The following is a 132,587-nucleotide window of genomic DNA, read 5'->3' as shown; positions in this document are numbered from 1 at the left end:
CCCCTTCCAACGGGCAGTATTGTAATGGGTGACTTCAATAGTCACCATACACGCTGGGGATACAATGAATCTAATGAAGACGGACTCAAGGTGGAGACAAGGGCAGATGCTGAATCACTCTGTCTCATACACGACGCCAAACTCCAATTGCGGTAGGTAGCAAAGGGGATACAACCGTGACCTCGTCTTCGTCAGCCATGACTTGATAACTGAGTACGTGAAAGACGTCCTGGCTCCTGTTCCACACTCCCAACACAGACCCATCAAACACACAGTTACTTCAGCAGTGGTGCCAGTGTGGATACCATTTCGACGTAGATTTAATTTCAAGAGGGCAAACTGGGAAGGTTTCGCAATTGGAATCAACGAAAAGCTGCAAACTCTAGAACCAACACCCAGCAATTATGATAACTTCATAAAAATCGTCCAGAATGTATCAAGAAAGTCTGTCCCTAGGGGCTGCAAAACGGAGTTTGTACCGGGCCTAACGAAAGACAGCCGGCAACTATACGATGCATATAAAGAAAAGTATGAGGAGAACCCATTCTCTGAAGAAACTCTTGAACTTGCAAATGCACCTACCGACCAGCTAATCGAGAAGCGCCGAGAAGAATGGCAACATCTAATTGAAAGTGTAGGCATGAAACATTATAGCCGGATTGCCTGGAAGACAATTAAGAAGCTAAATAATGACCCTAAGCAGAAAACGGAAGCACCAAGAGTAACAGCCAACCAAATAGTGCACCAACTTATTCTTAATAGGAAAACGAAGACTCCAGCAAAAACCATGCCAGTAAGAAGTGGTGAAAGTGACACGAATTACTACAGCCGCCCATTTACCATCGAAGAGCTAGAGTCCGCACTTAAATCTCTGAAACCTGGCAAAGCAGCAGGGCTAGAAGACCTTAGGAATGAACAGATCCTTAAGTTTGGCGAGTGCACGAAAAACTGGCTGCTCCTACTTTTCAATACCTGTATCCCGCTAAACAACATCCCGAAAATCTGGAGAAAGGGCAAGGTCATAGCCATTCCAAAACCCGGCAAAAACTTTGGACGAGCCAAAAAATTTCACACCGGTAACATTACTTTGCTGCTTGTACAAGGTGTTCGAGGGCATGCTGCTGAATAAACTTGTGCCTAATTTTGATCATCAGATAATTCCGGAACAGGCAGGGTTTCGCCCTGGGAAAACTTGCACTGGACAGGTCTTGAATCTTACCCAGTTTATAGAGCATGGGTACGAGAACTGTCTAACTACTGGAACAGTACTTCTCGACCTCTCATCCGCATTCGACACTGTAAATCACAAACTGCTGCTCACTAAAATATACGCTATGACTAATGATTTCGGACTGATACAAATTATATCACCTCTTCTCAGCAACAGACGGTACATAGTAAACCTAGGAGGGAAGCGAAGCCGATGGCGTATCCAGAAAAATGGACTACCCCAAGGAAGTGTCCGCGCACCCACTATTTTCAACATACACTCCTGGAAATTGAAATAAGAACACCGTGAATTCATTGTCCCAGGAAGGGGAAACTTTATTGACACATTCCTGGGGTCAGATACATCACATGATCACACTGACAGAACCACAGGCACATAGACACAGGCAACAGAGCATGCACAATGTCGGCACTACTACAGTGTATATTCACCTTTCGCAGCAATGCAGGCTGCTATTCTCCCATGGAGACGATCGTAGAGATGCTGGATGTAGTCTTGTGGAACGGCTTGCCATGCCATTTCCACCTGGCGCCTCAGTTGGACCAGCGTTCGTGCTGGACGTGCAGACCGCGTGAGACGACGCTTCATCCAGTCCCAAACATGCTCAATGGGGGACAGATCCGGAGATCTTTCTGGCCAGGGTAAATGGCTTACACCTTCTAGAGCACGTTGGGTGGCACGGGATACATGCGGACGTGCATTGTCCTGTTGGAACAGCAAGTTCCCTTGCCGGTCTAGGAATGGTAGAACGATGGGTTCGATGACGGTTTGGATGTACCGTGCACTATTCAGTGTCCCCTCGACGATCACCAGAGGTGTACGGCCAGTGTAGGAGATCGCACCCCACACCATGATGCCGGGTGTTGGCCCTGTGTGCCTCGGTCGTATGCAGTCCTGATTGTACGCTCACCTGCACGGCGCCAAACACGCATACGACCATCATTGGCACCAAGGAAGAAGCGACTCTCATCGCTGAAGACGACATGTCTCCATTCGTCCCTCCATTCACGCCTGTCGCGACACCACTGGAGGCGGGCTGCACAATGTTGGGGCGTGAGCGGAAGACGGCCTAACGGTGTGCGGGACCGTAGCCCAGCTTCATGGAGACGGTTGCGAATGGTCCTCGCCGATACCCCAGGAGCAACAGTGTCCCTAATTTGCTGGGAAGTGACGGTGCGGTCCCCTACGGCACTGCGTAGGATCCTACGGTCTTGGCGTGCATCCGTGCGTCGCTGCAGTCCGGTCCCAGGTCGACGGGCACGTGCACCTTACGCCGACCCCTGGCGACAACATCGATGTACTGTGGAGACCTCACGCCCCACGTGTTGAGCAATTCGGCGGTACGTCCACCCGGCCTCCCGCATGCCCACTATACGCCCTCGCTCAAAGTCCGTCAACTGCACATACGGTTCACGTCCACGCTGTCGCGGCATGCTACCAGTGTTAAAGACTGCGATGGAGCTCCATATGCCACGGCAAAGTGGCTGACACTGACGGCGGCGGTGCACAAATGCTGCGCAGCTAGCGCCATTCGACGGCCAACACCGCGGTTCCTGGTGTGTCCGCTGTGCCGTGGGTGTGATCATTGCTTGTACAGCCCTCTCGCAGTGTCCGGAGCAAGTATGGTGGGTCTGACACACCGGTGTCAATGTGTTCTTTTTTCCATTTCCAGGTGTGTACTTTAAAGTGTAAGAGGTTGCAGATGACAAACTGTGGAACAAAACAGTCACTGTAGAAACACAACACATCAGTAAAATCACACCATGTGGTAAAAAGGTATGAATTAACAATTTATGTGTTTCTCAAATATCTGTAATTGCGATTTAATAACTAATAGTTGCATGTATACGGACAGTAAAGAACACTGTTTATCTTTAACAGATGAAAAATAAAAGCCCACTGAAGATGTTGCAACTGCAGTGAAACATTTTTGGGTTCAAAAACAAAACTGTGTTTTGCTAAAGGAGGACCCTATCCAAAAACGTACGTGAAATATCTGCAGCTGTGGTGGTTCAATAAGAATGTCGTGGACTACGAAATCTTTCCCAGGGTCGTGTCTATCGCAGCTGGTATTTGTAGTCAACAACCAAGAACTGTACTTCATCTTACCATGGTAATCTTACGACGAAAGTCTTCTTCAATAAAACTGAAAGTCCCGTAACATGAGCGTGCCTGTAACAGCATGAATGAATAGGATATTACTCATTCAGCACTTCGAACGGTCTCTGTTTCTGCCCGATGTCAAACTGAAACAGTATGGAAATTTGGCATTTCATAATTATAATTCCTTTACTGTTTTTGGAGCTGACTGCCTGTGGCTCTGTAATGAAACGTCTAAAAACCCTGGCCTTCAGCGCGACTGAAACAGTGACGCAAAGCAGCCCTCACTTCACAATCAAACACGTTACCTCTGTACCACCGAACCACTGCTGTTACTGAATCTTTATTATTGTCCCAGGGGTGAGTAGAACTGATTAAACTGCAACGTACAAGACGAGATTAGTTGCAATGTCCGCTTGAAATGACCTCCCTGGATTTAAAAGCATAAAGTAATACACCGATGTCACACTTTTAAAGGAAATAACTCAGATTATTCAATCAAATCAACAAGGAAATATCAAGTGAATTTGTCAGCATATTCGTATGTCATACACAAAGTAACTAGGCAGTTACACGATTGCCAAACATATTCTACGTGTCTGCCAAGTTTCAGTTATACTACGAGCAGGAACAATTCATTTCAGCAGATGATGATGAGCCTGGCGCGGAAGTGAGCACCTCTTTTGCGTGACAGACACGGCGAATAAGGGCGTGAGTGCCAGAAGTACATGTCAATGGATTTTATTCGCGTTTATGAAATACAGCTTAGTTACTAATAAGATTCAGATGCTCCGACTGCAGATTAAACATAATTCAGTAACTGTCACAATTGAAGCGTGCGACTGCTACGGTCGCAGGTTCGAATCCTGCCTCGGGCATGGATGTGTGTGGTGTCCTTAGGTTAGTTAGGTTTAAGAAGTTCTAAGTTCTAGGGGACTGATGACCACAGCAGTTGAGTCCCATAGTGCTCAGACCCATTTGAACCATTTGAACTGTCACAATTATTTCTGTTACTCTGTTGAAAGTATATTGAAAAGTGCAAAGCTGATTCACCAAGCGCGATCCAGTTGTCTGGAGCCTCTCGAGTGGCTATACTGTATACTTTATGGGAAGGTAACTCGTGTTTTGATCGTTATAGACTTTGAAAATGTTTTTATTAAGAATTCTGTCATTGGCATCGTACCCGAAACAGAAGAACACAAATAAAAGGACAGTTCTGCTTTCATTGCAAAACGTGTACATCCAGGGAGAAGTTTCGTAAGCAACGAATAATGTTACGTTCTAAATCAAGAACAGTCGAAAAGCGGGCTCAAAAACTGTATAAAAATTGACACCAGCGAATAAATGCAGTGTTAGTTCGATTCTGGCTGCTGCTAACGTGAAAGGAGAACCAGTTGTCATCATGACACGGAATAAAGAATGAAAAGTGGAGACAGTATCATTTAGCTTATATATACTGAAAGAATGTCAAGTATCTACTCATAATTATTACATTATAAATATTGCTGATGTTTTATCAGTAAAAACGGAGAGCATCCATGTAGAAGCGCTTTTCAACTTGCATTATGCTGAAAACAAGGAGATACCGAAATAACAATACGTTCACCTTGCTGAGCGTTGTGCTAATTTTTTATGCAATACTTTACAGTCGATGCTCGGTGTTATTAACTGAGTCACTGATGGTATCATTTATGAATGACGCTTCTATCCTGCCACAATACTAAGAGGAGAATTATCAGGGTGTAATACGACTGCACAGATGGGCAGACAGCTCTAGTACTTGCAGAGACTATCTACCTTATATGCTGTTAATTCACGACGCTAAACTACCACTAGGTCGGATTGAAACTCTGACTTATTTTTTGCTCGCGAAGGAGTTGCTCAGCAGTGGGTGAACAGTATCCACACACTGGAAGCCCATACATAACACAGGCCCGTAATAAACTACACTCCTGGAAACTGAAATAAGAACACCGTGAATTCATTGTCCCAGGAAGGGGAAACTTTATTGACACATTCCTGGGGTCAGATACATCACATGATCACACTGACAGAACCACAGGCACATAGACACAGGCAACAGAGCATGCACAATGTCGGCACTAGTACAGTGTATATCCACCTTTCGCAGCAATGCAGGCTGCTATTCTCCCATGGAGACGATCGTAGAGATGCTGGATGTAGTCCTGTGGAACGGCTTGCCATGCCATTTCCACCTGGCGCCTCAGTTGGACCAGCGTTCGTGCTGGACGTGCAGACCGCGTAAGACGACGCTTCATCCAGTCCCAAACATGCTCAATGGGGGACAGATCCGGAGATCTTGCTGGCCAGGGTAGTTGACTTACACCTTCTAAAGCACGTTGGGTGGCACGGGATACATGCGGACGTGCATTGTCCTGTTGGAACAGCAAGTTCCCTTGCCGGTCTAGGAATGGTAGAACGATGGGTTCGATGACGGTTTGGATGTACCGTGCACTATTCAGTGTCCCCTCGACGATCACCAGAGATGTACGGCCAGTGTAGGAGATCGCTCCCCACACCATGATGCTGGGTGTTGGCCCTGTGTGCCTCGGTCGTATGCAGTCCTGATTGTGGCGCTCACCTGCACGGCGCCAAACACGCATACGACCATCATTGGCACCAAGGCAGAAGCGACTCTCATCGCTGATGACGACACGTCTCCATTCGTCCCTCCATTCACGCCTGTCACGACACCACTGGAGGCGGGCTGCACGATGTTGGGGCGTGAGCGGAAGACGGCCTAACGGTGTGCGGGACCGTAGCCCAGCTTCATGGAGACGGTTGCGAATGGTCCTCGCCGATACCCCAGGAGCAATAGTGTCCCTAATTGGTTGGGAAGTGGCGGTGCGGTCCCCTACGGCACTGCGTAGGATCCTACGGTCTTGGCGTGCATCCGTGCGTCGCTGCGGTCCGGTCCCAGGTCGACGGGCACGTGCAGCTTCCGACGACCACTGGTGACAACATCGATGTACTGTGGAGACCTCACGCCCCACGTGTTGAGCAATTCGGCGGTACGTCCACCCTGCCTCCCGCATGCCCACTATACGCCCTCGCTCAAAGTCCGTCAACTGCACATACGGTTCACGTCCACGCTGTCGCGGCATGCTACCAGTGTTAAAGACTGCGATGGAGATCCGTATGCCACGGCAAAGTGGCTGACACTGACGGCGGCGGTGTACAAATGCTGCGCAGCTAGCGCCATTCGACGGCCAACACCGCGGTTCCTGGTGTGTCCGCTGTGCCGTGCGTGTGATCATTGCTTGTACAGCCCTCTCTCAGTGTCCGGAGCAAGTATGGTGGGTCTGACACACCGGTGTCAATGTGTTCTTTTTTCCATTTCCAGGAGTGTATATAATCATAATGGTACGAACCCTCAGAGAATGAGGCGCCGTCATGACATTAGTGTTGGTCCATTTACTCAAGCGCTGACTGCTTAAATATAGATAGCACCGTGTTGTCTTCGCAGTGAAATGCCATATGCTCATGTCTTCCCGGCAGCGTCTTTTTCTTTTCTTTTTTCTTATTTTACGATGGACTGTCACCTCGTTTTGGAAGCGATAAACAATTGTTACAGACTACCACACGATAATTCACACCCAGTCCCTCCCCACCCTACCACAACAACAACCGTGGGTGTTTCTTAAAACATGCCACTAGATGTAGTTTCCATACCTTTCTGCTGTTATTCTGGGGATGAATGCGTGAGGTAGAAGCTAATATCTTATTGTGGTGAACATCCAATCTCTCCATTCTTTCAGCTCCACCATTCAAAATGCAGTGAAAATGAGTGACTGGCAAACAATAGTACAGTAGTAACTGACAAAGTGTGCCGAATTCCATCACTGATCTGACGATTATGAACTCTAGTGTTTCATAGAAGTCTTTTAACTGATCTCGTTGCCGTCGTTTTCACCTAAAACTGAGGAAGAGGGAAAACATTTGGCTTTCAACATACCTTTGTAGAGGGGTCTGAATGTACGGCTACAGTTGCTGCAGTACACAGCTAGTGAGATATCATCGATAATGTGAACACTCTCTCATTGCTTTGGTACAGGCTAATGCAAACATCAGCTGTCATAATTATTTATATTTGTGTTGGCGGAAGAGCCAACACAGTGTTACGAGTGGAGGCCGAAATGCACGCGTTTTAGCTCACGCAGGCTGGCGTGAGGAGGGAAGAACTATACTGACGTGAGGTCTGGAAAACTACAAGGAATGAGAATTCAGAAAGCGGACGTAATTAGTTTGATATTTAACTTTAATCCATTAATGATTAACGTCGATCTTGACGGTACATGATTCACAGTATTATCTGTTCAGAATACATTCTTGAAGAATATGCCGCCTTGGTAGGTCGTAGCAAATGACGTAGCTGAAGGCTATGCTAAACTGTCGTCTCTCCTAATGAGAGCGTATGTAGACAGTGAACCATCGCTAGCAAAGTCGGTTGTACAACTGGGGCGAGTGCTAGGGAGTCTCTCTAGTCTCTCTAGACTGGACCTGCCGTGTGGCGGCGCTCGGTCTGCAATCACTGATAGTGGCGACACGCGGGTCCGACGTATACTAACGGACCGCGGCCGATATAAAGGCTACCACCTAGCAAGTGTGGTGTCTGGCTGTGACGCCACATTTATTTCATGTTTCATTTAGAATACTGCAATCCAATTCAAACATGTTTTACTCATCATCAGGGGTTTATGCTTACTGAACGTTGTTACTTAAAAATAACTTGTCTGAGCGCAGAACTATTTAGTTCACCCCCGCCGTAGTGGCTATCGGAGTACTTGAGTTGAAGCGGTGCATCTGAGTGGTCTCAAAACGACTGCCAGCGGTACTTCTTTAGGCGTGGAGCTGTGCCTCGTCCTTCGTCGTGTTTCAAATCACGGCATGTGCGGGCTGCGGACAATGTTTCTTAGTTGTTATGTTGCGATGTCGTGCGATACACTTTTTATAAGTCAGTTGCTCGCTTGCATTTTTGGCACCCAACGGTTCATCAGCATCCCTGGCACACAGGACAGGTGGTTTGCGACATCACACCAATGCGCTGCATAATTTGACACTGATTTGGATGTAATAATTCCACACAGTAGCGGTCCTTAAACTTAACCAGCGTGCTAACAATTGATCAAGAAAAAAAGGCGGCTTTCCATACAATAAATTACGATAGACATTGTGATTGACTCGTAAAGTGACTACCTTGTAGGATAGGCAAAAACGTTAACTTTCCAACGCTCTATTGCTTATTACGTGCGACTTATTCAGACACCAAAATTCCAAACAATATTTACTGAACTTAAGTAATTCAGCTCCGGTCCTGAAAGTCTGTCGACTACCAGTAGTTTGTCAAACACTTCCAGATAGTATTTTATAAGTAACTGTTTTTGAGGCAACACACGTAATCGGAGTTTAACGCCGCCCTTCGTTAGTCATTGTCTTGTGATGTGGCTCAACATGTTGAATACTTTTGGCTCGAAGTGAAACGTCTGTTGATTCAAATAACTAGTGGGCTGTAACAGTGGAAGCAGTACTGCAGCAAGGTGATTAACTAATTGTAACATATAGAACGTGTGTAATGGCTGTCACTTCACTCCCATAGCAGATGGTAATGTACCGAGGCAGTTATCTGCAAAATTAAAGTATTTCCTTAAGAATTAATTCTATGTTCTTAATATTAATGAGATAAGTGCCTCGTACATTGGACTGAGCAGTTTGACGGGTGTTTCCCTTCAAAGGTTAATGCTTTTTGGTTCCACATTCTGCTTGTTCTTAAGGGAAACGTGAGGCGGTATAGTAGCGAAGGTGTTCGTAGTCACACAGCAGTACATAGCTCGTGGAGCAGGATGATACAGACAGAGCGACAAAAGAGCTGCTGGTCATAAGGAGCGAAGACAACACGGTGCTATCTATATTCAAGCAGTCAGCCCTTGAGTAAATGGACCAACACTAATGTCATGACGGCGCCACATTCTCTGAGGGTTCGTACCATTATGATTATATAGTTGCCACTGTCATCTATTAGCGATGGTTACAATATTACTGCTGCTGATGTTTTGCCAAGAAACGTGAAAAGCGCCTTATAGAGGAGAATTTATGGTTTCAGTGAGCCACGATTCTTGATTTTGATCTTCATAAATTCCCGACAATTTCACAGTAACGAGCCCTTTCGGCTATCAAATTATTCTTATGGGAATTATGTAAGCGTATTGCTGGAACACTTGACTGCTTTGAGTAATACTCCACATAGGGGTGAATGTAACTCTGAAAAGGACGTTAATTTGATTTTCAGTTCATTTCCTGTGGACTTACAGAATGTCGTCTGAACGATCTGACAACTGTTTGGCCTCATGCGTGAATTCTGTAACGTGTTGTGCCAACTTTGAGTCAGTGCTGAATACACACATGAGCAGAGATGTTCACCGCAGTTAGGGCGAGTTCGTGCTCTCCATCCTTCCATGTCCTCATACCAAATGAGTAACGTAACACACTGTCATTCATAAGAATAATTCGATGTCCGAAAATCCGTAAATAAGAATTAGTGAGCGGTATTGATGCATGAAAGAAACGAGACTCTTGGTTTTCATTATGTTTCCGATCGGGACCGCAATTAGATTCTGGTGTCATATTATGCTTCACAACCCTAAATTCTTTGTTCTCTCACTTCATACTGAAACAAGTGCTGTGACATGAGAGAAAGAAATGAATTATATGCTTCTCGGAAAAGTTATGTACTTGTGTACTACTACTACGGGCAGAAAAGCTTTTTAGATCCCTTTGTGTGTGTTACGAACTCTTGATGTCACAGCCTCTTACTTTGCGAGTCAATTCTCTTCCTGCTGAGATAAAAAGAGAGTCGTCAATCACTGGTTAATATTCTGATGACTAATGACATCTGTGCGGCTGGTCCCGGCTGAGGTTCGAGTCCTTCCTCAGGCATGTTTGTGTTTGTCCTTAGGATAATTTACTTTAAGTAGTGTGTAAGCTTAGGGACTGATGACCTTAGCATTTAAGTCCCATAAGATTTCACACACATATGAACTAATGACATGATGCAGGTTCCACATGCTCCATCTGATCTGGGAATAAAATTTCACTTTAGCTACGCTAACAATATGCTGACGACAATGTCGGCACACTGCGTTCAGAGCCAAGACGGTCACCCTTAGCGCGTGTTGAAGTGTCCGTCGGACAATATAAAAACATTTGGGACTGTCTATCGCTCTGCACTTGTGAGTCGAGACATATTTGTTAAAAATATTTCTTACAATGAAATGAATACCCTTAGCTGCAAACAGGCGTTCATATGAGTCAACGGGGACAGTTAAAAATGTGTGCCCCGACCGGGAGTCAAACCTAGGATCTCCTGCTTATGTGGCAGACGCTCTATGCATTTTTTTTAATCTCCTTTTTTTCGTTTTCGTTCGTTGCATCGGCTCGGGGCGGATGTCCCAAGACACCCGTTTCAGTTCGTCGTCGATCCATAAACTCAGTTTTTTTTAATCAAAGAGGGCAGCTACCTCTCTGACCGAACACGCTGAGCTACCGTGCAGGCGTCCATCTGAGCCACTGAGGTTACAGACGATAGTGCGACTGCAGCGACTTATCTCTGTCGCGCCTCCCGTGAGACCCACATTCCAAAATTATTGTCCCGCACTATATTCATAGTTCCCCTGCCCATTATACTCATTACTCGCGGCTTCCCTCCGATTCCCATAAAAGTTCGGGCACTGTTTGTGCATCTGCACAGAAGAAGATGGTCAAATGGCCGGTGAGCCTTATATATATATATAAGGCTCACAATATTTCTGAAGTAATGCATTCCCCAAAAATTTAATTAATGTAATGTGCAGGACACGGGTTGGGTAAATATTAATTTTGTACCTTTTCGATGCATTAAAACAATCCACAGTGATATTTAAAGCAATTTTCGTTGTTCGTCTTTTAATCACACACACACGCGCGCGCGCGCAGCCATTGCGTCCAGTGAGAGGGACGTCGAATGTCTGTTCGACAACGTCTCCGCCAGTTCATTCCTCAGTTCCCGTCAGCTAGGAAAGTCTTCTGGCAGTGCATGAACTTTGGAAGATAATCGAGCTTTCTGACGAAGAGCTGCTATAAAGCAACGCTTGACTGATTATGAGAACAGCTACTGCGTGGCTTTTAGGGAAGAGTGTAACTTCCAGTAGCCAAGCTACCCACCATCGTTGTGTAGGATTTCTCCAAGGCGTCTTGGAATTGATTCAAGTAACTGCCTCGACAGTGCTTCGTCATGGTTTATTTCCAAACACGATTTTTTCTGTATTCTCCCAAAGGTCGCCTGCGTTTCTAGACCTAACTGCAATGACCTCGATACCTCTTCCCACATGGCCTCAATGATATGGAGGTTCGGTGACTGTGGAACGAACGACATTACTTTTGTTCTGTCTTGGCCGTGAAAGCATTACTGAACGGATCTGCTTCGATTGATGGGACTGTGGTCCTGTAGATAAATAGTGAAACGTCCCCTTTAGAAAAATTGTATACACGACTGTGCTTAAACTGACACACAATATTTTTAGCGCAACGCAATCTGACTTTCAATAATCCCTACAAAAGAATGGCCCTGACTAACATTAACCTATACCTTTCACAAATCACTTACCTCACAAAAAATCTTCGTTACTCGAGCTACTGCAATACAGCGAGCGCCACTACTGCCAGCTAAATAAAAGATTCAAACTACTGAAGGCACTAACTACTGATAGGCGTAGTTAGCAAATGTATTTACCTCACTAGTCATAATATATATATATATCAGTTCGTGACACCAATTCTTACAAATTTCAAAACTTCGCCATCTCTCTCCCCACGTCCACCACTGCTGGCGGCTCACCTCCAACTGCGCAACGCTACGCGCTGTTAGCATCGAGCTGCCGCTGCTCAACACTACAATGGCAGACAACAATGGAAACTAAACACAGACTGCGCACAGCACAGCCAGTGATTTTCATATAGAGCGCTACGTGGCGGCGGCGTTACCAATAAAAAATCCTAAACAGCCTACTTACAATAGGTATCTAGCTATTTCATTTATTTATATTTGGAGACCGTAATTTACACACTGTATTAATTTTTCTTTTCCTAATGATGTCTAAGAATTCAGATCCAGTCGTAGCTGAGAGGTGTATTGTAAGTTAAAAATTCCGATTACGGGCGTATTTTACAGTGTCCGTTATGTGATGAGAATCGTGGCCTGAAAGAAAGGTTGAGAGAGATTGCCTGAATCAGATCAAACGGTGTGGTATTGGACTGCCAAGGACGCCATTGGACCTGTTAATAGCGGATTTTGATGAATCTTAGGTATGTTGTGGAGGATTCTGTCCCGAATACCTCGCTAGTGGCGTTTCATCCAACGGCTTCTACTTGAAGTATTTTGCGTACCGTCTATAGTGGTAACGTGGTGTCTGTGTCAAGCAAATGAAAGAAGCGCAGCGGCTGTAGTGCTAGGTTATCATGCGGACGGCATGGCTGCTCCCAGCTCAGCAATGGTTTTGCCGTTGTTATTATTATACACCTTGTCTTTAATATAGCCCCACAAAAAGGAGTCGCATGTGTTCAGATCCGGAGCATATGGTGTCCGATCGAGGACCACTGGGTACCCAAGGTGCTCCTCCAGGACATCAAACACTCTCCTGCTTCGATGGGGTCGAGCTCCGTCTCTTGTCGAAATCAGTGTCACTTTGGATAAATGGGATGGAATCATCTTCCAAAACCTTCACGCGCCGTTCGGTAGGCACCGAGCCATCAGGGAATATCAAACCGATTATTCCGTGACTGGACATTGCACACAACACAGTCCACATCTAGAGCGTGAAGAGACTTCTCGATCGCGAAAAGTGGATTTTCAGCCCCCAAATGCACCAATTTCTTTTACTGGCGAACCCATCCAAATGAAAGTGCGCTTCCTCGCGAAACCAAAGTCGGATACACAAACTAATTCCCATCATGCACCGCAGCCAACTATGCAACTTGAACGCCCTAACGCACACCGTTCATAAGTTATGACGACTTTGTTTCACATAGTTCAGTAATTATCACCCTGTATAAGGGACAGGTGAAACAGCTCACACTAACACAGACCCGTGTACTTTTTCATAGATTGTAGCTACAACTGACGAGTTACAAGAAAACGATGTTCTTACACTCAAGGCGTCAGATGTCAGACAGATTGGCAACAAATATTGTATATCGACAGAATATTAAATAAAACTCGAGTATAGTTTGTACTATGTGCTCTTGTCCAGGAGAACGTGCATACACAGTAAGTAATAAGTAACACTTAAGCTTAGGAGCAAAGGAAAAACATAACTGTGAGCACCTGTTATCTAAAGTTTTCGTGGGGAAGATGGCAGAACGTTAGCTTGTCGTACCGAGGGTGCCGGGATCGAGCTGTGGTCATGCTAATTTTTGTACTGTAGTAGGTCTGAACCAGTTATATGGGACAGCATGTTCCTGACATAAGAAGACTGTCCGGAGTTTATAGCAGTGTTACATAGGGAGTCACTTCCGCTCTTTTTATTTGTAAGTAGGAAATCTTCGTACTTTCATAGAATAAATATAAATAATCGGAACAGAAGAATAAAGAAACAGTTTCACCAATATGCAGCAGTGTTAATAGTAACAGTAATAATACGAGAGTTGTCCAGAAAGTAAGTTTCGATCGGTCGCGAAATGGAAACCACTGGGAAAATCCGGTAAAGCTTTGCACAGATGTGTTGGGCAGTGTTTCTAGTATGCCCGTCGATCGTGTCATGTCGCTCTTTTCAGTTTTGAGTGAACAGTGCGCACGTAAAGATGCGCAGGGAATAGCGTCTCCTGCCAAGTATGAGGGCCTGGTTAGAGATTTCGCCTGTGTCATGCAGCCCACATAACACTACTGTCGAGCAGTTCCTCCTTCATGCCAATTCTCGGCCGCACACTGCAGGGGCAATGAAGACGCTCCTGCAGCGTTTCCGATAAAAAGTGTTTGATCACCCAAAATACAGTCCGTAATTGGCTCCCCCTGAGTCTCATCTCTGCTCACAAGAAACACTGACTATGAAGACAAAAATTTTTCACAGACAACAAGCTGCAGACCAGTGCAGATAAGTGGCCGAAAGCACAGGCGGCTGCTTTCTATGACGAGGTTATTGGAAAGCTGATACAACACTACGACAACACTCGAAGTTGGAGCGGCGACAATGTAGAGAAGTAGGTGGAAGGTGTACCTAACAGTTGCAAATAAAACGTTTCTGGTTTTCACTGTGGTTTCCATTTACGGACCGTTCGGAACTTACTTTCTGGAGAACCCTCGTAATAATCATAATAATAATAATAATAATAATAATTGTTATTATTACCGCTATTAGTACTTCCGCACATGCGATGAAATTCTTTCTTCATTTTCCTGTTCCAGCTTGTTTATATTTATTCTTTGAAATTCCAGACGTAGTCTGTAGGCTTTCAAATAAACGAAGGGAAAGTGACTCCCAATGGAACATTGCTATAAACGCCGAATAGTCAGGAGCATGTTGTGACGTATAACACCTTCACACGTGTTTCATCACAAAAATTGGTACGACAGGCGTTGGAACCCGTGACCCTCCGTACGACAGCCTACCGCTCTACCGACTTCACGACGGGAGATCCTCGGGACAAATGCTGTCAGTAATGCTTTTCCTGTGCTCCGTAGCTCAGATGTTCCGTATTACTTACCACTCACGCACGGTCTACTGGACGACAGCACATAGCACAAACTGTATTGGAAAAATGTTCAAATGTGTGTGAAATCTTATGGGACTGACTTAACTGCTAAGGTCATCAATCCCTAAGCTTACACGTTACTTAACCTAAACTATCCTAAGGATATACGCACATACCCATGCTCGAGGGAGGACTCGAACCTCCGCCGGGACCAGCCGCACAGGTCATGACTGCAGCGCCTTAGACCTCTCGGCTAATGCTGCGCGGCAAAGTGTATTGGAGTTTTGGTTGATACTTTGTCGATATATACAACGTTTGATGCCGATCGGACTATCTCACATCAGGAGAATAGAGAGTTAGTTGGCCTGAGATATCGGACTAGAATCCTGAGTACATTCCCAGTGATTCAGAACACTCAGAGGTATGTAAATATATACTTAGTATGTTTCATAAATATAATAGGAAGTGCATGTACATAGCATTATGTTCCTCAAATGGATGAAATACGACATTATTATTGCATGGATGCTGTTGATGATTTGATGTCATGTATACACATATTTCTTCATTTATATTGTTAAAGCAATAATAGTAGTAATAATCTTTGTTGCTATTCAGGTAATCAGCGAAGCATTTCGAACTTGCCTTCATATCGAGCATCCTGTCAGTGCCTCACATACCTGCCATGAAGGGGCAGAAGAACAAAGTGATCTCGTAAACACTGAGATGCACCTTAAGTGACACTGTAATAAACATGTGCTACCTAAAATTTTTCCCGTTATTTTATTGTCAATATGATGTACTTGTTTTATTCTGTAAATCTTTAGATACTATGTGTTAGCCGGCCTGTGTGGCCGTGCGGTTCTAGGCGCTTCAGTCTGGAACCGCGTGACCGCTATGGTCGTAGGTTCGAATCCTGCCTCGGGCATGAATGTGTGTGGTGTCCTTAGCTTAGTTAGGTTTAATTAGTTCAGAAGTTTAGTCGCATAGTGTTCAGAGTCATTTGAACCATTTGAACTATGTGTTAATTACAAATCTGATACGTGTTGTAAGCTGTACAAATCGTTTTCTATTATGATATACACTGAGGAGCCAAAACACTATGACCACCTGTTTGTCACCTTGTTTATTCGTCTTTGAAACGAAGTACATCACTAATTGTGCTTATCAGGGATCCGACAATTTGTCGGTAGTTTTGTGGATATATGTGCCATTAGATGCCTACACACAGGCCACGTATTTTGCGTAAATAACGGGTCGCTGAATTGCGTAAATGGTGACTCAGATGCTGTTATTGGATTCTTGTTCAACAGTTAATTTGATGTTACTGTGCATGCTACTCAGCTTGGTTGCTAATGTGTCAATTTCTTCATTAGTGCCATCAAAAAGAATAATTGTATCATCTACATACCTTTTATAGTAGATGATTTTGCTCTTGATGTGAGAGAGATCGTCTCTGACACTGTTGTGTTTGTAAATCTCCAATCTCTGTGATAACTTCACATGTGGCAAATTCATTTTGGTGTGTGTGTGTGTGTGTGTGTGTGTGTGGTGCTTTGCACAATATGATCATATACAAGTTACGTAAGTGCTGGATATATTTAGGAACATGCGAAAAATACAATCCTACAACCTCGCAACAAAATCGCGTGGAATTTTCGACGAAAGTACCATAACCACTTAACCTCACATATTTATTTACGCTATATTTCATCATTTGGAGGTTACTTATTTTCACATAGGGCGCTTCTAACAGTGTTTTTCTACCAAAAATACTTCGCCACAGTGGAATAATAAAAATGAAAAACGGACGATAATGTAAAGTGGATCTTGAAAATCATGTGAAGAGGCGTCTACATCTACATCTACATCCATACTCCGCAAGCCACCTGACGGTGTGTGGCGGAGGGTACCCTGAGTACCTCTATCGGTTCTCCCTTCTATTCCAGTCTCGTATTGTACGTGGAAAGAAGGATTGTCGGTATGCTTCTGTGTGGGCTCTAATCTCTCTGATTTTATCCTCATGGTCTCTTCGCGAGATATACGTAGGAGGGAGCAATATACTGCTTGACTCTTCGGTCAAGGTATGTTCTCGAAACTTTAACAAAAGCCCGTACCGAGCTACTGAGCGTCTCTCCTGCAGAGTCTTCCACTGGAGTTTATCTATCATCTCCGTAAAGCTTTCGTGATTACCAAATGGTCCTGTAACGAAGCGCGCTGCTCTCCGCTGCATCTTCTCTATCCCTTCTATCAACAATATCTGGTGCGGATCCCACACTGCTGAGCAGTATTCAAGCAGTGGGTGAACAAGCGTACTGTTACCTACTTCCTTTGTTGTCGGATTGCATCTCCTTAGGATTCTACCAATGAATCTCAGTCTGGCATCTGCTTTACCGACGATCAACTTTATATGATCATTCCATTTTAAATCACTCCTAATGCGTACTCCCAGTTAATTTATGGAATTAACTGCTTCCAGTTGCTGACCTGCTATTTTGTAGCTAAATGATAGGGGACCTATCTTTCTATGTATTCGCATCACATTACACTTGTCTACATTGAGATTCAATTGCCATTCCCTGCACCATGCGTCAATTCGCTGCAGATCCTCCTGCATTTCAGTACAATTTTCCATTGTTGCAACCTCTCGATACACCACAGCATCATCTGCAAAAAGCCTCAGTGAACTTCCGATGTCATCCACCAGGTCATTTATGTATATCATGAATAGCAACGGTCCTATGACAGTCCCCTGCGGCACACCTGAAATCACTCTTACTTCGGAAGACTTCTCTCCGTTGAGAATGACATGCTGCGTTCTGTTATCTAGGAACTCCTCATTCCAATCACACAATTGATCTGATAGTCCGTACGCTCTTACTTTGTTCATTAAACGACTGTGGGGAACTGTGTCAAACGCCTTGCGGAAGTCAAGAAACTCGGCATCTACCTGTGAACCCGTGTCTAAAGCCCTCTGAGTCTCGTGGACGAATAGCGCGAGCTGGGTTTCATACGACCGTCTTTTTCGAAACACATGCTGATTCCTACAGAGAAGATTTCTAGTCTCCAGAAAAGACATTATACTCGAACATAATACGTGTTCCAAAATTCTACAACTGATCGACGTTAGAGATATAGGTCTATAGTTCTGCACATCTGTTCGACGTCCCTTCTTGAAAACGGGGATGACCTGTGCCCTTTTCCAATCCTTTGGAACGCTTCGCTCTTCTAGAGACCTACGGTACACCGCTGCAAGAAGGGGGGCAAGTTCCTTTGCATACTCTGTGTAAAATCGAACTGGTATCCCATCAGGACCAGCGGCCTTTCCTCTTTTGAGCGATTTTAATTGTTTCTCTATCCCTCTGTCGTCTATTTCGATTTCTACCATTTTGTCAACTGTGCGACAATCTAGAGAAGGAAGCACAGTGCAGTCTTCCTCTGTGAAAGAGCTTTGGAAGCTTTCGGCCTTTAGTCTGTCATCCTCTCTTTCAGTACCATTTTGGTCACAGAGTGTCTGGACCTATTGTTTTGATCCACCTACCGCTTTGACATAGGACCAAAATTTCTTAGGATTTTCTGCCAAGTCAGTACATAGAACTTTACTTTCGAATTCATTGAAAGCCTCTCGCATAGCCCTCCTCACACTACATTTCGCTTCGCGTAATTTTTGTTTGTCTGCAAGGCTTTGGCTATGTTTATGTTTGCTGTGAAGTTCCCTTTGCTTCTGCAGCAGTTTTCTAACTCGGTTGTTGTACCACGGTGGCTCTTTCCCATCTCTTACGATCTTGCTTAGCACATACTCATCTAACGCATAATGTACGATGGTTTTGAACTTTGTCCACTGATCCTCAACACTATCTGTACTTGAGACAAAACTTTTGTGTTGAGCCGTCAGGTACTCTGTAATCTGCTTTTTGTCACTTTTGCTAAACAGAAAAATCTTCCTACCTTTTTTAATATTTCTATTTACGGCTGAAATCATCGATGCAGTCTGATGACGAACTTGCCAGTTCGAAACCGGTAACGGCGCTTTTTACCTAAATAAATAGCAGTATTAATAGTGGCTGGATGCTCTTTTCTTCTTTGTAAGAATTAACCTACATTAATTGTACACAGCCACGCTCTCACCATGTCAGTTTTAGACAAAATATCATTAGCCAAAGAAACTGATATTGGCATGCTTATTTAGTACAGAGGTGTATGTAAATGGCGCAGAATACGCGGCTGCGGTGGGCAGCGTCTGGTGCAGTTGTTAGATCGGTTACTGCTGCTGCAATAGCAGGTTATCAAGATTTAAGTGAATTTGAACGTGGTGTCATAGTCGGCACACGAGCGATGGGACGCAGCATCTCCGAGGTAGCGATGAAGTGGGAATTTTCCAGTACGACCATTTCTCGAGTGTACCGTGAATATCAGGAATCAGGTAAAACATCAAATCTCCGACGACACTGCGGCCGGAAAAAGATCCTGCAAGACCGGGACCAACAAAGACTGAAGAGACTCGTTTTATGTGACAGATGTGTAACCCTTCTGCAAATTGCTCCAGATTTCAGTGCTGGGCCATCAACAAGTGTCAGCGTGCGAAACATTCAACGAAACATCACCGATATGGGTTTTCAGAGCCGAAGGTCCACGCGTATACCCTTGATGACCACGTGACACAAAGTTTTACGCCTCGCCTCAGCTCTTCAACACCGACGTTGGACTGTTGAGGACTGGACACAGGTTGCCTGGTCAGAAGAGTCTCGTTCCAAACTGTATCGAGCGGATGGACGAGTGCGGGTCTGGAGACAACCTCATGAATCCATGGATCCTGCATGTAGACAAACTCATGAATCCATGGACTCTGCACTGTTCAAGCTGACGGAGGTTCTGTAATGGTGTGGGGTGTGTGCAGTTGGAGTGGTATGGGACCCCTGGCACGTCTAGATACGACTCTTGACAAGTGACACGTACGTAAGCATCCTGTCAGATGACCTGCATCCATTCATGTCCGACGGACTTGGGCCATTCCAGCAGGACAATGTGACACCCCATACCTTCAGAATTGCTACAGAGTGCCTCCAGGAATACTCTTTTGAGTTTAAACACTTCCGCTGCCCACCAGTCTCCCCAGACGTGAACATTATTGAGCATATCTGAGATGGCTTGCTACGTGTTGTACAGCAGAGATCTCCACCCCCTCACCCATACAGATTTATGGACAACCCTTCAGGATTCTTGGTACCAATTCCCTCCAGCACTACTCCAAGCAGTAATCGATTCCATACCACGTCGTGTTGCAGCACTTCTGCATGTTCGCGGGGGCCCTACACGATATTATGTAGGTGTACCAGTTTCTTTGGCTCTTCGGTGTAAATGTTTTGAACAACTACGTGAAAGCAATGTAAGGCAAACGTTCAAAACATTCAGAGAAGCTAGTGACTTTGATGTTCAGAACGCAAATGTTAAAAGCCATCCAGAAAAAAATGTGTGTTAGAGTAAAACTATTCACATTTGTGGATCAATTGCAGGCTTTAACCCTATGCATCTCCAAACTCCTATATTGATGCTTACCATTTTGGTCCCTCGAGCAGCTCATGTGTTGGAGGTCATCCACACAACTAATTCTGTGAGGCGCAGCTCGTTACCAGGACGAAGATTCAGCTAAAACTACCTGTATCAAAAGGCAACACCTGTTATACCAATAGAACATACCTTTGTCAATTATAGTTACAAGCGGTGACGGTACCTCTCAGTTTTCATCTCTTCAATTACGTTAACACATAGGTCTGTTTAACACATTAATGGAACAGCCTTACCTGAAGCCAAGGCCACAGTTTGGAGACAGGATCGGTTCCCTTCCGTATGTTTCGCAAAATTTCGTCTCAGACAACCAGAATCCTTCAGATGTCTCATGCTAAGGAGGTTTCCCCCTTCCTTGCTAAAGTGACATAGATTATGTATTTGTCTTTTTTTTTGTTTGACCTGATCAGTTTAGGATGTCCAAACCCTCCTTACGTCGGACCAGGGTTTCACACATACATTACCTTTGTTACATCTTAGGTACCTAAGAAATAACAATAGTTTTCATATGACAAATAGTAATAAAATTCTTTGAGTGTCTGTAGGGACAATGTGAATAAATAGTACTGATTAATAGCTAATGAAATTAATACTGGCAGTACTTCTACTATTGCTGCTCAAAATAACAATAATGATGGTCAATAACTTGCGGAATGCACCCGGGTGACGTCGCCGACAACCGCTGACATTTCAACAGGAGCACAGACTGCAGTTGTCGACGGCTGCATTCCCGGATGCATTCCCATGAGTTATTTGATCTTTGTATAAGCCGGGAGAAACTCAGGTCCCACAACAATAATGATGAGGTTAATAATAATAACACTAATAATAATGGCAATAATATTAATAATGTAGTGATGGATATAAAAACATTTATACATGTACAAAATAGGTATTTTCTGATATAGCAAGTTCTGGGAAAGGAAAATTTAAGGAGACTGCACCTGCTAGTTAAAAAGCTCGAAAATGAAGAAAATATTGCTGGAATGAAGGGTGTAAAAAGGAATCTAGTGTGTATGGCGACTATGGTAGTCATTGCTGTTACTTTCGTAGACATTTCTTTAAATATGTTGTTCGGTTCTCTAAGACAATGACGGAAATTATTCCAGAGTCGGGTCTCCACTAGCGACGAGGACTCCGAGAAAGTGGCTGAGGGATGAAGAGTGACAGAAATTATTTTCCTCTGAGAGTTGTTCAGGCAAGAGGGCTAAGGTCAGGGGGAGATATGAAGAACAGAGTACACTGATAAGACAACAGAGGAGAGAGAGTGCATGGCAGTCTCTGCGCCTTCCTGCACACAACCTGGAGATATGCGCATGATGAAATATGATCGAAGAGTTGAACGTCCCAGATATATCGAACACAGGCGTTCATTACCAGTTCCATGCGCCATGAGCTTTCCTGGTAAACTCCTTGCAGGATAACATATCAATGTGAGGCAAACGTTCAAAACATTCAGAGAAGCTGGTGACTTTCATGTTCAGAATGCAGATGTTAAAAGCCATCCAGAAAAAAAAAATGTGTGTTACAGTAAAACTATACACATTTGTGGATCAATGGCAGACTTTACCTCTATGCATCTCCAAACTCCTATATTGATGCTTACCATTTTGGTCCCTCGAGCAGCTCATGTGTTGCAGGTCATCCATACAACTAATTCTGTGAGGCGCAGCTCGTTACCTAGACGAATTGGAAGTACAACGGTTTTTACAAGTTTCTTTTTCACATCACGAGGGAAGAGATGTTTATGTTTTTGTAGGTGATGATGCCTTTCAGGATATTGCATTTACGTGCTCAGTCCAATTTATATTTTCCTCTACTATTACGTCCAGTTTCTTTGCTAACGGAGAGAAGTTGAGATGATAGCAGTTCCCGATATTTCTGCCTCATGGACCTACAACGAACAACCATTACAATTTGTGTTTTGGATGGATTGAGCTTTAACCCTATACTCTGTGACCATTTTGGAAGTGCAGAACCGTCAGTATTGAAATTCTCTACAGCTATCTTAATTCTCTACAGCTATCTTCAAGTTTAGTGGTTTTGCATTCAGACACATCAAAAAAGTTTTTTTTACCCCGGTTCCCAGAACTCCTGAAGATAGACGTGGACTGTGCATATTGTATCACAGACACAGTCCCTTTGACTATTCAAAAATGTCACTAAACCCGCCCAAAGATGTAAATAACCATGCATGAGCAACGCCTATTAGACGGAGGGGTTCCGACAACAGATCAGTTACAGTCATTCCACCAGGAAGTAGGTACACGATTCGTGTTGTCTGTAGTTCAACCATGCGTAGACGGTCTATACCGCGGTTCGATCGCGTCCGCATTGTTACTTTGTGACAGGAAGTGTTCTCAACAAGGAAAGTGTCCAGACGTCTCGGACTGAACCAAAGCGATATTGTTCGGACATGGAGGAGATACAGAGAGACAGGAACTGTCGACGTCATGTCTCATTCAGGCGGCCCAAAAAGGGCTACTACTGCAGTGGATGACCACTACCAACGGATTATGGCTCGGGGAAACCCTGACAGCAACGCCACCATGTTGAATAGTGCTTTTCGTGCAGCAACAGGACGTCATGTAACGCCTTAAACTGTGCGCAGTAGCCTGCATGATACCCAATTTCACTCCCCATGTCCATGGTGAGGTCCATCTTTGCAACCACGGCACCTTTCAGCGCGATACAGATGGGCCCAACAACTGCCTAATGGACCACTCAGGATTGGCATCAGGTTCTCTTCACTGGTGAGTGTCGCTTTTGCCTTCAACCCGATAATCTTCGGAGACGTGTTGGGAGGCAGCCCGGTGAGGCTAAACGCCTTAGACACACTGTTCAGCGACTGCAGCAAGGTGGAGGTTCCCTGCTGTTTTGGGGTGGCATTATGTGGGGTCGACTTACGACGCTCGTGGTCATGGAATGCGACGTAGTGGCTGTGCGATACGTGAATAGCATCCTCCCACTGATAGTGCAACCACATCGACAGCATATTGGCGAGGCATTCGTCTTCATGGACGACTTTTCGCGCCCCCATTGTGCAAATCTTGTGAATGAGTTCCTTCAGGATAACGGTATCGCTCGACTAGAATGGCCAGCATGTTCTCCTGACATGAAAACTATCGAACAAGTCTGGGATAGATTGATAAGGGCTGTTTATGGACAGCATGACCCACCAACCAGTCAGAGGGATCAACGTCGAATCGCCGTTGAGGAGTGGGACAATCTAGACCAACAGTGCCTTGACGGACTTGTGGATAGTATGCCACGACGAATACAGGCATGCATCAATGCAGGACGACATGCTACTGTGTATTAGCGGTACTGGTTTGTACAGTAATCTTGACCAGTACCTCTGAAGGTATTGCTATATGGAGGTACATCATGCAATGTGTGGCTTTCATGAGCAATAAAAAGGGCGGAAATGATGTTGACGTTAATCTCTGTTTCAATTTTCTGTACAAGTTTCGGAAGTCTCGGAACCTAGGTGATGCAAAACTTTTTTTGATGTTTGTAGATAAACCCGGAGGTCATCAGCACACTTGTTGTGTTCACAGTACGACAAAACTGATGATACATCATTGAAATAAAATGAAAAGAGTATAGAACCTAATACCGAACACTGGGGGCGCCTGATTCTAGCTGCCACCGGTCTGACTTCTTGGTAACGAGCACGACGCATTGCTGCAGAGGCGTGAGGTATGAGAGTAACTATTACGCTGCACTTGGCGATAAATTTTTAATGTCTAAGTAGACAGTGTCAAATAGTTTGCTGAAGTCTAAGAAGCAGATGATAGATATGCCACACGTGCGGCGGAGAGAGTGGTACTGAACATCAACTCTGTACTCACCTATTACTGACCGCCTCCGCCAGATACTCAACGAGAAAGGCAAAACAATAATGTAATCCACAAAATTTCTCGCATGGTGAACAACCACGTTTGCTGTGATAGTGCCCATCGTCTGGATAAGGCGTCAGTTCGCGTGATTCCCACTTCTGTCCGCAAAGGCGGCATGGTACGCCTAAAGCTACGGCGTGCGGCAACCCACCAGACAGCTGAGTTTCGCACTTCAACCATTGCAGGCGCTAGTCATGTTACTGGGGATTGTTTGCTACTTCCGTCTTTGTTTGTGTAGAAACATAAATAGAGCACCAATGAATATTGCGACGTGAGCAACCTAAGACAATCTTCAACCGGTCTTCTGGAAATGGCTTCCATTGTTTTACAGGGAAAACATGCGCACAATGTGTCGCCGAATCGCCTCACGTTTCGCACAATTATAATATACGGGGAAAAATAAAAAATTCCGTTTCAAGGCATTCCTGAGGCGTATATGCAACATAACGCAACTTCAGTGCGAGTATATTAGCAACGACATATAGGCGATGGATTAGTGCGGCATTCATGTCTTTCCGACGTGCGTGCCGGAAATTAGGAAACGTGAACTAGAGCGACGTTATTGGCAACTTCATACAAACAAGACCAACTAGCTGCTTTTCTTTTCTTGGCTACCGAAGTACAAACACCAACTCATATCCATCGGAGACTTAAGAATGTGTATGGGGTAGGATGTTTGTGGGAAACCTCCGTTGTGGAACGGTTCGTCAAGGGATGCTGTAGCTTCATGAAAACGCACGTCCTCATATAGCAGAAATCATAAAGCAGGAGCTAGGCCATATCAAGTGGGGGACACATGAGCAACCGCCCTACAGCCCTGACCTGTTCCCATGCGATTATCACTTCTTAGGCTCCTTAAAAAAGAGGCTTTGAAAGGTGGACGATTTCTGTCGGACGAGGATGTGCAACAGGTAGTTACGGACTTCTTCACGCAACAAGAGACAGTGTTTTACCAAACGAGTATCTTCAACCTAGTGTCTCGATGTGATGATTATCTTAATGTCCACGGCGATTTCGCCTGATTGGCATACCGGTTCTGGCTTGTACGGTCTTCGAATGGAAACTTTTCGATCGTCCTTTAGAAATACTTAGATATAAAAAATTGCTGCAGAGAGAGATTTTTCTGTAAGAAGAAGTAAACATCAATTCACATTGAGCTTAGAAAAAGAAACTGGCAGTGCCTCCTTTTATGTGATTTGTTTTATTTAGTTTCTTTAATTAATTCCCTGGTTTATATAATAGGTAGCGCTTAAGTTTTGCGTCCAAAACAGCACAACACTGTAATTCACTGTGTTTCACAACAATAAAATAAAAAGATGGAAGAAACAGGAATGATCGACGGCATGCGGATGCAAAAGACAATGGAAACCACTTCATTAAAGACACAATGTGTATCCGCTGGACCTGTTGATTATTCCCTCATTATGACCTCAAGGAGGGGACTGTCAATGGAGAAGTGACTATGAAAAAAGAGAATAAATAATCAACGAAAGGATAACATTTACGAGTCGGCGAATGGAATGTCAGAAGTACGAACTGTAGGGAAGCTAGAAAATCAGAACATGAAAATGCAAGAGCTTTGTCTGGATGTAATTGGCCATAATGAAAAGAAGGTGAGTATTTCTAGTCAGGTAAATATAGAGTAACATCAGCAGCACACGAAAATGGTGTGGAGCAGGAAGTGACTTACTTTGAAACAGTAATAAGAGTATTCTTATCAGAACCAACAGAAAACCAGCCAAAAACAATAGGTCTGATTTACATGCCGACGTCATAAGCAGAAGATGAAGAAATAGAGAATGTATATGCAGACGTTAAACGCGTAATTTGTTATGTAACTAGAGACATGCTCCGGCTTAGCACAGGTAGCACTAAATATCTACAGTTGGACGACTTGTCTGGCATAGCTGCAATAAATTATAAACACAAACCTATCCGAATGAGAACAGCATAAAACGTTCTACAGTGATTCCTGAGATTATCCTTCACAGACAGACAGAAGAACTTCTCAGGAGACTTTCATTTACAGTATGTGTAGAAGGGAAATTAAAATCTATTATATGTGGGTGATCAGACCTGTAAAGCATCTATCCTTACTGGCAGAATAAAATTTGAAAAAAGTATTTAGATGTTACAAAAATATATGCAATGCATTTTGTGGTGTCACCGCCAGACACCACACTTGCTAGGTGGTAGCCTTTACATCGGCCGCGGTCCGGTAGTATACGTCGGACCCGCGTGTCGCCACTATCAATGATTGCATAAGTTATTATTGATATTGAATCATGTAATGTCAAGAGCGACGTTCATCATTAATGGATTAAAGTTAAGTATTCCACCAGCTACGTCCGTTTTTCTAAAGTCTAATTTCCTGGTCCTGTTCCAGACCTCACGCCAGCCTGCTTGAGCGAAAACGCGTGCCTTTCGGCCTCCTCTAGTAACACGGTGTTGGCTCTCCTGCCAACCACAACATTGGCGACGAGGCACAACCGCGCTCTTATCGATATTGCCCTGATTTCCTTGTGTAACGGCTTCGCCACAATCTCCAGATGTACTGTCCGAATTTTATCGCTTGCAGAATCAGCAGACGCAGGCCTTACTGGACGCCCTTGGACAGCTCTTCCAGGGTCAACGTGCGATGCGAAACTATGCGGCAGCGGCCGCTCCACCGCTAACGCAGCCACAACACGCTGTTGCACCAACTTTTCGACCGTTTCATGCTGCACTGGAAAGCTGGACGGAGTGGTCACGCCAATTTGGATTCCATCTCGCCGCCTACAGAATTCAAGGTAACAAGTGGCAGCCTTTTTTGTTGTCTTCGGTCGGCGTGAATACGTACCGTGTGATAGTCAAATTACTTCCCCGACGCGACGTAGCAACTCTGTCCTACGACGTAATTTTGTCTGCATTAGATACATATTTCAAAGAATCAGTCAGCGTAGTTGCCAAAAGGTATACCTTCTTTCGTACAAAACGTACGGCAGGTCAGACTAATCGGGAGTGGGTTGCAACCTTGCAAGGCCTTACTAGGGATTGTGCTTTTGAGTGTCAATGTGGACTCCCTTATTCAGATACTATGGTACGTGATGCAATTGCACAGAACGTTTCTGATGTTCGTATAAGGGAACAGATTTTGAAACTAGTAAATCCCTCACTTCAACAAGTGAGGGACATATTGGATCGGCAGGACACACTTGACTTTGCTCAGGGATCATTTGAAACTTCGCCAGCAGTGTGTCAGGTTAACCGGACCGCCGGGCGAGCTGCACGGAGCAGTAAACAGCCCTCGCGCCCGGCCGCGCCGCTGCCGCCAGGCTCTCAGCCACGTGTGCCGAGCCGGCAAGCAAATTCAGTGATTAAATCATGCCCGCGGTATGCTACTAAATATTCGCGTGAGCATTGCCCGTCACGCCAGGCTATTTGCTTTTATTGTAATAAAAAGGACATGACCAGAGTTTTTGCCAAAAAAAGCTCAGATCGGAAACTCAAAACTGTTCCAGGCCCTTTGCTTCGCGCCGGAATCGGAATCGAACCAAGGATACTCAGGCTCGCGAAACCTCGCCCATGGAAATTCATGTAGTTCATTCCACTCCGCCCAGTGCCACTCTCTCTAACAGTGACTGTGTTCATCCCAAAAACAGTGTGCGTCGATATCGCCGTAACTCCCGTCAAGTCTCAAGTGATTATGTACCAGTGTCAGTTCACGTTGTACGAGACAGTCGCTCTTGTCGTCAGCAGGACAATAAACTTTTTGTAGACTTCGACATTAACGGCAAAGTGATACCATTCCAGCTCGATACAGGAGCTGCAGTTTCACTGATCAATCAAGACACGTACAAACTGCTGGGCACACCTCCGTTGCGTGCCGCAAATGTTAAGTTAACTAGTTATTCAGATCATGATATCCCTGTGTTAGGACAGTGCAGCCTTCTTGCAACATACAAAGGACAAACAAAACTTGTGTCATTTTACGTCCTTCGTTCTTCTTCTGCAGTGAACTTGTTTGGTTTCTATTTATTTCAGTTGTTTAACTTGTCTATAGTAAATCAGGTCCTATCAGTGAACCAGACGGTGCCTTCAGACAGTGTTTCTCGTCTATGTGAAGAATTTGCAGACATTTTTGCACCGGGCCTCGGTTGCGCTAAGAACTATAAAGCACATTTGGAACTGAAAGTAAACGCGCAACCGAAATTTTTCAGTGCGCGCAATGTTCCCCACGCATTGCGTGATGAGGTCGCAAAAACATTACACGATTTGGAATCACAAGGTGTAATTGAACGTGTGCAGGCTTCTCTCTGGGCATCACCCTTAGTAATTTTGCCAAAACCTTCCGGAAAGTTGAGACTTTGTGTGGACTTCAAGGCAACAGTGAATCGACAACTAGTGGTTGCAACTTTTCCTTTACCCCGCCCGGAAGACCTTTTTCACAAACTGTGTCCAGGTAAATATTTTTTCGAAGTTGGACCTCGCAGTTGCGTACTTGCAAATACCGGTGGAAAAAGAATCCCAGCGCGTTTTGGTGGTTAACACGCATTTTGGTTTGTATCGATTCAAACGACTGCCATTCGGGTGTGCATCCGCCCCGGCATTGTTTCAGCAATATCTACAAACTGTTTGTGCGTCGGTCCCTACTGCAGCAAATTATCTGGACGATATTGTGGTCTCCGGGAAGACGGAAGAAGAACATTTGGTCAATCTCAGAACATTATTTCAGGTCTTGCGACAAAATGATCTTCGCTTGCGGAAGGACAAATGTGTGTTTTTTGCTCGGGACTTGCCATACCTGGGACATGTACTCAATGCCCAAGGCATACATCCCAGTCCCACGCACCTGAGTGCCATACAAGACTTGCCTTCGCCGCAGAACTTGAAGCAGCTACAGAGTATGCTGGGAAAAATCAACTATTATCATAAATATGTGCCGCATGCCTCTTCCATTTCAGCCCCGCTTCATCGCTTACGCCGTAAGGGTGTTCCGTTCGTCTGGACGATGGAATGCGAACGCGCCTTTCGCCATTTGAAATCGGCGTTGCTTTCCAATACTTGCCTTACGCCATTCGATCCCCAGAAGCCCCTTTTGTTGATGGTGGATGCATCGGATTTCGGGATCGGTGCTGTACTTGCGCACAAAGATGGATCGCACGATCGCCCTATTGCCTTTGCGTCCAAATTGGTCTCGTCTGCTCAAAGAAATTATTCACAGATCGAGAAAGAAGCATTGGCTCTCGTATTTGGTGTTACAAAGTTTCATGATTTCTTGTATGGTCGTCACTTTACCACAATCACAGACCACAAACCTTTGATATCGCTTTTTCATCCGACCAAGCCTGTACTTCCACGTACAGCGCAGAAATTCATTCGCTGGTCTATTTTCCTCTCGCAGTACCGATACGATATCTTGTATCGGTCCACTGCTAAGCACGGAAACGCCGATGCGTTGTCCCGCTGGCCTGTTGCTGAGGATAGGGCATTCGATTCCTCCGAACTTGCTTGCATGTTCATTGATGCGGAAACCGATGACGTGGTCGAATCGTTTCAAATTGATTTTCGTCGTGTAGCTACAGCCACAGCTGCCGACCCTGTCGTTGCTCCCGTTCTGCGTTTTGTTGCTACGCAATGGCCCTCGTCAAAGTCACGGACCGGGGACCCGTTGGTTCGCCGATTTTTTGCTCACAAGGGGAGACTTTTTGTACGACGTGATGTTTTGCTGTTGCGTTCTGATAATGATCAGTACAGGGTCGTGGTACCACGTTCATTACAGTCCTCTGTCTTACAGCTTCTCCATCAATGACATTGGGGGTATAGTGAGAACGAAACAACTTGCTCTTCAGCACTGTACTTGGTTCGGAATCGATGCCGCGATTACGAATATGTGCTCTTCTTGCATGGTGTGTGCCGAACAATAATCAGCACCACCGCGGAAATTCTTTGCATGGCAACAAGCCACTTCCCCTTGGCAACGCTTACACATCGATTTTGCTGGAATGCTCGATGGTTGGTTGTGGTAGATTCATTCAGTAATTTTCCTTTTGTTGTCCGGATGTCCTCCACGAAGTCATCTGCCACCATCCAAGCGTTATCTACTATCTTTTGCATTGAAGAGCTTCCACAGACTATTGTTTCCGACAATGGCTCAGAATTCACGTCCGCAGAATTTCAGTCATTCTACAAGGCCAATGGTATTCAACATCTGACGTCCACGCTGTTTTCGCCACAGTCAAACGGTGCCGCTGAACTATTTGTTAGGACTTTCAAGTCACAGATGTTGAAGTTGAAAGAGTCGCATTCTCGGGAGGACGCGTTATTGCTCTTTTTGTCCTCGTATCGCTCTCAGCCCCGAGATGGTCGCTCGCCGGCTGAGTTGCTCCACGGTCGTCATCATCGAACCTTGATGTCTTTGCTACATCCGCCGCATGAGGTTCCTGTGCAGCGGCAGACACCTGCTTTTGCTCCAGGCGACGTTGTCTACTATCGCCACTATCAGGTTCACGGCGTTGGCTCTAAGGGCTCATACTTCGCTGAATCGGCAGCGCTATGTATCTGGTTTTGGGGGCCTCTGGAGAGGTGCGTCGGCATCTCAATCAGCTGCGCCTCTGTCGTCGCACGGGATCTGCCGCTCGCCGTCTGCTTTCAGCGACGGTGCCATCCGGTCAGCGCCCCGGCGACCCATCTACTGGCTCGCCTCAGCCCCAGGTGTTACCGACGCTACCTTCCATTTTGACCCATGGCGACGCGCCGCCGCCACCGCCACCGCCGCAGCGACGCCCGCAGTGGACGCGTCGCTGCAACCGCCGGGCGCCTCCCTGGGTTACGCGCCGCCGATCGCTTCCCGCGACGAGTTGTCCTCCAACATGGAACTCTTGCCCGCTCCGGACCATATGTCGTCTTGGCCCGTCGGGTGCCCCGGCCCGATGGAGGTCGACCCTTCTGCCCCTCCTGTCTCTCTACGGGCGCATACACCGCATGTTGGCGTGCACCCTGGAGCAGGTTTTCAGGCGTTTCCTAGCTCCCCGCGGTCCGAATGGCAGGGTGCGGGTGGCAGAGCCTCGCCTGTTGTTAGGCTCCCCACCTCGTCGCATACGTCAACATGGGTTCCTCCCGACGGCGGGCGGAAGCCTTATGTCACAACCGTACGCCGATTTGCGGGGAAGGAATGTGGTGTCACCGCCAGACATCACACTTGCTAGGTGGTAGCCTTTAAATCAGTCGCGGTCCGTTAGTATACGTCGGACCCGCGAGTCGCCACTATGAGTGATTGCAGACCGAGCGCCGCCACACGGCAGGTCTAGAGAGACTTCCTAGCACTCGCCCCAGTTGTACAACCGACTTTGCTAGCGATGGTTCACTGACAACATTCGCTCTTAATTGCCGAGACGATAGTTAGCCTTACGTTAGCTACGTTATTTGCTACGACCTAGCAAGGCGCCATTATCAGTTACTATTGATATTGAGAATCATGTACAGTCCAGACCGACGTTCGTCATTAATGGATTAAAGTTAAGTATTCCACCATCTACGTCCGTTTTTCTAAATTCTAATTTCCTTGTCCTGTTGCAGACCTCACGCCAGCCTGCGTGAGCTAAAACACGTGCATTTCGGCCTCCTCTAGTAACACGGTGTTGGCTCTCCTGCCAACCACAACACACTTAAAACTGGTTTGCGTCTTGAAGATGCGTCACAGGTGCGATGGCATGGTGCGGTTGCTAGTCTAACACACACCAAGTAAAAGTCTGTTGTCACGATTAGCCTCCTCAGCTTCTTCCTCAGCATACAAATTCCTTTGCATTTACCTTCTGCTTTTGATTTATCAGGCCCTGGTGGCTATCGTACGTCTTCATTGTTTGAAATCATTCTTTGACTTCTAAAATACCGTACTGACTTCCACGTAACAGAGATGGCAAAAAAGTATTAGACTGGACGTCAAGAAAAAGGTAAGAAGATTCTGCTTTGTATGAAAGTGATATTTAAACGACACCACGCGATATAGCATTCCGTCGTTCTGCTCTCAAACAATGAGTGCATAATCCTGACACATATAACTGTACACACAAAAAGAAGTCACACAACGCACTAATGTGATCAGCTATAGGATTCTACAAATGAGCTGCAGACACCTTTCGAATGAAATTAAGCTTATTATTCAGTAAATAGTATACTTTACAGAGAGCTCCAGAAACATGACCCCTGTCATGTCGTCTGTTAACAGCAATAGTGACATAAGATGAAGTCATCATTACACAATATTTTATTTCAAGAAAAAATGAAAGCGTCACAGAGAACGCCTTCTTGACTCTCTTGCAATGTCTGTGCACTACAATCAATATGAACTCCTTGAAGCTGGGCGTACAAGTACAGGTACAACGAGGATAACTGCGAAGAAACCTTGGGAGAATAAAGAAATAATTTAACTGGTCGACGAATGAAGGAAATATAAACACAGTCAGAGAGAGACAGGAATGGTAGTGAAATACGGACTGTGGGAAACCAGAAAAAAAGAGAATGAAAGCATTTCAGGTGTGGTGCTACGGACGAATGTTGAAACTTAAATGGACTGATAAGGATGAGGAGGTTCTCCGAGAATTGGCGAGAAAAATAATATATGCGAAACACTGACAAGAAGAAGGGACTGGACGGTAAGACATCTGTTAACATGTTGCAGAATAACTTCTATGGTACTAGAGGCAGCTGTAAGCGTAGAAACTGTAGAGCAAGAGAGACATAGGAATACATCGAGCAAACAATTGAGGACGTTGGTTGCAAGCGCTGCTCTGAGATGAAGAGAAGTTAGATAAAGAAGGGAGTGCAGTTCGAACGACATGAAAAATTTGAAGATATCGAAATAAAATGTTAGTCGGACGAACTGACTCAGTACATAGAAAAGTTAAAGCGAATGTACGTGTAACTGAAAGAAAAGGCTTCCAAAGTACGGGTGCAAGTGGAATTTCATTGTTAAACATATTTTTTGAGCAGAGACGGGATTTGTGGGAAGAGAACAGTGAAAGCCTGCGTGAGATGGAAGAACAGTTAGGTAGTGCGATAAAAAAAAAGGAGACGATATAGGACAAATAGGAGATCCAGTATTAGAGTCAGAGATTAACAAAGTTTGTGATCAAATAGCCGGAAGAGATAGACAACACTGCTTCGAAATTTCTAAAGTCGTTGGGGAAAGTGGCAACCAAACTACTACTAAAGTTGGTTAGTAGGATCTAAGAGTTTGGATATGTTGTTGTTGTTGCGGTCTTCAGTCCTGAGACTGGTTTGATGCAGCTCTCCATGCTACTCTATCCCGTGCAAGCTTCTTCATCTCCCAGTACCTACTGTAACCTACATCCTTCTGAATCTGCTTAGTGTATCCATCTCTTGGTCTCCCTCTACGATTTTTACCCTCCACGCAGCCCTCCAATACCAAATTGGTGATTCCTTGATGCCTCAGAACATGTCCTACCAACCGATCCCTTCTTCTGGTCAAGTTGTGCCACATACTTCTCTTCTCCCCAATCCTATTCAATACTTCCTCATTAGTTATGTGATCTACCCATCTAATCTTCAGCATTCTTCAGTATCACCACAATTCGAAAGCTTCTATTCTCTTCTTGTCCAAACTATTTATCGTCCATGTTTCACTTCCATACATGGCTACACTCCATACAAATACTTTCAGAAATGACTTCCTGACACTTAAATCTATACTCGACGTTAACAAATTTCCCTTCTTCAGAAACGTTTTCCTTGTCATCGCCAGTCTACATTTTATATCCTCTCTACTTCGACCATCATCAGTTATTTTGCTCCCCAAATAGCAAAACTCCTTTACTACTATAAGTGTCTCATTTCCTAATCTAATTCCCTCAGCATCACCCAACTTAATTCGACTACATTCCATTATCCTCGTTTTTCTTTTGTTGATGTTCATCTTATATCCTCCTTTCAAGACACTGTCCATTCCATTCAACTGCTCTTCCAAGTCCTTTGCTGTCTCTGACAGAATTACAATGTCATCGGCGAATCTCAAAGTTTTTATTTCTTCTCTGTGGATTTTAATACCTACTCCGAATTTTTCTTTTGTTTCCTTTACTGCTTGCTCAATATACAGATTGAATAACATCGGGGAGAGGCTACATCCCTGTCTTACTCCCTTCCCGACCACTGTTTCCCTTTCATACCCCTCGACACATATAACTGTCATCTGGTTTCTGTATAAATTGTAAATAGCTTTTCGCTCCCTGTATTTTACCCCTACCACCTTCAGAATTTGAAAAAGAGAATTCCGGTCAACATTGTCAGAAGCTTTCTCTAAGTCTACAAATGCTAGAAACGTAGGTTTGCCTGTCCTTAATCTTTCTTCTAAGATAAGTCGTAGGGTCAGTATTTCCTCACGTGTTCCAGTGTTTCTACGGAATCCAAACTGATCTTCCCAGAGCTTCTACTAGTTTTTCCATTCGTCTGTAAAGAATTCGTGTTAGTGTTTTGCAGCTGTGGCTTATTAAACTAATTGTTCGGTAATTTTCACATCTGTCAACACCTGCTTTCTTTGGGATTGGAATTATTATATTCTTCTTGAAGTCTGAGGGTATTTCGCCTGTTTCATACATCTTGCTCACCAGTTTTGTCAGAACTGGCTCTCCCAAGGCCGTCAGTAGTTCCAATGGAATGTTGTCTACTCTGGGGGCCAGGTCTTTCAGTGATCTGTCAAACTCTTCACGCAATATCATATCTCCCATTTCATCTTCATCTACATCCTCTTCCATTTCCATAATATTGTCCTCAAGTTCATCGCCCTTGTATAGACCCTCTAGATACTCCTTCCACCTTTCTGCTTTCCCTTCTTTGCTTAGAACTGGGTTTCCATTTGAGCTCTTGATGTTCATACAAGTGGTTCTCTTATCTCCAAAGGTCTCTTTAATTTTCCTATAGGAAGTATCTATCTTACCCCTAGTGAGATAAGGCTCCACATCCTTACATTTGTCATCTAGCCATCCCTGCTTAGCCATTTTGCACTTCCTGTCGATCTCATTTTTGAGTCGTTTGTATTCCTTTTTGCCTGCTTCATTTACTGCATTTTTATATTTTCTTATTTCATCAATTAAATTCAATATTTCGTCTGTTGCCCAAGGATTTCTACTAGCCCTTGTCTTTTTACCTAAATGATCCTCTGCTGCCTTCACTACTTCATCCCTCAAACCTACCCATTCTTCTTCTACTGTATTTCTTTCCCCCATTCCTGTCAATTGTTCCCTTATGCTCTCCCTGAAACTCTGTACAACCTCTGGTTCTTTCAGTTTATCCAGGTCCCATCTCCTTAATTTCCTACATTTTTTGCAGTTTCTTCAGTTTTAATCTACAGGTTATAACCAATAAATTGTGGTCAGAGTCCACATCTGCCCCTGGAAATGTCTTACAATTTAAAACCTGGTTCCTAAATCTCTGTCTTGCCATTGTATAATCTACCTGATACCTTTTAGTATCTCCAGGGTTCTTCCACGTATACAACCTTCTTTCATGATTCTTAAAACAAGTGTTGCTATGATTAAGTTATGCTCTGTGCAAAATTCTACCATGCGGCATCCTCTTTCATTTCTTAGCCCCAATCCATATTCACCTACTATGTTTCCTTCTCTCCCTTTTCCTACACTCGAATTCCAGTCACCCATGACTATTAAATTTTCGTCTCCCTTGACTATCTGAATAATTCCTTTTATTTCATCGTACCTTTCTTCAATTTCCTCGTCATCTGCAGAGCTAGTTGGCATATAAACTTGTACTACTGTAGTAGGTGTGGTCTTCGTATCTATCTTGGCCACAATAATGCATTCACTATGCTGTTTGTATTAGCTTACCCGCATTCCTATTTTCCTATTCATTATTAAACCGACTCCTGCATTACCCCTATTTGATTTTGTGTTTATAACCTTGTATTCACCTGACCAAAAGTCTTGTTCCTGCTGCCACCCAACTTCACTAATTCCCACTATATCTAACGTTAACCTATCCATTTCCCTTTTTAAATTTTCTAACCTACCTGTCCGATTAAGGGATCTGACATTCCACGCTCCGATCCGTAGAACACCAGTTTTCTTTCTCCTGATAATGACATCCTCTTGAGTAGTCCCCGCCCGGAGATCCGAATGGGGGACTATTTTACCTCCGGGATATTTTACCCAAGAGGACGCCAAAATCATTTAATCATACAGTAAAGCTGCATGCCCTCGGGAAAAATTACGGCCGTAGTTTCCCCTTGCTTTCAGCCGTTCGCAGTACCAGCACAGCAAAGCCGTTTTGGTTATTGTTACAAGGCCAGATCAGTCAATCATCCAGACTGTTGCCCTTGCAACTACTGAAAAGGCTGCTGCACCTCTTCAGGAACCACACGTTTGTCTGGCCTCTCAACAGATACCCCTTCGTTGTGGTTGCACCTACGGTACGGCCACCTGTATCGCTGAGGCACGCAAGCCTCCCCACCAACGGCAAGGTCCATGGTTCATGGGGGGGAGTTTAGATATATACCACCGTATTTTCGGAATCAAATCATCTATACAGCCCTGAAAACAGAAAGAGAGATAACTGTGGGAACTACCACACAATCAGCTTAATAGATCATGCATCCAAGTTGTTGACAAAAATAGTATACATAGTACTGAAAACGAAAATTGAGGATCTGTTAGAAGACGATCGGTTTGACACCAGAGATACAGTTCTGGCGTTGATAATGGTAGTGAAGTGTTGCATTCCGTTTAAGTAAACAGCGTTCCACATTCCTTGTGTAGTACAAGGGCAGATGATCGTGACAGAACAAGAATTAAGTGCGGAGTAAGTTGCGGAAGATGTACTGTGCGCGGTTGTTTGTTGTCATATGAGCAGACATTGAATAGAGGGTTGGAATGCGAGAAAACGGCAAGATGTGACGACTAATAAACGGCTTCACCTGCAGCTGGCAGGACCATTTACGTTTTGGCGTCGCGGCTTGGTCGTCAAAGAGCAACAGCACGACCTCTACTTCAAGAGTATGAACTATGACGACCGTACTAAAAGAAAAAGGTAAATGTGTCAAATGTTACGTTGGGTGACAGATTTCATGAAGTGTTCTGACTCAGCTTCAACTACAAACAGCAAGCCAGCAGCTACATAAAACACAGAACCAACAATAAAAACACATGAGATTCGTTCTTACAGTTTGTCGACCTGTAAATAGCTTTCGACAGTGCAAAATGCTACAAAATATTCGAAATACTCAGGAAAATAGTTTTAAACTCGAGAGAAACGTGGATAATACACAGTGTCCGCAAGAACAAGGGGAAGAACAAAACGATTTTACCAAAGAAGTCTTCTTTTCTTTATTTTTTTGAAAACTTAAAAGTCTGGTCTCGCATATTTTCTTACAAAATGTACTATCACCCTCACCACAGGAGGCATACAGAAGAGTGAGGACGAATGAAACGTTTTGTACATCAACACAGCCAGTCCAAACTAAAAGGACTGTCTATCCCCTGGAGGCATAAATCTTTTTCACAATTTCTGAAGAATTTAAAACATAAATTTCATTATCATGGACAGAAATACATACAACCCCAAACTGAATAGTTAAAATTTATACTCAATCTTTAAAACAAATTCCACAAGTAGTTTATAAATATTTGTGTTAAGTGTTATCAAGAATATTAATACATTCGAGGACAGTTTCTGTGGTCCATCTTCTTACGAAGCCGAGCTGATTTTATTCTGTGTCTAGGACAGCCAAAGTATATGTGAGTGATCTTTTGGATCACCCCACAGTTGCATTTGGTGATGGTATGACATGGATTCTAAAGGGCTATTGTCGGTAGCTGCCTTGACTGAATCTCATGCTGGCAATGGTCCTTATGAGTTGCCTCTTATTTCCTAAGCCAGATGAGTTACATTTCAAGTCCCACATTTCAGCGCACCATTGGGTCTTCCGTAAATGTGGGTGCATTTGTTCGTAACAGGCACCCTTTGGCAGATCATCGGTCTCCCACACTCTATTCGATTTTCTTTTGGCCATATCTTTGAAAACAGTAATTACGAGTAGGTCAACTGCCGGAAGTTGTCGCTTTTATCTTCCATTCTTCGTTGAGTTCTTTCCCAATTGACCGGCTTCCTCATTTCCTATACTATGAGCATACACGTTAGTCTAAGCCTGTAGACTTCTGTGACCACTGCCATTGAAGGTTAGCTCTTGTGAACTGAAAGGCTACATCATGTTCCTCATATTCCTCTTTAATTGTTTTCTCCGGCCGCTGTGACCGAGCGGTTCTAGGCGCTTTAGTCACAGGCTCGAATCCTGCCTCGGACACGGATGTGTGTGATGTCCTTAGGTTAGGTTTAAGTAGTTCTAAGTTCCAGGGGACTGATGACCTCAGCAGTTAAGTCCCATAGTTCTCAGAGCCATTTGAACCATTTTTTAATTGTTTTCCTTAACGGTCGACATATGGACCTCTCCGCTGGGATATTCTTAAGGATGCGGGAAATCTTAGGCAGTTTTCAGACAGAGGAACATGACACAGACTTACAACACAGAAGATATCCTTCAGATAAAAAACCTTTGCTGGGTGCAGTTAGGCTACTAACGTGTGTGTGTTATCATTCAGTACGTATCCTTCTACAGTCCTCGGTTTGATGGTCCTATTCCAGCTGCAATGCAGCACTCTCTTGGACAGCGGTGTGCAACAAATCCTGCTTGAGACTTCAGAAGTCCGCTGCCGAAACATTTCCAGTGATTTTCCAGACATTTGGAAATGAGTCTCTGTAAAAAAGGCAGGTGTTTTCGGTGGCACAACGCGTGTTTGGAAGGCTGGGGTGTTCTTCAATGTTGAAAGGTGAAGGCATTCTGATCGTTGTCCGTGAACGTTTGAACACATGCCTTACAATAAGGGTTGTGCGCCAAAGCCATTGTCCGCCCCTGTAACCGAACAACTGCAGATGAAAGTGTGTGCAAAATTGGTCCCGAAAATTTTGACTGAGTGCTCGTATCTGAAGAACTTCTGCAACTGTGTAGAAATGATGCTACTTTTTTGGACAACGATATAGCAGAAGACGAGTCGTGGGTTTTCGAATATGTCTCTGAGTCGAAGAGTCAGAGCTCCGACTGTCACACCTTGCAGTCACCACACTCTGGGAAGCCAAGATGAGCAGGTCCAAAGTAAAGGCAATAGTCATTGTCTTTTCCAGTGCTGCTGTCCACTGTGAGTTTGTAGCTGCTGGACAGACCATGAGTGCTGACTTAGTGAGGAACTAACACGTCAGACTACACACTGTCATTTCCTGGAAGCTCCATGAAGACAATGCGCTCATCCACAGCGCCTTCTTGGTGGCAGACTATTTGGTCGAAAACAATGTGCCAACGCTGCCCCAGCCGCTTACATGGCTCCAGAAGATATTATTTCCCCGGCCCAAGACTCCCTGAATGGATACAGCTTCGAGACCATCCACAACGTGATAGCTGCTGATATGCTTGCCCTAAAGGCTTCTCTAACCCAGGCCTACCCAGGGTACGTCTAGCTAGATATTGGGCAAGCGCCATAGCCATACGGTACATGGGCGGGGGGGGGGGGGGGGGGGCAGAAGAAGGAGGTATGCTGCACCTCTGTTAGCCATTCCCTTTTCTGTTCCATTCGCAAATGGAACAAGAGAATATTCATCTTTTAGATTTGTAGCTCTCGTAATTTTTTCCGCGTTTGCAATTAAAATTATTGGACGTAGATTCCGCCATTTATGCACAACACTGTTTTTTCTTGTTACCCAAACATATTTCGGCACCTCTGTGCCATCGTCGGTAGGTTTTGTTTATTGAAAAGCTATAAAAAGTGAACATATTTTCGGCTGTAACTGACCTAACAATATGAGGCGTAAGAACAGATTTTGTTCGTTTTTGTTCTTACCTTGATTTTACAGTATTCGATTTTGCAGGAGCTGGTGTCCTGCACTGATATCGTGTCATCTGCAAACCGAACGATGGAAATGTGAATTTTGTCGGTAAGTTAATACAGCCCTAGACTTTTGAAACGTGAGTTTATTTGTTATTACTGACGTTTTCTTGTGACGGATCCTGCTTCTTTCGCGTCCTGAAAGCACTGCACACACATATTAAACGTATCTTGTGTAATTTTAGTTTAACAGACGCCTTTTCACTTCCCGGAACGGGGTGCAAATAATGTTGTTGTGTGTCCTATATCCATCGGCGTTTATTTGTTCCCGAGTGAATTTGAATTTTGTTTACTTTTATCTCCCTTCCTCTGTGCGCGCGCGCGGGCGTGTGTGTATGTGTCTGTGTGTGTGTGTGTGTGTGTGTGTGTGTGTGTGTGTGTGTGTGTGTATTTTAAGCTGCTTTACCTGTTTGTGTTGCCTTTTCTGTAAAGCTCTTTTGACGTGTTATAAAAAGCGACTGTCTACATGCTTCCATACGAGCCATGGTTTCTCTTACCATCTCAGTTCTTGCGTGAAATGTGCATTTGCGGCAGCAGAATAATCTAGCAGTCAGGGGAAAATGCCAGTTCTCTTAATTTTGTCAATAGTGTTCCGAGAAAAGAACATCGTCTTCTCTCCAGGGGTTCTCATCTATGTTCATGAGGCATCTCCACAATACTCGCTTGCTGATCGAATGTACAGGTAACAAATAAATTCCTTTGATTCCCAAACTTTCGAGTAGTATTCAAGAATGGGCCACACTGGTGTTCAGCATGTGCTCTCTTTAGAGGTGAGCTACACTCTCCTAGAATTCTCCCAAAAATGGAAGTCGACATTCGCCTCCCCTACTGCCGACTTTATGTGCTCGTTCCATTTCATATTGTTTTGCAACATTACCCTACATGTTTAATCGACGTTACTGTAATGAGCAGGACACCGTTAATAGTGTAATTCATACATTATAGGACTACTTTTCCTTCTCATCTGCATCAGTTTATATTTAGAGAAAACTGTTATTCATCACACCTCATAGAAATCTATATTAATACACCGCTATTACGTAAACCTGCACCAGTTGCATGTTGCCATCTAACGGCTTCCAGGTGCAACAGAAATTTGAATTTCACTATCATTGACGGAATTTTAAATTTAAAATTCTGTCATGATTTACTCATTAAGAGGTGTAATCTCATATTAAAAGTCTAACCCAACAAGTGTTATAGCTAGAAACTGTGTGTTTGTACTGAGGCAGCGTAACTGCAGGTGCGCAACTACCCGGACTTCATTCGTCTAGTATTTGAGGATGAGAGCGGTTAGCGAATTCCGTCACATAATTTGAAATTCTTAAGAAACTTTTTATCGCTGACTATATCCACAAAATTATGTAAGGAAACAATTTATCGTTTACATTTTCGCTACAGTAAAACTCCAACATCAGGCAGGACATTTTAATTTACTACATCACTACCGATTCTGTTCGCAACACAATTTGCATACAGCAGTATCTCCATATACCATTGAATCTAACTGCAAAGTTATATCATTGTACGACACAGTTCAGAAGACAGGACATCATAGTCGTAACTATTTAAATGCATGGAAAACTAGCATTTGCTGAAAATGGCGCACAGTAAAACATCAACATCACGCATTACATAAAAAATTTATTACTTCTGTAGTTCTGTACCACTAACTCTATTCGCTAAACACTTTGCAGACAATATCTATATATGCAATTGAAAGTATTTGCGTAGTTATATCATTTTACGACACGCAATTGAGGAGATATTAAGGTCGTAAACACTGAGATGGGTGAAAAACTAGATTTTGCTTAAAATGGAGCGCAATTGTTTCATAATGAGAGCTCTTAGCGACTTCAACAGACTTTAAGCATTATGTCAAACCTTTTGTAAAACTTTTGTTCCCTCCTGCCGGAGGTTCGAGCCCTTCCTTCGGCACGAGTGCGTGTGTTGTTCGTAGCATAAGTTAGTTTTAGGTAGTTTAAGTAGTGTGTAAGTCTAGGGACCAATGACCTCAGCAGTTTGGTCCCTTTAGGAATTACACACATTTGAACAAAACTTTTCTTCCAGTACTTGCATAAAGCCAAATATTTAACACATTAATTATTTAAACTAATCAGACGTTTAAAGCTGTCTTAGAGGTGGGAGTTGTATTTATTAAACAATCGGTGGTTTCCACTGTACCCATTATATTTGCCTCGAAACAGCAGCTGTACTGACATTTAGAATAATTCTCGTTCACTGCCCGCTCTTAGTTGCACATTTTTATTTATATGACGTGTTTCGATAACTCTGTATCATATTCAGGTCTGAAATAAAGTAAAACTAAATATGCATCGTCTAATATTTTACTGTAAGCAGAAAAATTCCATACATTCGTTTACGAAAACAGCTATTTTAGTACAAGACCTCCTCTCGTTAAACTCATAGCATCCCTGTCACTACCCCTTCCTCTCCCTCCCTTGCCTTCTTCCCCTGCTCTCAGCCCCCCTCACTCTACTTTGCAATTTTACTATTTTATGTATTTTACATTTTACCCACAAGTTGTTCTACACTATTGATATTTTAACGAGAATTTTTTCATAATTATACTTCCAATAATTTTACCAAGACCCCTGTTGTTAAACTCATGATATCCACACATTTCTGCATCCCTGCTTCCATCCCCCTCCCCCCCCCCCCCCAACCAGCCTCACTTCATTTCCTCCTTTCCATCTTCCTCTGTTTTCCCCTTTCCCCCTCCCTTATCTCCTAACTCCACCAGATATCTATCTATATAAAACACTGACCACATTTGCAAGACACAGTACTCTGAAACAAAGTCCTGAAAGAACAAGACAGATTGCCAGCACAGGTACTTAGTGAAATTCTACATGTATGTATAACTCTTTTTTCTACTTATTGTAAAATATTGGGCAGTACATACATAATTTTACTTTGTTCTGGATCTGAAGATCGTCCAGAGTGATCGAAACACGTCATATAACTAAAAATGTGCACCCGAAACTGAACAATACATGAGAAATATTCTAGGTTTACTGGTTGTGTCTATGTCACCCTGTAACCTCCTATAGTCACTTAATGAAGACACTTGCCGGTAGACTACAGCGCTTGAAAATCTCGTTGGCGAAAATAGATTGGAGCAGGAGGGTTCCATTTTGACGAATTTTGTTGCATTGTACCGTTCAGATAAATAAATTAGTTTTTACGCACTTAGTGGCGTTACTTTCTGGACAACCCTTGTAACTACCGTAAGCTGGAGTTACACTGACATTTTACAGGTAACTCTGGCCCCCTGGATGGAAAAAGTTTAAATTTTTTTCTAGCTAAAATTACGTAATTTTCGTAGAGTAAACAATGATCGAATAAGAATCCAGGAGGCTGTGAGCTCTACGAAATAATATCGTGCTAGTAGCACTGCAATCAATGTTGATCACAAATATTTTGATAGCTGTTACACCCAAATAACATCTGTCTGCAGGATTCACATCAGTGAAAATAATTTTGCGTTGTATCAGTATTAGGTAACAAGATCAGAAACTGTCAGTTTCGTGAGATTCAAGTTAGATAATATATTTTAGCACTTCTTTAGAATGGTGCACATTTGTGCAAAATACGTGGTACCAAAGTAACTCCAATATGAAGAAGAAACGGCATTAGAATTTGATGGTTATTCTGAAAGTCTTTGTGATTTGCAAGATTATCTCCAGTACCACAAAACGTTGAGAGATAAATTGCCAATTGGGCACAATGCTACAGTTTTACACGAGGAAAGAGCATATTCTGGAACTGTGACTGCGGTCATCTATGAGGGCAGTCAAGTGAATGACAAGGGAAAGAAAAGTCCTACTGCAAACGAGCGGAACGAAAAGATAAACATTTTGTTCTTGGGAGGACTTGATAAGAACTATCATTCCACCACTACTACAAAAACATGGCTATTTTCAAGTACCGGAGCTTCAGTAATTTGTGTAATGTTGTACTGGTCTGCAGCTGCATGGACTATCCTAGCATGTCTACCGTCAGACTCAAATTCTCAAATTATGCACTGCCACTTGGCCATTATCCTCATTACTGGCGGAGTCTCGCCGATTCGCATAAGAGTTCGAGGTTGGTTTGTATCCGCACTGAAGGGGTCATTGGCCGTCCTCACCCGAATTATATATATATATATATATATATATATATATATATATATATATATATATATATATGTGTGTGTGTGTGTGTGTGTGTGTGTGTGTGTTCTATCTGACATGTCGGAAAGAACAGACACGATTTAGATCCAGTAGCAACTATGAATTAGGACACAAAGGTATTAAAGACATTGGCTGCGAGTGGACAATGATTTAAATGAGGGGCAAAAGTTGAAAATTTGTCTGGACCAGGATTCGAATCTGGGCCTCCTACTTACTAGGCGGATGCACTAACCTCTACACCATCAAGACACAGAGGTCATTGGAACTGCACAGACTAACACTGCACGCCTCCTATCACACCCAAATTGTCAGCTTATTCACAAACTACTGATGCAGCATCCCTTGCCCATTATCCTCACTACTCGTAGCATCTCACCGATTCCCGTAAGAGTTTGAGCTTGGAGTGCATCCACACTGAAGCGACCATTGGCTGTCCTAACCTGAATTGTATATACACTACTGGCCATTAAAATTGCTACACCACGAAGATGACGTGCTACAAACGCGTAATTTTTTTTAAAAAAATTGGTTCAAATGGCTCTGAGCACTATGGGACTTAACTTCTGAGGTCATCAGTCCCCTAGAACTTAGAACTACTTAAACCTAACTAACCTAAGGACAGTACACACATCCATGCCCGAGGCACAATTCGAGCCTGCGACCGTAGCGTTCGTGCGGTTCCAGACTGTTGCGCCTATAACCGCTCGGCCACTATGGTCGGCGCGCAATTTAACCGACAGGAAGAAGATGCTGTGATATGCAAATAATTAGCTTTTCAGAGCATTCACACAAGGTTGACGCCGGTGGTGACAGCTACAACATGCTGACATGACATGCTACACAGCCTCTAACTACGCAAAGTGGTTGGATAATAAATATATCAGTTTTATTTGATAAACGGAATTCTGTTATATGTTGTAGAGCGCACGACAAAGTGGTGGGCTTGGCTGCCGATCGCGTTACAACAGCGACCTGGTGTCTAAAGAAAAAAGAATACAGGAGGCCAAAGGAGAGTTAATCATCTAAAACAACAATGATGTAAAAGAATAAGAAGGCCAAAGAAGAGTTAATCATTTAAAACAACAATGATGTAAAAGAATAAGAATTTTAGTAGTATGACCGAAGTAGGTCTGAAGTAGACACAGAGTTCGTCGTTTGTTCATTGTTAGGACACTAGTTCGGCGTTTGACGCTTAATTAATATTATATCTTGCAGTAGGAGGATTTATTATGTGACTTTCGTATTTACATCGATACATAAAAGAAAGGAAAATTAGCAACATAATATTGGATTCTATCCTGATTGGAATGTTTGAAATTTGTAATCACTTATGTAAGGCTCATGTTTTCGTTTAATTCTGAAGAAGATAAGTCTGTTTTCACTTAAGGTGAGTGAACAACTATAAAAAGTTCGTTGTAAAATAGGGAATAATTCTTGGTTGGAGATTGTTCTTAAGATGATTGAAATGGGAAGTTTTGAAGCTAGATGCTTCCAAATGGTTTATAAAGTAAGGACTGAGCTGTCCTAGAAAGTTGAACAGAGGTTCAGTGTAGTATCTGAAGTTAATTTCAGAATAAATTTTGTTTGGGTTGAAAAGTGACGCAGGTGATTTTGGTTGAATTTTCGTTGTCTTCGGGGTCGTAGTTCTCTATTGTAAAATACGCAAACCTATCAATTGATGAGAAAGTGACAAGCGTAAGTGAAGCCTCTGTCGTATATTGATTTATTTTGATGGTAGATGTCGGTATATGTATGGTATATTTGTTGGTGGTTGTGACTACTAACCCCTGTGGAGAGTGTAAACGATTGTATCATTAAATCCTGGTCATTTCACCTAAACAATTTATACTATTGTAATAGTTGTTCTTCCCATTTCATACTAAAATAACCAATTGCGAGTTCAACAACTGTGAGCACTTACGGTGATGACATTACTATTGGATAGTAAGTAAAGTGAACAATTACCAGACATACTAAAAAAAAGTTCTTATTCTAAATTGCTGGAAAAAGATATTTTAAAAAGGGTTAATAACCGCGAATGTCCAACGCCTGAAGAGGTTGAGTCTTTTGATCTATTATTCAATACAGAAAATAGGGATTTTTTAAAATATTTTCCAGCAAAAGATTATATAACAACTGAAATTGTTGAAACATAAAAGACTGAAATATCGTGCAACGTTCCTCAAGGACAATAAATTAACGTTCATCGTTAAATTAAAATCAAAGTTCCACTGGTGTCCGAACTTATTGTGTAGTTACTTAATACTACTTATATTCTTGTGTCAATGTCTCTGAGCATTTTAAATGCAGAAATAATAATAAAAATACTTCTGAAGAGAAGTATTTAGTAACGTTTTTCTCTAAAGTGAAAAGAAAAGCATAAGATTGAATTTTGACAGTTACTATATAAAGTTTAAGCTGGCAGAGAGGTTAACTGCCTCTGGTATAAAAGATATATTTTATCACATCGAAACAATACGCAAACAGTAGTCATCTGTCTATCAGATCAGCTGATCGCAAATAGGCGTTTTTGTGTCGTTAATTTTCTTTAACGTTGATTTAACAATCTGCTGGAAATAACGATTTCTTTTATAATCTAAAGAAATACCTTTTTACGTTAGTCCTCTTCAAACACAGGGCACAGACATAGGATTGTCTTATGGTAAGCAAACATGACTTACAGATTGCAATACTCGGGTACGTAATATTTTGTGCGTCTGTGCACTGAGAGTCCCACTAGTATCTATAATGGCATTTATTTGAGCGAAAGTTATATGTTTGGCAGTGATTTGTGAATTTGTGATTTGCCGACTTGGAATTAGAACGTTGTGAGTTTTTATTTGGGTATGGAATTAAGGCGGAGCTGGACATCTTCTGAAAAGAAAAAAAACTATTTATCCAATGTGTCGGTGTCAGATAAATATATTATGAGTTTTGAACACTATTAAGGTAAATACATTGCTTGTTCTTTATCAAAATCTTTCATTTGCTAACTATGCCTATCAGTAGCTAGTGCCTTCAGTAGTTAGAATCTCTTATTTAGCTGGCAGTATTGGCGCTCGCTGTAATGCAGTAGTTCGAGTAACGAAGATTTTTGTCAGGTAAGTGATTTGTGAAACGTATAGGTTAATGTTAGTCAGGGCCATTCTTTTGTAGGGATTATTGAAAGTCAGATTGCGTTGCGCTAAAAATATTGTCTGTCAGTTTAAGCACAATTATTCACAAATTTTCTAAGGGGACGTTTCATACTATTATTTACAGAATGTTAACATAGGATTTTGAGACAGTAATATTACTTGGTTCTCAAATAAAATGTAGCCTTTGTGAAAGTTTGTGACAATATACAGAGTTAATTTGAACCAATCTGCACTTTAAGCAGAGAAGCAGTGTTTTGTTTTATAGCCACTTCTGCACAGAAGTAAGAAGTTCGATGCCGAGGAAGAACATGGAACAGCATAGCTGGACCCTGAGTAAATCAGAAGAGTTGCAAGGCTAAATACAGGGTGTTTCAAAAATGACCGGTATATTTGAAACGGCAATACAAACTAAACGAGCAGCGATAGAAATACACCGTTTGTTGCAATATGCTTGGGACAACAGTACATTTTCAGGCAGACAAACTTTCGAAATTACAGTAGTTACAATTGACAACAACAGATGGCGCTGCGGTCTGGGAAACTCTATAGTATGATATTATCCACATATCCACCATGCATAGCAATAATATGGCGTAGTCTCTGAATGAAATTACCCGAAACCTTTGACAACGTGTCTGGCGGAATGGCTTCACATGCAGATGAGATGTACTGCTTCAGCTGTTCAATTGTTTCTGGATTCTGGCGGTACACCTGGTCTTTCAAGTGTCCCCACAGAAAGAAGTCACAGGGGTTCATGTCTGGCGAATAGGGAGGCCAATCCACGCCGCCTCCTGTATGTTTCGGATAGCCCAAAGCAATCACACAATCATCGAAATATTCATTCAGGAAATTAAAGACGCCGGCCGTGCGATGTGGCCGGGCACCATCTTCCATAAACCACGAGGTGTTCGCAGTGTCGTCGAGGGCAGTTTGTACCGCCACAAATTCACGAAGAATGTCCAGATAGCGTGATGCAGTAATCGTTTCGGATCTGAAAAATGGGCTAGTGATTCCTTTGGAAGAAATGGCGGTCCAGACCAGTACTTTTTGAGGATGCAGGGACAATGGGACTGCAACATGGGGCTTTTCGGTTCCCCATATGCGCCAGTTCTGTTTATTGACGAAGCCGTCCAGGTAAAAATAAGCTTCGTCAGTAAACCAAATGCTGCCCACATGCATATCGCCGTCATCAATCCTGTGCACTATATCGTTAACGAATGTCTCTCGTGCAGCAATGGTAGCAGCGCTGAGGGGTTGCCGCGTTTGAATTTTGTATGGATAGAGGTGTAAACTCTGGCACATGAGACGATACGTGGACGTTGGCGTCATTTGGACTGCAGCTGCAACACGGCGAACGGAAACCCGAGGCCGCTGTTGGATCACCTGCTGCACTAGCTGCGCGTTGCCCTCTGTGGTTGCCGTACGCGGTCGCCCTACCTTTCCAGCACGTTCATCCGTCACGTTCCCAGTGCGTTGAAATTTTTCAAACAGATCCTTTATTGTATCGCTTTTCTGTCCTTTGGTTACATTAAACCTCCGTTGAAAACTTCGACTTGTTGCAACAACACTGTGTTCTAGGCGGTGGAATTCCAACACTAGAAAAATCCTCTGTCCTAAGGAATAAACCATGTTGTCCACAGCACACTCACGTTGTGAACAGCACACGCTTACAGCAGAAAGACGACGTACAGAATGGCGCATCCACAGGCTGCGTTGTCTTCTATATCTTTCACATCACTTGCAGCGCCATCTGTTGTTGAAAATTGTAACTACTGTAATTTCGAAAGTTTGTCCGCCTGAAAATGTACTGTTGTCCCAAGCATATTGCAACAAACGGTGTATTTCTATCGCTGCTCGTTTAGTTTTTATTGCCGTTTCAAATATACCGGTCATTTTTGAAACACCCTGTATCTACACCAATCTAACAAGGGAGCGTTAAGGCGGCGGTGTTAGGTGTAAGTGCATGGAGTAATAGATCTAGAAGAGACGTTGCTCAAGTCAAAACATCGCCACCTTAGCTAAATACAATAGTCATCAGTCACTAATAGACACTTCAAGTTTACTTCGTCGGAACATTGACTTACTTAATTCCTTTGGCCCCTATGGGGGTATATGGCATCCAGGAGAACTCGCCATCCGCCTCTGTCTTTGGCCATTTGCCTCAGTTCTGCCCAGGTCTTACCAACTCTTTTTGCTTCCCCTTCCGGTGTCCTCTTCCATGTGGCCCTTGGTCTTCCTTGTTCCCTGGGGATTCCATTCAAATGCTTTTTTTCTCGATGGCTCCCTCTGGTTTTCTCAAGGTGTGCCCCAACCCACCCCACTTTCTCTCTCGTATCTGGTCCTCTATAGACATCTGGTTTGTTATTCCCCAGAGCCCCTCATTACATATTTTTTCTGGCCACCAGATAGTCGTGATGCGTCAAAGACATCTATTTATGAAGCTTTGTAACTGAGATGTTAACTTTTTGTCCATTTTCCAGCTTTCACTGGGGTACAGAAGAAACAGCCTTCACATTTGTATTAAAAATTGTTTTTCGTTTTGTCCGATATTTCTATTTTTCCATATTGGATACAACTGCATGAAGGGAGCATTTGGCTTTTTAATGCGGTTTTTCACATCATCTCCAGCTCCACCATCTTCCATCACAACACTACCCAGATACAGGAATGAGTTGACAGTCTCCACCCGCTGCTCACCTATTAACAGTGGCACTTCCAAGTTCCCTGAATTTACTCTCATTTCAGAACCTTTAACATCGCAGCGCGTCAGCAATCGTTGGTTAATATATCAAAAAACTAAAAGCCCGCCTCGATTGCGAAAAAAGCACCAAGTGTTAAGTGTTAACCCAGGTTTCGGCGTAGATAACTACACCTTCTTCAGAACAACAATAAAACCCACAATTGCCTAAGAAGACCTTTGTCAATGATTAAAAGAACACCATAGATACACATTTATAAACGAAAAAGAAAAGCAAAACACACACAGTACATATGTACAAAGTCAAAACCACTATTTAACTTAATGGTGTACGCTCCACCTCACACCGGCCTTTGTTCGATGGGCCATGACCTGCCATAAACTGCAGCTACAAACGGTCGCTCAGTTACAAGCCGACCCGCTACCTACGCACATGCGCAAGACAAGGGAAGTTACTTGAATGGACATGCACATACGAATAGGAGAAAGTTTATACATGGGTCAGGGCTAAATAGCCCATATATTCCCAACCGTGGATCAATTTATATCACACCTCACGTTTTATCCCTATATCTTTATTACCACGACGTCTTTGGATTACGTCCCCTCAGCCCCCCTCTCCCCCCAGGCTAAGTACTGGCCTTAGGTATCGTTTTAAGAGTTCTTCCTGTTGTCATATGTAGCCTCATATATAAGTTTCTTTAGTAGCATAAGCAACCGTGTGCGGGTTTTTTAGGTTTGATGTCCCATTTAGCTCGTCTCTTCTTCTATCGATTTCATTTTTTGATATACGTTGATCAGTGTTGGAAATATATGGGCTATTTAGCCCCGATCCATGTATAAACTTTCTCGTATTCATATGCGCATGTGCATTCAAGTAACTTCCCTTGTCTTGAGCATGTGCATAGGTAGCGGGTCAGGCTTGTAAGTGAGCGACCATTTGTAGCTGCAGTTTATGGCGGGTTATCTACCATAGGCCGGGGTGAGGTGGAGCGTACACCATTATGTTAAGTAGTGGTTTTGACTTTGTACATATGTACTGTTTGTGTTTTTGTTTTCTTTTTCGTTTATAAATGTATAGCTATGGTGTTCTTTCAATCATTGACAAAGGTCTTCTTAGGCACTTGTGGGTTTTATTGTTGTTCTGAAGAATGTGTAGTTATCTACGCCGAAACCTGGGTTAACACTTAACACTTGGTGCTTTTTCGCAATCGAAGTGGGTTTTTAGTTTTTTTAATATACTCTCATTTCCTTTGTTTTGCCTGTATTTATCTAGAGGCCAGTAGTCTCTGCTTCTTCTTCGAGCAAGTTTAATTTAGCTTGCATATCAGTCAGCCTTTGAGCTAATAAAACTGTGTCGTCTGCAAAATCTAAATCCTCCAGACCTTCACAGACTCCCCACTGGATTCCTCGTCTCCTGCCTGCTGTGACTCTTCTCGTAACTGATTCTAGAACAAGTAGAAAAAAGATGTTGCGTGTGTGTTGTCGCAATATTACACTACCGCTTGAACGTGAAAAATGATGAAGTCGGTGAAAGTGTCCCTGAGTGCGGGTAACACTGGCCCACATTTCTTATGGTATTGTATTGTATTGTATGTGAACCGGGGACCTAGAAACGACGGAGAGGCTCCGTCCCCGCCGCAGCCGCAGTGGTCCACAACCCCACGTCGACTACCGCAGTCCACTTCACCCCTCCGCCGCCCCACACCGAACCCAGGGTTATTGTGCGGTTCGGCCCCCAGTGGACTCCCTCAGGGAACATCTCACACCAGACGAGTGTAAGCCCTATGTTTGCGTGGTAGAGTAATGGTGGTGTACGCGTACGTGGAGAACTTGTTTGCGCAGCAATCGCCGTCATAGTGTATCAGGGGCTGAATAAGGGGAACCAGCCCGCATTCGCCGAGGCACATGGAAAACCGCATAGAAACCATCCGCAGACTGGCCGGTTCACGGGACCTCGACACGAATCCGCCGGGCGGATCCGTGCCTGGCACCCGGCGGTCCTTCTCGCCTGGAAAGCCGTGTGTTAGGGCGCACGGCCAACCGGGCGGGCTTTCTTATGGTATCACAGCAACAGACGTGATCTATTTTTTTTTAACTGACGGTAAAAATCTTTCACAACACAGTACTAAAAAAGTGTACCTGAAATTTTCTCTCTGCCACTATAGTTTGCTTTCTTGCCACATATAAAAAGACAGGTAAAAGTTGGGCCAAAGTAACCACATGTTGCGGAACAATCGACTAGGCAACTGGTGATGCAAAGCGTAGACAAATGAAGACGGAAAAGAGAGGCGTGTATTGCGGCAGACAGTGGATTTGGTACAACAAGGTGTGGGGGGACCGGCGCGCCGGCCTCTCAGTGGGCGTAGAAGGAGCCGAAGGGCGTGCGCGTGTAGCCGTCCTTGGACTTGGGGTGGTGCGGGTTGAAGGAGCCGCCGCGCTTGCTGTGCGGGTTGGGCCGCTGCGCGATGCCGCCGTGGTTGAGCGGGTGGCCGCGGAACGGCGGCTGCGGCACCAGCTCCAGGCGCACGTTGCGGTCCTTGCGCCACGTCGCGGCGCCCAGCGTCTCGGGCTGCAGCAGCACGTCGCACTTCTCGGGGAACAGCTCGCGTGCGTGGTCGTAGTTGCCGCTGAGCGCCAGGTCCAGCGAGTCGCGCGGCACGCCGATCTGCCGGAAGCGGCGCATCTGGCGCACGCTGCTCAGCGTCTGGTGCGCCGTCAGCCGCGCGCCCACCGCCTCTGCAACGCCCAACTCCACTGTACGATACTGTACTAGCTGACTGCGTTACGGGCGGGTATCGTAAGGTTCTCATTAACACTAGGGCATTGTGGCTCTCGGGCCTAGATAATGGTAAGCCACACACTTACGTGAAGAACACGTATAACGTTTCCTGGTAAAACATGCTTCATAGGTATGCAATTACAATTTTCTTTATATATACTGATTACGTCCGCGGACTCTGAATAATAATAGAATAGTGACTTCTTTTTTGTACTTCAGACAGCCCACTGGTTGCAATGGATTTTATAGTCGAATTGATCATGCTTTCGACTCCTAAACCAAGGGAGTGTTCATCAGAATTTTTATTACCTAATTATGGTGGATACAAAGCTACTCATTAATAAGAAAAATACAGGACAGTAATAATTAAAATTCGTATATACACTCCTGCAAATGGAAAAAAGAACACATTGACACCGGTGTGTCAGACCCACCATACTTGCTCCGGACACTGCGAGAGGGCTGTACAAGCAATGATCACACGCACGGCACAGCGGACACACCAGGAACCGCGGTGTTGGCCGTCGAATGGCGCTAGCTGCGCAGCATTTGTGCACCGCCGCCCTCAGTGTCAGCCAGTTTGCCGTGGCATACGGACCTCCATCGCAGTCTTTAACACTGGTAGCATGCCGCGACAGCGTGGACGTGAACCGTATGTGCAGTTGACGGACTTTGAGCGAGGGCGTATAGTGGGCATGCGGGAGGCTGGGTGGACGTACCGCCGAATTGCTCAACACGTGGGGCGTGAGGTCTCCACAGTACATCGATGTTGTCGCCAGTGGTCGGCGGAAGGTGCACCTGCCCGTCGACCTGGGACCGGACCGCAGCGACGCACGGATGCACGCCAAGACCGTAGGATCCTACGCAGTGCCGTAGGGGACCGCACCACCACTTCCAGGCAAATTAGGGACACTGTTGCTCCTGGGGTATCGGCGGGGACCATTCCCAACCGTCTCCATGAAGCTGGGCTACGGTCCCGCACACCGTTAGGCCGTCTTCCGCTCAAGCCCCAACATCGTGCAGCCCGCCTCCAGTGGTGTCGAGACAGGCGTGAATGGAGGGACGAATGGAGACGTGTCGTCTTCAGCGATGAGAGTCGCTTCTGCCTTGGTGCCAATGATGGTCGCATGCGTGTTTGGCGCCGTGCAGGTGAGCGCCACAATCAGGACTGCATACGACCGAGGCACACAGGGCCAACACCCGGCATCATGGTGTGGGGAGCGATCTCCTACACTGGCCGTACACCTCTGGTGATCGTCGAGGGATCACTGAATAGTGCACGGTACATCCAAACCGTCATCGAACCCATCGTTCTACCATTTCTAGACCGGCAAGGGAACTTGCCGTTCCAACAGGACAATGCACGTCCGCATGTATCCCGTGCCACCCAACGTGCTCTAGAAGGTGTAGGTCAACTACCCTGGCCAGCAAGATCTCCGGATCTGTCCCCCATTGAGCATGTTTGGGACTGGATGAAGCGTCGTCTCACGTGGTCTGCACGTCCAGGACGAACGCTGGTCCAACTGAGGCGCCAGGTGGAAATGGCATGACATGCCGTTCCACAGGACTACATCCAGCATCTCTACGATCGTCTCCATGGGAGAATAGCAGCTTGCATTGCTGCGAAAGGTGGATATACACTGTACTAGTGCCGACATTGTGCATGCTCTGTTGCCTGTGTCTATGTGCCTGTGGTTCTGTCAGTGTGATCATGTGATGTATCTGACCCCAGGAATGTGTCAATAAAGTTTCCCCTTCCTGGGACAATGAATTCACGGTGTTCTTATTTCAATTTCCAGGAGTGTATCTTTTAAGAATCCTTCAGTAAAGGTTTGCAGCCATTGAAAAAATTCTTGTTAAGCAACTCCAACTGTTCATTAAGAATAAGGTTATCACTGAGAGAGAAGTGTTTGAATATTTCCATTTCCTCAAGAACATCAAGTCTACGACCTTTTTTCACTGTGTACAGAATATTAATTTCTTTAATTTCCTAGGTTTGTGGCCTCTGATCAGCAAATGATCAGCGAAAGAAGAATTATGAATGTTAGTGCCTTTTTTCCCCAATAGATGCTCTTTATATCTGACTGAAAAAGCTCGCCCTGTTTGTCTTATATAATATGAAGGAGATTAGTTTTCAGGTTATTATTGGTGGAAAATGTAACATTGCACTTATATCTGTTTTTAAGGAGGCGTTGGATTCTGTAAGAGATGTGCCCTAAAAACGGAATGCAAAAATATTTCTTTTCTTGCTATTCGGTATTGGAGAAACCGAGAGTTGTAACTCTGTTGTTAGTTTTCTGCTTGAATATCGATAGTTTCAATCAAATTTATCTCAGCATTGAGGTTTTCAATAGATAAGGGCATAGAAACAGCTCTCTGTATGGAGGAATGAAAAAAGGCATTTTTGTGAGATTGTGGGTGTGTAGAACAAGCTGGTACGATTTGATCTGTGCAAGTTTCTCTTCGGTAAATGTTGAAAGAAATTTTATTGCCGATTAAAGTTAAAGTTAAATCCAGATAATTTAATTACGGTGTTCAACTGTAAAACTGATTTTCTCGTGAAGTTCATTGAAGATCTTAACTATATTGTCTATACCGTGAATAGGTCTTTTGTAAAGAATCAAAATGTCATCGACGTATCGGGAATATGAAAGGAGCTGAGAAATTTTTAAAAACTTTTTCTTCTAGGGAGTTAATGGAGATGTCTGCAAGGATACCAGCTAGTGGGTTACCCATAGCCAGACCATCAGGTTGCTGATACAGTTGTCCATTAAATTCGAAATAATTATATTTCACTACAATTTGAATGAGATTCATGAAATCGGTAACTTGCTAAACAGAGCTTTCTTTTTTGAAGAAACGTCAATTATTTTCTACTATATTCAGCGTTTCCCTCACAAGTACGTTCGTATAAAGTTTTTTAATTTCAAGTGAAAATATTTTTGTATCTATATCACAGTGCAAGTCTAATTTTTTGAACAAGAATTTGAGTGTTAGGGACCGAATAATTGTTCTGAAAAACGTATGAGTTTTTTAATTTATCGTGTAAAAATTTTGCAATGTCTGGACTGTCTGATCCCAACTGTTTCAGTATACACAAGCAGCCCTTAGCGGCAGTCTTTAATTTTTAACTAGAAATGACAGTAAAACTTTTACGTAGGATGTTTTATTATGTCACGTGGCCTTTTTGGTGTTAAAATTGTATGAGGAGAGCTGCAATGCTCAACGTTTTACGTATGTAAGTACATATGTATATACGAATATTAATTATTACTGTGCTGTATTTTTCTTACTAATGACTATCTTTGTATCCCCCTTATTTAGGTAATGTAAATTCTGATGAAGACTCCTTTAGTTTAGGAGTCGAAACCATGGTCAATTCGACTATAAAATCCATTGCAACCAGTGGGCTGTCTGTACTACAAAAAAATTTGTTCACGGTTGCTGCACACAGCTATGTTTAAAGTTGTAAGAATAGTGACAATTATGTTGCATTTTGTATTTGTAAAGGATTCAGTAGTGGATTTGTGAAATAATATCTGTGTCGGCGAGTTCTGAAACGGCTGCTAATATTGTAAACTTTAATAATGATAGTCTCATGCTCTTGTGTTAGCCGTGGCACTGATTAATAATTAATGTTGACAAAAAATCCACTGCAAGGTTTGAGACTCTTTAAGCATTTCGTACGGTAACTTCATTATTTTTGATAACAGAAATAATTTCAGAACATTTTTACAATAGTTTTAGCAGAGATGCATACGTTGTGCATTCTACAGAGTTGCAGTAACAAAAGTGTTCATTTAATAAGAAGCCAGTTCCAGTATAATAATCATTAATCTCATTTGTTCGCAACATACAAGTAACCAAAGTAAACCAGTGCACAGAAAAATAGTGGAGCGTGAAACACGGCAGGTGCCATAACCCGATTTCCCAGAAACTTCGCTCAGTGGAAGAGGAATCAACCGAATACGAGTCTCGGCATATCCCTAGATACTCGACTGTTTCCGAGAAAACGCACGCTGATATCAGCTGAAATTGTGGCACAGTAGCTAGCGTCGCGACCTCCTAGTTTTGCTTCCCACGTTCTAAACCCATTCAGTGTTATTATTTACTTTATTTTATTACATTTCTATGATATAGAAGGTTACTAAACCAACATTTTTGGCCAAAAGTTTTAATCTTTTTTAAATTGTCATATTCTTGCATTTCATTCTTATATCAATTATTAGAGATGCAAAACGGGCTATAGCAGCAACCAAATCCTCACGTTATGCTGATCCATACGCAAAACTTGACACACGTGAAGGAGAGCGGAACTCAATCGACTCGCTAAAGCAAGACATCGCAATTCAGATTATGTTCATCAGTTCTGTCGAGTCAGTGATGAGACCGGTAATCTGCTAGTTGACTGGAAGAAGGCCAGAGAACGATGGCGCAATTACTTCAAGAAAATCTCAACAGAAGAATAATTAATGTTGACGAAAAGTCCACTGCAAGGTTTGAGGTTCTTTAAGCATTGCGTACGGTAACTTCATTATTTTTGATAACAGAAATAATTTCAGAACATTTTTACCATAGTTGTAGCAGAGATGCATTTGCTGTGCATTCATTTAATAAGAAGCCAGTTGCGGTATAATAATAATGGATGGGGCATCCACCAATACCCACCGGCTATGCTGTTGAAGGGCCCGTAAGAGAAATTGCAGTCGAAGAGGTCAGGACTGCTCTGAGGAAAATGAGGCCTGGGAAAGCCACCGGCCCAGATAACCTTCCAGCAGAGTTATGGAAGGCAGCCGAATGGTTAACGGAACTCTTCAACAAGATCACTGACGAGGGACAAACACCAACTGATTGGCAGCAGAGCATCACCGTACCTATTTTTAAGAACGGAAATCCCGATGAGCGCACCCACTACCGTCCAATTCGACTTCTCTGCCACGCCATGAAAATCTTTGAGCGTGTTCTGGACCAAAGCATCCGTGAGATCACACAGATTTCGAGAAACCAAGGTGGATTTGTGGAGAGCTGCTGCACAACTGATGCGATTCATGCTGCCAGACTCTTAGTCGAGAAACACCGTGAGAAAGCCAAGCCGCTGCATCAAGCATTCATGGATCTCGAAAAGGCCTTTGGTCTGGTGCCACACAGTCGCATCTGGCTCGCACTTCGACAGCATGACGTGCCGGAGGACCTTATTAACTGAGTGTAGTTACCTTATGCACAGCCGAGAAGTAATTTCCGTACAACCTCGGCACTGTCCAAGTACTTCCCAATCAAAGGTCGGTCTCCATCAAGGTTCTGCATTATCACCACTTCTGTTCATTCCTGTAATGGACAGTGTGACAACTGACCTGCATCGGCCATTACCATGGACCCTATCATGCATACGACGTGATGCTGGCAGCAGAAAACAAGCTTGATCCGCAGAGCTTAGCTCAAGGATGGAGTGACCGGTTGGCGCAAGACGGTTTCGGCCTTAATTTGAAGAAAACCGAGTACATGACATCAGACAGACATGAAATGGGTACCATCACGATTAATGGTGAAGATCTGACTTGTGTGAGTAAGTTTAAGTACCTCGGTTCCACGATCACCGTTGACGGCCTACTCACAGAAGAGGTCAACAGCAGAACTCAGACAGCCTGGATGAAGTGGCGAACAACAACCGGAGTCACTTGCGACCGCAAGATTAAAGATGATTGAAAACCAAAAATCTGTCGCACTGTCATCCGACCAGTCGACTTGTATGGTTGTGAGTGCTGGCCGACTGTAGTTGAGACAGAACGCCGCCTAAGTGTAATGGAAACGAAGGTGCTAAGGTGGACAGCGGCCTCACTAAGTTAGATCACGTTTCTACTGACAGCATTAGGAAACAGTTTGGTTTTGTACCGATCCAAGACAAGCATGAGAGTCCTCTTCGATGGTTTCTGCATGTTTTACAGGCCGGTGATGACTCTATTGCCAAGGCGGGTTACAAACTTGGAGTCGTCGGCAGTAGACCCAAAGGACGCCCTAAGCAACGTTGGGCTGATACAATTCATAAAGATTTTAATTACGTGAATATCCACCCAGATGCAGCTCGTGATAGAGCGGAATGGAGACAACCGACCCATGTAGCAGACCCCGCAGACATGCAGGACAAACGCTGAAAGAAAATAAGAGATCAGTTATTACATTAATTCTTACAGTTCATTCTTACGCTTATTCTACAGGAAGATTGATGTGTTACCTTGTATAATACCGATAAGAGAAACATTCCAAACATAGAAATTCCGAACACCACAAGCATTGCCGCGAAGGCATGTTTCCTTCAGGGTCATTTCTCTGTGTGAGGAACATTCGTAAAAGAAACGTTAATTCTGCTGAAGATTTCGCACGTTGGCAATAATTTCGTGGCAATTCATGCGTTTACCGAACTGTGTCGCTTGCAACTGCTTATGAATAACCGAAAACAGTTCCAAATAATTGTCTCATTCATTTATTGTTTTTTTTTCCTTTTTTGTAATTCATTCGCCAGGCAACATTATTTCAGTCTGAACAGGAAAACATTCGTGGTATAATCTTCTACGACATGCGTAGATAAATGAAAAACAAAAGTAAAAATATTCATCGGATTTCGAACACGGATTTCGGAACTATGAAGCTGTGATGCTACGACTATGCAAACATTTCATATAAACGTTTTCCTTTTTAAAAGGCAAGTAGAGTACCTTGCAAACTTTGATCGTCATTTCCTTAGAAACGATCGAATATCCACTGGTAAACCGAGTCACGTGTTCACTTATTTTGGCTCTTCTTCCAATGAGCGAAATTTCTGGGCAATCGGGTTATGACACTAGCCGTGTTCTCCTTGTAAGCAAAAATGAGATTTTTGCATTTCGATATCTGCTGGAGGATGGGAAGCCACTGGCGGAATAATACTTGGGGAAACCAAAAGACGGTAGCACACTCTCTGTTGTTATGTTCCGCACAGAATTACGATTATATATTTAAAAAAAAAGTTTTGCATTATCTCGGTTCCGAGAGTTTCGGAACCTGTACAGAAAATTGGACTAGAAATCAACATAAACATCATTTCTGCCCTTTTTATTGCTCATGATAACCACACATTGCATGTTGTACCACCATTCAGCGAGACCTTCAGAGGTGGTGGTCCAGATTGCTGTACATACTGGTACCTCTAATACCCAGTAGCACGTCCTCTTGCATTGATGCAAGCCCGTATTTGTCGTGGCGTAATATCCACATGTTCATCAAGGCACTGTCGGTCTAGATTGTCCCACTCCTGAACGGCGGTTCGGCGTAGATCCCGCAGAGTGGTTGGTGGGTCACATCGTCCATAAACAGCCCTTTTCAATCCATCCCAAGCATGACTGGAGAACGTGCTGGTCATTATAGTCGAGCGATGTCGTTATCCTGAAGCAAGATATCACCAGAGGGGCACGATGGGTGCGCCGAATTGCTGTCCATGAATAACAATGCCTCGCCAATATGCTGCCGATATGGTTGCCTTCCGGCCGTTACGGCGCCTTCCATGACCACCAGCGCCGTACGTCGGCCCCACATAATGTCACCCCGAAACAGCACAGAACCTCCATCTTGCTGCACTCGCTGGACAGTGTGTCGAAGGCGTTCAGCCTGACAGGGTTGCCTCCAAACACGTCTTCGACGATTGTCTAGTTGAAGTCATAAGCGACACTCATCGGTGAAGAGAACGTGATGCCAATCCTGAGCGGTCCAATCGGCATGTTGTTGGGCCCATCTGTACCGCTCTGCATGCTGTCTTGCTTGCAAAGATGGACCTCGCCATGGACGTCGGGAGTGAAGTTGCGCATCATGCACCCTGTTATGCACAATTTGAGTCGTAACGCGACGTCCTGTGGCTGTACGAAAATCATTATTCAACATGGTGGCGTTGCTATCAGGGTTCCTCCGAGCCATAATCCGTAGGTAGCGGTCATCCACTGCAGTAGTGGCGCTTGGCCGGCCTGAGCGAGGCATGTCATCGGCAGTTCGTGTCTCTCTGCAGCTCCTCTATGTCCGAACAACGTCGCTTTTGTTCACTCCGAGACGCCTGGACACTTCCCTTGTTGAGAGCCCTTCCTGTCATAAAGCAACAATACGGGCGCGATCAAACCGCGGTATTGACCGTCTAGGCATGGATGAACTACAGACAACAAAAGCTGTGTACCTCTTGCTGATGGAATTACTGGAACTGCTCGGCTGTCGGACCCCCTGCGTCTAATAGGCGCTGCTCATGCACGTTTGTTTACATCTTTGGGAGGGTTTAGTGATGCCTCTGAACAGTCAAAGGGACTGTATCTGTGATACAATATCCACAGGCAAGGTCTATCTTCAGGAGTTCTGCGAATCGGGGTGGTGCAACACTTTTTTGATATAAAGTTCATGGATCCTCCAAACTGAAATTCTTAACGAAATTTCAAGACCGTATCAAAATTTCTACAGTAGTTCCTCAGACTAGCTTGGTCACACAAAAAGAAGCGAACTGGGGATTTTAGTTTGCCTATGAAGAGAGAGATGATTTGATAAAACATTTTCAAACTACTTACTATAACTTGATTACAATATATATTTTATGTTTGCATGCAGTAATATTTGTCTACTACGCTTTTGACAGGTGATGAATGGAATGTATTTTAAAATGGTAAAAGATATTTTTTTAGTGACATAATAAAAATTTAACAAGTTTCAAATTTTTTGCTTTACTTGTACTGTGAAACCTTGCTTCTTGCCAAATGTCATACGTATAGGTCAACGGAAAGCACGCTATAGGTTTTGATAAGTCAGAATTCGAGTGTCAAAATATGTTACTTAGAAGCTTAAATTGTTTACACTTCCAAGGGGTCATAGACCTTAATAAGTGACATAAATTTGAGCTTGATACGTTCGTCTGTTCCTGAAAAAAAAAGGATTCTTAGCAGTCAGGAAAACCAGACCTATAGACGAACAACAATGGGAACCTATAATGGTTCCGTTTTTTGCAGGTTGAGTCATGGAACACTAAAAAGTTTGTTTTGTGATTTTTCCGTTTCATGTATGGTGGCAATTGACATACTGCGGACAGCAGTCTTCGCACGTCGGGGCAGTATCGCAACCACCTGGCGTTGCCGGCAACATTCGCCCAGCAGCCGAAGGCCGATGAAGGGAGAAGAGACCGACAATCGTATTTCACTTGCTGAGTCTCTTTTTATTTATTTATTTATTGTTCCGTGGGACCAACTCAAGGAGAAATCTCCATGGTCATGGAACGAGTCAAAACATGAAATTATGACACGCTAGTAGAAACAGATAAAATGAAATATAAGAAACATATTCAGGCGACAAGTCGTAAGTTTAAATAAAGAAAATCAACAATGTAACACTGGAATTTGCTTAATTTTCCAGCTCTTCCAGCAGCTCCTCGACAGAATAGAAGGAGTGAGCCACGAGGAAACTCTTCAGTTTAGACTTAAAAGTGTTTGGGCTACTGCCCAGATTTTTGAGTTCTTGTGGTAGCTTATTGAAAATGGATGCAGCAGAATACCGCACTCCTTTCTGCACAAGAGGCAAGGAAGTGCATTCCACATGCAGATATGATTTCTGCCTAGTATTAAATGAGTGAAAGCTGCTAACTCTTGGGAATAAGCTAATATTGCTAACAACAAACGACATTACAGAAAGTATATACTGTGAGGGCGATGTCAGAATTACCAGACTATTGAACAGGGGTCGACAAGAGGTTCTCGAACTTACACCACATATAGCTCGAACAGCCCGTTTTTGAGCCAAAAATACCCTTTTTGAATCAGAAGAATTACCCAAAAAAATAATACCATACGACATAAGCGTATGAAAATATGCGAAGTAGATTACTTTTCGTGTTGAAGTATCACTCATTTCAGATACTGTTCTAATGGTAAATAAAGCAGCAATTAGTTTCTGAACAAGATCCTGAACATGGGTTTTCCACAACAGCTTACTATCTATCCGAACGCCTAGGAACTTGAACTTTTCCGTCTCGCTTATAATATGCCCATTCTGTCTGATCAAAATATCGGTTCTTGTTGAATTGTGAGTTAGAAACTGTAAAAACTGAGTCTTACAATGATTCAACATCAAATTATTTTCCACAAGCCACGAATTTATTTCATGAACTACATTATTTGATACTGTTTCAATATTACACACAAGATCATTCACTACCAAGCTGGTGTCATCAGCAAACAGATATATATTTTTGAATCACCTGCAATACTAGAAAGCATATCATTTATATAAATAAGAAACAGCAGTGGCCCCAGCACCAACCCTTGGGGAACGCCCCACTCAACAGTGCCCCATTGGGACTGAACATCACTACCACTCTTAATATTACGGAGAATTACCTTCTGCTTTCTGTTCTTAAAGTAAAAGGCGAACCAATTGCAAGCTACTTCCTTTACTCCATAATGGTCCAACTTCTGCAGTAATATTTTGTGGTCAACACAGTCAAAAGCCTTCGTTAAATCAAAGAAAACACCTAGCGTTCGCAACCTTTTATTTAATCCGTCCAAAACTCACAGAGAAAAGAGAATGTAGCATTTTTAGTTGTTAAAACCAAAAACCAAACTGTACAATTGACAGCAAATTATGTGAATTTAAATGCTCCAGTAACCTTGTATATGCAACCTTCTCGATAACTTTAGCAGACACCGATGGCATAGAAACAGGTCCAAAATGGTCAACATTATCCCTGTCTCCCTTTTTATAAAGTGGCTTCACTACCGAGTACTTTAATCGGTCACGAAACAGACCACTCCTTTAGGAAAAGTTACAGATATGGCTAAATACTGGGCTAACATACATAGAATAATACTTCAGTATTCTGGAGGAGCATTTCAGGTAACAGTCTCGGAACACTTTTTTCTACGAGCGCTGTATGATTCCCCGTTGGGACTAGGTTTCTATTTAGTTCACTTGCTATATTCAGAAAGTAATTATTAAATACTGTACATATACGCGACTTATCAGTAACACGGACATTCCCAGTATGCACTGATTTTATATCCTCGACCTGTCTCTGCAGACCAGCCACTTCATTTACGACTGACCATATGGACCATATGGTTTTAATTTTATCCTGGGACTTGGCTATTCTATCTGCATGCCTTCTGAATAACATTTTTAAGCACCTTATAATACTGTTTGTAATTGGCTGCTGCATGTAGATTCTGACTGTTTCTAACGTTTTGATATAATTGCCACTTTGTTCTACAAGATATTCTTATCCCTCTAGTCAGGCACCCAGGCTGCCTGTTTGTGCTAGTGTCCTGTTTCGAACGTTCTAACGGAAAGCAACTTTCAAAGAGCACGAGAAAAGTCTTAAGGAAAGCATTATATTTATCGTCTACTGTATCAGCACTATAAACATCTTGCCAATTTTGTTCCTTGATAAGGTTTACAAAGGTGTCTACAGCAACTGGATCAGCTTTCCTAAACAGTTGATAACTATATTTAACATGTGTTGCAGCACAAAAATATTTTAGAGTTAGAATTTGTGCATCATGATCTGAAAGGCCATTCACCTTTTTGCTAACGCAATGTTCTAGTAATGAGGAATGAGCAAAAATGTTGTCTAGGGTTGTTCTACTGTTCCCTTGCTCTCTCGTTGGTAAGAATACGGTTTGTATAAGATTATATGAATTAAGGAGGACTACCAGCATCCTTTTCCTTGCACAATCACTTAGAAAATTAATATTGAAGTCACGAGATATAACTAACTTTTTGTATTTCCTATAAAGTGAACCAAGAACCTCCTCTAGCTTTAGCAAAAATGTTGTGAAATCGGAGTCTTGGGATCTATAAATAACAACAGTTATAAATTTAGCTCCACTAAATTTAACCACACCTGGACAATATTCAAACACCTTTTCAGTGCAGTACTTTGAAACATCAATTTTAAAATCAAAAACAAAGGATACTTGTAAGAAAAAATATATACTATATTGTATTGTACTTTGTAAAGTAAAAAATTCAGTTCATGTTGAGCTCTGCCTATATAAAGATCGATGTATCGGATTGTTTTAGTCCTTATCTATGAAATTTACATATGATCAGAATTCAGCAAATATTTTGTAAGTGTTGGAAGGTGTATAGTGTCCTTGAAAAATAAGAACTGATGGAACATGTAGCAGTTAACACAGTGGTTCTACCGATAATTAAACGAAAGTGACCTTTTTCAGTTCTAGCTATAGGTGGTTGGAGTGAGAGTGGAGGAGAAAGAATTAATTTTGAAATAAATTTCGGAGCAAGTACCTAAATTAAAAGTAATCTGTGGTTGCTGAAACTGCGTGTGAGGTAAGAGAAACGAATACAGACTGTTACCGGATAGCAAATGCGAAAAGGAGCTGATCGAAAGAACAGTGTGAGTCTAATCGGTCACGTAAAATTTTGTTCAGTTACTTTTCTGTGATGTTGAAGAGTTGAATAGTTATAGCTAGAACAAGAAAGGTAAAGTCAGGCTCTCCGGATTATTGGCTATCTGTGGTTGTTGAAACACACGCAGCTGTTAGCCAGATCTTGCATGTTTGAATACATCTTGTCCAGTCATTCGGAGAAGAGCATACAAAGTATTACAACAGTAATTTCTGGTACGAATTATGGGTGAGTTACTTAACTGCCCTGCCCAGAGCTATGCAGAGACGAAGGTTATTTATGGTACAATTGAAAGAAAAACAGCCCTCGGTCAGTATTTTTAACAAATTTACCTGGCTTCAACAGTGCTAAGAGTCTCTTCCTCAGAATTTAAATCAAACAATGTTCTATATTCTATAACATGGTCACATAATTATGACTAAAAACGTATGACAGGGTATAAGTACAGAATCATCGTGACAGACTGGCAGTACTTATATGTCATTTATAAAATAATAAATATGCCAAAAGGGCATTGGTCACAAAGGTACTTAAGATAAAGAAAACTGTGATGGCGAGCCATTAAGGGCTGCTCGTTACTTGCATGGTGCAAGTTGCAAAACGGACTGAGGTGGCCGCATTAACAAATGAGGTCAGGTGAACATGGCACTGCAACGAGCGCGCCATGTAGTAGCCGTAGATACAATTAGGCTACTTCACATTGAAATATGGGCAAAAATGATTATAAATGAGCAGTATTTGGGACATAATAGAAAGCAATGTTTGTTTGATGGTATCATACAACATAACATTTTGTCTACATCAAAGCTTATAACAGTAAGATAAAACATGAAAACATGATTATGAAACTGTATATAGGTCTGAATTACAACTTGGAGAAAGCAGTATTGACGTGAAATACAGCCGAAAAACATTCGATAACTGAGAAACATAGATTAGATTAGATTAGATTAATACTTGTTCCATAGATCATGAATACGACACTTCGTAATGATGTGGAACGTGTCAGGTTAATAAAAGATGTCTGTACAAGAAATTACACTACACAAAATATTGCATGACATTAATGATTAAGTTTTTTTTTATTTTTTTTTATTTACTTTATATCTAAAAATTCAGCCAATGAGTAGAAGGAGTTGTCATCTAGATATTCTTTTAATTTATTTTTAAATGTTAGTTGGCTATCTGTCAGGCTTTTGATGCTGTTTGGTAGGTGCCCAAAGACTTTTGTGGCAGCATAATTTACCCCTTTCTGTGCCAAAGTCAGTTTTAACCCTGCATAGTGAAGATCATCCTTTCTCCTGGTGTTATAGGTATGCACACTGCTATTACTTTTGAATTGGGTTGGATTATTATCAACAAATTTCATAAGGGAATATATATACTGTGAGGTTACTGTGAGGATCCCTAGATCCTTAAATAGATGTCTGCAGGATGACCGTGGGTGGGCTCCAGCAATTATTCTGATTACACGTTTTTGTGCAATGAATACTTTTCTACTCAACGATGAATTACCCCAGAATATGATGCCATACGAAAGCAGTGAATGAAAGTAGGCATAGTAAGCTAATTTACTGAGATTCTTATCACCAAAATTTGCAATAACCCTAATAGCATACGTAGCTGAACTCAGACGTTTCAGCAGACCATCAATGTGTTGCTTCCAGTTTAACCTCTCATCAATGGACACACCTAAAAATTTTGAAAATTCTACCTTAGCTACAGACTTCTGTTCAAATTCTATATTTATTACTGGAGTTGTGCCATTTACTGTACGGAACTGTATATACTGTGTTTATCAAAATTTAAAGAGAGTCCGTTTGCTGAGAACCACTTAATAATTTTGTGAAAAACATCATTTACAATTACATCACTTAGTTCTTGGTTTTTGGATGTTATTACTATACTTGTATCATCAGCAAAAAGAACTAACTTTGCATCTTCATCAATGTGGAATGGTAAGTCATTAATGTATATCAAGAACAGTAAAGGACCTAAGACCGAACCCTGTGGGACCCCGTGCTTGATAGCACCCCAGTTTGAGGAATCAGCTGTTTTAACATTACACGAACCACTTATTTCAACTTTCTGCATTCTTCCAGTTAAGTATGAATTAAACCATTTGTGCACTGCCCCACTCAAACCATAATGATTTAGCTTATCTAAAAGAATTCCATGATTTACACAATCAAAGGCCTTTGAGAGATCACAAAAAATACCAATGGGTGATGTCCGGTTATTCAGAGCATTTAATATTTGATCAGTGAAAGCATATATAGCATTTTCTGTTGAAAAGCCTTTCTGAAAACCAAACTGACATTTTGTTAGTACTTTATTTTTACAAATATGGGAGGCTACTCTTGAATACATTACTTTCTCAAAAATTTTTGATAGAGCTGTCAGAAGAGAGATTGGGCGGTAGTTGTTGACATCCGACATATCCCCCTTTTTATGCAATGGTTTTACAATGGCATATTTCAGTCTATCAGGAAAAACACCCTGCTCCAAAGAGCTATTACATACATGGCTGAGAATTCTACTTATCTGTGGGGAACAAGCTTTAAGTACTTTGCTGGAAATTCCATCAATTCCGTAAGAGCTTTTACTTTTCAGTGAGTTTATTATTTTACTGATTTCAGAGGGAGAGGTTGGTGGAATTACAGCTGTTTCAAACTGTGCAGGTATGGCCTCTTCTATTAATAGCCTTGCCTCTTCTAGTGAAGATCTAGATCCTATTTTCTCCACAACATTTAAAAAATGATGATTCAAAATATTTTCAATTTCTGATTGTTTGTTAGTGCACTTGTCATTCAGTTTTATTGCACTAAAGTCTTCCTGTGCTCTTGGTTGCCCTGTTTCCCTTTCAATAATATTCCAAATTGCTTTAATTTTATTATCAGAGTTACTGATCTCAGACATGATACACATGCTTCTGGACTTTTTAATAACTTTTCTTAGTACCGCACAATAGTTTTTATAATATTGAACAATTTCGGGGTCAGTACTCCATCTTGCTGTTAGATACAGTTCTCTTTTGCGGTTGCAAGATATTCTTATTCCTTTAGTTAGCCAAGGTTTTTTATATGTTTTCTTGGAATTATGTTTAACTATTTTCTTGGGAAAACAATTTTCAAATACCCTTAAAAATGTATTGTGAAATAAGTTATATTTCAAGTTTGCATCGGGTTCCTTATACACTTCATCCCAGTCTAGCTGCTGTAGGCTTTCCCTAAAGTTTGCAATATTTATATTGTTAATTGAACGCACTGCTTTGAAAGTCTGATTTATTATACTGCATGGAGCTATGTCATGTACTGTAACAAGCTGTGCACTATGATCTGAAAGACCATTCTCAACAGGATAAGCATTTATGTCCTTAAACTTATCTTGGTCTATAAAAAAGTTATCTATCAATGTACTGCTGTTCTTTGTTATCCGAGTAGGAAAATCAATGACGGAGCTCAAATTGAAAGAACTGAGTAATACTAAAAGGTCATTCTTCCTATTACACTCTTTCAGGGAATCAACATTGAAATCCCCACAAATGATAATTTGCTTCCCCCTGTCTGACAGATAGCACAACAAAGCATCCAAGTTTTCCAGAAATAGCTGGAAATTCCCTGAGGGGGACCTATACACTGTTACAATTATGAAAGTGCCATCCTTTAGTTTAAGTTCAGTGGCACATGCTTCCATATGTTGCTCTACACAAAATTTTTTAGTTTCTAAATTTTTTGCACTGTGGAAGCTTTTGACATATATGGCAACTCCTCCTCTCATCATATTATCTCTACTTACATGTGCAGCTAATTTGTACCCATTGATGCTAACCTTTTGCATATCAGTGACAATGTGATGCTCAGACAGGCATAGTATATCTATTACATTCTTGGTTTCTATATCTTCTAAACAAAGCAGAAGCTCATCAATTTTATTCTTCAAGCCCCCAATATTTTGATGAAATATACTAACAGTATTTTTCACTTTACTTTTGTGAGTATCTTGAACTTTTTTAACATCTTTAGTACTTTTATTCTTCAATCCCCCAATATTTTGATGAAATATACTAACATTATTTTTCACTTTACTTTTGTGAGTATCTTGAACTTTTTTAACATCTTTAGTACTTGCCTGGCTGAGTTTCCCACTGGACACTGATCTTACACTAAAAAAGAGTTTCCACCATGAGATGTAGTTCCTCCCCCCTTTAAATTTCCTGCTATCAGCCCAGCCAGTTTACCCTTCCCTTTCCTGTTGAGGTGTAGGCCATGTCTAGTATAGTCCCACCTACAGAGTGAATCAACAGGAACCACACCAATGTGTGACCCTGCACCAGATCCAAGAAGGAAAAGAACATTTCGGTGACCTGCACAAGGAGACCCGAAGTCAGATATCTAGTAACGCTTTTATACCGTTGAAAAAATTTTTGTTATGTAGCTGTAGCTGTTCGTTAAGGATGAGGCTATCATTTCTAGCAAAATGGTTGAAAATCTCTAATTCTTCTAGAATTTCTAGCCTACGCCCTTTCTTTTTGGTGTGTAAAATGTTGCTATCGCAGATGGCTTTAGGTGAATGACCTGCAATTAGAAGATGGTCGGCAAAAGACGAGTTTGGGGGCTAGTGCCATTTTTTCGTAGCAAGTGTTCTTTATATCTGGTAGTGAAGGCACGTCCTGTTTGTCCTGTATAGCAAGAGGAGCAAGTATCGCACACAATTTTGTAGACACCAGAATTTTCTAAGATAGAATATCTTACTGTTATAAGCTTTGATGTAGACAAAATGTTATGTTGTATACTTCTACCAAACAAACAGTGCTGTCTATTATGTACCGAATACCATTTATTTATAATCATTTCTGCCTATATTTCAACGTGAAGTAGCCTAATTGTATCTACGGCTACTACATGGCGCGCTCGTTGCTGTGCCATGCTCACCTGACCACATTTGTTAACGCGGGCACCTCAGTCCGTTTCCAATCTGTAACCACGTAGGTAATGAGCAGCCCTTAGTGGCTCGCCATCACAGTTTTCTTTATCTTAAATATCTTTGTGACTAATGCCCTTTTGGCATATTTATTATTTTATAAATGACATATAAGTACTGACAGTCTGTCACAATGATTCCGTACTTATACCCTGTCATACGTTTTTAGTCATAATTCTGTGACCATGTTATAGAATATAGAACATTGTTTGATTTAAATTCTGAGGAAGAGACTCTTAGCAGTGTTGAAACCAGGTAAATTTGTTAAAAATATTGACCGAGGGCTGTTTTTCTTTCAATTGTAACTATTCATGGTCTCTGAACGTGCAGCCATGTACAAAATTTTTGTTATCTATGGCACGTAGCGGGTGATCAAAAAGTCAGTACAAATTTGAAAGCTTAATAAACCTCGGAATAATGTAGATAGAGAGGTAAAAATTGACACACATGCTTGGAATGACATGGGGTTTTATTAGAACCACCCCATATTGCTAGACGCGTGAAAGATCTCTTGAGCGCGGCGTTTGGTGATGATCGTGTGCTCAGCTGCCACTTTCGTCATACTTGGCCTCCCAGGTCCCAAGAACTCAGTCCGTGCGATTATTGGCTTAGGGGTTACCTGAAGTGTATCGTGATCGACCGACATATCTAGGAATGCAGAAAGACAACATCCGACGCCAATGCCTCACCATAAATGCGGACATGTTTTACAGTGCTGCTCACAACATTATTCCTCGACTACAGCTATTGTTGAGGAATGATGGTGGGCAATTGAGCATTTCCTGTAAAGAATACCATCTTTGCTTTGTCTTACTTTGTTAAGCTAATTATTGCTATTCTGATCAGATGAAGCGCCATCTGCCGGACATTTTTTTGAACTTTTGTATTTTTTTGGTTCTAATAAAACCCCATGTCATTCCAAGCATGTGTGTCAATTTGAACCTCTCTATCTACATTATTCCGTGATTTATTCAGTTTTCAAATTTATACTGACTTTTTGATCACCCGGTATAACAACCTGGAGTGCACTATTCTGTTGCAACCATTTTCAGTAAGCTACCACAAGAACTCAAAAATCTTAGCAGTAGCCCAAACGCTTTTAAGTCTAAACTGCAGAGTTTCCTCATGGCTCACTCCTTCTATTCTGCCGAGGAACTCCTGGAAGAGCTAAAAATTAAGCAAATTCCAGTGTTACATTGTTGATTTTCTTTATTTAAACTTATGAATTGTCGTCTGAATACGTTTCTTGTATTTCATTTTATCTGTTTCTACTATCGTGTGAAAACAACAGACTGGCTGGGTGAGATTAAGATAGGTGAACACAAAATAAGCAGTCTCGCATATGCGGATGACTTAGTTGTGAAGTTTGCAAAGTAATATCTCAGAGCGAGATCAGAAATGTAAGGACTATGGTATGAAGAATAGCATCTCCAAAACAAAAGTAATGTCAGTGGGAAAGAGATATAAACGGACTGAGTGCCAAATAGGAGAAACAAAGTTAGAACAGGTGGACGCTTTCAAGTACTTAGGATGCATATTCTCACACGACGGCAACATAGTGAAAGAACTGGAAGCGAGGTGTAGAAAAGCTAATGCAGTGAGTGCTCAGCTACGATCTACTCTCTTCTGCAAGAAGGAAGTCAGTACCAAGACTAAGTTATCTGTGCACCGTTCAATCAGTCGACCAGCTTTGTTGTATCGGAGCGAAAGCTGAGTGGATTCAGGTTACCTTATCCATAAGGTTGAGGTTACGGATATGAAAGTAGCTAGGATGATTGCAGGTACTAGTAGATGGGAACAATGGCAGGAGGGTGTCCACAATGAGGAAATCAAAGAAAAACTGGGAATGAACTCTATAGATGTAGCAGTCAGGGCGAACAGGCTTAGATGGTGGGGTCATGTTACACGCATGGAAGAAGCAAGGTTACCCAAGGGAGTCATGGGTTCAGCAGTAGAGGGTAGGAGGAGTCGGGGTAGACGAAGGAGAAGGTACCTGGATTCGGTTAAGAATGATTTTGAAGTAATAGGCTTAACATCAGAAGAGGCACCAATGTTAGCACTGTCTTAAATGATGATGATAATGATGATGATATTATCGTGTTATAATTTTATGTATTGACTCGTTCCATGACCATGGAGACTTCTCCTTAATTTCGTCCCACGGAACAATAAATAAATAAATAAACAAGATCTCTACAAGGAGGACAAACATTCACGTATGGCTTTTCTAAATCTATGAAAACTAATTTTTATCTAATTTTTTCCCAAAATCTGTCGTACAGTATGTACATTATCTGCGAGCTTTGACAACGGGGTATTAGCAGCAGATCCGTTTAGCTGGCTGACACTGTGTGAGACTTGTACGTTAACGCGCTTCACCTGGGATGGTGGGCAAAGAGTCCGGGTGCAGCCTCCGTGGCGGCGCCGGCACCCACACCCCCTCGCTGCCCATGTCGGGCAACACGCGCCGGTTACGCACCTCCCGCGACGGCCACTTCGCCATCGCCTCTATGTCTGCACAACATAACACGACGCATTAGTCACTTTCTTGCCTGTAAACTGTTCTCGAAACACAATAAACTCACTGGGCAAAAATTGTAGTCTCCTGATATATATATATATATATATATATATATATATATATATATATATATATATATAAGCTATAAGTCACTTTATCCTACACAGGCGTTTGAGTATTATAGGTACAAACAAAAGGGACGGGTAGATAACAATGAAAGAAGCAAATAATGCTAATAAACACAGATCCAGAAAGCAATGGTCTCCATGATACAGAGTATGCACAAGTGCAGTCATGCGCAAGCTAATCGGCTGTCTGGATGCACTTCCCTATGGTGAAAGGGTGTAAGGCGTGTATATTTCTATTGTCTATTGTCAAACCACGGTTTATGAAAGATGTTCATATTTTTATTAATAGGATTTAGTAGGAATAATTAATATTTGTCATGTTGGAAATAATTGTGGTAGCAGGGAATGTGTGCACCAAAGTATTGTTGGCAAGAGAGACCGCAAATTGACATAATTTTAATAAGGGCGGGAGAGACCGCGTATGGATACATTTTAAGAAAAGAGCGGGAAAGACCGCGCATTGATACATTTTGTAATGGTAGCAGGGATTGTCTGCACCAGAAAGCAGTGTTGGCAGGAGAGACCGCACTTTAGCGTTCGTAGGAGGGAAGTAGTATGCGAGAAGTGAAGCGAGTCGGCAGCAGGTTTGAAACGAGAGGTTGAGAGGAGCGGTGTGCCTTCCAGCCACCAGCTATGATTTACAAGAGATTATAAACGGATGTACAGACACATCAGCTAACTATTATCATAAGAGGAACTAATATTATTTTCTTTGCGAAACTCAAGACTACTGAAGGTATGTTTGCGAAATGCTAGTTGTAAGATTATTGTATTTGAACGTTTTTAAAATCTTTTCATTACCAGCAGTAAATATTTGAAGAAAAGTTTTCTGAATATAATTAATTTTTACCAGCAATGTTGCATTACTGATCATAATCCATCTCAAAAACCGTCAACGTAAAACTTCGCAAAATTTTATTGTTGTCAAGTAAAAGTTTAACTATGAATTACGTAACTTCAGTGAAAAAGAATTAAAGAATACCGTCAGCTTTGCAATTAAAGAATAACGTCAGCTTTGGTAATAAATACAGCCACTTATGAAAGCCCACCAGCAGCTAATAGAGTAAAGTAAAACAGAGTAAGTATATTCATGTCGCAGTTCGATGTGGCAGTCAGATGGCGATCCAGTAACAGTAAAAAAGGTAAGGAACAGTTTTGGGTTACTGCAGATAACGACTGAGGGCCAAGACGACGACACATTCTATGTTTCGTCTAAATAATCAGAAAATCACTTTTAATAAGCAGCAATTACATTCGTGTGCGAAGATTGAGAAAGAGAATAAATTTCAAAGAGAAGATTTCATTTGTTATTATTAAGCAAGAGATAGAAATCCAAAAGAAAGGTCTCATAGGTTATTGTAAAGGGAAGGTTGCGTAACAAAAGAGGTATAGAGGAGACGGGAAGGTTTCAAGGGTACTGATGTACACTCACGGTCATAAATTAAAAATACAGAATATGGTGCCACACAACGGGGCACTACACAAAACTGGCGCTAATAGCATAGGCACAAACGGAACACACATGACACAGCTCTGTAAGTCCACAGTATTGGTGATAAGTCGGGAAAACCGTCCCAAAACACATGTGCAACAAAACCCACTGTTTCCTGAGCATGTACCCCGACATCACTATGGGATATGAACACCATGGACACCTACACAGGCCGCACAACGGGTTGGAATACTCTGGATCAGGTGGTCGAGCAGCTGCTGGGGTATAGCCTCCCATTATAGCACCAGTGCCTGTCGGAGTTCCTGAAGTGTCGTACGGGTTTGAAGACATGCAGCGATACGTTGACAGAGAGCATCCCAAACTTGCTCACTGGGGTTTAGGTCTGGAGAACAAGCAGGCCACTCCATTCGCCTGGTATTTTCTGTTTCAAGGTACTCCTCCACGTTGGCAGCTCAGTCGGGCCGTGCGTTACCATCCATCAGGAGGAAGGTGGGACCCACAGCACCCCTGAAAAGGCGAACATACTGGTGCAAAATGACGTCCCGATACACTTGACCTGCTACAGTTCCTCTGTCAAAGGCATGCAGGGGTGTTCGTGCACCAATCATAATCCCACTCCACACCATGAAACCACGACCTCCATACAGGTCCCTTTCAAGGACATTAAGGGGTTGGTATCTGGTTCGGGGGTTCACGCTAGATGAAAACCCGGCGAGAATCACTGTTCAGACTACACCTGGACTATACATGAACCTAACCTGGGACCACTGTTCCAATGACCATGAACTGTGGTCTTGACACCAGGCTTTACGGGCTCTCCTGTGACCAGCGTTCAGTGGAATGCACCGGGCAGGTCTCCGGGCGAATAAACCACGTCTGTGCAGTCGTCTGTAGACTGTGTGTCTGGAGACAATTGTTCCAGTGGCTGCGGTAAGGTCCCGAAAAGGCTACCTGCAGTATTCCGTGGCCGTTTACGCCTATGATGGTGACACATCGGTCTACTTGTGGTGTTGTACACCGTGGACGTCCCGCACTGTAGTGCCTGGACACGTTTGCTGTCTGCTAGAGTCGTTGCCATAATCTTGAAATCACACTTTGTGGTATACGGAGGGCCCGTGCCACGACCTGTTGTGTCTGACCAGCCTCCAGTAGTCCTAGTATTCTACTCCTCATAACGTCATCAGTATGTGTTCTTTGAGCCATTTTCAAAACAGTCGCCATTAGCAAGCCCGAAAACGTCTGCAAACCTACTCGCTGCACCGTACTGTGACATGCACCAACACACCTCTGCGTGTGTGGAGTGGTGCCAGCGCCACCGTGCGACGACCGCAGGTCAAATGCACCGCATGGTCATACCCCAAGATGATTTAAACCCAAAGACCGCCCACTTGAGCGTTGTTTCACCATCTATCAGCATTTATTCTCTTCTATCGCTTGCGCCATGTCCCGCGGTTACGCAGGGTCGGCCATGGTTAACCGGATTTGGCATGTTAAGGTTAAGGGGTGGTCGGATGCCCTTCCTGTCGCCACCCCATACTCCCCAGGACGGAATCAGTGTACCATAGCTGTCTGCGTCTAGGGTAAATCGCGAAATAGTGTGAATGTGTGTCAAATGTCTGTGAGTCGTGTAACTGAGGCGGGACGTGGGGACCAGCCCGGTATTCACCTAGGAGGATGTGGAAAACCGCCTAAAAGCCAGATCCAAACTGGCCGGCGCGCCTACCCAAGTCCAGGAGACAGCGCGTTAGCGCTCTCGGCTATCCTGGCGGGTCCCACCACGTATCAGCATTATCATTAATTTATGAGCATGAGTGTATTACATGCATGAGAGTGCACACTTTCATGTGCCTATTCGAGAATATGAGTACATAACACGAATCCTCGACAGTAAATCTATCGGTCGTGCCTCGCAAAAACCATGGCCTGCCAGGTTCTGTTAGATATTATGTTCGGTATATAAAAACATCTTGAGTATTCCAATCCTGTTTACAGTGCCGACGAACTACGGGAATGGATGGTTGTCATTACATTCAGAACATGCTTGGGATTTTTGAACGTGTACAGGAATCAATGATGACAGGAGTTGAAGCCTGCTTTCACATGAACAGCGACCATGTGGAGTGCTTGTTCTAATGTGTTTGATCTCAACTACGTGTTTTCAGTGTGGATCGTTGGGGGCTATTTTATAATGTGTTCATATTCTCTGAAATGCGTTGGTGCGTTGTGGACTGACTCGCCTCATTTTTATTACATTTCTTTCATTCAATTTTTGTGCCTGAGACTTTTTCGATTAAATACAGCGTCGCTGATTATGAGCAGCCCCAGTGATTGTAACAACTAAGCTGTCGTCTCCCGTTTTCCCATTTTAAAATCCTCTCCACAGAGGTAGCAATAACATTTGAATATTTCTGCAGCTGCGTGTCTGGGTCGCTAATAAGCTGAGGAAGGAATAGGCGATTTCCAATGAGTGCAAGCTAGTCTCCAGGGGAGGATGCGCAGTCGAGCGGGCAGCGCGTCATTCCCTTTTCTAAGAAAAATGACGCCGAGGGTCAGTGGACCACAAGTAGGGCAGGTTGCCCGCCATCTGTTTTCCTTAGGACAGGCGCCCGACTGCCAGCAGTGGCAAACTTCTTCTCCACCTTAAAATGTCGGTATGATCAGCAATGCTGAAAAATGGACGTTTTTTACAAGCCAAATCTATTCGGTCAGAGCACAGTTCTATAGAATTTTGTTTGTTGTGGATGACAGCATCAGGGTGACACATATTTTTTTCGTAGGAAGAGAATTGAAATGATCATAATAAATTGTGGCATATTGCTTGTACGGTGTCAGGCAAATCCAACACCTTACATGGAAACCCTGACATGATAAGCAAATCCAGTAGTATGTCACATAGCTCCGAATAAATCGTGACATTAAATTAACCAAAGTAATGCGAGTAACGAGTGAGCAAATGGAACACCACAGACTAACACAAGAATGCCTAAATGCATGTCGTACCTTCCCACCGTGAGGCGGACGCAGTTCCGAGGGGAGAAACGAGGACAGAAGCCGAGAGCAGAACCGTGTTAAGCTAGATAAGGGAGGGGCTGGGCACCCACGCCGCGAGCCTACCTGCACGACTATACAACCCACACGTTTTAGCGTGAGGCTTTTTCGCGTCTCAGGTACGTCAAGGATCACCCCCAGCCCATGTTAAAAGCTAGAGCCCTCCAGAAAAGCAGTATAGATCTTACGATAACACAAAAAGGGGCAACACCCACCCGCAAGTTTTAGCGTGAGCCTTTTTCGCGTGTCTGTTACATTAGGATCACTCCCCAGCCCATGTTAAAAGATAGAGCCCTCCAGAAGAGCAGTATAGATCTTACGATAACGCTAAAAGGACCACACTAGCTGCAGGTTTTAGCGTGAGACTTTTTAGCGTCTCTGTTACTTTGCAAGCTTTAAAAACATTGCCCCACCACGAAAAGTATAACGTTTCTCATTGGATAGACAGAATTTTTGTAGGCGGAGCTTAAGGTTAACATTGAGACCCTGATTAGTCAGATGAAAACACAGCCAGATAGTTTTTTTAAACTAACTTCGGTAAATTGTAGTAAGGAGAAGTTAGGAGAGAGTTGGTTCCGAGACGGCGAGCTGGATGGCTGCTGCACCGGCCGCTGCGGCCCTGACGCTGCTTAACACCGACAAGGTAATGAACGCACGCGATGCCGCATTTTTGAGCGCATAAGGCTTCACTCAGAACTGCAGAAGTCTCATCTGTTACACCCCCTTTTTGCGTAATACTAGTGTCGATCGTTAATTAAAACTCATGGTGTTCACATTTGCCACTTGAAGAACAGATCTGAAACGCGATGATTTTTCTTTTATATAGTTATTGAGAAGCTACATCAGCCACTGTAATTTACGACAAGTTAGATAAGTAATTAAAGATAATTGAGTGTCACTGTAGACCATTTTGATAGTTTTCTCTTTTGTGAAACTTAATTTAAACCTAGATTATAGATGTGATATGGCATAGGTCATCCTTCGATCGATTGTAGAACTTGGAAACCCATTTAGGGAATATTCGTTCACATTTTTGTTGAACTCAGTTGGTTTTTACCATCCTGTATTAAAACATGTCCTTTTATCAATAGTGCAATTTATAAACGATGTTTTGTGAGTAGAATAAAATTTCCAGTGGTAAACTTAACTGCTTTTTCGACGTTATTTTACCAGCTAACTAAAAATAGGAAAGCCTTGAACCCTTTCCACTAAATTTAGTTAGTATTAAGATTATTTTACAGGGAGTGCAGTGGAGCTGACGTTGAGATCATTTAGTATTTGGTTATATCATCGCTAGTCTCACTGAACTCTTCTGAATTCTTCATGTCATGTGTGGTCTGGCGTCTCCTTACCAGCAACAGGTCCCAGGTTCAAACTAGTTAATTCCCTAAAAAACACGCTGAGCGCGTCGTTGCGCGAAAGTGGTAGGGAGACACGATATAGAACAAACAGACACCACCATGAATGTTTACATGCTATATTATCTGGACATGACAGGAAACAAATTTTTTTCTGTCAGATAACAGTCATAAAATAACTAAAGAAGATAAAAGTATTTCCATTTGATAAATGGAAACAAAACATTATAAAAGTTTCCACTGCAAACTCTACAGTTTCTTCTTACTGTCATCTTGCATAATACATTTTTTAAGAGCCAGCTAGGCCTTCTGGTAAATGGAGATACTTTTGAATGCAGTCTGGCATACTCCTTACGAAATTGTCCAGGAAAGTCTATGGGATATTGTCCCATACCTTCACAGCGGCCTCTATGATAAGTGGATGAAAAAAAATTGTAGTCAATGTGCCGATTTTCGGCACGATTGTGTTCCGGCCGAGAGTGATACTGGAGCGCCGAATCGGCGGAGAGTGGCCCTCTGGAGAGGACGGTTGGAGAGTACCGAGCGAGGAAGACAGAACGGCAAAGTGTTGGGGTCCGGATCGTCCTAATTGTGAATTAATAATTTTGGCACTCTATCTAAATGAACTGATGGTGAAACCGAGATGCTTTGGAATTCAACGCTGCTGTGCAACGATAAGCCGCGGGCTGTGCAATTGTATTTACGGCAGGCTGTGGCCGATGTCGTTTGTGGGTGTTTTGGCACTGCAGATAAACAAGAGAGCGTGGGCCCATCCTGACACGCTGTGCTGTACCAAGTTCGCCCACAGTAAGGATGTCATGATATTGGAGAAGAAAGTAGTGGAATACGGTACGTGTATTAACCTTCAGTGACTTCTGCGGTGTTAGTTTGCTTAAACTGTGTGCAGATTGAACAGTAACTGTCACTTTTCAACGGAATTTACGATTGCGTAAAAGTGTGGCCGTTGCTGGATGGGCGTTGTCATAAAGTTTTTATATTTCTTATTTGTGAACATAATTTTCTGTTATCAGGATTACTGAATGGGCAGATTTGAAAATGTCAGTTCTGCGATGTAGTTCAACGGGTTATATATAATGGAATTTGACAGATATGCTAACTGTGAGTTTTGGATATGTTTTTATGTCTGTGTATTAAATGAAAATGAATTCTGAAGTTTGTAAGGTACCTTTCTACCATTACGAGTCTACAAGTTTTTATATGGAAGTGATGTTGTTTGCTACTGTTTCTGGTTGAGAATTTATTACCTGATTAACAGTTTTTTAACCAGCCTTTCTATGATGTGTTTTAAGACTTATTTGTCAGGGAACTATTATTAATAAAATACGTAAATCAGTAATGTTGTGTAAGCAGTTATTGAAGGCACCCATCTCGATTAGCCAATGGACCACGGCCAGTTGGGAACGGGGAATTGATGTAACATTAGGGGACTAGAGGCTATTTGTTGATTTGTGGCAACGCTAATCCTGTTGTTTGTTGTTCTTGTTGAAGTGTCTAGTCACCCGTAAATTAAAATTAATTCCGCGCGTCAAGTAGGGTGAGATGGTGACATGGGAGGAGGGGGAGACGGGAGTATAGCTTGCGAGGCTATATTCCAGTAAGGCTGTCCTTTTCGCAAGCCTCCATCCTGGATGCAACTTGTAATTTTCAAACTGGAACGGGGTCATGTAATGCATCACACAAGTAAAGAACTATAGAAGAAAAAAATAGTGTCTTTCGTATGAGCGTAGCTTCATTCATACTCGAGTTATGACTAATGTTTCTTCCTGAGAGGTGATTACATTGATACAAACGGATGGCATTGAGATTGTCCTGGGATCACGAGAGAGGAACACGGGTGTTGTTGAGGATTTCAACCAACGTCGCCCTGACAGACCTCCAAATACCCACAGCGCGGTGGTCAAATTTCTCGAGCAGTTCCGTTGAACTGGCTCTGTAGTAGAAAAACCAAAGTCTGGACGACGGAAAACGGCTACACCAGTAATGCAACGACAACTGTGAGCCAGACGGCTGATAGCGTGCACGCCACAGACACTAAACCACCGACATTTGCGACTTCTGTGGAGTCAAGCGAGAGCCCATTGAAGGCGGTATATTATGTTTCGTGATGAAAGCAGTTTCTGCCTCGGTGCCAATGATGGCCGTATATTGGTTAGGAGGATGGCAGCTGAGGACCTGCAAACAACCTGTCTGCGTGCTAGACGCAGTGACCCTACTCCTGGAGTTATAGTCCGGGGTTCGATTTCGTCTGACAGTAGGAACACTCTTGTGGTTATCCCACGCTCATTGTTTACAATTTGTATGTCAGACTGTCGGTTCGATCTGCCGTGCTGCCATTCTTGAATAACATTGCAGGAGGTGTTTTGACACAGAATAATTCTCGCCCACATACCGCTGTTGTGACCCAACATGCTCTACAGAATGCCGACATGTTCCCTTGGCATGCTGGAGCACCAGATCTGTCTCCAATCGAGCACACATCGGACGACAACTACAGCGTCATCCACAAACATCATTAACCGTTCCTGTATTGGCCGACCAAGTGCAAAGTGCATGGAACTCCATCCTACGAACTAACACACAACACAAAACATGCACGTTTGGACGTTTGCATTCAACTTTCTGACCGTTACTTCGGTTATTAATGTACCAGCACTTCACATCTGCAATGGTTTATCTCGCACTTCCATTAACCTATGAACATGCAATGTTAATGACTGAAATATGTTATAAATATGTTACATAGACAAATGTATTCCTGAAATTTCATTACTCTACATTAACTATTTTTTGGTGTCTCAATTGCATTTTGTCGGTGTACATTGATGCGCGACAATACAGCGCCCTCCATCTAATGACAGCGTCTGAAAGCTCTGATCTGACAGATGACCTAGTGCACGTGGTGAAGTGGCGCAGGAGAGGGCTAGGTGCGTGGAGGTTGGCTCACCTATCCAGGAGTGGTCGGCGTTCTCCGGCGGCAGGCAGGGCCCCATGGGGGGCGCCTGCACGCCGTGTCCGTCGCCTCCGTCGTCGACCTCCATCGCCGCCGCTGCCACTGGAATTTTGCTCTCTCTCTCGCAGGGACTCCGCCGCCACTGGAATTTTGCCGTCTCTCTCGGGACCCGCGACGCTGCCCAGTAACGCTCCTAGTGCTGCTTCCCCGGCGCCATTGTTGCCTCTAGCGCCGAGGACGCCTCATCGCATCGTTACAGCCTGGAAAGAAAGCGGCACTGAAAGGCAAACGTGGATCGAGGAGCGAACCACCACACCGCACAAGACATTACTCACCCCCTGGAGACATCTGCATCTGCACTCATGCTCATAAATTAAGGATAATGCTGATACGTGGTGAAACAACACTCTGGTGGGCGGTTTGCGAATTTAAATCACCTCGGGCTATGACCATGCGGTGCATTTGACCTGCGGTCGTCGCACGGCGGCGCTGGCAGCAGTCCACATACGCAGAGGTGTGTTCATGCATGTCAGAGTACGGTACAGCGAGTAAGTGTGCAGACGTTTCCAGACTGTGTTGAAAATGGCTCAAAGAGCACATATTAATGGCGTTATGAGGGGTAGAATACTAGGGCGACTGGAGGCTGTCGTAGCACGGGGCCTCTGTATGCCACAAACTGTGATCTCAAGATTATGGTAACGATTCCAGCAGACAGGAAACGTGTTCAGGTGCTACAGTATGGGACGTCCACGGTGTACAACACAACAAGAAGACCGATATCTCACCATCAGTGCCGGCAGAAGGCCACACCCTGCAGGTTACCTTGCTCGTGACCTTACTGCAGCCACTGGAAGAGTTGTCTCGAGACACAAAGTCTACAGACGACTGAACAGACATGGTTTATTCGCCTGGAGACGTGCAAGGTGCATTCCACTGACCCCTGGTCACAGCACAGCCCGTAAAGCCTGGTGTCAAGAACACAGTACATGGTCATTGGAACAGTGGTCCCAGGTTATGTTTACGGACGAGTCCAGGTATAGTCTGAACACTGATTATCGCAGGGTTTTCATCTGGCGTCAACCAGGAACCAGATACCAACCCTTTAATGTCCTTGAAAGGCACCTGTATGGAGGTCGTGGTTTGATGGTGTGGGTTTGGATTATGATTAGTGCACGTACACCCCTGGATGTCTTTGACAGAGGAACTGTAACAGGTCAGGTGTATAGGGACGTCATTTCGCACCAGTATGTTCGCCTAATCAGGGGTGCTGTGGGTACCACCTTCCTTCTGCTGGTTGATAACGCACAGCCCCACCGAGCTGCCATCGTGGAGGAGTACTTTGAAACAGAAGGTATCAGGCAAATGGAGTGACCTGCCTGTTCTGCAGGCCTAAACCGCACCTAGCACGTCAGGGATGCTCTTGGTCGACGTATCGCTGCACCTCTTCAAACCCCAACTACACTTCAGGAGCTCCGACAGGCACTTCCAGCTGCTCGACCACCTGATCCAGAGTATGACAACACGTTGTGCGGCCTGTGTACGTGTGCGTGGTGATCATGTCCCATATTGATGCCGGGGTACATGCGGAGGAAGCACTGGCGTTTTGTTGCACATCTGTTTCAGGACGGTTTTCTCAACTTACCACCAAGACCGTGGACTTACAGATCTGTGTCGTGTGTGTTCCCTATGCGCCTACGCTATTAGCGCCAGGTTTGTGTAGTGTCACGTTGTGCGGCACCCATTATCCTTAATTTATGACCATGAGTGTACATACGAGGTCTGTTCAAAAAATTCCGGAACATTCCTAGCTTCTCGCCAATGGTGGGATTGGGGCGAAATGCGGTTGGTATCCCTGCACACGCCTGTGTTTAATGTGTAACAGCCGGAAGTTTCGTTGTTTTATGTATGTTAGTTATTGGTCAGTGCTGCATTGAGTAGAGCGTTGTGTCGCACAGTTTGCGAATTTGAGATGAGTTAGAGGAGCAACGCGTCTGCATTTAATTTTGCATGAAACTCAAGAAAACCTTTACAGAGACACACCAAATGATGCACGAATCCTACGGTGATCAGTGTTTAAGACGTACTCGATTTTACGAATGGTTCACATGGTTTGAAAATGGCAGGACAGAAATTAAAGTTAACCCTCGTTAAGGACACCCTTCGACGTCTGCCGATGACGTTCGAGTCAGGAACGTCAACGAAATTGTGTGTGCCAGTCGAAGACTGACTGTCCAAGACACTGGAGAAGAATGTAGCATTTCATTTGGATCATATCACGAAATTCTGTGGTCTACTAAATGCACTACTCTCTACTAAAGAGAATGCCTACACTACGCTTGCCCGTTCTCTTTTGGAGTACTGTTGCACACCGTGGGTTTCTTACCAGACAGGATTAACGGCGTACATCCGAGAAAGTGCAAAGAAGAGCAGCTGGTTTGGTACTATCGAGGAAGAGGGGAGAGAACATCACTGACACGCTACAGGATTTCAGGTGAACATCATTAAAACAAAGGCGTTTCTCGATGCGGTGGTATCTTCCCATGAAATTTCAATCATCACCTTTCTCCTCCGAATGCGAAAATATTTTGTTGAGACCGACCTACAAGGGGAGAAACGATAGTCGTAATATAATGAGGGAAATCAAAGTTCGCACGGAAAGATATAGGTGTTCGTTTTTTCCACGCGATGTTCGAGAGTGGAATAGCAAACTGTCAGCACTTAAGTGTGATTTTCAGAGTATCCACGCAGATGAAAATGTAGATGTAGATACGGCTCCAAAGCAATTGCGCTGCCCGCAGGTCATTCACAGCAAGATTTCACGAATCATAAGCAATGTTCCACGATACACACGCACTGAATACAGCCTCAAGAGCATCCTGGAGGCACTCATGATCGCCATACGACTGCGCGGAAACTGAAGACGGCAGAACATCTTCACCCTAAATGTGGGAAATTGCGTTCACAATTATAAATGATCAAACATACTCTTAAGCAGGGAAAACTACACACCTAGAGAACGCACACAACGCTAGGTCCGTGAATCCCTTGTAAGCATGTCGTAGTATCGCTGTCGATCCCGCGGCAGTATCGATTGTCGCCTCTCTGGAGAGCGCAGTGCGCGATTGTTGGGAGTCGTGGGTTACCTTCCGTGGAGTACAGCCGTCGTGGCTGCGAAACGTGAATTACTGTACCTGATGACGCGATTAAAGAATCTACCACGGAAGCGTATAATCTATAACAGTGTTGACGGATACGTATCGGTGAATTATTTGAGAAGAATAGCCTTAATTGGCGCGTTGTGTCGCGAGAATAACCATAAACCGCCTCGTGACGATCACGTGACAAGTAAGGCGCACTGGATAAATATCTGAGTGCACGTTTCAAGCGAGAGAGAGTCATACCGGGTGTCCTGAATGAATGTCAGGATTTTAAGACTTTGTAGTATTTATTACATGCAACTGACAAATAGAATTAATATTTCAAATGAAAGAATAACTCAAAATGTATTTGTTACAAGAGTTCTGTGTGAGCACCACATGTCACAGATTTAGTCGATAGATGAGCTCTTCCCAAACTTTGATCACTGGGTCTACATCTACATCTATATCTACATGGATACAATGCAAATCACTTTTAAGCGCCTGGCAGAGGGTTCATCGAACCACCTTCACAATTCTCTATCATTCCAATCTCGTATAGCGCGCGGAAAGAACAAACACCTACATCTTTCCGTACTAGCTCTGATTTCCCTTATTTTATCTTTGTGATCGTTCCTTCCTATGTAGGTCCGTGTCAACAAAACATTTTCGCATTCGGAGGAGAAAGTCGGTAACTGGAATTTCGTGAGAAGATTCCGACGCAACGAAAAACGCCTTTTTTTTTTAATGGCATCCAGCCAACATCATGTATCATTTCTGTAACACTGTCTCCCATATTTCGCGATAATACAAAACGTGCTGCCTTTCTTTGAACTTTTTCGATGTACTCCGTCAGTCCTATCTGGTAAGGATCCAACACCGCGCAGCAGTATTCTAAATGAGGACGGAGAAGCGTAGTGTAGGCAATCACTCAGTAAATCTGTTACATATTCTAAGTGTCTTTCCAATAAAACGCAGTCTTTGTTTAGACTTCCCCACAACATTTTCTATGTGTTCCATCCAATTTAAGTTTTTCGTAATTGTAACACCTAGGTATTTACCGTTCGGGCGCTAAAGACTACACTGTTGAGCGCCCATTTCCACCATATCCATCCATCCATCCTAGGTATTTAGTTCAACTTACGGCTTTTAGTTGACACTGATTTATCGTTTAACCGAAGTTTAACGAGTTCCTTTTATCACTCATGTGGATGACCTCGCACTTTTCGTTATTTAGGGTCAACTGCCACTTTTCGCACAATTCAAATATCCTTTCTAAATTGTTTTGCAGTTCGTTTTGGTCATCTGATGACGTTATTAGTCGATAAAAGTCAGCGTTATCTAAAAACAACCGATGACAGCTTATCAGATTGTCACCAAAATCGTTTATATAGATAAGGAACAGCAAAGGGCCTATAACACTACCTTGGGGAACGCCAGAAATCACTTCTGTTTTACTCGATGACTTTCCGTCAGATACTACGAAGTGTGACCTCACTGACAGGAAATCACAAATCTAGTCACATAACTGAGACGATATTCCATAAGCACGCAATTTCACTACGAGCCGCTTGTGTGGTACAGTGACAAAAGCCTTCCGGAAATCCAGAAATACAGAATCGATCTGAAATCCCTTATCAGTAGCACTCAACAAAAAAATGGCTCTGAGCACTATGGGACTTAACTTCTAAGGTCATCAGGCCCCTAGAACTTAGAACTACTTAAATCTAACTAACCTAAGGACATCACACACATCCATGCCCGACGCAGGATTCGAACCTGCGACGGTAGCGGTCGCGCGGTTCCAGGCTGTAGCGCCTAGAACCGCTCGGCCACTCCAGTCAGCAGCACTCATTAATTCATGTGAATAAAGAGATAGTTGTGTTTCACAGGAATGATGTTTTCTAAACCCATGTTGACTGTGTGTCAATAGACCGTTTTCTACGAGGTAATCCATAAAGTTCGAACACAATGTAAGTTCTAAAATCCTGCTGCATATCGACGTCTGAAATACGTGTTGCAACAACTGCTTCAGTCGTTTTTCTTAAGTCTAGTAGATCAGCTGGGCACATACACATGATCTGTGCCCGCAAACGTAAGAAACCACATGGCGTCAGAGCGATGGACGCGGAGGCCATGCATCAGCTCTGCTCCGACTCCTTGCGGCCAGTGGAGCGGTCGCGTACAACGTGGTTTAACCAGTCGCGTACAACGTGGTTTAACCAGTCGCGTACAACGTGGTTTAACCAGTCGCGTACTGAGTTAACGCCAGTGATTCGGCACACCACGCCCAGTAATCCTCTGTGGTGTTGCATTCAACACAGGTGTTGAGCAAAGATTTACTTCATATGTTACCGAATCATACGACAGCGTTCTTGTATTGAAACTTGCTGCAAAGTGAATTGTCTTTGGTACTGGAAGCGATTACTTCGACTAAAAAATGGGGCACGTTTTTTCAGCATGACGGGACCTCTAAACACTCTACATTAACGAAATTTATTGGAACCCTTCACTCAGACCGATAAATTAGCCATGTTCAGTGGCTACCAATGTTGGCGTATCTTGGTCCACTAAATTTTTTTCACTGGTGCTGAAAGGAAAATGGAAACCAAATTCAAGAAAGGGAAGAAATTCGCATTACGAGTAGTACTATCCTTGTAAACGTACACAAAAATGAGTTCAAAAGACACGAGTGGAGTTGAAAAGTTCACTGAATCTGGTGTCGCTCGACCTTCTGAAAATTGATTTAAAACTGCTGTTGTTTCCAATAATAGGTTGCTTCGGTAGTTTTTCTATTCATAACCATTCTGAGATATCTTCAGCATATGAACCAAACAGTGGTAGCCCTGCATCCATTAAAAGTCGCTCTCATAGTTACATCACTTTTTTAACCTACAATTTACCGAAACACCAATCACTGAAATCCTCCTTAACACCATGTATTTACTAAGAGGAAGCAAGACAGGATTATGCTCAGCTTACGTTCTAATTGCCTAACATGAAATTGCAAACGATTTTCTAAATGTCCTTAAAAATAAAGCACTGACTTAACTACAAATGAAGAACATATGAAACGTCCCCTTAGAAGAATTATACATGACTGTGCTTAAATGACACACAATATATTGTTTTTAGCGCAACGCAATATGAGTTTCAGTAATCCCTACAAGAGAATGGCCCTGACTAAATTAACCTATACGTTTCACAAATCACTTACCTCACAAAAATCTTCGTTACTGGAACTACTGCAATACAGCGAGCGCCACTACTGCCAGCTAAATAAAAGATTCAAACTACGGAAGGCACTAACTACTGATAGGCATAGTTAGCAAATGAAAGATTTTAATAGAGAACAATGTATTCACCTTAATACTCATAATACATATATAGCAGTTCATGACATTCATTGTTACGAATGTACTCTTTCTAATGGACACATCTCCAGATTATCCATTCTCAAAAATCCTCCATCTCACTACCCCACATCCACCACTGCTGGCTGCTCGCCTCCAACTGCGCAACGCTACGCGCCGTTATCAACCAACTCACTACGCGCTGTTAACAGCCAACTGCCGAACGCTACAATGACGAGTATTACAACAATGCCAACCAGCTACAGACTGCACACAGCACAGCCAGTGATTGTCATACAAACCGCTACGTGGCGTTACCAATATAAGAAAACCTAAATAGCCTACTTACAAACAAAATAATTTTTTATGGCCTTATTGTAGAAAACACATGCTCACATACCCCAAATTTCTTGAATAGTATTTACCAGTAACACCCAGCTCGTCATATTTTAAAGAATCGAACTGCAATTTGTAACGCAGTTTAAAACGCGTTATTACTTTACAAATGAGTTAATGCGTTAAACATCTGGCGATAAGCATGCAAAACCTTTATGGTTGAAGACAGAGAAAATCCTAATTATGATGGTCTTATTACCTTCATATTGTTCACCCATAGAATATTTAAATAGTACAATCCAAAATTCCGGACGTTATAGTCTGGGCAATTTAAGCTCCGTTTTAAGATAAGCAATGACGGCATGTACTGGTGTGCAAAACTTAAGGACGAAAGTAATTTGTGCATGGTTGTCACAGCCAAGTAACATAGCTCGACGAACTTTAGACAACACATAGAAAGAGCTGCTACAGTATAGTACAGAAGGTAAGTGTGAGAAATACGGAATGAGGCGAACAAAGACGAAAATGCCACTTTTATTCAAAGACAATAGTTACAAAAGTAACTGCGATTGATGATGGTCACCTGGACATTACAAAAGGTGGACCACGTGTCTTAACAGAGAGTGCGATCACCACGGACGGCACTGCAGACCCTGCAACGTGCTGACCGCAAGACCGGTAAGGAGTTGTGGTAGATGGTTCCATCTCTGCACCAGCACTGTTTACAATCACTGGGTGGTCGCTGGTGCAGGGGGACCTGCTGTGATACGTCTCCCCAACACATGCCGAGACATTTAGGTCGGCATAACGAGCAGACCAGTCCATTCGCCGAATAAGCTCTCGTTAAGGCCGTGTCCTACTTGAGCGAAAGAAGCGAGCGACTTCTGGATACGCGACACTTCAGCGACAAGCAGCAACTTGGGCAAAGAGGCTTCGGTGTTGTGCATGCGAGCGACCATGTCGCGTCCCAAGATGGCTGCTTAGGGCCAACCAGTTGTTTCTATAAAACGGCGTCCCTAACCTGTAGAATACTAGAGCTGGAGAGTAAGGCTACAGAATTAGGTTTACTTAAGAAAATAAAGCGAAAAGGAATGCTATGTGTGAAATTCCATGGAGAATTTCATAAATATCGTCAACTACGAAGATCACCAGATATTCGAATACATGTGAATGAGCAGAGGAGCATTCGATTATTTCATCAATAAATTAAATACGAATGTTTTTTTTTTACATGACCAAGAGGTTTTAACAGCCAATAAATTCGGAAGAATGACTATGACATGACTAACTACGCTAAAAACAATCTTAAATATACAGATAGATACCTGCTAACGAAAGCTAGCTGTGGTGTAGGGGTAGCGTGTACAGTTCGTGATTTCGTGTTACAAAAAAGTCTGGGGTGCAATCCCAATACAATCTTATGTTTTTACTGACTCAGTTACAATTCTGTATACTAAGTTTTATGTATCCTGTTTACAGTGCATCAATAAGTATATTTTTAACGTCTTGCCAAAGAAATCGATCTTCACTCTTATCCCAATATATCACACATTTAATTCTTAATAAATTACAATGAACCATGAAATTTTACAGATATTTCATGTTGCGAACGTAATTCAACAGCAGTCAATGTTGAGGCCAAGCGTTTCAATTACTCTAAACAGTCTGTAAAAGTAAAGTTTACAAAATGTTTGAAAATAAAGTCAAACGTTTGTGTAATGATTTGTCTAAAAGCATGAAGTAAAGAATATTGGTTCAAATGGCTCTGAGCACTATGGGACTTAACATCTGAGGTCATCAGTCCCCACACACATCCATGCCCCTGGCAGGATTCGAACCTGCGACCGTAGCAGTGGCGCGGTTCCGGACTAAAGCCCCCAGAACCACTCGGCCACCGTGGCCGGCTAAAAAATATTATAGAAACGTTTGGTGCACCTCATTTTTTGTTCATGATTTCGAGCATCATTCAACGGCACGTAGAACGTTTCTCTAGTCTATTTATTTCTTTTGCACAAAGTATTTCATAAAATATTTGACTGATTCCTTTCATTTTTTAATTTAAAGTTTTATTCACAAAACATGATCTTACTGACTCTTCATTTGCCTTCCTAACGTAGTTGATTTGAAGGAATATATCTTTTTATGTGCAAAATAGCTAGATCTTGAAGAGATGAATTTTGTGACACTTTATTTACATACCTTGGCAGCAGCTTTTCTTCAAATATTTCAATTTTTCCTCAGCTTATTAATTAAGTTTTCGTTAATTACCCTGACTACTTTGAAGCAGTTAAATATTTTCGTGCCATACTAGACCTCATGCTGGTCACTTTGATACCCAGTTTACCTGTTTCTCTCCCTTTGTTTGGCTATGAAAATTTGGACGAAACCTCATGGTGCAAGTTGTAGGGAGTCTTGTTTTCGCTCTGCTCACGCGTTTCTAAAAACATATCGAGTGTTAATCATATGATAAAATAGTCCTTTCTGTTTGCTGTCATTTCCAAAATTTGTCCTTTCGATATCTTGAAGCTTTTATGAGATACGACGATTTATATCAAGAGTGAAAAGAGATATCATTCCGGTCTCAACTTTAAGCAGACTTTAGATATATTGGTTACATTTCATACAAAGTAATGTAAGGGCTTAAATGAACTATACGGGAAGTCTACACAATAAGATTTTACCTCTGCAAATTCTTAAAAATTTCGTACAGCCATGTTCTCAATTTCATGCAACACATATCTATGACGAATAACAAAAATAAATTCAGATCTTTATCGTTTAAAGATATCAAGCTGTAGGTTGCGGAAGAATCAAATTTTTTCACCGTATGGTTTTCTTAAAATCGGATGTTAAGTAATTCATAGCTGCCCGTCACGTCCGCTCCACTGCTTTGCCGAGAAGACACGTGGCTGTCGCACTGTGTCGCGTGTGCTGCATTGACAAGATTGAAACACGTTTGAATTTAATCGTCGCCAGTTGCAGCGGGAGACAGGCAGCGACACGATGTCGCTCATGTAGGACACTTCCGTAACTACACCAGCAGTTGTGTTTAGTTGCCTGAAGCTGTCGCTCGCTTCTGTCGCTCACGTAGGACACGGCCTAAGGCGCAATTCCACGGTTCGCGTGACCCCTCCTCCCCCCTCCCCGGCCAACGGAGATTCGAATCCTCCCTCGGGTGTGGGTGTGTGTTGTCTTTAAAGTAAGTTAGTTTAAGTTAGATTAAGTAGTGTGTAAGCTTAGGGACTGATGACCTGAACAGTTTAGTCCCATAGGAACTTACCACAAATTTCCAGTTTTACATTCTTAATGTGACAACATTTCAGATTTTCAGATTCCGTCAATAATTATATAAAAACGGAAAATAAAACTTGGCAGTCGTTAGACAGGCCATCCGCGACTGGAAGTGGGTGACCTGATGACCGTTTCAGGCGTTTAGTACTCTAGACAGCACATGTTGTAATTGAAAAAAAAATTAAAAACAGATCACATAATCAGGCAACGAATGTGTCTTCTAGACAACAGTTCGAGTCAATTTATGGGGTATCCTCTTACTGGGGAATGGAAAATTCCACAACACTTCCTGATAACTTTAGAAGCTTATCACATACCACCCGTTCTTCAAATAGCATTAGTGATTACTATTCTTAACGAAAAAACAGTATAAATCCGTGGGTCACATAGGACAATAAAAGGATGGGATTTCGTAGAAAAATAACGTGACTTTTGGCAATGTTCAGACAAAAGAAACCGATGACACATCCAAGAACACTGCGAGCACGGCCAACGTCAGTTTTCATTCTGGCCTTCACCGAGCGCTACGCACACGAAGAGATGTTAAGCGGCAGGTCTTGTCCTCCGGTAATGCCATTCGAAAACTTGACGTCGGTTCTCGAGACACTGCGATACCTTTGGAATCGAGTATTTCGCTATCCTCGATTCCGATTGATCAGTGCTACCATGAACCATAAATCGGCAGCAATTGAGAGACTTATGTAGTCTCCAGTCCTGAGACTGGTTTGATGCAGCTCTCCACGCCACCCTATCCTGTACAAGCTTCTTCATCTCCCAGTACTTCCTGCAACCTACATCCTTCTGAATCTGCTTAGTGTATTCATCTCTTGGTCTCCCTCTACGATTTTTACCCTCCACGCTGCCCTACAATGCTAAATTTGTGATCCCTTGATGCCTCAGAACATGTCATACCAACCGGTCCCTTCTTCTTGTCAAGTTGTGCCACAAACTCCTCTTCTCCCCAATCCTATTCAATACTTCCTCATTAGTCATGTGATCTACCTATCTAATCTTCAGCATTCTTCTGTAGCACCACATTTCGAAAGCTTCTACTCTCTTCTTGTCCAAACTATTTATCGTTCATGTTTCACTTCCATACATGGCTACACTCCATACAAATACTTTCAGAAACGACTTCCTGACACTTAAATCTATACCCGATGTTAACAAATTTCTCTTCTTCAGAAACGCTTTCCTTGCCATTGCCAGTCTACATTTTATATCCTCTCTACTTCGACCATCATCAGTTATTTTGCTCCCCAAATAGCAAAACTCCTTTACTACTATAAGTGTCTCATTTCCTAATCTAATTCCCTCAGCATCACCCGACTTAATTCGACTACATTTGATGTTCATCTTATATCCTCCTTTCAAGACACTGTCCATTCCATTCAACTGCTCTTCCAAGTCCTTTGCTGTCTCTGACAGAATTACAATGTCATCGGCGAACCTCAACGTTTTTATTTCTTCTCCTTGGACTTTAATACCTACTCCGAATTTTTCTTTTGTTTCCTTTACTGCTTGCCCAATATACAGATTGAATAACATCGGGGAGAGGCTACAACCCTCTCTCACTCCCTTCCCAACCGCTGCTTCCGTTTCATGCCCCTCGACTCTTATAACTGCCATCTGGTTTCTGTACAAATTGTAAATAGCTTTTCGCTCCCTGTATTTTACCCCTGCCACCTTTAGAATTTGAAAGAGAGTATTCCAGTCAACACTGTCGAAAGCTTTCTCTAAGTCTACAAATGCCAGAAATGTGGGTTTGCCTTTCCTTAAACTAGCTTCTAAGATAAGTCGTAGGGTCAGTATTGCCTCACGTGTTCCAACATTTCTGCGGAATCCAAACTGATCTTCCCCGAGGTCGGCTTCTACCACTTTTTCCATTCGTCTTTAAATAATTCGCGTTAGTATTTTGCAGCTGTGACTTATTAAACTGATAGTTCGGTAATTTTTCACATCTGTCAACAACTGCTTTCTTTGGGATTGGAATTATTGTATTCTTCTTTAAGTCTGAGGGTATTTCGCCTGTCTCATACATCTTGCTCACCAGATGGTAGAGATTTGTCAGGACTGGCTCTCCCAAGGCCGTCAGTAGTTCTAATGGAATGTTGTCGTCTCCTGGGGCCTTGTTTCGACTCAGGTCTTTCGGTGTTCTGTCAAACTCTTCACGCGTATCGTATCTCCCATTTCATCTTCATCTACATCCTTTTCCATTTCCATAATATTGTCCTCAAGTATATCGCCCTAGAATAGACCCTCTATATACTCCATCTACCTTTCTGCTTTCCCTTCTTTGCTTAGAACTGGGTTTCCATCTGAGCTCTTGATATTCATTCAAGTGGTTCTCTTTTCTCCAAAGGTGTCTTTGATTTTCCTGTAGGCAGTATCTATCTTACCCCTAGTGAGATAAGCCTCTACAACCTTACATTTGTCCTCTAGCCATCCGTGCTTACCCATTTTACACTTCCTGTCTATCTCATTTTTGAGACGTTTGCATTCCTTTTTGCCTGCTTCATTTACTGTGTTTTTATATTTTCTCCTTTCATCAATGAAATTCAATATTTCTTCTGTTACCCAAGGATTTCTACTAGCCCTCGTCTTTTTACCTACTTGATCCTCTGCTGCCTTCACTACTTCATCCCTCAGAGCTACCCATACTTCTTCTACTGTATTTCTTCCCCCATTCTTCCCTTATGCTCACCTTGCCTGTACAACCTCTGGTTTAGTCAGTCAGGTCCCATCTCTTTAAATTCCCACCTTTTTGCAGTTTCTTCAGTTTCAATCTACAGTTCATAACCAATAGATTGTGGTCAGAGTCCACATCTGCCCCTGGAAATATCTTACAATTTAAAACCTGGTTCCTAAATCTCTGTCTTACCATTATATAATCTATCTGATACCTTCTAGTAGAGACTTATACCAAATAAATTAAGAAACGACGGGCCTGATACTCCTTGATACACAAAACGGGTCAGAACTCTGTTGCAGAAACAACAAAACAAATATGGCAAATTTAAACAGACGCAAAATCCCCAAGATTTGCGATCTTTTACAGGAGCTCGAAATTTAGAGCGGACTTCAGTGCGAGATGGTTATAATAGTTTCCACAACGAAACTTTGTCTCGAAACGGGGAAGAAAATCCAAAGAGATTCTGATCGTATTTGAAGTATGCTAGTGGCTAGACACAATCAGTGCCTTCTCTGCGGGATAGCAATGGAGATACTATCGAAGGCAGTGCTGCCGAAGCAGAGTTACTAAACACAGACTTCCGAAATGCCTTCACAAAAGAAGACGAAGTAAATGTTCCAGAATTCGAATCAAGAACAGCTGCCAACATGAGTAACATGGAAGTAAATATCCTCGGAGTAGTCAAGCAGCTGAAATCACTTAATAAAAGCAAATCTTTTGGTCCACACTGTATACCAATCAGGTTCCTTTCAGAGTATGCTGATGCGATAGCTCCATACTTAACAGTCATGTAAAGTCGTTCACTCGACGAAAGATCCGTACCTAAAGACTGGAAAGTTGCACAGGTTGCACCAATATTCAAGAAACGTAGTACGAGTAATCCACTAACTTATAGGCCCATATCAGTAACGTCGATATGCAGCAGGATTGTGGACGACAAAGTGTGTTCGAACATTATGAATTACCTCCAAGAAAAAGGACTATTTACACACAGTCAACATGGATTCAGAAAACACCCTTCTTGTGAAACACAACTAACTCTTTACTCACATGAAGTGTTGAGTGCTATTGATAAGGGATTTCAGATCGATTCAGTATTTCTGGATTTCCGGAAGGCTTTTGCCGCTGTACCACACAAGCAGCTTGTAGTGAAATTGCTTGCTTATGGAATATCGTCTCAGTTACGAAATTTCCTGTCAGGGAGGTCACAGTTCGTAGTAACTGACGGAAAGTCTTCGAGTAAAACAGAAGTGTTTTCTGGCGTTCACCAAGGTAGTGTTATAGGCCCCTTGCTGTTCCTTAAAACCATTTGGGAGACAATCTGAGCAGCCGTCTTGGGTTGTTTGCAGATACCGCAGTCGTTTATGGACTAAGAAATTCATCAGAAGTTCAAAACAAATTGCAAAATGGCATAGAAAAGATATCTGAATGGTGCGAAAAGTGTCAGTTGACCCTAAATAACGAAAAGTGAGAGACCATCGACATGAGTGCTGAAAGGAATCCGTTAAACTTCGCTTACACGATAAATCAGTCAAATCTGCAGGCTGTAAATTCAACTACATTCCTACGAATTACAATCACCTACAACTGAAACTGGAAGGCACACACAGAAAATGTTGTAAGGAAGGCTAACCAAAGACTGCGTGTTATTGCTAGGACACTTAAAAAATGTAACAGATCTACTAAGGAGACTGCCTACATTACACTTGTCCGTCCTCTTTTAGAATACTGTTGCGCGGTGTGGGATCCTTACCAGGTAGGACTGACGGAGTACATCGAAAAAGTTCAAAGAAGGGCACCAGGTTTCATATTACCGCCAAATGCGGGAGAGTCACTGAAATGGTACAGGATTTGGTGTGGACATCATTAAAACAAATGCGTTTTTTGTTGTGGCGGAATCTTCGCACGAAATTACAATCACCAACTTTCTCAAATGGTTCAAATGGTTCTAAGAGGTAAGGGACTTAACATCTGAGGTCATCAGTCCCCTGCACTTAGAAGTACTCAAACCTAACTAACCTAAGGACATAACACACGTTCATGCCCGAGCGGTTCTAGGCGCTTCAGTCCGGAATCGCGCTGCTGCTACGGTCGCAGGTTCGAATCCTGCCTCGGGCATCGATGTGTGTGATGTCCTTAGGTTAGTTAGGTTTAAGTAGTTCTAAGTTCAAGGGAACTGATGACCTTAGAAGTTAAGTCCCATAGTACTCACAGCCATTTGAACCATTTTTTCTTACGGTAGACGTCGGAGCCAACATCTTGCTGCATCAGGAACCTCCTCATCATCCAAACTGCTTCCCGCGGAGTCCATCCTTCGTTGTGCCATATAGATGGAAGTGGAAAGTGCGAGATCCGGGCTGTAGGATGGATGAGGAAGAACAGTCCAAAGAAATTCTTTGAGCTCCTTTGTGGTGCGCAAACTCGCGTTGCCATGGAGAAGGAGAAGTTAGTTCGCATTTTTGTGGCGACGAACACGCTGAAGTCGTTCTTCAGTTTCCTGAGGGTCGTACAGTACACTTCACAGTTGATCATTGCAACATAAAGGACATCGAATAGAGTAACCCCTTCAGAATTCCAGAAAACCTTCGCCTTAACTTTACCGCCTGCGGTGCGACTTACAGATTTTTCTTCGGAGGAGAGGTTGTGTGATGCCACTCCACGGACTGCCGTCTTGTTTCCAGTTCTACATCTACATCTACATCCATACTCCACAAGCCACCTGACGGTGCGTGGCGGAGGGTACCTTGGGTACCTCTATCCGTTCTCCCTTCTATTCCAGTCTCGTATTGTTCGTGGAAAGAAAGATTGTCGGTAGCCTCTGTGTAAGCTCTAATCTCTCTGATTTTATCCTCATGGTCTCTTCGCGAGATATACGTAGGAGGGAGCAATATACTGCTTGACTCTTAGATGAAGGTATGTTCTAGAAACTTCAACAAAAGCCCGCACCGAGCTACTGAGCGTCTCTCCTGCAAGGTCTTCCACTGGAGTTTATCTGTCATCTCCGTAAGGCTTTAGCGATTACCAAATGATCCTGTAACGAATCCCGCTGCTCTCCTCTGGATCTTCTCTATCTCTTCTATCAACCCTATCTGGCACGGATCCCACACCGGGAAGCAATATTCAAGCAGTGTGCGAACAAGCGTATTGTAACCTACTTCCTTTGTTTTCGGACTGCATTTCCTTAGGATTCATCCAATGAATCTCTGTCTGGCATCTGCTTTACCTACGATTAATTTTATATGGCCATTCCATTTTTAATCACTCCTAATGCCTCCTCCCAGATAATTTATGGAATTAACTACCTCCAGTTGCTGACCTGCTATAATGTAGCTAAATGATAAAGGATCTTTCTTTCTATGTATTCGCAGCACATTACACTTGTCTACACTGAGATTCAATTGCCACTCCCTGCACCATGCGTCAATTCGTTGCAGATCCTCCTGCTTTTCAGTACAATTTTCCATTGTTACAACCTCTCGATATCCTACAGCATCATCCGCAAAAAGCCTCAGTGAACTTCCGATGTTATCGGTCATTTATAAATATTGTGAATAGCAACGGTCCTACGACACTCCCCTGCGGCACACCTGAAATCACTCTTACTTCGGAAGACTTCTCTCCATTGAGAATGACATGCTGCGTTTTGTTTTCTAGGAACTCTTCAGTCCAATCACACAATTGCTCTGGTAATCCATATGCTCTTACTTTGTCCATTAAACGACTGTGGGGAACTGTATCAAACGCCTTGCAGAAGTCAAGAGACACGGCATCTACCTGTGAACCCGTGTCTATGGCCCTCTGAGTCTCGGGAATATTTCACTGTGTCCCACGACAAATTCAGCATTTTTTTCAACTAAAACTGGCGGAGAAAAAGATAGGTTGCATTATTTATTGAACGAACCTAGTATCTGATAGTAAAAGAAAAGCCGTTCTAGTATACAGGGTGAAAATTTTAAGTTGACATACCAGAGTAACTCGAAAAATAAGCTTCACGTGAAAAAGTGTATAGACCCAAAAATTGATTATTTTCGAAAGGGACATCTGCTGATGCTAAAATTAGCCCGCAACCCCGGCCCCCAGGGGGTGGGGTGGGAGGCAACTTTAAAATTTCAAATGGGACTCCCATTTTTTATTGCAGGATCAGATTTTACATTATAAAACTACGTTCATTTGTCTTAAACATTTGTTCTGATTCTTGGTAGTTGGCGCTGTAATTGAAGAAAATCCATGTTCTCATTTTTGCGTGGAAAATGGTTACGGATAGATAAAAAATACTTATTTACTTCGTAAATTTTGATTCGCTAAAACTAAAACTCTCGCTCTCTCTCCACAGGGTGGGGTATCAGAGAGAGGAATTAGAGTTTTACAAATGTTGACCACGAAAAACGAAACTTACCCGAATCTGTGGAAAAAATTAATATTTGGGTGAACATTCGTAAAACTCTAATTCCTCTCTCTCAAACTCCACCCTATGGGGACAGAGGGAGAGTTTTCGTTTTAGCGAATCATAATTTACGAAGTAAATAAGTATTTTTTATTTATCCACAACCATTTTCAAGGCAAAAATGAGAACATGGGTTTTCTTGAATTACAGCGCCAACTACCAAGAATCAAACAAATGTTTAAGACAAAAGGTACATAGTTTTTTTATGTAGAATCTGATTCTGCAATAAAGAATGGGGGTTCCAATTTGAAAATTTAAAGTTGCCCCCCGCCCCACCCACAGGGGGCTGGAGGGGAGGGCTAATTTTAGCACCAGCAGATGTCCCCCTCTAAAATAATCAACTTTTCATTCTACACATTTTTTCGTGTGAAGCTTATTTTTCGAGTTATTCTGGTTTGTCAACTTAAAATTTACACCCTGGATACTGGTTTGCAAACGAACCGTTTGCCAGACAACTGCAAATATGTGTTTATAAACAGACACTGATCTCAGTACCAAGTACTGTCCCAGTGTGTATAAATATATCTGAAATGCAAAATTTTCAATTAATTCCATGCCTAATTGTATTCAAATTCCACCGAACGATGAAACTTCGATCTTAGCACCCATTCTTGATGCCGGAAGTTCTCCACAAAGTTCTCTTATGTTAAAAGAAAGTAATTTTACTGACACGTTTTTCAATTCTTTTGTAAATTTCCGAATTCTCTTGTAACTTTCCTGTAGCTAGTGGGGAAAGGAGTTTTCCAGAACTCAGGACATAGTGTGGACTGCTTAGGTCATCGGTGTGAACAGACGGCTTTGACCACTGAAAGCGATACCTTGAAGTCAAGAGACTACTATATCTACAAAGATTTATAGATGACTTCATTATTAGAATAACATGTTTCTGTTGCGCACCAATCACAAATTTTTAAGCAGTACACGTACAAATTTCTACCATGTTTATCAATTTTTAAACACTTTCATGGCACCTTTTCCGATATTTAACTACTTACTGGCAAGGTTTCTTCACATGTAACATACAACTAACACAGTGTTTGCGGTTTAAAAAGTCATATAGAATTACATAATGTTTTGGATTTCTGTCCCACTTTTTCTGTTTAAAATGAAAAAATGGAAATTATACTATTAAAAAGTTCTATTATTAAACTATATCATAACAGAAATTTCATATATTCATTCTAAGCTCTCAGTTTAATAGGTAGGACATTTGTATTCTAGCTAGGACAATAAAGTAGGTGTAGTTCTTCCTGCTTTCATCAAAAGATTTTAACGACCTCTACATTTAACTTAAAATGACAGCAATTGTGTCTTCCTTTGATATTTAACACTCGAATAAGATTCAGATATTTATTTCTGTTACAGAGGAACATCTATGTAATACTTATGAAAAGGTAAGCCATTTCTATAATCATTTTTAAAGGTGCTGCCGAAAGCGCAATGAAATGCAACTGATGTATAGGGGGAGAAGGTGGGGAGGGGACAATGATAAGTCGCTTGTGTGGAAAAATGTTCCTGGACCGCCCTGGCTGCTTGAGGTTCGTAGAATACTGTAATACTACTGAAGAATTCTTTCCTCTGGTCTTGAGTGATTTCTCAACTATCAGATAACGCAATAACACAGCAAGCCCGAGCGGTTCTAGGCGCTACAGTCTGGAACCGCCCGACCGCTACGGTCGCAGGTTCGAATCCTGCCTCGGGCATGGATGAGCGTGCTGTCCTTTGGTTAGTTAGGTTTAGGTAGTTCTACGTTCTAAAGGACTGATGACTTCAGAAGTCCCATAGTGCTCAAAGCTATTTGAACAGCAAGCCCATTGCTCATTCCGCAAGGCTAAAATCGCGCTATAAATATTTGAAGCGGATAAGGCCAAACTTCACTTAGTAATTCGCTTCTAAATTCGCCTGTGAAATGACACTAAACGTCTGTCACAAGCACACACGAAGCATTCCGAACTTTGTAGTTTATCATAAAGCAATACACCACTGTGTTACACAGAGTCACATCAGATGTTGTGCAAAGTTTCATTTTGTGTTTCATACCAAGAGCGTATGCAGGGGTGGGGTTCCAACTCACATTAGTTTTGTGGATAATGACGAAGTAATTGTAAGAAATAATTTAATTATGCGTTTGTCTTGACCACAAATATTTTATTAATTTTGTAAAGTGATTTTTACATTGGCCAATTTAAAAAAGATTTCGATACGAATTACCTCGTTAATTATGACGATACATCGTAAGTGCAATGATTTGTACCGATAACACTGGCGAGATATTTTGTATCATTCTATTTCATGTCCTTTTGATGGAAATTAATAAAATATTTGTGGTCAGCACGGTCGTACAATTAAGTTATATAACTGCAGTTGTGTTCATGTAATATTTTCCATAGTTTAGAGTTTGCACAATTTACGGCTCTTTGCACACTTACTGCTATTGTAGTCTATGTGTATTATATGTTGTGGCTGTGTACGCACTGTCATTGAAGTAATTACGTTTGTTTGGTAGGCCACGTTGCAAGCTCGGTTTGCGAAGTCGTCTTCTAAATTTCATTGAAAGGGGAGGCATTTGCCCTCTCATGTATCTTTGTGGGTACGTCGTTGCTTCAGATATATAATAGCCACATGCTGTAGACAACAGAAATGGACAAACTGCAATGTTGTCAATTATTTTAATGCACGATCCACGACTGATCCAGACGGTATGTAAAACAGTACTGAGGATACTTTTTATGACATCCTCGCTCCTAAATATCTTTTTCTGTGTAATTTGCATCCGCAAATAGGATGCTTTGTTTATTTCTTTAACCGTCTACTTCTTTATTAATTTTTGATCTAATGGAAATGTACATCTACGTTGCGCACAAAAATGCAGTTTGAACCAAATTTTATTATTTTACATTTTTTGCAGTTTTTGTTTGTTTACGTATTTATGTTTTGACGAAGATTACAGCAAGACATTAATCACGTAAAATTTGAATTTAAAAAGAGATATTGATTATCCTCATACTGAAAAGAAATATTTACATTAATCTTGAAGCATGAGGAACATCAGATAGACGTAGCAATGGCAGTCCCGTGAATGAACGAAAAGTGCGCAAAACTTCTACGAACAACTACCAGGCGAGGTGCGTGTTTTTCTTCAGAGTTCACATGCAAACTATTTTCAATAAAAATTCGATCCTCCTCACCACGAGATGCTAGATTTAAATGTTACTTGTCGTCATCTCCGAAACAGGGTTTCATACATGTCGAGGAAAAGTCTTCGCGCGAATGTCTTCCACAGCTGAACAAGTTGCACGGACAAATCGATGAGACACACTGGTTTCACTTCTGTTAAAGTCTTCTCCAATGACTTGACGCTTTCATCGTACTCGTTTTAGTTCGATTTGAACAAATAGAACCAGAGCGTACTTCATGCCGACTACAATGAGCATCTTCGTTACCGCGAAACACATGTAATAGCTGACAAAACAATTCCCAAGTGATGTGCCTGTGTCGGACGCGCTCTTGTGGCTGTCAGACGCACTACCAGCAGCTGCGAGCATCAGCAGTGTTCACTTGCGGACTCTATCGGTGAACTAACAAACTAGGTAGCCAACTTCGTTCGCAGCAGCATTTTGTGTACTTCCGTCATAGGGGAAACAAAACACGCTTGCAAATCGACGTAATACATCAAGTCGACCCCATTGTTCGAAATCAACAGGATCGAAAATTCCTGTTTCGGTATTCATTTCGGTCCAATGTTCCGTGTTTGTGAAGCTGTAAGACAATGAAGAAAGAAGACAGTAAGAAAACCGCTTGTTTCGAAATGCGAGTTTGTATCCCGGAGGGTCTGAGGGGCTAAAATAGTGTACAAATAAACAGTTTTGGAAAAGTAAAAGGAGAATATCTTTTTGAGACAACCAGTTCCGTGATATTGCGAATCAGCAGCATGAATCAAATGTCGAATCGGTGTAGAGAATGTATGGCTCTTTTAGTTGCTATTTCCCACATTTCAAGAGTACAAAATTACTGTATTCAGATTATCTTATGTGGTTGCAATTTAATCACATCATTTCCTGTATGTACTCACACAATTATTCGAAAATTTGGGAACTTGTAACGAACAAATTTGTGTTCAAATGAAGCTAAAATATCTATGTAGTAGTTGAAAAAGTCGTAACGACGCAATACAATAGCGTATTGATAAAGGGTCATCTTCAGATGGAGCGAGATTCAAATACTGGTAAAGCGTCATCTTCTGAAAGAGCGAGATTCAAATACCCATCCGGTCAATCAGGTCTAAGTTTTCGCTGGCCTCGATAAATTGCTGCCTGGATGGTTTCTTCAACAGTGTCAGGGTCGATACCGCAAATTTGTTTAGCTGAGGCAATGCTCCGATTTTAATTATCCGAATGTGAAGGAAGAATAATATACAGAAGAGTTAAAATCAAAATTCGAATAGCAGATGACGATCACTTTGGCTTTTAGAAAAAGTAAAATCATCAGTCAGACAATTCCAACGTTTCAGAAGAAAAATTAAGAGCCGTTCACAGGATTATCGACTTAGAAAGAGCTTTCGTCAATGTAAAATTGTATCTCGTGAAGTGCTTCCTTCAACTAAGGCATCCAGCTGAAGTCACAAAAGCCTAAGTCAGCGGCGTGTGGCGGAATGCACCCCCACTATCCAATAAATCAGCCACAAGTTACGCCATATACGCCCAAGCATTGTCCTGCAAAATGATGGGTGGATCCTGCAGAAAGGGACCCCGCTTCTTTCTCTAAGCTGATCGTTTTTGGAACACGGGCTGCGAACACACATACTCGCCTCTATGGCGGTTGCATAAAGGTACGACCGAAGGACGGAGAACATGCAGCGACTTGCCTGGCGTCTGTGCGGTTGATGACCCAAGGCGCAGTCCTATACTTCGATAGCGTAAGGGGAAAACAGACGAGGTCTTGACTCTTCTTTGACTACCGATGGTCCATTGCTGCAACATCTCCCGTCGTGACATTCTAGGACCCGCGGTAATACCTTCTTGATCCTAGAATTCACATTACTTGACCATTCCACTGGACTGTGGTAAAATACACCTCGGTGCTGTGAAATAGTCAATCAAATTTAACTGTGTTTCTTCTCGTAGGAAACTAATATGTTGTCGTCTGTGAACACGGTACCGATCAGCATTACTTCACATTCATTTACGAGGAAAACAAGGCAAGTGCCATAACCAGATTTCACAGGAACTTCACTCAGTACAGGATGGATCAAAAGAAGCGAACACCTGTCTGGGTTTATCCTTAGACACTCCATCGTTTCTGAGGAAACGACTGTAAAAGCTTACGAGATACTTTATGTGCCTTTTAGTGAGCAAATCGCTCAACCGAAGCAATGGCGGAGTCGATTGTGTTGCGACTTCGCACTTTCTCGCCCCGTGTTCGAAATCCGATTATTATTTTTATTTTTGTTTTTCATTTATCTACTCATGTCCGTAGAAGATTACCAAACGTTGTCCTTATTCGTCTAATAATTGTATGTCTCATAAATGAATTAAAAAATAGAAAAAAAATAATGAATGGAAAAATTAGTTGAAATTGTTTCCGGTGAAATTCCTGTAATATACCTTGATTCACATTCAACTGCAAGCGACAGATTTGGGGGAAGTGATCCGTTATGCGTGGTTTGCTGCGAAATTATTGCAACGCATGAAGTCTTCAGTAACGTGCACGACACTCTTTTTTTTTCGAATGTGATTGATACGAAGAAATGCCGCTGCGGCAAACCTCCTGTGTCATCGAAGGGGATCCAATAAATCTATCTGCAGACTAAATATAACAATAAAACGATTTATCATTTCTTGTAGTAACCTTCTACGGACAGGGATAAATAAACGGAGCAAAATAAAACAAAATAAAGAGAAACAATAATCGCATTTCGGACTGGGGTCTCAAAAGCGAGAACCGCGACATTAGCCACTTTGTCGCCCGTTGGAATGCACTCACTATGCGCTAAAAGGAATCCAGATTACATAAAAAACTTTGATGGTCATTATCTCAGAAACGGTACAGTATCTACAGACAAGCCGAGTCCTGGCCGCGATGGCCGAGCGGTTCTAGGTGCTTCAGTCCGGAGCCGCGCGACTGTTACGGTCGCAGGTTCGATTCCTGCCTCGGGCATGGATGTGTGTGATGTCCATAGGTTAGTTAGGTTTAAGTATTTCTAAGTTCTAGGGAACTGATGACCTTAGATCTTAAGTCCCATAGTGCTCAGAGCCATTTGAACCATTTGACACGCTGAGACACATGTTCGCTTATTTTCCCTCCCCTCTCACTGAGCGAAGATCTGGCAAATAAGGCTGTGACTCTTCTCGTGTTCTCCTCGTTAGACCATGGATGGCAGTGACACATCAGTCTTTCTATTCCATTTTCCGCCCCCACTTTGCTCACAGTAGATCCATGCACTTCCCACTGTCACCTGGTAACTGAGCAACAATTTTGTGATCTAAACCATAGACAACGCAGTCCACATCAAGAACAATACCTCTGTAGTGTTTTTGTCAAAGAGCCCATATGCCGCAACGGTCGCAGATTCGAATACTGCCTCGGGCATGGATGTGTGTGATGTCCTTAGGTTAGCTACATTTAAGTAGTTCTAAGTTCTAGGGAACTGATGAACTTAGATGTTAAGCCCCATAGTGCTCAGAGCCATCTGAACCATTTGAGCCCATATGTTGAGCCATCCCCACTGTCTGCCAGATCGTCAGTACTGCGAATTCACGAAGTCGTGTGCAGCTTGGTCCAGCCCGTGTTGCCACTACCATGAAAGAAAGGTTGAAACGCAATCTGACTTTCAGTAATCCCCACAAAAGAATGGCCCTGACTTACATTAACCTATACCTTTCACAAATTACTTACCTCACAAAAATCTTCGTTACTCAAGCTACTGCAATACAACGAGCGCCAATACTGCCAGCTAAATAAAAGATTCGAACTACTGAAGGCACTAACTATTGATAGGCAGTTAGCAAATGAAAGATTTTGATAGAGAACAAACAATGTATTTACCTTACTAGAGTTCAAAAGACATAATGTATATAGCAGTTCATGACATCCAGTCTTACAAATTTCAAAACTCCGCCATTTCTCTCCCCACATCCACCACTGCTGGCGGCTCACCTCCCAACTGCGCAACGCTACGCGCCGCTAACAGCCACCAGCCCAACACTACAATAGCGAATATTACAACAATGCCTCCCAGCCACAGACTGCGCACAGAACAGTCAGTGATTTTCATACAGAGTGCTACTTGGCTTTACCAATATAAAAACCTAAACAGCCTACTTACATAGCCCCCATGCCCCCCACAAAAATTTTACAAATTGTTTTGGGCACGGACCAATACTGATTTGAAAAAAGTTTTCATAATTATAATTACAATAACAAAGAAATCAAATGCACACACTTATTGATACAATGTTGGTCAAAAGCTAAAATTTTCTCACAGTCCTGATAGTTCATCACAGTAAAATAGCAGTGGTTTTCTCAATGTCTGAGCAGTAAAAGAAAAAGCACATTGAAGTAGTGGATTTCCGTGCAGTCTTGAAGAAGTACCTCCCCAATGTACAATGGACCTTGCCATTGGTGGGGAGGCTTGTGTGCCTCAGTCAGTTTACAGGAACTGTTCATTTGGTATTGGAGGGAAGTGTGCGGGTTAAAAACTGTAGAGAGAGACCACTGTAAGAATGCCGTAAGCAGGTTCAGATGGGTATAGATTGTAGTTATGCGGAGATGGAGAGGCTTGCACGGGATAGATTAGCATGGAGAGGTGCAGCAAACCAGTCTTCGGTGCGAATATGACAATAGCAATAACAACATTTATAGCTGTAGTTCGGCGATGTGTGAAGGACGGCAAATCCTGGATAAGAATAGGTCTCTTCCGACTCCCCCTTCTTCAGTTTCAGTCGGGGATCGTATGCGGGAAGTCAAATTGACGGTACCTCTGAATATTTATAATTTTACGTTCGCTGTCGTATATTCACGAGTAAGTAATACTTTCCTTCGCTCGTGCTGTAATACGGACAGTCAGTACAGCTGTCCAGAATGAACAAGCACCCTTCTTGTAGCGTCTCTCACTACATAAGATAGACATAATGAAACGACTCACGACAGCAGTACAAGCACACATGCCTACTACATCCACAGATGAGAAAGAAATTTAAAAAAATGATTAAATAAAATAAATAATTCAGTGCCTTAAGTCAATCATGAAACAATCAAATTTTTTATATTTCTTTATTAAGGTCTCCTATCCCCCTCCCCCACGCCATGAACCATGGACCTTGCCGTTGGTGGGGAGGGTCGCGTGCCTCATCGGTACAGATAGCCGTACTGTAGGTACAACCACAACGGAGGGGTATCTGTTGAGAGGCCAGACAAACGTGTGGTTCCTGAAGAGGGGCAGCAGCCTTTTCAGTAGTTGCAAGGGCAACAGTCTGGATGATTGACTGATCTGGCCATGTAACAGCAACCAAAACGGCCTTGCTGTGCTGGTACTGCGAACGGCTGAAAGCAAGGGGAAACTACAGCCGTAATTTTCCCGAGGGCATGCAGCTTTACTGTATGATTAAATGATAATGGCGTCCTCTTGGGTAAAATATTCCGGAGGTAAAAGAGTCCCCCATTCGGATCTCCAGGAGGGACTACTCAAGAGGATGTCGTTATCAGGAGAAAGAAAACTGGCGTTCTACGGATCGGAGTGTGGAATGTCAGATCTCTTAATCGGGCAGGTAGGTTAGAAAATTTAAAAAGGGAAATGGATAGGTTAAAGTTAGATATAGTGGGAATTAGTGAAGTGCGGTGGCAGGAGGAACAAGACTTCTGGTCAGGTGACTACAGGGTTATAAACACAAAATCAAATAGGGGTAATGCAGGAGTAGGTTTAATAATAAGTAGGAAAATAGTAATGCGGGTAAGTTACTATCAACAGCATAGTGAACGCATTATTGTGGCGAAGATAGATACGAAGCCCACACCTACTACAGTAGTACAAGTTTATATGCCAACTAGCTCTGCAGATGACGAAGAAATTGAAGAAATGTATGATGAAATAAAAGAAATTATTCAGATAGTGAAGGGAGACGAAAATTTAATAGTCATGGGTGACTGGAATTCGAGTGTAGGAAAAGGGAGACAAGGAAACATACACTCCTGGAAATGGAAAAAAGAACACATTGACACCGGTGTGTCAGACCCACCATACTTGCTCCGGACACTGCGAGAGGGCTGTACAAGCAATTATCACACGCATGGCACAGCGGACACACCAGGAACCGCGGTGTTGGTCGTCGAATGGCGCTAGCTGCGCAGCATTTGTGCACCGCCGCCGTCAGTGTCAGCCAGTTTGCCGTGGCATACGGAGCTCCATCGCAGTCTTTAACGCTGGTAGCATGCCGCGACAACGTGGACGTGAACCGTATGTGCAGCTGATGGACTTTGAGCGAGGGCGTATAGTGGGCATGCGGGAGGCCGGGTGGATGTACCGCCGAATTGCTCAACACGTGGGGCGTGAGGTCTCCACAGAACATCGATGTTGTCGCCAGTGGTCGGCGGAAGGTGCACGTGCCCGTCGACCTGGGACCGGACCGCAGCGACGCACGCATGCACGCCAACACCGTAGGATCCTACACAGTGCCGTAGGGGACCACACCGCCACTTCCCAGCAAATTAGGGACACTGTTGCTCCTGGGGTATCGGCGAGGACCATTCGTAACTGTCTCCATGAAGCTGGGCTACGGTCCCGCACACCGTTAGGCCGTCTTCCGCTCAAGCCCCAACATCGTGCAGCCCGCCTCCAGTGGTGTCGCGACAGGCGTGAATGGAGGGACGAATGGAGACGTATCGTCTTCAGCGATGAGAGTCGCTTCTGCCTTGGTGCCAATGATGGTCGTATGCGTGTTTGGCGCCGTGCAGGTGAGCGCCACAATCAGGACTGCATACGACCGAGGCACACAGGGCCGACACCCGGCATCATGGTGTGGGGAGCGATCTCCTACACTGGCCATACACCTCTGGTGATCGTCGAGGGGACACTGAATAGTGCACGGTACATCCAAACCGTCATCGAACCCATCGTTCTACCATTCCAAGACCGGCAAGGGAACTTGCTGTTCCAACAGGACAATGCACGTCCGCATGTATCCCGTGCCACCCAACGTGCTCTAGAAGGTGTAGGTCAACTACCCTGGCCAGCAAGATCTCCGGATCTGTCCGCCATTGAGCATGTTTGGGACTGGATGAAGCGTCGTCTCACGCGGTCTGCACGTCCAGCACGAACGCTGGTCCAACTGAGGCGCCAGGTGGAAATGGTATGGCAAGCCGTTCCACAGGACTACATCCAGCATCTCTACGATTGTCTCCATGGGAGAATAGCAGCCTGCATTGCTGCGAAAGGTGGATATACACTGTACTAGTGCCGACATTGTGCATGCTCAGTTGCCTGTGTCTATGTGCCTGTGGTTCTGTCAGTGTGATCATGTGATGTATCTGACCCCAGGAATGTGTCAATAAAGTTTCCCCTTCCTGGGACAATGAATTCACGGTGTTCTTACTTCAATTTCCAGAAGTGTAGTAGGTGAATATGGATTGGGGCTAAGAAATGAAAGAGGAAGCCGCCTGGTAGAATTTTGCACGGAGCACAACTTAATCATAGCTAACACTTGGTTTAAGAATAATGAAAGAAGGTTGTATACATGGAAGAACCCTGGAGATACTAAAAGGTATCAGATAGATTATATAATGGTAAGACAGATATTTCGGAACCAGGTTTTAAATTGTAAGACATTTCCAGGGGCAGATGTGGACTCTGACCACAATCTATTGGTTATGACCTGCAGATTAAAACTGAAGAAACTGCAAAAAGGTGGGAAATTAAGGAGATGGGACCTGGACAAACTGAAAGAAACAGAGGTTGTGCAGAGTTTCAAGGAGAGCATAAGGGAACAATTGACATAAATGGGGGAAAGTAATACAGTAGAAGAAGAATGGGTACCTCTGAGGGATGAAGTAGTGAAGGCAGCAGAGGATCAAGTAGGTAAAAAGACGAGGACTAGTAGAAATCCTTGGGTAACAGAAGAAATATTGAATTTAATTGATGAAAGGAGAAAATATAAAAATGCAGTAAATGTAGCAGGCAAAAAGGAATACAAACGTCTCAAAAATGAAATCGACAGAAAGTGCAAAATGGCTAAGCAGGGATGGCTAGAGGACAAATGTAAGGATGTAGAGGCTTATCTCACTAGGGGTAAGATAGATACTGCCTACAGGAAAATTAAAGAGACCTTTGGAGAGAAGAGAACCACTTGTATGAACATCAAGAGCTCAGATGGAAACCCAGTTCTAAGCAAAGAAGGGAAAGCAGAAAGGTGGAAGTTGTATATAGAGGGTCTGTACAAGGGCGATGCACTTGAGGACAATATTATGGAAATGGGAGAGGATGTAGGTGAAGATGAACTGGGAGATATTGTATTGCGTGAAGAGTTTGACAGAGCACTGAAAGACCTGTGTCGAAACAAGGCCCCCGGGGTAGACAATAGAACTACTGACGGCCTTGGGAGAGCCATTCCTGACAAAACTCTACCATCTGGTGAGCAAGATGTATGAAACAGGCGAAATACCCTCAGACTTCAAGAAGAATATAATAATTCCAATCCCAAAGAAAGCAGGTGTTGACAGGTGTGAAAATTACCTAATGAGCAAGATGTATGAAACAGGCGAAATACCCTCAGACTTCAAGAAGAATATAATAATTCCAATCCCAAAGAAAGCAGGTGTTGACATTGTGAATATTACCGAACAATGAGCTGCAAAATACTAACACGACTTCTTTACAGACAAATGGAAAAACTAGTAGAAGCCGACCTTGGGGAAGATCAGTTTGGATTCCGTAGAAACACTGGAACACATGAGGCAATACCTTACGACTTATCTTAGAAGAAAGATTAAGGGAAGGCAAACCTACGTTTCTAGCATTTGTAGACTTAGAGAAAGCTTTTGACAATGTTGACTGGAATTATCTGTTTCAAATTCTAAAGGTGGCAGGGGTAAAAAAAAAAGGGAGCGAAAGGCTATTTACGAATTGAACAGAAACCAGATGGCAGTTATAAGAGTCGAGGGACACGAAAGGGAAGCAGTGGTTGGGAAGGGAGTAGGACAGGGTTGTAGCCTCTCCCCGATGTTATTCAATCTGTATATTGAGCAAGCAGTAAAGGAAACAAAAGAAAAATTCGGAGTAGGTATTAAAATCCACAGAGAAGAAATAAAAACTGAGGTTCGCCGATGACATTGTAATTCTGTCAGAGACAGTAAAGGACTTGGAAGAGCAGTTGAATGCAATGGACAGTGTCTTGAAAGGAGGATATAAGATGAACATCAACAAAAGCAAAACGAGGATAATGCAATGTAGTCGAATTAAGTCAGGTGATGCTGAGGGAATTAGATTAGGAAATGAGACACTTAAAGTAGTAAAGGAGTTTTGCTATTTGGGGAGCAAAATAACTGATGATGGTCGAAATAGACAGGATGTCAACTGTAGACTGGTGATGGCAAGGAAAGCGTTTCTGAAGAAGAGAAATTTGTTAACATCTGCGACGGGTCAGGCTCTTATCGCGCAGTTTCCTTTCCCTGAAAGAAAATCCACCTACCTCGTTTCTTAGGTAGTTGCTGCACTCGCCTCTCCTGATAGCAGCTACTGGAAAAATTGCAGAAAAGCAGTGTTGAAGAAACTGCAATTTAATAGCCGCTCACCGGAGGCCGCGATACATGTTTGCTGAAATACAATCTATGAGCAATCTTCCTAAATAAATTGAGTTATTGGAATGGTAGTAATTGTTTACTCAAACGAGAACGCGAAGTTGGTAATTCTATTTAAGCTCTTTATTGTCTTTAAGCCTGATCATCAGCCCGCTAATCTACGTTTGAAGAAAGTTCAGTTCACAATTCTATCCACACTCAAACCCCGCCAGAATTAGCTTTCAAAGTTACGGAATTTACTTAACTGCAACACAGACGATTTTCTAACATACACGTTTGCAGTCGATGTTCAATAATAGTTCGTTTTTTAACGTTAATGCTCGCCATAAGCACTTAGTAAAAGTTTACGAAGTACCGCCACGCTTTTAATTATTAAAGTTACTCGCGTCTTTCGCGGAACGAAAAGTCACAACTCGCTCAAACTCACACTACGCGTTACTGGACTCTTCCAGTCTCAAATCGCACAGTACCGAACCGATGAAGCCGTTTTATGACTTCATTTTACACATTATTCGCGAGGACACATCAAGCATGTCTCTTCTCGATCACAGTTCCTTCGCGACTCCCCATCCACTCGCGACTCACTCTCCTAGTCTGCTAACCGTCCTCGCATCTCATTGGCTCACACATCACACAGCCAATCAGAATTAACTCTTTGGGTGCGCCTCGCGCCAAAATCTAGCACGCACCAGTCATGACTTCTGAATCATTTACGTCATGATTTCTTGTTACACAAAATTTACTGTATAATTTAACAAACCGAAAGGAAAACTAGACTTTACTTTATTTCCAGAAATTATTTAAATACTCGCGAACTTCTGGCTGCTTGTACAATACCATACACTCTTGGACATCCGACATTCACTAAGATGGGGAACCACTGGCGACTCTGTTCCCACGGTTACAGCGTCTGAACACTTGCGAGTTCCAACCTAGATTTTATACACTTGCAAAGAATGGCGAATGTCCCTCTTTCATTCACTCAGGCACACTCATTCACTCTCACCTACTCATATAAAATAACTGTTCACAAAAATTCAAAACATTTATGGTTTTAACAAAGTTATAGGTGAATTTCTAAAAGTAAAATTCTCAAAATAAATACAAAAGCACGGAAGGTGATTTTGTTTCATAGTTGGATGGTCACTGAAGGTGATCTATACATAATGGTATTTATTTAGACTCGAAAATTGTAGAAATTTGCGTTTTCTGTAAGATTTTTCTAATTTCCAAAATATGCAGGTTTCAAAGCTCAAATTTGGATGACTTATTTTTATTCATAACAGAAACTAGTATATTAACTTTTAATTTCCTCAGGTTCCTCAGTTAGAAGTTATTAAAGATGAAAGTTCCACGTTATACACGCGGCTAGTTAGCGCACAGGTCTTACATTCTCACGGTACAGACATGCCATATGGTCGTGACGTCAGACGAACGGACACCGGTAATCTGCCCGCTACAGCACATATGCTAATCTGATGGCTACTTTACAGTCTGTCTACATTTCACAGTAAATATTTGATAGAAAACTGTGCGCTCGCACTAGTTGCGACGCCACACACCTCCTGAGGAAACTAAATTTTTTCATTCATGACAAACTTTTAGTTTTCTAAAAAAATTTCTATTAAAGATTTACTCAAACAGCTATTTAACATTTATAGTTCCTGTACATCAATCATCCACTTATACCTAGGGCTGACGACCTACAAAACATCTTATATCTAAACATGCACTTTTATCATCATTCAAAAAAAAAAATTTTTCAGATTACAAAATTCTATTTACAAATTCCTGAAAGAGAAAACAAACCTAAATACTATCTTGATGTACGTCACACGCACACTAACACTACTATCGCTATGGTGAGCGTCACTTTTTTACCACTTACACTTAAGATTTTGATAGCACTCGTAGTTCGACCGGGTCCTGCTTGGGAGGTCCATTTCAAGTCTCGTGCTACCACCTCTGTTTACTTCGGCGCACCTGAAACATCAGCTGGCCTCAGTTCCCTTTCTAACTGCTACGTCTTAACCTACAGCAGCGATAAATGGCGCTATCTGCTTGACTCTAAAGTCTCATATTTTTGATAAAATTTACTTTACAGTATGTACAATTTTCAAATTTTTTTTTTTTTTTTTTTTTTAAGTGAAAAGTGAATTGACTTTCCTAATGCAGTACCGAAGTGGCACATTTACTCTTTAATTACTTCTTCATCTCATAATCAAACAAGTTATGGTTACCTAAGAAATACTAAGAAAAACAATTCCTACAAATAGTTCACAAATACATAATAAATCTCCGCCATCACTGGTGACTCTCCAGTTCCTGTACAATACACAACAATATAAAATATACACAAAATTATCAATATTACAATTCTGTCTCCAGGCAATCTCCTGTAGTCCTGTATCATAAATTAAACACTGAAAAATACATATTTACTTATTCATTTATCAACACTACAATCCTTATACTAATCTCTACGACAAACTTGGGGAGCTTTGTGTGTCTCTGGTCAAAAATGGAATCGATGTCATGGGTACTTTCCTCATCTCACATATCTGGAGTTACTTCAATTTCTTGTCAACATCAGGTTTTCTCTAGTCACATTCGGGTTTAATTTACAACTCTCATACTCATACTTCACACACTCAGGTTAGTATTTGTTAAAGCGTTTCCTACTAATCTGCGAAACCTCGTTACCCATACTTTCTAACATACATCCACCTCCTGAGTTACCAACGTCGCCTCAGCTCTGTTTACATTCGTAGCCTCACTTCCTTTTGTTTACAAACATCTCCTCTGTTTACCAACAAACGCCACCTCTGGTTACCAACATTAAGCTTTTTATTTACTCACCTTCGTAGCCTCACTTTTTCCTAATATCGAGCTAGCCAAACACTATGCTCATTCTTTCTCCTTTTCTCACATATTTCTCTTCATTTGACAGTCAGTCCTGCTGCACTGTCCCTTTAACTTAACTTCCTTTACCCCTTTGACAGTCAACCTTGTTGCACTGTACCTTTACTCATTTTACCACTAAATCACCTCCTGAGGCTCTGACTTCATTGAACAGACAGTTTTGCTGTACTGCTCCATTTCCTTTCCTAAACATTAGCTTAATGCTACGTCTTAACATATCGTTCTGTTACTTAACAAACAGCTTCAATGTTCGTCACCATATTTTCTGAGGCTCTTACATTTCTTAGTTATTTTACCTTTCTAAGGGCATTACTCACACCTTAGGCCAAACATTTACTTTACTGAGACTTATTACTTATCTGAGGTATCTTAATCCTTTTTGATTTTCTCTTACACTCATTCCTTACGCTTAACCTATACTGCACTGAGGTTCTTTCCTACTCATTACTTAAACACTTTATCACTTAAAAACTACGATAGAGAAGAAGGAAAGACGATAGAATTTTAGTTCTGAATGAAAGAAGAGGTAGGTTGACAATACGGAAAAGAAAGTGGAAGAAATATTGTCAAACGACTCGAGACCTAGTGCTCGTCACGCACTTAGCTCTGCAAAGAGTGCAAAGCTCTCTGAGGTATCTACTCACTCCTGGCCACGTCTCTCTTTTGAACATATCTTTTCAAATCCACAATGTTCCTAAGCCCTAACACCTTATGTGATTTCACAAACTCCAGTCTATAAGCATTTGGGTGAGGCTTCTCTACGATTCTAAATGGGCCCACGTACTCATCGGTAAACTTCTTTGTTTCTGACGTAAGTTTCTTAGATCTTTCCCTAGTTTTCACTAGCACTAGATCCCCTACCTGAAAACTAGTGGGATCAGCTCTTGCTTCATCAATATCAATTAATTCTAGTAATTTCTCCTCGATCCTATTTCTGACACTCACAAGCTCAGACGGATCCTCTACTTTTTTGCCACCGTACTCATTATAGCCCTCCAAGAATTTCTGTTTTACAAATACATATAGGAAAATCATTCTGCTCAGGATCCTCACATAGCTGCTTACCGATGAAAGGTATAGTAATTAGTTTACCCTTAATTTTTACCATAACATCATTGGTAGAAAAATTCACCCATCCTTCATATTTATTCAAAAAGTCAGCCCCCACCAATATGTCTACACTCAGTCCATTTATAACTAAGAAGTTCTGTCTTATTTCTACTTCCTTAAATGCTATGGGTAGAAACACTTCCTGTTTTACTGTCTTCTTAGTCTTACCGGTTGCTACTACAATGTTCAAGCCACTTACTGGCATCTTAACAATCTGTTTACTGTTAGGGAGTTCATTTACCAAGTTCTGGGATACTGCACAGACTTCCGATCCAGTATCTATCAAACATTTAACTGGTTCATTTAATACTCTTAGCTCTACTATCGGTTGCCCTAAGTACTCTTTATTTATTTTGGGTTCTGCTTCCTCCAATAAATCTTGCACAATTTCTCTCCTTTCGAAGCCTGTCTTTTGGGTGGCAATCACATTCACACTTACAGGGTTTATTTCATGCTTATTATCACCCTCAATTCTAGTGGCAGCTCCTATCAGCCTATCCACTATTGCTAAGTCAAAACATTTTTCCAATGTTTCCCCCTCTTTCTCATTAACCTCCTTTTCTACGACCCTATCCAAGGCGTCGTCATTAACCTCTACCTCCTCCTCTAATCTATCCTCTTCTTCGTAACTATCTACAACATCAATTATCTTATCAAGCACAGTCACAACCCTGCCATTATTACTGTTCTCACCCCTATCCGACAGCTCTTCATTAGTTTTACTGTGCATAATGTCTTTCTGATTATTACCCTTATAACTAGTACTTAGTTCTTCAATAAGTGGCTTCTTATGATTATTCTTACAGTTAATTGGTTCATTAACCTCCACTTGACTTAAAGCTACTATCTCTGTCTGTTTTACGTTATCCTCCCTAAATTTTGTAGCAACAACATTTATGTTAGGTGGTCGTTCAGGCTGCTTTCTTATGAATGGTTTTGCCAGCGGATTTAACTTTAAACGCTGTTGCCTACGATCGCCAGCACACTCGTAGACAATTAATGGTTTTCCGAGCGCGGTGCGTCATCACTATGCCTCCAGCTGACCGCCTCACCTCCTGACATCTGTCGGCCGCTGTCATACTGCTCGCGTTCATTGAACCTGTTAACATATGTTCTTCCTCTACCACGTGAACTGCCACGGTATCCGCCGCCTCTCTGAACACCCATCCTATTAATGTTTACATCCGCGCGATTGTCATTCTGCCTAGCAGGCGGGCGATGCTCCCTCCTCATGTTTTCTTCTTCTTTTTGGACGGATTCAACCCTTTCTAAATACTGTACGAACTTGTCAATGTTATCTCGGGGCGCAGATATGATCTTAGTTTTCCAGTTCCACGGTAGCTTATTTTCTACCCCTAATATGATCTGTTCTGTTTCTAACTTATTACTAAGGTAGGACAGAGTTGTTACCCACCTTTGAACAAATCGTTTGATGCCCTCTCTCTTGGGGTCATACTTCTCTCCCGACCAGAACCGATTAAGAACATCCATCTGCTTTCTCTTTCCCCAGTATTCCTCAAAGAACGCTAATTTAAATTCTGACAATTTCGCGTATTTTTCAGAGACTAAATTCCCCCATACTCTGGCCTCTCCCATCAAATTTGAAGTGATAAAGCCTATCTTTTGTTTATCGCTCCATACTTTCGGCAAAACGTCTTCAAAATCGTTCCAAAATTCTCTGGGGTGCATGTTCTTACTTGGGTCAAATTTTAAAAACTGTCTGTGGGTAACATACGCAACCTCGGTAGATTCAATTATTCCACTGGAAATTATACTACCACTATGGTTAGAAACACACTGTTCTACTTTGGTTAGTCTGCATTCATGCCCACAAAGTTGCTCATTCACACTTTCACTGAAATGGCTTATGTGAGTCTCTAAATTATTGACCTTATTTACAACTTGCTCTCCAAGTTTCTCACACCGAATTTTGGTATCATTTACTTTACATTCTAAGGCGGCATGATTAATTTCATTGGAATTCTCTACCACTTTTATGTGCTCACATACTTTATCTAATTCTGCATCAACATGGGATTTAAATTGCTGTTGATCCTCAGTAACCTGTTCGATTCGTGTCGTCAATTCACTTTGCACTTGAACAATATTTTCTGTACATTCTAGTTTAACCTGCTGTATTTCAACATTTACTTTACTACTGAGCACTGCTAAATCTTGCTTCCAACAGTCTCTGAGATCGGATATTTTGGAATCTAAATCAGCGCCCATTTTAGTCATCTCATTACTTAAATCAGATCCTAATTTAGACATTTTTGAATCCATTTTACTTGACATATTAGTTTCCATTTGTGACATATTAGTTTCCAATTTTGATATACTGGAATCCATCTTACTTGACATATTGGAATCCAACACGTTCATCTTAGTTAATAGATTCATCAGCATACTGGCGACATTATCCTTCGCCCCCTCATTTGCTGATACAATGTCCCTATTAACATTAACTACCGGCATGGGTAACTGTAACTCACTGGGCACTGATATATTTGGATCTGACTCCAAACTATAATTAACATAGGATGAATCAGTCAAACTACTACTGAAATTGGGTTGAGACACGTCTAAACTAAAATTCATGGGGTCATTTTCCCCTGTCTCCATCCCACTATCACAACTTAGTTCCGCCTTTTTGTCACTTGGTTGAAACTCAGCCATTTTTCTCAGTTTGACTCCACAAACACACAAAGTTTTCAAAAGCACTGTACTTAACTTTGTGCTTCGGCGTGCTGCGTTGCTGCTAGATGAAACTGCGGGTCCGTTCACCATACACTGCAATGCTGTACCAGTTTCCGGGCCCCCGCTCGAATCAGCGCTGCCAACTGCCACTGCTGTCGTCGCCTCTGCGTAGTCTCCGTAGCTCGTCGTCTGCCAGACGCCGTCGTAGACTGCTATTCCAATCGGCGCGTAGTCACCGAAAAATTCTTCCGTTCCGTACAACACATTACAGTTCACGGACACTTTCACTGTCCTTCCTATTCACGTGGCGATATCAATTTGTACGCTACACAGTTCCTACACATAGCGAGCACTTCTGTATTGTCCGGTAATTGTCACTACTGCTTTTTTTGAAATTCACTGGAATTTACTATTTTTATTTCCCGGCCGATGCACCACTTGCGACGGGTCAGGCTCTTATCGCGCAGTTTCCTTTCCCTGAAAGAAAATCCACCTACCTCGTTTCTTAGGTAGTTGCTGCACTCGCCTCTCCTGATAGCAGCTACTGGAAAAATTGCAGAAAAGCAGTGTTGAAGAAACTGCAATTTAATAGCCGCTCACCGGAGGCCGCGATACATGTTTGCTGAAATACAATCTATGAGCAATCTTCCTAAATAAATTGAGTTATTGGAATGGTAGTAATTGTTTACTCAAACGAGAACGCGAAGTTGGTAATTCTATTTAAGCTCTTTATTGTCTTTAAGCCTGATCATCAGCCCGCTAATCTACGTTTGAAGAAAGTTCAGTTCACAATTCTATCCACACTCAAACCCCGCCAGAATTAGCTTTCAAAGTTACGGAATTTACTTAACTGCAACACAGACGATTTTCTAACATACACGTTTGCAGTCGATGTTCAATAATAGTTCGTTTTTTAACGTTAATGCTCGCCATAAGCACTTAGTAAAAGTTTACGAAGTACCGCCACGCTTTTAATTATTAAAGTTACTCGCGTCTTTCGCGGAACGAAAAGTCACAACTCGCTCAAACTCACACTACGCGTTACTGGACTCTTCCAGTCTCAAATCGCACAGTACCGAACCGATGAAGCCGTTTTATGACTTCATTTTACACATTATTCGCGAGGACACATCAAGCATGTCTCTTCTCGATCACAGTTCCTTCGCGACTCCCCATCCACTCGCGACTCACTCTCCTAGTCTGCTAACCGTCCTCGCATCTCATTGGCTCACACATCACACAGCCAATCAGAATTAACTCTTTGGGTGCGCCTCGCGCCAAAATCTAGCACGCACCAGTCATGACTTCTGAATCATTTACGTCATGATTTCTTGTTACACAAAATTTACTGTATAATTTAACAAACCGAAAGGAAAACTAGACTTTACTTTATTTCCAGAAATTATTTAAATACTCGCGAACTTCTGGCTGCTTGTACAATACCATACACTCTTGGACATCCGACATTCACTAAGATGGGGAACCACTGGCGACTCTGTTCCCACGGTTACATCGTCTGAACACTTGCGAGTTCCAACCTAGATTTTATACACTTGCAAAGAATGGCGAATGTCCCTCTTTCATTCACTCAGGCACACTCATTCACTCTCACCTACTCATATAAAATAACTGTTCACAAAAATTCAAAACATTTATGGTTTTAACAAAGTTATAGGTGAATTTCTAAAAGTAAAATTCTCAAAATAAATACAAAAGCACGGAAGGTGATTTTGTTTCATAGTTGGATGGTCACTGAAGGTGATCTATACATAATGGTATTTATTTAGACTCGAAAATTGTAGAAATTTGCGTTTTCTGTAAGATTTTTCTAATTTCCAAAATATGCAGGTTTCAAAGCTCAAATTTGGATGACTTATTTTTATTCATAACAGAAACTAGTATATTAACTTTTAATTTCCTCAGGTTCCTCAGTTAGAAGTTATTAAAGATGAAAGTTCCACGTTATACACGCGGCTAGTTAGCGCACAGGTCTTACATTCTCACGGTACAGACATGCCATATGGTCGTGACGTCAGACGAACGGACACCGGTAATCTGCCCGCTACAGCACATATGCTAATCTGATGGCTACTTTACAGTCTGTCTACATTTCACAGTAAATATTTGATAGAAAACTGTGCGCTCGCACTAGTTGCGACGCCACACATCGAGTATAGATTTAAGTGTTAGGAAGTCTTTTCTGAAAGTATTTGTATGGACTGTAGCCATGTATGGAAGTGAAATATGGACGATAAATAGTTTGGACAAGAAGAGAATAGAAGCTTTCGAAATGTGGTGCTAGAGAAGAATGCTGAAGATTAGATGGGTAGATCGCATAACTAACGAGGAAGTATTGAATAGGATTGGGGAGAAGAGAAGTTTGTGGCACAACTTGACCAGAAGAAGGGATCGGTTGGTAGGACATGTTCTGAGGCATCAAGGGATCACCAATTTAGCATTGGAGGGCAGCGTGGAGGGTAAAAATCGTAGAGGGAGACCAAGAGATGAATACACTAAGCAGATTCAGAAGGATGTAGGTTGCAGGAAGTACTGGGAGATGAAGAAGCTTGCATAGGATAGAGTAGCATGGAGAGCTGCATCAAACCAGTCTCAGGACTGAAGACCACAACAACAACAACATTGAAGAAGTAGTATTGACCGTCCAACAGAAAAACAGTGCTGACTCTTGACATACAGACAGGTAATGGGCCACAACAGAGCAAACCCACAACAGAGTCATTCGAAGTTTCGAAGAATATTGGTAGGTAGGTCATCACAGAGCAGACCCACTGTAGTCCTGGTAGAGAGTATGGTATTGGTGGGCCACCAGAGGTGCAGACCCACTGCAGTCCTTGTAGAAATAATGGTATTGGTGGGCCATCAAAGATGCAGACCCACTGTAGTCCATGTAGAGATGGCCAGCAGCCATGAGTTGTGACTGTGCAGGTGCACAATCACCATCGAAGAGTCTTGCGGAGAGTACAGCAAGTCCATAAACCACCACTTGTGCACTCACAAAAAGTTTTTTTGAAATGTCGTTAGAACCAGTAATGCTGTTATCCAGTCCCTTGCTGAATTATCAACACATGTCTAAACACTAACAGTCCTCTTTTTTTCACATATTGTGGATATACTTTGACCAACAGAAATGTGTGCAGTGAAATGTAACTTAAAGGTTACTTTATTTGATGAACTGGTGTCAATTACAATTTTATAACATAAGAATACAATAACAAAGGCGCAAAATACATCATTAAAAACATAATAAAACAGATAACATTTGTAGTAATAGGGGCATTACAAAAGAATAGAAATAATATATACATCAGTGTTACAGGAATTATGACATAAGTACATACATAAAACATCAGAATAACTTTTGAAACATTAACTTCACACATGAGCATTAAAACAGAACAGAATAAATAATGTCTAAACATCTTTACAAAGTAAATAACATGTTATTAATGCAAATTATATTTGAGGATAACAGTATTCCTCATCATAGTGAATGTAGCTTAGTATTGGAAGAGAAGAAATTCTATGAAACAGTACACAGAGACAGGAAGAAAACAAATACACCAGGGTACACAAACACATAGTGGGATAACACAAAAGGAAAGGACAGGGTTTGTTTTCAGTGTAACGTTTGGTACTGCAGTCCAACCCAAAACTTCATTCCATAGATCGTCCCTCTTATTTCAACATTTGCTCCAGCCAAAAAAAAATCCTATCCAAGCATGTTTTCTGTATTCTGTTCTCATCCTCTTTCAAAAATAGTTTTCCTCCACTGTACACTACTTTTTTGGCCAAACCATTTTCTTATAGCTTCTCAATGCATTCCTTCCAATTCATCACAACTCATTCTCTTATATAGTCTACCCCCTCTTAAGCTAACTTAAATCTACTGAGCTCAGATGCTAAACTAAGGGACAAGGCAATGCAGCAGCACAAAACAATTAATACAAACAATAATGAAAAAAATGGAAATTGTCAAAACAAGCAGCAGCAAATCCAAATTAGCAGAGCAATTGCAATATTACAACTAATATAAGGCACTGTGCAGCAAACAAGAAAAATAAAGCAGTAGTAAAACTGGCTTAACAGAGTAATACAAAGTGTAATTTAGTAGTATTATGACTGGCAAACAACAGCAGCAAATGCTATAACTTATATTTAAACATGACAAAGCTCAAGCAGAAAAAATATTACACTAAAGACCACAATGCAGATAAGGGAAATGTATATTCACATCTTAATATCTATGTAAAGTGGTGCACCACGACTCATGCTACAAAAGAAATTACCAAGTACTTGAAAAGAAAATTCTGTATGCAATTCTTGTGAAGGAAAATCTCTTTTTGTGCTCCCTCGTTTTTTTTTTTTTTAGTAGATTATAAAGTTATTATGTACTGTATCTATCAAATTTTTATTTTAACCAATGCTGAAGTGCAGCTAGAAACTAGATATTAAACAAAATGAGCAAATATATACAAAGCAATGTGTGAAACGTCATTCACTAGATGGCGTCTCCAAAGGCAGTAAAAAATCTGTCAACTAGAAAGACAATAGATGTAAAAATGTTTCTCATCATTGCATTAGGCAATTTAGTAAATATCATAAATTAAGAGCTCCATAGTGTAATCATATGTTTTCAAGTTTGAGCGTGTCGTATTTGCGATGCTTTCTACTAAGGAATGCCAATAGCCAGGATAATGGCCTCTTTTTTTTTTCGCCTGTGCCTCTGAAAGGCATACACTAATGGCTTGTTTCCAGGTGGCTGTCGCGCAGCTGGGTGGCCACGACGCATTACGTGCAGGTGGTCACTTAACTTTCTTATCGAAATATTTACGACACCAGTTTCCGCTACACTTCTTCAATATTTCATCATAACAGATACGTAGCATAATCAAATAACTCATATAGCATCAGCTTATTGATTATAAACATACTGCAACAGCATAATACATATAGTCATCGTAATAATATCATAACACCTCAGTCAACTCTCAAAATCGTCGTACCTTCCTCCAATAATTTCAAAACCTAAAAATAATTCTCTGGTCATGTCAAAAGTGTCATCTGTCTCAAACGTACTTTAAAAATCGTGATCCCATACCAAATACATTCAAAACTCTTATAGTATCACAATGGTTCCTAAAAATATGAACATTTCACAAAGTACAGACAAAATACAATCTCATAAGTGTGAAGTTATCCAACGGTGTTATTACGTAAACATCTGTCACTGATGAATAAAATAAATATTTGTCTCTCTCAGTTAAATGATCAGATAGCTGTGTAATTTATGTGTTAGAGATATATGGTACCGATGTGTAAAGTTGTATAAGCAAATACCATGGTAGCTAGGGCTCCTTGTGCTTGCCATACACATGGTACACAAAGTAAGCGTGTACCCCCCTGAGGATTAATGTAATTATATCCCCAGGTGTTACAGATTACAGCAATGGAATGAAATGTATCACGGAAAACCTTTGTATCATTGTACTTCAAACGACTTTAAAAATAAATGTTTTAAGTAGAAAATTAATCACGCAAATACGTGTACTGTAGCGCTAAACTGTGTGTCTTGTTGTAAGATAATCTCTGTGGAAGTGTCGTAGTTTTCGTCCTCCGAAAGCTAAGTTCTGCAGAAGTCAATGTACTTACCTCATGATAAACAAAAGTTAAATGCTATGCGTATAGATATCGTAGTTATTACGTACCTTATCGTGATCAAGAAAGTACTATAATGTAACGTATTGTTGTGCTACGGAAAAGGCTGTCTCATTGTAGCTATACCACAAAAGTTACTAGTAAAACATGTTTTACTTTCCAGAATAATTCCGAAAAATTGTTAAAATTGTGCAGAACAACATTGTAAATTCTCACTTATGAGTAGCGCCGTGATATAATCGTGTAGCTGTCACATATACTAACCACTGTGTCATCTGGTATCTCACGGAAAGTACTTTAAATCCAGAATGTATTTTCAAGTAAACCAAAATGTTGCATTAAAATGTCATTAGCAGTACTGGTAAATGTTCTAAGTATGTGAGCCTTATGGTCGTTACGTAATCGTGCCACTAACAAGCAGGAATGTACACACACAATAACACTGTGTCGTCTGTTCGCTATAACAATGCATTCGTAATTTCTGTTTAAATAAGTTCTCTTGGTTCTTGATTGGATATTCAACTTCAAACATTGTTGCATGTTAACAGACTATAAGTCTGACAAAGCATACTAGTAATGTAAAGTGAAAAGTTATATGGCAAATACAAAGTTAAAAAGCAGATTATCTTTCAATAAGCGGTTTTACATGTGAAATGTGGTGTAAACCTTTACTCTTCCTAGTACGCATAGTTTCAACTTCAACGCAATTATCACGTCAGATTCTGTAAGGTCCATTGTAAACTAGAAAGAATTTGTGACTCAAGTGTTTCTTCTTATGTGACAATGACTGAGCTTTAATGAGAACTTTCTGACCAATATATAATTTCTTTGCATTTGCTTTACCATGTAATTTTCTCCTTTTGTCTGCAGCAGAATTTATATTTTTAATAGCCAAATCAATTATGTCTTTGTGTCGAAGTTTACGTGTATTAGGAAAAGGTACAAGCTCTCTGATTCTGTTCGGTGGTTCTTTATTCTTCAGTACAAGAATAGGTAGTAAAGCAGTGGAGTCATGAGGCATTTCATTCAGCACGTTTTGAAATAAGTGTAAATATCTGTCTCAATCCTGATGCTTTCTGTGACAATAAAGCCTGCAAAGCTTATTGATTTCTTTCATAATCCGATCAGACGGGTTACAATGTGGCGAGTACAGTGAAATAAAAACAGATTTGATTTTATGGTTACGAAGCATGCATGACCAAACAGCAGTTCTGAATTGCGGTCCGTTATCTGAAATGACTTTACTAACGTGCCCAACTTCACATAAGAAATTTTTAACAAAGGCGTTGGATACAGACCGTCCAGTGGCTTTACGTAACGGAGTGAAAGAAACAGATTTTGAAGTAAGTTTAACAGCGACTAGAACGTACGAAAATCCATTAGATGTTCTGACAAGCGGTCCCAAGAGATCAACAGCAGCAAATTCTTTTAATTTAGAAGGAATGATAGGAAACAACGGAGCACGATGTGAGACAGTAGATGGTTTCGCTTCTTGACAAAGTTTACAAATAGACAAGAGTCTTCGAATTCTCTTTTCCATATTGTTAAAATAACAAGTCGTCCGAAGAATATGATAACATTTTCGTGGACAAAAATGTGCATAGCTGAAATGAATGTACCAAATGAGCTTATTAACAAAATCGTCAGGAAAGGAAAGTACCCATAGCTTGTCATCAACAATGCAGCGTTTGAACAGTATGTTGTTCCTAACCAGATAATAATGCCGAATCTGTGTGTGTGTCTTTTCATGCCATTTGCTTTTGATGTCTTTCCAAATCGGATCTTTATCTTGTTCATGAGCAATGTCCTTTAAAGATGTGGTGATGAAGTTTTCAAAGGCGACTTTCTGAATGTAAAGAATACTGAAATTTTTCTCGAGGTTACTTTCTGTGTTACTTTTCTCAAGCCCAGCCGGTGCACGGGACAGTGCGTCCGCAACAATGTTCTCCTTGCCGGGAATGTAGCCTATTGTGAAGTGGAATTCCTGCAAAAACAATGCCCAACGTTTTAACCTGTCATGATTTAATTTTGAAGACATAACAAATTGTAATGCACGATGATCACCTGTATACTTCTACGTGCTTGCCAGAAAGAAAGAAAGGGAATTTGTTAAATGTCCTAACGATAGCTAAAGCTTCTAATTCAGTAACGCAATAATTTTTTTCAGATTTTTTTAGCTCTCGGCTAGCAAAAGCAATGGTTTTCTGAACGGTAGTGTCATTTTCTATGGGTTCTTGTAATAAATGGGCACCAAGACCGACTTTAGAAGAATCCGTGCTAAGGCAGAAATCTTGTGACAGATCTGGATGAGCTAGTATTGGCGCGTCTAGTAGCGATTCTTTCAAAGAATTGAATTCCAACTGTGCTTGTTCGTCCCAGTTCCAAATAGTATTTTTTCCAGTGAGAGAACAAAGTTTTGGTGTAACTAGAAATTGCATATTCAGAAAACGACGGTAAAAATTTACGAGACCTAGAAAACTGCGGACTTGTTTTTTTGTGGATGGAACTGGAATGGCTGTGATTGCTTCTAACTTTTCAGGATCCGGCTGAATGCCTTCAGAAGAAATAATATGTCCCAAAAACTTCACCTTTGTCCTACCGAATTCAGACTTTTCCAAGTTAACTGTAATTCCAGATTCTGCAAAAATATGTAACACACTGTTGAGGATGCGATTATGTTGTTCCCATGAGGCTTCTGCTATCAGAATATCGTCCACATATAAGGTGATGTGACGTTTTAAGAGCTCAGGTAATATGGAATTTAGCCCGCGAATGAATGCTGCCGAAGAAATGTTCAAACCAAAAGGAAGTTTCAGAAACTGATAACAAACGCCGAAACAAAGGAAAGCTGTGTATTGTCTACATTCTGGATGAAGTTCGATCTGATAAAAGCTGGATCTGAGATCAATAGAAGACAACACTTTTACACCATTAAAATTTTGAAGTTCTTCCAACGTTTGCGGCCTGTCTGTTTCAGGAATAATGATAGTATTGATTTGTCTCGAATCTAAGACAAGCCTGATCGATCCATTTTTCTTCTCAACAACATGTAATGGATTGTTGTATGAGCTTACTGCAGGCTCAATAATGCCCTCGTCAAGCATAGATTGTATTTCTGTTCCAACACGGTCCCTATAATGTGCTGGAATTACGTATGGTCTAATACAAAATTTAGTATGCTCACGAACACGAAATTGGTATTGAAATCCCTTGATTGTTCCTGTTTTGTGAGTAAATACTGTGGAATGTGCTTGTAAAATCTCAAAAAGGTCCTGCCTATCAGTGTCATTACAATTCTCAATTGTTTGAATTTTATTCTGAATTAACTCATTAGTTTCAAATATGCCGTCGATATCATCCCTGTCAGTACTTGCAGAGCGACTGTTAGTGTCTAGTTCCGTAGAAAATTCCGAACTGTTGTCTAACAGAAGGTAAAGCCGATTAATTTCCTCGTCATGGTTTGATAGCGAATCTTCAAATTTCAAAGCTATTGACTTACCTTCTTTCTCGAAACTTATTTCAGAATCGTGAAAGTTTAAGATTGCTCTGTATTCATTCAAAAGGTCTACTCCCAGTATAATTTCCGTCGACAATAATGGAACAATAAGAAAGTTCATAGAGAAGCTGCAGCTTTGACAAAAGAATTCTAAGTTGGTTTGTTGGCGTACATCTACACTTTTTCCAACGATTGCACCTTGTAATTTAATCTTATGTAACGGAAGTGTGGGGCAATCGTTAGATTTCTTGCATTTGCTAAAAGCTGTTTCACTAATTACTGAAATGGGACTGCCATAGTCAAGTACTGCCGTAAATTTTACGTCACTTACGGTAATGTGAATCACAGGATATGCAATGTTGTGATGTCTTACGTCGTGTTCCTGGAGTAAGATGTCCCTAATGTTTTCCATTTTTGCCGGTCGTGGTGGTCTAGCGGTTCTAGGCGCTCAGTCCTGAACCGTGCGACTGCTACGGTCGCAGGTTCGAATCCTGTCTCGGACATGGATGTGTGTGATGTCCTTAAGTTAGTTAGGTTTAAGTAGTTCTAAGTTCTAGGGGACTGATGACCTCAGCAGTTAAGTCCCATAGTGCTCAGAGCCATTTGTTTCTTCCATTTTTACGTAATTACTAGCTATGGCATCTGCGTCGTCAGTTTCATACGTACTTTTTGTGGCTGCCAGCGGTATGAGTCATTGCCTATTGTCTCTTTGTTGGCGCGCGTCGTTATTGGGATTTGGAGACCACGTGGTGGAGAATTTCTCCCTGAATCGTAACTGCGCGCTGAACCGTCGCGTCTGAAGTTATTCTGTCTCCCTTGATAATAATTATTTTGGTTTCCATATTGTCTGTTTCTCTTAGTGTCTCTGTGATACTCACTACCGCGGAGAGGTGATCCTTCCCTGTAATTATTACTACTCTGCCAACGGTTGTCATATGGGTGGTGTCTGTTTTGTTCACGATTTGCGTTGTAAGAATATCCTTGACGTGTATTATTTCTGTCATCGCGGAATTGTGACAGATGTGACCTGTAATTGTTGTGCTCCTGTTTTCGCGTTCCGCGCTTGTCAGTGTCAATTTCCAGTTCTTGTAAGTCCCTGAAAAGCTTCAATGTCCTCTTTGCAACGTCCTGCGAAAATAATATGTCGTCAATGTTCAGGTAATTTGATTAAGCAAATGCGGATGAGTTCTGAGGGGCTGTATGGGTTTGACAGGTACTGATTCTTGTGCAACATGTCCTCAAAATATTTCACAAGACTGGAAAATTCAGATTGTTCTGAATGTTTCATCATTATGATGCTATGTTTTATTCGGTCTTGTGTAGCTTGAGACCAATACGCTGAGAGGAAGGCATGATAAAATTCTCCTTCACTGTGACAATCGCGAATGACCGATCGCATTCTTACAGCTGGTTCACTCTCCAAGTAGCCACACATAAAGTCTAACCTGTGCTCCAGTGACCAGGTGCGAGGAAAACAATGAGAAAATTGATGAAGCCATGCTTGTGGATGAATGTCGTTGACAGAATTCTTAAATGTTTTGAATTTACGTGTAGTAATGAACAGCTTATAGTCAAAATCATCGTGTCGGCGACTCGCATACCGCATTGTTACGTCGTGTCGGCGGTTGCATCTCAAAATTCGGTGCACCTTGCCAATTTCTTTCATAATTTCCCAAAATGCCTTGTGTTATTATTTTGTGACTTTTCCGTATTTCTAAGTCCCTCTTCCCGTGTTGGAGCGCAAGTGTCCTCTGAAATATGTAATTTTTGTATTACCTGCGTCAACTGATCTTGTACTTCCCGGATTTCTCTTTTGTACTGTGCATTGATTTGATTTTGATTTTGTTTGAATTATCTAATTTGTTCGTACTCTTCTGTGTCAGTGAAGGCTACGGGTCTTGTGTCATTCAGATCATCATCTACCTTTGTAGATAAGTTAGTGAACTGATCCGAAAGTTCGGCTACTTTCTCCGATAGTGAACACATTTCCTCAGTGTGTTTTTCTGAACCAAGTTTCAGTGTGTCCATTTGTGTTGAAATCGAATCTATTGTGTCCTTTAAGTTTTACTGAGTTTTTGCAAGTTGCGTAACCGAATCGGTGGATGCAACTGAGTCCATTTTAGCTTGCAAGGTGTCGTGATTTTCACTAACAATAGTTTCCAGTTCTTTTATGGCTGCTTCGAGATTCCGTAATGCATTTTCATGCAGTGAAAAAATAGGTTGAAAATGCTCACAAATTTGTGTTTTTACGTCATTACAGACTTTTTGACATTTTGATTCAATGTTAGGTAACTCAGTAGTTAAATCTTCACGTGTTTGTTCAAGTGTCGTGTCTAACTTCCGGAAATTTTGTTCCATTATGTCTAACTGTTGCTGTGTTTGTGTCTGCCTTTGTTTCATTTGTTGCATTAATTGCAATAATAATTTATTAGTGTCTGGAATCTGTTCCTCTATGCTTTTCGGCAGTGCATTTGCACCGGCGACATTCACATTCTGACAAGCAGAAAATGTTTCTTGACTTATTTGAGAAAACGGTGAGGACGCAAAACCTGAATGTACAGTATTTGCAAGATTGTGTCCTGTCATTTCGGATTCCTGAGGCGAGCTGTTGCCGACCCATCGATCGATAATGCTTCCCTGTTCACTAATTGTTTCACTGCCTACACCATTATTTGCAGCCCGCTCCATTTCACTATGCACATTTACCAAATTACTACTTTGAACATTAGTTAATTCATTACATGGTGGCGCTAACACACTGCTTTCGTCTTCACTGTCATTTCTCAGTTTACTCTGGAGCCTAGTATTACGTTTTTCACACGCCATTATTGTCACAATATTTCACACGATAACACAGAAAAACACAATTTGAAGAGCAAAAATAAGAGAACACATTAACATAGCACTGAAAATAATATCTAGTTAATTGCAAGCGCAGCTGCGAAATACTTGGTGCAAATCTACATGCATGCCACAACTGTTTTACTGTACAACAATGAAAGACTACAACTACAAAGGACATTCTCTCTACAATTATGCGCTAGCAATAAACAAAATCTACACTAACTACACAAACTACAAGAAAAAATCAGAAGATTCCAGTGAGGTATCCTCGACATATGAAACGTCCCCTTGGAAAAATTATACAAGACTGTGCTTTAACTGACACACAATATTTTTTTAGAACAACGCAATATGACTTTCAGTAATCCCTACAAAAGAATGGCCCTGACTAACATTAACCTATACCTTTTACAAATCACTTACCTCACAAAAATCTTCGTTACTCAAGCTACTGCAATACACCGAGCGCCACTACTGCCAGCTAAATAAAAGATTCTAACTACTGAAGGGACTAACTACTGATAGTCATAGTTAGCAAATGAAAGATTTTGATAGAGAACAAAAATGTATTTACCTTACTAGTGTTCAAAAGTCATAATGTATATAGCATTTCATGACATCCAGTCTTACAAATTTCAAAACTCTGCCATTTCTCTCCCCACATCCACCACTGCTGTCGGCTCACCTCCAACTGCGCAACGCTACGCGCCGCTAACAGCCAACAGCCCAACACTACAATAGCGAATATTACAACAATGCCACCCAGCCACAGACTGCGCACAGCACCGCCAGTGATTTTCATACAGAGCGCTACGTGGCGTTACCAACATAAAAACCTTAACAGCCTACTTACAATGTGTCTGGTATTGCCTGCTGCTGTTTCGTACCCAGAGGTACAACTGCGAATTGGTTCTCGCTAGTGCCTCCGAGCTCCATACTCCTCGTTCGCCCATCGATTCCAACCAGCTTCACCAGACAGCTTGCAGTGAAAGTGAGGCCAGAATTTAAAGTGAGGCTGTGTATGCTCTGTGTTCTTGGGTGACGCAATACTGGAACTACAGTCGTTAGGCTTTTTTTTTACGTGCTGTGTCACCTAATTTTCAGCTTTGATGTACATTTATGATTCAGTTGCACATACGCTCATCAGACAGAACTTTATGACAACGTACCTAATAGACAGTATGTCAATCTTTGACACGAATAGTTGCGGCTACGTGTCGTGGCATGGAAGTAATGAGGCCTTGGTAGATAGCTGGATGGAGACGGCACAACACCTAATTCCAGTAAATTCCAGGGGAGGGGGTGATGAGCTCTGACGCCACGCTCAGTAGCATCGAAGATGTATTCGATAGGGTTCGGATCTGGCGAGCCAGTACATCAACTGGAACTCGCTACTGTGTTCCTCGAACCAATCCATCACTCTCCTGGCCTTGTGACGTGATGCATTATCTTCTTGAAGAATGCCACTGCCGTCGAGAAACATGCAACCACAGAACGATACTCCTTGGCTGCCGTGGTGCTTTGCACGAGTTCCACTGGACCCATGTCCACGTGAATGTTTCTCAGAGCATAATGGAGCCGCCGTCAGCTTGTTTACTTTCCAAAGTACAGGTGTCAAGGAGCTGTTCATCTAGAA

General features: G+C 42.3%; 1 protein-coding gene across 1 annotated transcript; it reads right to left on the bottom strand.

Moving 5' to 3' along the window:
• Positions 1 to 52,865: 52,865 nt before the first annotated feature.
• On the bottom strand, positions 52,866 to 102,886 carry LOC126335642 (uncharacterized). Its single transcript, XM_049999099.1, has 4 exons — positions 102,609 to 102,886; positions 82,162 to 82,427; positions 73,068 to 73,202; positions 52,866 to 53,248 (listed from the first exon to the last, which is right to left on the bottom strand). Exons 2-4 carry the CDS (start codon positions 82,253 to 82,255, stop codon positions 52,866 to 52,868), a joined length of 612 nt encoding a protein of 203 aa, XP_049855056.1. The 5' UTR covers positions 82,256 to 82,427; positions 102,609 to 102,886.
• Positions 102,887 to 132,587: the final 29,701 nt, after the last annotated feature.

This window comes from Schistocerca gregaria, chromosome 2, assembly GCF_023897955.1.
Source record: "Schistocerca gregaria isolate iqSchGreg1 chromosome 2, iqSchGreg1.2, whole genome shotgun sequence".
Taxonomy (NCBI): Eukaryota; Metazoa; Arthropoda; class Insecta; order Orthoptera; family Acrididae; genus Schistocerca; species Schistocerca gregaria.
The sequence above is the reverse complement of the archived record's forward strand: the minus strand, read 5'-3'. Positions and strand labels throughout refer to the sequence as shown.

Excerpts from the sequence above, each read along its gene's own strand:
- LOC126335642 (XM_049999099.1), bottom strand. The coding sequence starts at position 82,255 with ATGGAGGTCGACGACGGAGGCGACGGACACGGCGTGCAGGCGCCCCCC. Across the intron at positions 73,203-82,161 it reads CGCCGACCACTCCTGGATAG|ACATAGAGGCGATGGCGAAG; the intron begins GTGAGCCAACCT and ends TATGTTGTGCAG. Across the intron at positions 53,249-73,067 it reads CTCTTTGCCCACCATCCCAG|AGGCGGTGGGCGCGCGGCTG; the intron begins GTGAAGCGCGTT and ends TGGGCGTTGCAG.